Source organism: Melanotaenia boesemani, chromosome 15, assembly GCF_017639745.1.
Source record: "Melanotaenia boesemani isolate fMelBoe1 chromosome 15, fMelBoe1.pri, whole genome shotgun sequence".
NCBI classification, from domain to species: domain Eukaryota; kingdom Metazoa; phylum Chordata; class Actinopteri; order Atheriniformes; family Melanotaeniidae; genus Melanotaenia; species Melanotaenia boesemani.
This window is the reverse complement of record NC_055696.1, coordinates 12,354,614-12,498,792: the sequence shown is the minus strand read 5'-3', so window position 1 is coordinate 12,498,792 and position 144,179 is coordinate 12,354,614. Positions and strand designations below refer to the sequence as shown.

General features: G+C 38.7%; 1 protein-coding gene across 1 annotated transcript; it reads left to right on the top strand.

The window, feature by feature from the left end:
* The first annotated feature begins 43,347 nt into the window (after positions 1–43,347).
* On the top strand, positions 43,348–138,217 carry rxfp2a (relaxin family peptide receptor 2a). Its single transcript, XM_042007492.1, has 20 exons — positions 43,348–43,633; positions 61,305–61,448; positions 70,054–70,134; positions 70,311–70,416; positions 74,927–74,998; positions 80,663–80,734; positions 81,568–81,639; positions 93,550–93,621; positions 96,441–96,515; positions 106,152–106,223; positions 110,214–110,285; positions 110,869–110,943; positions 121,957–122,028; positions 122,344–122,415; positions 122,569–122,798; positions 128,096–128,241; positions 129,887–129,982; positions 131,260–131,428; positions 137,302–137,520; positions 137,657–138,217. The coding sequence occupies exons 1-20, from the start codon at positions 43,549–43,551 to the stop codon at positions 137,920–137,922; spliced, it is 2,268 nt and encodes a 755-aa protein (XP_041863426.1). The 5' UTR covers positions 43,348–43,548; the 3' UTR covers positions 137,923–138,217.
* Positions 138,218–144,179: the final 5,962 nt, after the last annotated feature.

The following is a 144,179-nucleotide window of genomic DNA, read 5'->3' as shown; positions in this document are numbered from 1 at the left end:
AATTAGCAGCCTCCACACGTAAATTTATTCATTTCTGGGTTAAATTGAGCTTGCAGCAACAGCTGACTTTTAAATCCATCAAATTCATGACAGGAAGTGACATTTTCATCTCATGCTGGTTGATTGCCTTTGTATGCCTATGTACTAAATGTTGAGGTAAAATAGTAAGCAGTAAGGTTTATTGATTAAAGTATGTTTTTTTCATTATTACTCATGAGTTCAATAATTCTATTCAATTCATTGTTGAAGGAGAAGAGGTTCTTACCTTTTCCCAGACAGCTACCTTGAGCTCTGTGCATGCCACGTGGTGAGGGCACATAAAGCTGATTTATAGTACGCTGAGGTTAACCATCTGTTTTTTCTCAGCTGACAAGTTTTGAATATTAGGTAGTAATAAAATAAATGTTTTGGAGGAGAATTAAAATTCCAACTATTCAGCTTTCTTGGCTGTGAAACGAAAACGTATTTTATGAGAAAGGATCAACAACACTGTAAATCTTGGTGCAATTCAATCTGTTACATGTGTATGAAGTCTGTTTAAAAGTTTCCGTCTTCACTTTCACAAACACATACTCTAGACATTATCCTTTCTGCTTCTCACAGTAGTGGAATTGCTTTGTGAATATTATCTCAACTCTGTGTAAATTACACTGGAGAACATTTCCTGGCTAAAGACAAAAAATTCACTTTGGAATTGGACATCTTGAGGTCCCTCATGTTTGTGTCAGTTTCTCAAAATGAAAGATGGAATTCTTTTAGATACCCAATACCATGAGAAATCTATCAAAGATCAATCATTATTCCACTGTGAGCAGCTTGTCAGGCTTGGCGTGTGAATTAAGCCAAAAAATATTTCAGTGACATGATTCATACCTGTGTTTAGAAAAAAACCCACAGCTGTCACATCACAACTGATCACTCCACTTACATCTACTTGCTGTGTATGAAATCCCAAGTCTGCATTTTATTGAAGATGAAAAGATCTTTTGTTCTTTTCAGGAATTTTATCCCAGTAAACCAAGAAGTTTCAAATTGAGAAAATCAGGCTGAACCAGTTTCTTAGCCCTGGAAAGTAATTCTATCGCCACCTTGATTTGGGCGACAATTAGGTCCCAGCACAACTAATTCTTATAAAATAGTTGGCTGTTTGATCGAAGGGCATTTAATTGCATCTGACCCTGTTGGATTTACCAGTTACCCTCAGGCCACAATGTACCTTAAATGCTGCAGTGGTAAAAGCAAAATTGCATTTATCCATTTTCTGTTGCTTCACAGCATTTCAGAAGGAAACCTTGAGACCAGCTTTTGGTGGAGCTCAGAGCTCACAGAGTTTGTCCGACATTGAAAGCAGGTTCTCAGACTGACTGCTAATGCTACAGGCTGTCATGCTTCTGCTGTTCTGTTAATAAACAAGCACACTCATAACAAAGGCTCATAATTTTTTTTCCTTTAATCTACAACAACGGCATCTATATTAGAGGTAACACTCATGACACAGCATCTACAGATATAGATTTTCAGTGGCATTCCCTGACCTAGTTATTGTTAGCCCCTCAGGAGTCTGTTTAACTTGATGTGATGAGCCCAGACATTGTTTACAGTTACTGACTGGGCTTGAGTCAATCTCTGATCTTGTGAGGCTATGCTGCTCAGTTTCCTGAGGAAGAGCTTGCAGATGTCGACAGTTTCTTCTCTTTTCAACCGCTGTTAGAGAGTGAAACACAAACAAGTGGATTTGACTGCCCATCAAAGTTCTGCTGGATTCACACAGTTAATGTAGTGGGTGTGGTGGAGCTCTGGAAGCTCATAAGGTCCAACAAAGGATCCTCCTATCACAGGATTCTTTTCGCTCTCTGAACAGCTTGTTCTGCATGTCTGTTTTCAGATGGATGGTGTAAAATCAATGTGATATGGTTAATTTTTTTAAAGATTTCACATACAAATTATTTGACTGAGTCAGTGATTCTGTATCAGGCAAAAGGGACCTTCAGTTTTGTCACAAATTGGTCTGCAGTTGTTACTGGTCATTCCAGTACCTCCAGGTCGCAGAAATAATAATCTGAGACTACCAGGTAGTTTTTTTATTTTTCTTTATCCTCACACAAGACTGTCCTAACCCTCTGCTAGGGCCTGTCAGGAAGAGGGGTTGAATTATTTTTCTCTGTGCTCTCTTATTTTCACAGCAGAATTTGCACCACTCCAGTCTTTGCTTCAGATCTGCTGATAGACTGACCACCACACTGATGCTTGTGCCCCCTCTCTGCATTTAGAGAGGCCTTAGTCCCAGTCATGGTTTCTGCTTAGATTCTCTGCTACCATTACTATAGGTATTATTATACAGCTTCCCCAAGTAACTCGTATATCACATTTTAAGAGCTCACTTCTGCAGTGGTGGAAGGCTCTCACTGAGGAGCTAAGTGTACTTGTGTGGTCTGGTCATTCATTCCTTATCATTTTAACTACTGCTTGCAGTTCACCATCGACTAGTGTGGGCCTCCTAATCTCTTCCATCTTTCTCCTGGATGCTAATATGTTGCTTATGATGGAGCAGCACATGTGAGCTTCTGTGATGCTGGTAGCGGGACTTCATGACAGCATGTCAGCCACCACTGAGTTTTTCTTGGTGCATACTCTACAACAGCACTGAACCTCATGACCCTGAGAAGCTGTCTTTGACACCTAATTGGCATTGTACCCAGGTATTTGGTGTTGATCAGGGCGATCCGGGGTCTGTGGTTGGTTATTAACTTAAAATGTGCCACTCAGGTACTTGCCAAAATCCTCACATGTCCAAGCCCCTGCTAGGCACTCCTTTTTAATCTGGGCATCTGTTTTAGATGGGTTTCCAGCAGTCCTTTTGTTGCAATAAGAGCGCTCAGACGAGCTCAAAACTGCTAGCATCTGCATACTGCTGTAGGTCTATTTGGCTGATAATACACCAGCACAGGTGTGTTCATCAAAGCTTGCTTCTGGCTGTGGAAAGCTCTCTCTTGTGGTTCATCTCAGAACCAAACCACATTGGTTTTGAGGAGCTTGTAGAGTGGTGCTTTAATGGTTGCCAGGTGGCAACCATATTTCCCCACATAATTAATCATTCCAAGTCTCAGCTCTTGAAGATTTGTTGGGGCTGGCAGTTCTGCTATCACTTTGACATTTTCTGGAACTGGCTGAACACCATTTTTGCTCACATCCCAGGAAATGCAGTGTTGCTTCTTGTCTTTGTTCAGTTTTAGTCCAGCTCTCTGAATCTTGTCCATTACTTTTTCCAGCCGTGCATCGTGTTCCAGCTTGTCAAATACAAGTGAAACTCAAAACATTAGAATATTGCACAAAACCTGATTTTTTTCAGTCGTTCATTTTAAAAAGAGAAACTTATATATAGACTCATATGCAAGGTGAATAAGACTGAAAAGATCATTTTATTGTCCTATTATCATTCAGGCACTCACATTGAATGGGCACCCGACTCAGATGTTCTTAACTGATGGAACTGGCATTATCAGTGGTTATCAGCCCATCCGTGTGGCATGGGGGGCATTATCATTTATGGTGAATCAAAGCAGGAATAATATTTTCTAGCCTTTTTGCAGTGATTAAGGCAAATGATCTGTAATCTATATTTAAACTGAAATAGGCCTGTATGAGCTCCCACCTTCAAAATCACAGATATAATCATTTGTTTCCAGGACACTGGTGCCTCTCCTCCCTTCAAGATATAATTAAAATATTTTAACAGCATTGGTGACAAAAGATCCCTATACAGCTTAAGCCATTCTGCAGGAAATTAATCTTCTCCTTGTTAACCACATTATTAGTTTTCCTCTGAATACTGCTTTTGAGTATCCCACAGAGTACTCGGTGATACTTAACCATTATCATAATCTCCACAAATTCCTTAACCTTTTTAACAAATTAAGCTCTATGAACTGTGGCTGCTTATTTCAAGTTCTTTAAGTCAGACATTTTTAACTTCCAGTGCATATCTATATATAAAATTGCACTTAAATGGTTACATTTATAGTGCTTATCTTATCTTAATGTTTGGTGTTCAAGTGAAATATCAATCTTTGCCCAGGAAATGTGAAAGCAACAGAAAAACTAAATTTCTAGAGTGTCAAGCCTAGAACATGATCAGGCCTCCAGGTTCGTAACAAAATCCCTGAAGCATCACCTTCGCTCTCCTGTGATGCGTCATGGCTCTGGTGTGTCACCGTTCCCGCTGTCTTCCAGGAGAAGTCCTTCAGCTTTCCCCATCTTCATTTTGTAGCTCCAATCTCTTCTCTTTTGAAGCTCAGAATCACTGAGGAATATAAATTGTTTTGCTGCTAGTGAGGTCTGGAAGCAAATTCCTTTGTCTTTAAGGACTTTTGCTGTTGAGGCTGTAAGCCTTCCTTGCCTGCTATATTTCATTGTGGTAGTCTTGATCAAAGTAGATACTCACTCTTTTAAGAGGGTCATATCTTTCTTTTTCCAAGCAGACCAGTTCTTTAATTCAGTGTTCTAAAAAGTAAATTACTATTGACTGGGGGCTGGTATTCTGCAGTGGCTTAGGGCCGAGTGCTCTGTGACATCTTTGTATTCCACTTGGGCAGATGGAAATTAAACTCACAAATCACTTCTACTATATACCTAAGATACAACTAGTTGCAATTCTGAAAGCAAAAAAGAGGGTTAATGCATGCAAAGAACACAACAAAAGAAAAACAAACTATACACACACAATAATGCCCTCTAAATCAATAACAAAAACAGGTTGTATCTCCAAGTGATAGCCAGGGCTAGACTCATCCACGACACTTGGATACTACAGGAAATAACAGTCAGTATACAGGTGGACGAGGTCCACTTGACTGTGTGAAAACTGACCTGGGACAGAACAGCAGTGCCCTTTAGTTCCTGAGCATGATGCTCCTCAATGTGCACTCGTTCGCCAGCTTGTACATGAGGTTTCCACATGAGGAGAAAATTAGCAGCCAACACGGGATACTGCAAAAAGGTGTATGCAAACCAGTCAAGTCTTCAGCTCAATCAGCCACCCAATGGCTCAGGCGGCTGATCTGCAAAAGGCGAAGCCCCCAGATGCCAATGACGCCAACCTGACTGCAGTGATCAGCTGTCCACCACAGGTACAATCAGCTGAAATGCTTGACCACCTCCACCACGACAGCTAATGATCTGACACAGAGCCAGCCAGGAAAAGGGAATGCACACTGACTGGCAAGCACCTGCCAGATATACTGGCATTCAGCTCCACCCCCACACCTGGCAATAAATTGCACCTGGCATGTGCAATTGAGGGAGAAGAGGGGACAAGGTAAACACCTTTTCCACCACATCTATACATGAATATTACTTCTTTGAGATCGGGCCTCCAGTTCTGTCACTTTAGCTTGTATATTTTCTTGAACTTCAGTGGCTCAGAGCAGACCATCACTAGTTGTGGTAGCCTACTTCTCCACCTCTGCCACCCTTCTTTCTGCCCCACTGTTTTAAGAAGGACCTGACAGAGACCAAGCCGAGTGTAAGAACAGATTTATTCCAAATCGTGAACAGGAAGCTTAACTGAACAGGAGGATCTTGGAACGTCCAACTGGAATCGAGACGGAGATCTTGTGAAGTCGTGACCGGGAAAGGGCAAGGAGGAGAGTCCATCTACGTGGAAACGAGGTCCGACAGGTAATGAACGGGGAGCTGGGATCTTTAAAGCCTGGTGGCCAGATTGCACACAGGTGTAACAGGTTAGTATTCAGGGGATCGGCTACGATGATGCCTGGCTGGAGTGGGTGTGTCCGCAGCAGAGCCGGGTGCGGATGTGACAGTACCCCCCCCTCCACGAGCCACACCGGGGCGAAGACGGGACCGGCCACCGGGGCGGGGCCGACTGGGATGCTGTTGATGGAACTCCCGGAGCATGAACGGGTCCAGGACGTCCCGCCGGGGCACCCAAGACCGCTCCTCCGGTCCATAGCCTTCCCAATCGATCAAGTACTCTAACCGCCCTCGCCGGCGCCGGGAGTCCAGCACGCCCCGGACGGCGTAAACCGATCCATCCTCCGTATCCAGCGGGAGAGGAGGCGGAGGAGGGGGAACCGCCGCCGCACCCGAGTCTGTGGGAAGAGGAGCAATAGGAGAGAGATAAGGCTTTAGCAGTGACACATGGAAGACAGGATGGATCTTGTAGGTGACTGGTAATTCCAGGCGATACACCACCGGACTTATCTGAGTGATGATCTTGAAGGGACCGATGAATTTGGGACTCAGCTTCCGGCATGTGTGGCGGGATCGAATATCCCGTGTCGACAACCACACCAGATCTCCAACTTTAAAGGCAGGTTCTTGAGAACGCCTCCGATTGGCCTGGTCGGTGTAGCGCCGAACCGCCCGCTGCAGATGTTGATGGGCCTGGCTCCATACCCGCTCGCTGCGTTTGAACCAGTCATCCACTGCTGGCATATTAGACATCTCGCCATTCCAGGGAAAGAGCGGAGGTTGCTGACCCAAAAAACACTCGAAAGGAGTCAGTCTCGTGGATGCTTGACGCAGGGAGTTCTGCGCATATTCAGCCCATGGCAGGAATTCGCTCCATTGAGCGGGATGCTCGTGACAGAACGTACGGAGGAAACGGGTCACCTCCTGGATCTTCCGTTCCGCTTGTCCATTCGTCTGTGGATGATACCCTGAAGACAGACTGACAGTAACCCCCAGTAGTCGGAGAAACGACCGCCAAAACCGGGATATGAACTGGGGTCCACGATCTGAGATGATGTCTTCTGGGAGTCCAAAGTTTCGGAAAACCTGTTCAAAGATGCCCCTGGCGGTGTCCGCAGCTGAGGGAATACTGGGAAACGGTATTAGTTTACAGGCTTTCGAGAACCTATCCACCACCACCAGAACACAGGTTTTACCTTGAGAGGCTGGCAAGTCTGTAAGGTAGTCGACGGCTAAGTGGGACCAGGGTCTCTGTGGGATTGGAGGAGGCTGTAGTTTTCCGGATGGAAGTTGCCGAGGGCTCTTGGTCTGGGCACATGCTGCACAGCCTGCGATGAAGTGGCGCACCTGGACTGCCATTCCTGGCCACCAGTATCGGGGTTGTAACAAAGCTAGGGTGGCTTGAGTACCTGGATGCCCCGTACCGGGACTCGCGTGTGCCGACTCGATGAGGGAGAGCCGCAGATCAGGGGGAACAAACAGCCGATCCGGAGGAGCGTCAGGTGGTGCAGGATGGTCATGTGACGCCTCTCGAATTCGTTCCTCCAGGGTCCACTGGATGGCGCCAACTACTAACCTGGAGGGCAAGATAGGCTCGGGCTCCTCAGGTGATGCTGTCCCTTCATGGAGTCTGGATAGGGCGTCAGCTCTCCGATTCTTAGAGCCTGGAATATAAGTTATGTTAAAATGGAATCTTGTAAAGAAGAGAGCCCACCTTGCTTGTCGGGGATTCAATCGTCTTGCTTCACGGATATAGGCCAGGTTCTTGTGATCCGTGCGGACTTCAAAAGGATGTTGTGCTCCTTCTAGCCAGTGTCTCCATTCTTCGAGGGCGAGTTTGATGGCCAACAATTCACGATTCCCGACATCGTAGTTCTGTTCCGCTGGGCTGAGTTTTTTGGAATAGAAAGCGCAAGGACGAAGGCGAGGAGGATCTCCCGACCTCTGTGACAGGACAGCTCCTACACCTGAGGTGGAAGCATCGACTTCAACACAGAAAGGTAACATTGGATTTGGATGCTGTAGTACTGGCGCTGTCGTGAATGCTTGCTTCAGGGAAGCGAAGGCGCTGTCCGCCTCGGCGGACCAGGAAAGAGTGTGAGGAGCCTTCTTGAGCATGGAAGTGAGGGGGCTGGCCAAGGCGCTGTAGTTCAGAATAAAGCGTCTGTAAAAGTTTGCAAACCCCAGAAAACGCTGAAGGGCTTTGATGGTGTCAGGTTTTGGCCAGTCTATTATTGTTTGCACCTTGCTGTTGTCCATTTTCACGCCTTCAGGTCCTACCACATAACCGAGGAAGTCGACTGTTGTCTGATGAAAGGTGCACTTTTCTGCCTTCAAGAAAAGACGATGGGCTCTGAGTCGTTCGAGGACTTGTCTGACATGGCGGATATGTGTCGGGAGATCTGGGGAGAAGATCAGGATGTCGTCGATGTACACTATGAGGAAGCGGTTGAGGAGGTCTCTGAAGATCTCGTTCATGAACCCTTGAAAGACTGAGGGGGCGTTGGCAAGCCCGTAGGGCATGACGAGATACTCGTAGTGGCCAGTGGGTGTCACAAAAGCCGTTTTCCATTCATCTCCGTGGCGGATCCGAATAAGGTTATAGGCACTACGGAGATCTAACTTTGTGAACACTTTAGCATCTCTCATGGTTTCCAGGGCAGCAGGAACTAACGGCAGGGGATATCTGAATTTCACCGTTATCTGATTTAGGGATCTGTAGTCGATGCATGGTCTCAGTCCGCCGTCCTTCTTTTCTACAAAGAAAAAGCTAGAAGCAGCCGGTGACGTGGAGGGTCGAATGTACCCTTGAGCCTGGGCTTCCGCTATATATTCCTCCATGGCTCTAGTTTCAGGTATGGATAATGGATATATGCGACCAGCTGGAAGTTTGCCTTCGGGAAGCAGCTCGATGGCGCAGTCCCAGGAACGGTGAGGTGGCAACTGCGCTGCTCGGCGGGAGCAAAACACATCCTGGAATGATGCATATTCGGTGGGGAAATGTTGCTCCGAATGGAGGTTAGGGCTTTCGATTGTGGTGGCACTTATCGTGATCCTCGTGGCTTGTGGTAGTTGGGGAAAACAGTGTGGATAACAATCCGAACCCCACTGGAGAATTTCTCCCGTTTTCCAGGAAAGGATGGGGGCGTGCTGCTCTAACCACGGCCGTCCGAGGATGACATCGACCTGGGAGTGATCCAACACCAGAAGTTGGATTTCCTCTCTGTGGAGGCAACCCACACCAAGACACAAAGGTGGGGTCTGTAAGTGAATGGATCGCTGAGTAAGTCTTTTACCGGTGATGGTCTGGATGCTGAGGGGAGACGGGCAGCGATGACATCTGATCTGAAGGCGGTGCTTTAGGGAGTCGGAGATGAAGTTCCCCTCGGACCCGGAGTCGAGGAGGGCCGTGACTGTCAGGGAACCACAAGATGACCACAACGTGACCGGTATGGTAAGGGGTTTTGCAGAGATAGAAAAGGCTGAGGCCAGACTCACCCGAGGATGTGGGGGCCGAACGTGGCAGGTGTTGATACGATGGCCAGCCTGGCCACAGTATAGACAAAGACCAGTCGTGAGGCGTCTTCGGCGCTCAGTGGGGTTAAGGCGTACAGAATCCACCTGCATGGATTCTAAGCCCTCCGTGGCTGTGGCAGCAGTGGCGGGTGGTAGGTCCCGAAAGCAGCTCTCCCTCCGGTGAGCAACCTGAATGGTTGTCTGAATAAACCTCTCCAGACCGATGGTGTCGTCCTGGGAAGAGAGTTGGAGGCGGAGTGATGGTTCCAGGCTCATTCGGAAATGGGTGAGGAGAGCGGTCTCATTCCATCCACTGGCTGCCGCCAAGGTGCGAAACATCAACACATGTTCGGTGATGGGGGTGCTTTCCTGCCGAAGGCGAAACAGGCGTTCCTGTGTGGTGGTATCCCCGGGGGGAATCCCAAACACCTCCTGAAAGTGACGTGTAAAGGGGGCGTAGGTTTGCGTCACCGCGCTGTTTTGCTGCCAAAGTGCATCCGCCCATTGAAGCGCTGGTCCTGAAAGCAGGGAAATAACGTAGGCTATTTTAGCCCGATCCGTGGGGTACTTGCCAGGATTCATTTCGATGTGGAGGGAGCACTGGAGCAGGAAACCGCTGCATTGTTTGGGATCGCCGGAAAAGTGATTCGTGGAGGAAGCCATCCGTTGTTCTTTCGGTTAAGGTCGGACCTTCTGTTTTAAGAAGGACCTGACAGAGACCAAGCCGAGTGTAAGAACAGATTTATTCCAAATCGTGAACAGGAAGCTTAACTGAACAGGAGGATCTTGGAACGTCCAACTGGAATCGAGACGGAGATCTTGTGAAGTCGTGACCGGGAAAGGGCAAGGAGGAGAGTCCATCTACGTGGAAACGAGGTCCGACAGGTAATGAACGGGGAGCTGGGATCTTTAAAGCCTGGTGGCCAGATTGCACACAGGTGTAACAGGTTAGTATTCAGGGGATCGGCTACGATGATGCCTGGCTGGAGTGGGTGTGTCCGCAGCAGAGCCGGGTGCGGATGTGACACCCACCCTCTCTGTTTATTGTGTCCATTAAGTCTTTGGGAATTTCGTTTAATTTGTTTTCAATATCTTTCCTGAAACACGCAAGTTCTGTGGTGACTTTGAAACTTTTCAAGTCTGATTTCATATCTAACCTGGTAGCTTTCAGTTCTTCAGGATTAGCACAAACACTAGCTTGCAAGCTATCCAGACCTTCATTGCTCTTGTCTTCTGATTCTTTTTATGTTGTGTTTTTCCAGCTTTTCACATTTTTTTATTGTTTTTTTGCATCTTTGTTCAATTTTCCCTCCATTTGTTTAAAATGCTTTCAGAGTAATAATTTTGAGTGAATTTGGGGAGTTTGGGTCAGCGAGTCTGGGGGTCTCCATAACCAGAAATTTAATGAATTCTTTTAAATTTTTTGTGAATTTAGTTTTGACTAAATGGGTACAAAAAGTACTCAGACCTCAAGCTTTTCAATCTTTGTTATTTTGCAGCCATTTGCTAAAATCATATATTATTTATTACTTATTTTGACAGAAGAACACAAAGTTTTAGACAGTTTTGCAAATTTATTAAAGAACAAAAACTGAAATGTCACATGGCCATAAGAATTCAGACCCTTTGTTGTGTTACTCGTATAATTAACTCAAGTGCTGTTCATTTCTTCTGATCATCCTTGAGATGGTTTCACACCTATATTGGAGTTCTGTGTTTAATTGACTGGACTTGATTAGGAAAGACATACACCTTTCAATACAAGACCTTACAGCTCACAGTGCATGTCAGAGCAAATGAGAATCATGAGGTCAAAGAAACTGCCTGAAGAGCTTGGAGACAGAATTGTGGCAAGGCACAGATCAGGCCAAGGCTGCAAAAGCATTTCTGCTGCACTTAAGGTTTCTAAGATCACTGTGACCTCCATAATCCATAAATGGAAGATGTTGTGATGTAATCAGAATCAGAAGACAACAAAAAAAGATTTGATCAAATATTTGCTTTAACATCCTGCTCCAAGTCTTTCAGCTGTTAAGATGCTCAATAATCTGTAACTCAGAGTTTCCAACTAAAAAGCTGGATCCTCCACAGTTCGGTTCTGTGTTGCTGACACCATATTTCAAGTCTTTCCTGAGGCTTATCATGTCACCCAATCCTCCTGTGTTTCAAGCATGAACAGAAACAAGATCCATCACAGAAACCATCAGAATGAGTGTAGACATGCTCATTTCTTTCCTGTTTGTCCAGTTGTGGAAAAGTTTAATCCTTGTCTTAATCTGGATTGAAAATTCATTCAGATCGAGGCCAGTTGGATAAGATCAGGTGTTTACATGACACATTTTATGCTGATTGAACATTCAATCAGCATAAAATAAATAAATAATGCAACCCTGTCTAGATGGGATGATGCAGACTATGAACACAAGTGAGTCAACAAGACACCATGAATGCACCGTCATCCATTTATAGTTATAGTTATAGAAAGAATCCAACCACAAAGCCCGGCTTTGTTTTACAAAGAGATGGCATCTCTCCCCCAAGCACCTGGGAGTCCAATTCCAAGTCTCTTCAGCTTTGTCTGCTCCCTGAACCATGCTTGCTCCTGCCAAGTGGGCTCCCTAAAGACAAATGATTTCAGCCTTCAGCCACTCCCCTACAGAACTGTTAATTCTTTGAAAAAAAAGGAAGAGTATGGAGTATGTCCACTAAAATTACTACTGTCCTTCATCCCTATACTTTATTCAGGTGCCACGCTTTGTACAGAAGTAGACAGCATTTTTATGTTTTTGTGTTTTCCTTGACAAACTGAGATGATGTCCTGCATTTTTATTTGCTCTGTATTTCAAAAGTTGACACTGGAGGACATAATGTTGTTTTTAAGATTTGGCTTTTATCCAGTCACTGTGAAGAGAGCAGAGTAAGTTTCCATAATAGCCAGTGTTTGAAGTCAGTGACACATATGGGTCAAGTGTGAGTGAGCCTGTTACTGGTGCATAGCTATGCCCACACCTGGGAAAATTACAGTAAATAAATTGATCTGTGCAGATTTTAATTTATTACAATTGCAAAACCCACAAATATGAGAAAAGGCAAATTTATTTGTAAAGCACATTCCATGTACAAGACAATTCAAAGTGCTTTACATAAAACATGAAAAGCATTACAGCTGTCATGAATGGCGGGCGTCGGAGGAGGTGAGGACCCAATTGCAGGCAGGAGGCAGAATTGGTGCAGGTAAAAAGGGTTTATTTCCAAAACAGAAACCAGAGGGAACAGGCATCCATGAATGGTGATGAAATAATGATGAGGATCCGACAAGGAACAACAGAAAACCAGGGGTACTTATACACTGAGAGAACAACAAGACACAGGTGAAGTGGATGACTAATCAGACCAGGTGAACTAACGAGGCAGGAACAGAAAACCACAGAACACAAGGGAAAAACACTAACTAAACATAACCAGAAACCCAAAAAAACACCTGCATAAAGTCCATAATCGTGACAACAGCAGGGAGCAATAACAAGTGCAATAAAAAAAACAAAACATTAAAATAAATAAAAACAGAAAGAAAAAGCTAAGATAACAGTTAATAACCACTTATTAACTGGGTGACAATAAAGGAAGGTAATTCTCAGCATCAATATTATTTCAGTTTATTATCCCAAGCCTCTCTCAAGACCTATGTGCAGTGTCTCAGTTTTAAATAAACAAATTTAAATCTCAGGTTTCGATCTCAGATTAACTCCTGGCATATGCTGAACATTTTATTGAGATGTCACCTTAAAAGAGATATGAAGTTGGAAACTGGTGATGTTTGAAAGGAAGCATACATCTGTGCAGCTGTATTTTATAGGCTCTATTCCTGACTTGCCTTTGGCCTCTAACCTCTGAAATAAGAGCATAAATTCTAGCCTCTTTAAACTCAGTTAAAATCCATGATGTAATGAGGGAGAGAGAACCGAGAGTTCCTGATAAAAGGCCAGCCATCTGCATGTATGTAATAATTCTACATTATGTCTTCTTTCTCTTTGCTGCCTCACCTCTGTTTTTGTCTCACAGCTGTTTCCCTACTTTGGTATTATAAAGTATCCAGCTGTGCATGCACAAGAGGCAATCATTAATCCAGTTTACACTTATATGGCAATACCTGTAGGTGGTACACTTTGCAGAGGCCATGTGTTTATTACACAGGTGGGAGTTCTCTAAGTCAAATCAGATACTGAATTATCTGATGGTGAGCACCAGGCTAAAATCTTTTCCACATTTTAAATCCCTCTGAGAAAGAAGAACGGCTGTTAATGAGATCAGCCAAGATGATGAGAAATCCAAGAGTAATTTTGCTTTTCTAAGGACAAAGAAAGGGAAAAGAAGTTGTGCTACTACTTGTAAATCCTTTGAGTACTAAACCCATAATCCAGCAATTGAAAATAAAATAAAAAAAAAGTGCACAAATGAAGGAGAACAAAGGTTGTAGAAAAGGCCCCAAAGTTTCCAGTTCATTTAGTTGTAGTCAGCTGATATTCCAGTGTGTATTGTGTGAGGTTGGCCAGTTTACAGATTAGTTTTATTTCGGGTGACGTCATCTGGCAGTTTTGTGTGTAACAAGTTTACTTCTTTATAAATAAATGCTCCTTAATGACATTTGCTTTGTGTAAAACAACAGTCAGGAAATATTCATATGATATATATTTCAGGTTATCAGTTATAAACACGCTTGATCCTACAGTTGTGTGACTTTGAGGAAATGTTGACTATTAAAGCCATGCACAGTATCGTATGCTTCTCAATCATTACCTGTAAGTATGCTTTTTAGTGTCTAAACAAAATGAGGATAACTATTTTTTGTAATGCAAATGGTCTTAAGGATATCCTGTTATCAGAGTTCTTGAGAATTTTTTTAAATTTGTCACATATCAATAATTTCTGATGAGTCCAGATGTCAAATGCTGTTATCTAAATTTAGTTTTGGATTTGTTTTGTTCATCTCATAGAAAAAGAAATGTTGAATTTTTTAGCATTTTCAGGAAACCATAGTTATCTACAATTTTTGCACATTCTAAATAGTCCATTTACTTTCCACAAATTTTACATTATTCATATCATAAATGTCTCCTAAGGTTTATCTTTGTTCCTATAGTCTACATCAGGGATGCCCAAGTCCAGTCCTCGAGATCTACTATCCTGCAACTTTTAGATGCATCCCTTCTCCAACACACCTGAATCAAATGAATGCCCCGTTACCAGGCCTCTGCATAAATGAATAACATGCGGATGAGGGGATTCAGCCATTGGATACAGGTGTTTTAAAGACTTAATGGAAACACAACTTTTACTCTAAAAATAAAAAAAAAGAAGAAGTAACCATAATCACAGGTCAGTCAAATATTTTGTCCATGGTGTCCATGGCAACCTCTCTCAGAGATTGGATTATTTTTTTATTTTTTGCCTTTTTTATTATTATTATTTTTTAAATGGTAAAATGGTAAATGGTCTGTATTTATATAACGCTTTTCTGTACCTGGAATAATGCCCAAAGCACCTTACGTTATACATCACATTCACACACACACATTCACACACTGATAGCGAAAGCTGCCACGCTCAACCACGACCCATCAGGAGCAGTTTGGGGTTCGGTGTCTTGCTCAGGGACACCTCGACATGAGCTCGACAGGCCGAGGATCAAACCGGCAACCCTCCGGCTACAAGATGACCACTCTACCCACTGAGCCACACCACCCCGTTCACGTTTATGCACTATATCTGATGCAAAGAAATTACAATACTCCTCTCATGCCTCATGTTTCATGTGCTTTTCATATATTGTTTATTTTTTGTTACAGGAAAGTGTGGAAGGGACTATTTGAAATAATTTGGCTTCCCCTTTACACTTCACAAAACATACACCACCCTGCATACTTGCATGACAACCATATAACAAGAAACATACTTACAAATATCCTCATTAAACCCTTTTCTGAAACATAAAGCCAAGCCAACTTTATTTATAAAGCACTTTAAAAACAGAAGGTACTAACCAAAGTTCAGAACAATAAAAATACATAAAACAAAGTAGAACCTTTGTGTGAGTGAACAGCTTGTTAAGGCTTATTATTTCAGAGGAATGGTGAGAACATTTGTCTCTCCTTTCAGTTTTATGATGCCATTATTTATTTCTTGCAGAATTATTCTCACTACCCCCATACAGGAAGAGAAATATTCCCATCAATTGTGGTTGTAAAGTTTATAGCCTTACAAAATTACTTCATCATATTTGGTTAATACAAGATTGTTTTGAGGTTGGATTTTTTTTTACATATCTTTATTTTAATCCACAATATTTCATCTAGTAGAATGTTTTAATGACTATAACTGTTGTGCAACTGTCAATCACAAGGTATTGACTGGTTAATAGTGAATGAGATTGATAATTCTCAAAAGGGATCATGAATTCATTATAATTTCACATATTGGTATATAAAACTATAACTCCAATAGTTGTTGAGATAATGTAAACATGGTGAAAAGCATGGTAAAGAAAATCATGGTGGCTCAGACTGAGATTTCATTCCTCACATCTGCTGTGGCTGGAATAGTGCCACAGCTACATATCCTGAATTTATTACTGCATTTCTGTGCAGAGAGACTGTGCTGACTTCACTTTTATGAACTATTCTGCTTGCAAATTGATGTTCCAGAGAAGGTGGGAAAATCAGACGATTCTGTCTGTTTCAAAACATGGCCATCATTCCTGCTTCCAAAAATGTGTTCTGAAGTGATCAAAACTGAAAACAGAGAAGGAAGAAACAGACCCAGGGAGAATTTTCAAATGTTAAGCATTACAACATTCAGAGGACTCTTGTGTTCCTTTGTTTTATATTAAATTGTGCACAAAAATAGAAGGATGGGAACACACAGACAACCTTTGGCTTGTGGCTGTCCCAGTGCGAATTCAGCATATGTGTGAGGGCTCAGAGTTTTTCTGAACTTCTCTAACATTTTGTAACTTTCTGCAGTGGTATATGCATGTCATTCCGGATTGTCCCCAAGTTTACAAGCTCTCTTTTTTTAGATGTTAGTAGAAAATTAGTAAAATAAATAATTAACCAAATAAATGTTGCTTAAACAATAGATGTATACAGAGGGATAATACTAACAACCAGGCTGAAAACACCCAGCCGATTAGGCACGTGAAACCATAGATGTACATGGAGTGGATAGAAATACCGCTAACTATAGTGTAACAATGCATGAAAGTAAAAGCAAATAGCATCATTACCTTATCTATTGTCGGCTTCAGACATTTTCCACCTCTGTTGGCATTGTGGTACATTTGTCACATGTACACCTATTAACAGGGGCATGTACAAATATCTAGGGCGAGTGAAGGATGGCAAAAAAAAAAAGAAAAAGAAAAAGTTCACTACAGCTGCGGCAAACTGCTCTCCCAGTCAATGCCTTGATTACAGAAACAAGTTCATTAAACCTGGAGGTGTTCACAGACAGTGTCTTATGCTACATCAAAAACTGCATAGGTAATGTCACAGTGGACTTGACTGTCCAGGTGTGCCCCAACAGGAAGCCCTGGATGACCCTGGAAGGTCCAGCAGCTGCTTAAAGAAAGGAACACCGCCTTCAGGTCTGGTAATAGCACTCTGTACAGTGCAGCCAGAGCCAACCTGAAGAGAGGCATCAGAGATGCAAGATGGACTAGAGGAGGAGGATCGAGGAACACCTGGAGGGTAGGCAGGTGTAGCGGGGCGTCCAGCACCTCGTGAAGTACAAGGCCAACATCAGAGCTGCTGAAGGAGCTGCCTCACTGGCAGAGGAGCTGAACAGCTTCTTTGCCCAATTCGAGGCAGACTCTCCAGAGGTTACTACACCATACCCTGCGTCCAGAGCAGCTCCATCCTCATATTAAAATAGAACGACGTGAGGCGCATGCTGCGGGCGGTCAACCCATATAAGGCCACTGGACCTGATGATGTCCCTGGATGGAAGCTGAAGGACTGTGCTGACCAGCTGGCTGGATTTTCTACTAAGATCTTTAACCAGTCCCTGTCTCAGTCCATCGTCCCACCCTGCCTGAAGTCCTCCGCCACTGCCTAAGAAGCAACACATCTCCAGCCTCAATGACTACCGGCCAGTAGCTCTCACTCCGGTGGTGATAAAATGCTTTGAGAAACTGGTATGGGGTCTCATCACCTCACTACTCCCCAAAAGTCTCAACCCTCACCAGTTTGCCTACAGGGCGAACAGATCGAAGGAGGACGCTGTAGCCACAGCGCTGCATGCGTCACTGTCCCACCTGGAGCAACAAGGAAACTACACACAGATGCTCCGTGTGGATTACAGCTCTGCGTTCAACACCATCCTCCCTCACAAACTGGTGGGTAAACTGGGGGATGGGGGACTTCTATATTCCACCTGCATATGGATCAGAAGCTTCCTGTCAGACCACATTCAGAGGGTTAGAGTGGAAGACCATACCTATGTGGCCGTCAGCATCAGCACCGGCTCCCCTCAGGGCTGCATGCTGAGCCCTCTGCTCTATACCCTGTTCACATCTGACTGTACCTCTACAGACCATATTAACATTATCCTTAAGTTCGCTGACAACACCACAGTTGTGGGGCTCATCACTGAGGGGGATGAGTCCGCATACAGGGCTAAAGTGGAGCAGCTGACTGGGTGGTGCAGAGAGAACAACCTGCTTATTAACACATCAAAGACCATGGATTTTATCAAAGACTTTAGGAGAAAAAAACTGACATTCCACCACTTTTCATCAGCGACTGTGTGGAGAGGGTGGAATGCTTCCGCTTTTTGGGAGTCCATATCGAGGAGGACCTGACCTGGACTGTGAACACCTCTGAGTACTGAAGAAGGCCCAGCAGAGACTGCACTTAATGAGGATGCTCAGGAAGAGTAACATCACCCAGAGGCTGCTGGTATCCTTCCAGAGCCCAGTCTACTGTCGGGGCGGTACAACAAGCAGTGCTGGAGCAGTAACTATTAGTGTGGACTTTTGGTTGCAGAACCTTTGAAAGCTTTTTATACAGTTTATACATCTCACAGAAGTGAGTACACCCTTCACAGTTTTGCTAACATTTCATTATATCTTTTCATGGGACAACACTATAGAAATTAAACTTTGACATACAGAAGATCAACATTTAGATTTTACAGTTTGATGTCCTGTATATCAAAGTTTCATTTCTATAGTGTTGTCCCATGAAAAGATATAATGAAATATTTGCAAAAATGCGAGGGGTGTACTCACTTCTGTGAGAAACTGTATGCACAAACAGCTTTGCAACAAGCTCAAGTTAAAGCAATTACTTAAAAAGCACAAAAGGTTCTTATTGAATAAGCAGGGTAAACATTATCTTGAGGAGACATTGGCTGACTCTTGGTTGGTAGACAGAGAATAAACTTGCCTTTGGAGTTTGAAGTAAGTAAAGGGAAAGGTTAATCTGCAACAGCCTCAAACAGTCAAACAGTAGCTTTCTCACTTAATCACTTAGGAACATTTTCTGCTCCTTAAGAGCAGGCTATATCTGAACCTAAAACCAAGACAAATATGTTTTTTTACAGTCAGGCATGTCTGTGAGATCCATGTTTAACTGTCAGGTTTTATATGTCTGGCAGTTTTCAGCAAAGTGATGCTGACAAGCATAACATTTTAATTAAATCTTTGTGCAGATGATCATTTCAAACAAAAAATTGTTTTCACAAAATGTTGTTGACAGAAAAACACTTACTGAATAGGTTATGAATGACAGCAAAAAGTCACATAAAATCACAGTTTCCACTATTTGAATGATACAAATGAACTATTTGTCGAAGTTGCATTGTGCAAAAGACTTCTCAGAGGAGTACGAGGTGACAATTTCTTTGGATTTGGATAATTCTTTTTTTTCTTTTTTTTCCCCTTTTTTAGGATTTACAGGTAAAGTGAAGCAGCAATGAGCTACAGACAGAATTTTTGGTTTAAAGCATTCATAGAATAAAATAATGATATTTTATATATACTTTCAAAGTCCCAATTGTGTCAGCAGTATGTCCTTTTTAGGATTTACTTTGATTACTTTAAATACAATAAAAGCAAAGAAATTATACATACAAAGACAGAAGAAAAGTAAATCTTTTCACTCATTTAAACAAGAAGAAGAAACAAAACAAGAAAAAAAATGTACTTCATCTCACATAAGTTGCAGGGAATTTGCAACAAAGACATTTCAGTTGTCATCTCATCAACTTTGTTTCGTCTGTTATGTTGCAACAATTTTGCATTTTCCAAAACCAGTGGTGAATAAGGTAGAAAAAAAAAAGAATTAATCGTGTGATTTAAAACAGGTGATTGCAGTCATGATTTGGTACACAAGTTGTATCCACAAGTGTGTTAAGGGCAAAGGTGTGTAATTAACTCGTGTAAAGAAGCTCCATTTTATCGAAAAAAAAAAAAAAAGTGTGAGGACTGTTAAAACTGTTAAAAATAATCTTCCTTAAAGAAAGACTGAGCGGGATTTGCGTACTTCTTCTTCTATAGTGCATATATTCTGTAGCTGAAATAATCACATGGGGAAAGTATTAATTACTGGGGGAAACCTTTGGGGTTTTTTGACATAGTCACCTGATTTTTGTTTGTTGTTTTAATTTACACTTATAATTAGATAAAAATAAACTTTAAAACATCATGTTTTTGTGTTATGAAGGAGTATTCATAGTTGTGATCACAGCTAGAAGCCCAGGTCCATATTCAAGCTTGAAGAAAATGCAGCTATGCTTAAAAGATGGATTTATTTATGGGTCATGAAAGGTACACAAAAATTATACATAAATTTAACTGGATGTATAAATTGAAATAATCTTTTTTTTTTCCTCAAAGTAGGATATAGATTAAAAAAAAAATTAAATCAGCTACTTTTCCCCAAAATAATTTAACCTTTCCAGTTTCAAATGAGTAAACAAATTCATACCAGAGAAATCACAGACCATGTATTTAGGTTTGTCAATGATGACCTGTTGATGTTAGTGTTGCATTGATTCCCCAAAGGAACAAACAAATAATTGATTAATTTATGCAACCTTATAGATAGTACATGCTTCAGTATGTAAAACTGAAAAGATAGACATAATGTCTTTAAGTCATTACATGAGGTAGAGGGTACAGATCCTACTGCAAACAAAAGCTAAAAAAGAACAATAATAATGGCATTGCAACAGCAGCAGAACCAGCAAATATTAAAAACCCTGACATAATGGTTGCACAAAGTGTCAAGTTCCATGTTACCTTTTTTTTTATGTTTTCTGCTTTAGTTTATTTCAACACCTCTAGCAAAAATACATTTACCTTGGGTATTAGCACCACACAACCTGGCTCCACTGAAAGGTTTCTAGTCTCTTCACTAGAAATGTCACAAAGTCATCATGTGAACAGGATGTATCAGGATGTCTCATCTGAGATGACGCCAGAACATCCACTGGACAACGGGCTTCCGGTTTATGAGTCAGAAAATAGGGGATGCAGTTAGCGCAGGCACTGACAGAGGTGTGTAGGCAAAAGCCAAATGTTTAACATAATGATCCCATTCACCCTGAAAGTGTGACATAAGGTGGTCCAACAATTAAATGTTTAAATAAGGGCAGAGATGTAGCATCCAATGTGTTTTTATTTGGACAGAAATTAATTTCCTTTTAAAAGGAAACATCCTTAAAAAATCCCAAAAACAACTAAACTTGCTGCCACCTCTGGGTACTCTGAAAGAAAGGAACAAATAGCTTAAAAGGAGTGGGGGGGAAATGAGCCTACTAGTGGGGACTCAGCCCTGTTATAACTAAAAACAAAAAGTACCACATGCTCCCACACACAGACACATAAGCAGCATTTCCATTACAGTTTATTGCAAAATGAAAGTGATTTTTCTAAAATTTTGACAAAGTGCACTTGCGATTTGCGGGTGTTTCCATTGAATGGTGGTTAGTGCATTAGCTGTTATTCTCATAAAACCTCTTCTCATGAGATTCCACTTTGTGGATAATGGAGATTTCTAATTCTTTGTAAAACTTTGTACTTCACTGTTGTTTGCTATTAATGATGTTTTTTCTTTAATTTTTGTAATTGTACACATCTGAAAAACCACCTCATGAAAGCATAAAAACTTTTTAGCAATATTTGAGAGGTTTTTTGAAATTTAGTTCTTCTCATTACCAATTTTTTTTTTTTTATTTTTTTTTTTTTTTTTTTTTTTTGCAATATTTAGGTTTTGGACTCTTCTGGGGGTAAGGGAAACACACCTATACAGAATACCCAAAGAGACGGTAAAAAAAGGACAACACAAATAAAAAAGGAAGAGAGCCGGATCCCCAGCAGGGCCCACAATTAATCAAAACCATTAATTAAAACTTCCCCAGAGGCACCACCTAAGATAGCTCTAAAAATTTGAGGAAAAAGCTAAAATCTAATAGTCAACCAGCTTGGTACTGCATGGTCATGGCCAAACCCTTTATATTTATAGCAGACTACCAGGCCAGGTGAGAGCAATCATTCAATTTTAAGTGCCAGGCAGGCCCAAGAGGCAACAAACTGGTACTACTACATAAGCAAGCAGCGATCTGGTCAGCTAGTCGATAAGAGTCTGATTAAAGTGTTCAACCATCCCATCTGATTTCGGATTATATGGCGCAGTGCAAGTTTTCTTAATTCTTAGAAGCCGGCACAGTCTCTGAATGTCCCCGGCCTCAAACTGCCAACCCTGGTCACTGTGGATGGTTTCTGGACTGCCATGCAATAGCACATGATCCTTAAGCAAACGCTGTGCTGCAGAGCGGGCTGTCTGGTTATGGAGAAGATACAGGTTCACAAAGGTGCCTGATGTTTAGACACAGGGGCCACATGACATGGGAGACAGTTCTCACACCACTGTTGAATGCCTTTGAACATGAAGGCCCCTGCCCCCTCCTCCACACACACACACACACACACACACACACACACACATACACACGTCTAGCCCTTTCGTGTATGTAGGTCACTACATTATACAGCTGTTTAAAAGTGTTTTTTCTCTATATATGCCTGCACTTTTGGGCACTGCTGCATATACTCCACTCTACTGGAAGCTATTATATCATCCCATACAAAAAAGTCCCATTGGCAGGTCATTGCAATGGGAAAAAGTAGTCAGTAAAACCAAAATCTATAACAGACAGGGAGAAAGACCAACCACCTCAGCTATTTTGGTTTCTACCTTCTATAAAAAGATGTCATTGCAGGTCAAAAAAATGTAATTACATTAAATAACATCTAAGGTGACATATTTTGTAAAGATTTTCCAAGTTTTGATATATATTTGGAGGAAACACAGATTAATCAGCTTTCCACTCAATTGTACATCAAGCATCACAAGCTATATTTCAGCTTAAATGCAATGTCAATTACTACCAATGTTGTTCTTGAAAATAATTCATATCCTGTAATGCTTTGGCTGTAAATCAAGTGCTTTATGTTTTTAGAATGTAATTTAAAAGTTTTTTTATATCCATATTTTTTGTAGGGCTCAAAAAGACAGGCATACAGGGTACTAGATAATTTCCAGACTCAAGTAAGGAAGAGTGTGCTTCTGGTAGCAGTGATGAGGAATGGCTGCCAGTTCAGACAGGTATAGACCAAGGGATCTATGGCACCGACACATGCAGAAGCAACAGGCTCCATGGAGCACAAGAGAAGCTCAACAGTGAAAAGTAACTCAAGCAAAAAGGAAGAGGATCTGTCTCTGTCGTGACCAATGGGGGAAACATCACTGTCACACGTTGGTTGGATAGTTCAGTGATTCACATGGCCTCTTCCTGCACTGGCCAGTCCCCAATAGATGTGGCACAGAGATGGAGCAAGAAAGAGAAGCAGATGCTCAACATCCAAAGGCCATTCTCTGTGAAACTGTACAATCAGCATATGGGTGGAATAGGTCTGATGGATCAGTGTGTCACAATGTATCCCCACAGACACAGAAACAAACGGTGGTACATCAGGGTGTTCTTTCACTTCCTTGATGTCAGAACTGTGAATGCCTGGCATCTCTACAGAATGTCTGGAAATGAAGCAAAGGATCTTCTGCAATTCAAGGCATCGACAGCTCGTGCTCTCATCAGTGCAGGATCCGTGAAGATACATGCCAGTCCACCACCGGCAAAACGGAGAGCAATGTCTAAGGCCTGTCTAATGGCATTCACCTGGACGGTAATATCCTGTGGGTTTTCTTCAACCCCAGGAGGTTTAGGATCTTGAGGTTGCCGCAAAAGAGCATCTCTATTAGTGTGGCACTATCCCTCCCTATGTTTAATAACTGCCTGATGTGCTGATCAGTACTAAAATATTGATGATATGATGTGTGTTGGAAAGGTATTGAAGCAACACCACAAATCTCCTCAAACATCTGAGAGTCAACCATAACACAGTATATAATTAAATTATGATGAGAAAGGGGAGGAGAGTCACTCTTGAGTCATTTGATGCTGCAGGCAGAGCTGTGTACCACTGATGCTATATTTTTAGAAAGTGGCTTTCCTCTATCTGCTAGGTTTAGGTTTCTGTGTTGATGTTCAAAGAACAGGAGTTCCCCTCATTTTTAAGACTACTGCATCCTGTTTTGCTAAGTACAGTATTACATTTGGTTATGAAATAAGAAAATTCTGCAATAAATAGCTGTATGAGTTCAGCTTGGAGTGATATGAGTCCCTGAGATCATCTCACATCAATTCAACAGGCCTTGATTTAGTTGGTAAGGATGCTACTGAGGCTGGGTGTCATTAAATGTTCAGTAAAACAGCCATTGTAGGGTTTTTAAAAATAAAAATATGGATGAAAAATGTTTAATAGGATAAAAAGATAATGACATTAATCCCTCTCATTTGTTTAGACTGATGGTAAACTCAATATTTTAATATATAAGTGATGCCAAATACATGCAATAATTATTGTGGATCAGTGTCTTTAAATAAGATAACTGTCAATTGGGATTTGTTTGCAAAAGTACACATCTGTCAATTGTTATCTAAAGGTGTGCATAAATGAAAATGAGTAAATTGTTCTCTGTGTAAAATCAGACAGAACAGAAGTGTTTATTGTGTATTTAGTCTGTGAGAATACGAAATAAAAAGTTAGAACTTAGAAATTACAAATACAAAATGTAACAGGTGTGAAGAAACTGTCAAAAAATACGTCACCGGGTCACAGACATAATTCATGGAGAAGAAGATAAATCGATTCCACTAACTACGTCTGAAGTCTGTTCAAGTCAATGGCACCATGATGGGCTGCTCCAGGGGAAAGATTATGCTGGAATACAGGATGTTTCAGACCAGTTGGGTTACCTGGTTTATTCATGAGAGAGAAAAAAACCCAATTGTTCACTTAGAACTCAACTGAATGATGGTGAAAGAATGAAGGAAGTGATAAACTTCATTAAATCTTCTGGTCTTATCATGAGCTATAGACTTCAAAGGTTAACAGCTGTAGTAGTGATGTATGTTTAACAGTGATAAACTGTGCTGCTCATAGGCTGCCTAAAAGGAGAAAATACCCCTTTGAATGACAAGCTGTTGTGTTTTAGTAAACGTGTTTCATTAACAAAACGTTATGAGTCGTATGAGTAGTTAACATATGTATATGCTCTTTTGTGAAATCTCGCATGAATTCCCACGTCCTGCATGAATTGACCAATCGTAGAGGTCTGACACGTGATTGCCAACAAAGCTGCTCTATGAGTAAAGCTGAAAGCTCCCACAGACATCTTTGACAAATCTCAACAGTGAATGAAATCTGTCAACTAAACAGTTCATGTGTATTTTAATATAAATTATACGGATGGTAAAACAGAAGCTTTGTGAAGCACTGAATCACTCTGACATGTGTATGGGGAAATGAACTTTCTGCTTTGAAGCATTTGGTCCAGTCAAAGTGTGCTATCTGCTGGCGTTAATGTAAATGATGAAATTTTTGTGTTTTTAACACAGTTTGTTTTAATAGAGAAATAAATATGAAAAAAGGATGAATGATTTTTATGCTTTTATGAAGTTCTATTGTAATGGATTGAGACATTGACAAGACCAGTTGGTTTAAAATCCTAGAGAAGCAGCTGGAGATGGGGATGGGCATATCAATACTCAAGAGTCGATGCTTTAATGTCAGCCAGTCAAAATATCGGATTCAATACTTTTTTAAGACACCACTGTTCTCAAAGTAGGTTACAAAACATGTCATTTGTTTTCACTTCTGAGAGTTTTAGACAATAAAATTACATGCAACACCCAGCAACAGTGTATTCCTTCTGTGTCACATGATTATGGTAGCCTATCAGATGTCATGAGGATGCTGGCTACAGTCAGTGATGACAAGGTTTTGCTTGATATTTTACTGGTTTTAATGCAGGTTATTGTGCAGTATGTGTTATTTTATTTATCATATTACTTTTAGTTATTACATTTTTTATTTTCTCTTTAATAAATATTAATAATCCTGTATTTGTCTGTAGTTTCATTACTTTAGCATTTAAAAAAAATATTCTATCTTAGTTTTAATTTATCATCAGTATAATTTATTGAGGGGTCCCAGCTCCTGCCATCATGGCCTCTATGCTGATCTCCAGAGATCCAGCTCCTCAGTTCAATTCAGTTCAGTTCATTTCAGTTCAGTTTATTTGCCATTTGCAGTATAAGAAACCACATTGGATAATACTAAAAAAGCAATAATAACACTCTATAAATAAATAGCAGTAAAAGAGGTAATTAAAACAGAAAGGTACATGTCTGAGGTATTTCAAAGTGCATTGTTCAAAGTCATGACAGCTTGAAGAAAAAACTTTTAAAAATGACGAGATGTAGTGCATTTAAAAGCGATACCGTTTCCCTGAGGGCAGGAGGTCGAACATCTCTTTAGCAGGGTGGCCAGAGGGATCATTGATGATCTGTAAAGCTCGTTAAAAGTCTAGATTTGTAAATGTCACAGCCTATTGTCCTGTGAGTTCATTTCCGTAAAAAGAGTGACAGCGTGACACCCAAAAACTTACATTTATCAACCATTCGTATCTCAGAATCATAAATGATAATAGGCACGTTGTTCTTACACTGACTAAAATCAATAACCAGTCCACAGAAGTGTTCAGAACAAGGTTGTTTTCTTCACTCCAGGGAACAACATTTTCTACCTCTGCTTGTACTGCGATTCATCCTTTGAACTGATCAGACCGATAACAGTGGTGTCACCTGCATACTTGACAATCAGATTGTTAGGGTGATTAGCAGCACAATCACGTGTACAGAGTGAAAAGCAAAGGACTTAAAATGCAACCTTGTGGGGAGCCCGTGCTTACACAGAGTTCATCAGAGACACAGCCAATTATTTTGACTTTCTGTGGTATGCAAGTTAAAAAGTTTAAAATCCATTTTCAAATGGCATCACCAGGTTCAAGAGTTTTCAATTTGTGAATGAGCTTCACAGGAACCACAGCGTTAAAAGCAGAACTATAGTCTATAAAAAGCATCCTTGCGTTAGATTTTCCTTTATCCAAATGTTCATACACAGAGTTCAGAGCAAAAGAAATGGCGTCTTCAACACTCCTGTGTTGTCTATAAGCAAACTGGAGTGGATCCTCAGACACAGGAACCTGATCTTTAATATAGTCCAACACCAGTAGCTCAAAGGTTTTCATTAAAACAGAAGTTAAGGCCACTGGCCGATAGTCATTAAGGCATGTCACAGGTGTCTTCTTAGGCATTGGTATTTTGACAGACTTTTTAAAACTAAGTGGAACAGTGCAGTTCCTAAGTGACATGTAATACAGGTGAGTTAAAACAGGAGCAAGTTGCTCTGAACACAGTCTGAGAACACAAGGAGGACACAAAAACAGTTCATTCTTAGTAGAACTCACTGGAGCTATATTTGGAATGGCTGAAATTAAGGATTAAGGCTGAATTTGGGGTAATACACTTTGAAAACAATGTTGTTGGACGCCCATTTGAAATAGTTGAAAAACTGTATAATATGGGACCTTTAAGATGCACTGCCATTTTTTCAGTCTAATTCGGTATCCATCTTGTATCCTACTTGTATTGTGAGCTCTCACCATACACTGAAAAAACAGTCTTATTTTCGCTCTTGTCTATTTTTTTGTTCTGTCTCTGGCTCTCTTTCGTTTCCTCTCTTCCTCCAATAATAGCTCTTAAAGTTTCTTTTCTGAATCAGCCACAGTGCGTGTTCAAAACGGCCTGCTTGTTTACATCTGCTTGCTAGCATGAAATGTGCTCATAGTAAAACTCAACTGCAATGTCACGCAGTGTCCCGGATGAAAAAGTTGCATAGTGCAGTATCTCAGTTCTGGGATGCTGTTGGGCAGTGACAGTGTCAGAAATGCACATAATAGATGTCAATGTGCCATTAAACGAGTGTGGAATGCAGAGTTTTAAGGTTAAAAAGTTACAGAGTGGGTCTTTAATCCATCCGTTTGTAAAATAGCTGCATCAACATTTAGCTTTATTTTCCTACTTAACCCAATAGATGTCACCAGATATTTCATTAGCCTACATTCAGATCTTCAGTATGTACTGACTTTTGTCAAATGGCAGAAAAGTAAGAAGGTGAAAATGTTACATTTTCCAAAGCAAACTCCTGATTGATGTCATTTTCAGAGGAGGCATCAGGTGGCTCAGAATAATAATAGATCTGAGGAGCAACAAAGGTTCCAGCTGTCTTCTCAGGATTAAAAAAAAAAATCTAAATAAAGTTTCACCAGGATCAACCCATAACACCTGTAACAGATTACGCTAGAAAGACGAATACATACTTACTTTAACCGACACAGTTCATGGCTCAATTCTATTTTCATTGTTCAGTTCAGTGCTCTGATAACATGTGTAATCTTGTTATAGATAAAGACTATAACTCTGTGGAAACATAACATCATTTGTAGACACCAGAAAACAGCAGAAATCTTTGATCTTTCATTCACCGTCAGTCTAAATATACAGTGTTTTGGAATTTTTCTTTAATAAAGGCACAATCAGAAGTAAAGCAAGAGTTTCAAAAGACAAGCCTTTAATTCTGATCAAAAGGCTAATAGTCAGCAGTCTAGGGAGTGTTACACTCCCTAGTGGCATGCTACTTTTTATATGACACATTATCAGCATAACAGAAGACAGCTGTCCAGATACCTAGCTCTGTTCTATACAGCCTTTGTCCTCAAGTGGTGTTACCACCTCAAGTCAGGCAAACGTGACACCTCAAGGATGGAGCCCAGACAGTGCAGGGCCGGACGTTGCATTCCTTAAGCAGATATAAGTGTATGAAGTCAAGATAATAGGTAAATATCAAAAATCTAAATTTCATTACAACAGTTAATTAAAACTGGGAAAATCAGATCAGATCATTCAAAGAAAGTTACATTCATTCATTCTCTTACTGCTTGTTCCATTACGGGTCACGGGTAAGCTGGAGCCTATCCCAGCATTAACAGGTGAGTGGCAGGGTACACCCTGGACAGGTCACCAGTCTATCGCAGGGCCAACACATAGGGGACAAACAACCATTCACACTGAATCCTAGGGAGAATTTAGAGTCATCAATTAACCTAACATGCATGTCTTTTGACGGTGGGAGGAAGCCGGAGTACCTGGAGAGAACTCACACATACACGGGGAGAACATGCAAACTCCACACAGAAAGGCCACTGCCCTCAAAGTTCAAACCTCACCTCAGCCGAGATTTGAACCAGTAACCTTCTTGCTGCGAGGCTGCAGTGCTAACCACCACACAGCAACAAAAAGTTACATTAACAGTTGCTAAATTAACACTAATAATGGTTGTATCGCTGTTTTGTCCATTGCTCACTGACTGAAACACAAATCAAGCTAAAAACAGGAGGGGTGGGGGATGCAAAGTTCATTGCATTACTTTGCTTTAATCATTCATATATTTAAAGTGATAGTGTTATTTTGTCATTGTTTTCATTTACAAAAAGAAGGAAAAGGAAAAGTCTACGACACAGCAAATTTTGTGAAACAGCAGAATTATCTGACTTCTGTAACGTCAAAGTTGGATGAAATAGCAGCATGACCATTCAGACTGAGGTCGCTTCCACACAGATCGAATACATATCCACATATGAAAATGTCCTCGATCGAATTTGAAAAAAATTGGGTTTGTGCCATTCAGACTGTCATCAAAAATATGAGTCACATATGGGCAAAAAAAATCGGACTTGAGCTGCAGTGTGAACAGAGCCTCATTCATCAGTTTTTAATACCCATTTAACCGACTTTCAACCTGAATTTGGCGGATTGGTGGGTGTTAATTAGGAATCCTGGGTACATATAACCAAAAACACAACTTATTTGGAAGCATTGTGACTTTAACTGCTCTCCCCCTTGCTCTTCTGCTACTGATGTGCTGCCTCCAAAGAAAAGGGAGAACCCAACCATATAAAGGAAATGAAAATTTTCTTTTGCTAATAAGTATTTGTGCGCTGTTATCCTCTCTTGCATGGTGTGCCCCTTCACATATTGTGCCTCCAGCGCTTGCCCACATCGCCCAGAGCTGTAACCAGCAGGGAAACACCAGGCAATTTACTATTGGCTATTTTATAAAGCCTTCTCACTGTTTTTAGAGGGTAGGAAGCTTCACGCAGCTTTAAAATTAATACCACTGACATTTTCCCTTTCAACAAATAAATCTTGCAATTATCTTATATATCTTATCTTATCTTATATATATATATGTGTGTGTGTGTGTGTGTGTGTGTGTGTATATATATATATATATATATATATATATATATATATATATATATATATATATGTGTGTGTGTGTGTGTGTGTGTGTGTGTGTGTGTGTGTGTGTGTGTGTGTGTGTATATATATATATATATATATATATTCGATTTTAATACATTACTATTTAATTTTAGATTCACCAGAAATATTTTAACTGCTCTATCAAGTGAAGACTTCTGTTCAAATGTAGTTGTTTAAAATGATTGCCAGCCAAAAGTTTTTCTTCTTCATATAACAGTACTTTTAAAAGAAATGTGTATAATGCATTGCTTTTAAATTTATTTTTTAAATTGCATGTAGCAATGCAATTAATCATAATTGCTCACAGAAAATCATGCAATTCATTGTTATTAAAAATTCTAATTGTTGCCCAGCACTTGTAAAAATACACTTTTGCTGTTTCTCCCAACAACAAAAGTATCGCAGGAGTGTTTCTAAGGACATGTTCTCACTTTTTATGTAATAACTTATTGTTTTTCAATTGAAAATCAGTCTTACTGCAACAACAAAATTTCATTCTTGAGATTCTGTCTGTGTTTCATGTGAAGAGCATGAAAATCTAATGTTCTGTTCATGTAATGTGTTTTTATATTAAATCAGTTTATTTAGAAATTTATACCAAAAATTATCAAATTTTTTTATTCCCTGGTTTGACCAAGAACTCAATTGTGAGACTGAGTTTAGTTTTAGTGGGTCATATTTTTCACCCAGGCTTTTGGTACCGTTGTTACATTCCCACTTGTGAAGATTACACGATCAGTCTTGTGACACACACACTTCACTTCACAGTAAACAAAAGAGGCGAGTGTGTGGCTGTTCATGTTTGAGTGAAAATGGGCAGATAAGGTAAAGTAAATGTAAAAATTTCTTTTTAATATGATGAATAGAGATAAACTGCAGTTCCAAAATCTGAGTCTTTAAAAAAGAAGTCATTCCCATTTACCTTTAATATAATTTATTCTTAATAAACTAAGATTGTTGCAGGTAATCAAAGTCGCTCAACCAAGCAGGGAACTACATTGAATGTAAAATACACTGAAGCCAAATAATCCCTATATCTTCCTCATAGTTCATTATTTATTAGGTTTAAATTTATACATATTAGATCCATCCACCCATCCATTTTCCTCTGTTCATCCGGAGCTCCCAGGCCAGCCGAGAGATGTTGTCCCTCCAAAGTGTCCTGGGTCTCCTTCCAGTGGGGCATGGCCTCCTGGACACCTCACCAGGGAGGCAGCCAGGAGGCATCCTGACCAGATGCCCAAGCAGGAGGAGCAGCGACTCTACTCTCAGCCCCTTCCGGATCACTGAGCTTCTCACCCTATCTCTAAGAGAGAGCCCGGCCACCCTGTGGAGAAAACTCATTTCGACCTCTTGTATTTGCAGTCTCGTTCTTTTGGTCACTACCCACAGCTCACGACCATAAGTGAGGGTAGCAACGTAAATCAAGAGCTTTGCCTTTTGGCTCGGCTCCTTCTTCATTACAACAAACCGATGCAGAGTCTGCATCACTGCAGACGCCGCACTGATCTGCCCGTCGATCTCCCGCTCCATCCTTCCCTCACTCGCGAACAAGACCCCGAGATACTTTTACTCTTCTGAGGACAGGACCTCGTTTAATTTTTTTATGTCTTTTTCATTGTGTGTATGCCAGGGAACAAAATTTTGTTTCTTATCAGTGACTTCAGGACAGAAGCAAAATAAATAATACACACAACACAAACACAATAATAAAATCATAATGGACTAAAAAATATAAATAAAATAAGATAAAAACAGATAAAAACAACAACAACAAAAAAACTATTCTCTCTAGTGCATTCAGTTACTTAACTTGACAGGAGGCTAGATGTCAAGTGTGGGTGTGGGGATGGGGGACAGTCCACTAATAGGTCTTTAAGCTTCCTGCTAGACTTGCAGCTGATGCTGCTGTATCTCTTCCCTGAAGGTAAGAGGGACACGTTGTGGTGGGAGGGATGGAGCAGGTCCTTGATGATGGAAGTGGCTCTACTAATGCAGCGCTGCTTATAAAGCTCCACTAGACAGAAGAGTGGGGCACTAATGGTTTTACTGGCTGTCTTGACCAGCCTGTTCAGCTGCTTTCTGTCCTTGGCACTGCAGCACCCAAACCATAGGTCAGGGTACTTACGACAGTGCCCCTGTAGAAGGTGGCGAGGTGTCAAAGAAGACTTAAGTTAGTCAGCAAAGCCAATGAAAAATGATCATACATATTACTTTTATAATGTAATGTACAAAAGTCTTTAATAAACTCTGTCAGGGACCAAGCAGGGAGGCAGCAGGACACATTAGTGTTGTCCGAGTCATGAACGAATCGTTCAGTACTCGAGAATCATTAAGTGTATTATTCAGTTATTTTTTCTAATGTTTAAACATTGCAAATTTAATTTCATGTATGGGTTTGAGAAAGAATAATATAAGGTTCCCCTTGGAGATCTGTTGACCTTTCACTTTTTTCCACCATCAAATGGATCATATAAATTATATTAATAGAATATTTTCAGTCATTTTAGCGGAATCAGCGCGAAGTGGGTGAAGCTTGTGTGCATATGTAGATTTTATTGTACTCTCCAGGCAACTGACTCAAATGACTCAAAAACCTGATTCACTTTGGCAAGTGACTCATTCAAACTCGACTCAGTAAAAAGAATAGAGTATACTCAAAGAAGAGAAACAAGTATTAATACAAACATAATTTACCTTACAGTGCCAAGGTGTATTTAACATTGTAAGGTGTGGAAAATTAAAGTGATTTAGTAAAGAAGTAATGTGAAATGGAATGTGTAGCATTTAGACTATGGCTGCAAATAAAATAAAAGTAGATACTGATGGTGAGATGTGGATATTACCATGTGTGGCTGGCCATCACAGCTCTCATTTCTTTATATTTTTTTTTTTCCAGACTTTCTCTTTTAAAGCGGTGTTGAACAATAGTTCTACAGATTTTCAGAAGGTCATTCAAGTTTATTATTGGAACATTTACTCATCACTAGTCTGTGAATCACTTAAGCATAAAAAGACAGTTAATTTGTGGATGAACTGAATGACTCGGAAACAAGCTGACATCATACAAGGGTGAATATTGGACTTAGATTTAGCAGAGGGATATAAACAAATCCCACATTGTATCTGCTGAATGTATAAATAGGTGTCTGTTTGCTGAAAAGCATTTCATGACCATTTTATGAACAAATTCAGGTCAACATTTTGTTTAGGGTTATTGTTTATTCCACTATCACAAGTAGGCCCCCCAACTCCACAGAAATAAATCTTTTGATATCTTATGATCAAACCATAAGTCTGAACCTTTGGCAAATTGTTCTTTGACGTGAAAGGAAAATCCCTCACCACACAAGTTACGCTTCTATCTCCAGGCCTCTTAGTGAAACCAACAAAAACAAGAAAAATAAAGAATAGCTGTTGCTTAACTATGTTATCTAGTAAAGATCACTGGGGAAAATGTACAAACCCTTTTCTTCTTTGATGTGTAAAATGAACGCTCCTGCCTCCCAGCATAATAAAAGGACCATAATACTGATTTAACACTTTCTGCAACTCCTCTCTCTCTATCTCTTCCTCTGTCTCTACCTCTTGCTCTCTCTCCCTCCTTGCTTGCAAAGTTCTCAAAATGGCTCAACTGAGGCCTATTTGTGGTTGGCTGATTGGTGATAATTTTTGTAAGTAAGTGTTTTCAGGTGTGTGTCTAAGAGTTTTCAATCACCCAGTGTGTTTTGTTTTTTGAATACATGTGTTTCCCAATGGAACCCATGAGATTTCATTTATGCACGAAGTGTCTTTTGTATGAAATAGTGTGTAGTGTGCAGGAGCAATAGTGATGTAGAATTGCAACTGAAGTGCAAAGCAGCGCTTTTGTTTAAGGTATGGTTACACTGTGTTTAAGGTGTACAAAAGTTACTTCAAGTTTTGTTACTTTGGTCTAAGCAGGTGTCTATATTTCAAGCAACAGGCAAAAACTGTAAAAAGCTGCAAGTCCAGCTTGACTACAAAAGCAAGACAACAAATTAAACCAGTCATTTCTTTTTCTACACAGTTCCCTCCATATTTAATCACTCATCTTTAGACTGCTCTTACTGACTGTTTATGTGGAAATATGACAACTCTTACAAGTGACTTCCCGTTAATGATGGTCCCCTACTGTAATCATGATACCAAATGTAAGCTTAGACTAAAACTATAGTAATTCTGACTTTTAAACCTTTAAACCTTAAAACAAAAAGATTTTACTATCACCCTCCATCCCAAGGTCTAAACCCCAAATTGCATTTAGTTTTCATTTAGAAACAGTCTCATTTTTTTCCTGTACCTTTTCTTTTCTTGGGACTTATTTGTTCATCAAAACTACAGCTAGGTCACTCCAATGAAAATGAGCAGTTCTGTGGAGACCGTGGTATCTGATAAAACAATGTAATGTTTTCTGGGAAATCAAACCTTATTTGATTTCCTAGGCTTGGATAAATTTATTGTCATGCCACAGACTTTGGACATCTTTGTCTACAATCCCATATCCCCTTTTATTCAGTCATTGTTGCCTGACCATATAAACTTCTATGTATTTTTTATTAGTTCAGACCTGTGTTTTGTTATTTTGTTCAATTTTTTTCTTCTAAAGCATCACTTAAAAATCTTAGAAAACATTTTCAGCTTTGATGTTCATGGGTTCAGACAGCAGCTAGAAATTGTCAGTGATCTTATTAGTTGTGGTTTATAAAAGGACAGAAGTTTTTCTAATAACTTCTACGAAACTCTGCAAAGAGATTTCCAGTTGCACGTGATCTCTCAGGTAATGTCAGGCAAAGCAAGTTGATATAGCACATCTCACATTTCCTAAACAAATTTAGTTCAAATCATTTACATAATGCATACAAAAAAGGAGAAATATCACAAAACAGAAAAATGGTTGCCTTAAGGTGATGACTAACCCAAACCACAGATTTTCAATAACTAATCCTCACCTGTGGCCTGCACACCATTGTAATGCTTATAACGTTTTATGTAAAGCAATTTGAATTTCTTCTTTATTGGAAAACTGCTATTTTTGCTTTTTCGTCAACCCATGACTTGCTCTTCCTACTGTGCAATAACTGTCACAGTTTATTTCAAGCCAATTTGGCTGTACAGTTCCTCATCTGGGTTGGCTTTCTTTCTTTCTTTCTTTTTTTTTCCTTTTACTTTCTTGGCACCCGTTGCTGCTGGGCCTGTTATATAAGAAACATTCACATGTGGGTCTGAACAGCTGTTAATCTATATGAGCAGCTTGTGTTGGTGTTCAGACTGTGTTTAATTTCACTGGATGTAATTTCATTTCGTTGTAAGCCACATTCTGACTTTCTGAGAACAATGGTGTTTGAGTTTTAGGAGTAATGCCCTTTGAATGATATTTGGTTTATGTGAAGATATTAAACTCTGAGGGTGGCAGGTTTTGGTGTATCCAAATTATTTTTGTTAAATTTTATTTATTTATTTATTTATTTACTTTTTTGTTAATGTTATTCATGGTTATCACTATTTTTCAAAACTAACTAAAAATAGAAAAAGAAAAAAAAACTGCTAAACTAACCTTCACTTAGGTAAGCTTTATATGTCCCAAGTGTCAGTGAATGCAGCATGTAATGCACTTCTATATGATGTTCTACACCAACACAGAAAACTGGCTGTTGATGACCACTTAAATTCTAAGCAGCTAATTATTCACTAAAATCTAGGCCTTAAAAAACTCTCATTTGTGCCCCCCTTTTCCTGGTCAGTGCTCCTGCCTGGCCCCCTCATCAGAGCTTTTATAGACCCACTCCTGCATATCTAAGTATAAATCCTTTCTATCACCTATCAACTACCTGGTAGCTGTAGCTCAGGAGGAGGAGCAGTTGCCTTCCAAACAGAAGGTAGGTAGGTGGATCGATTCCAGGCTTTTCCCTGACTACATGTTGAAGTGTCCAACGCCAAGTTGCCTCCCTATATGCCTAGTGGGGTGTGAATGTAATATGTAGTGTAAAGCGCTTTGAAGGGTCAAACAGACTTGAAAAGTGCTATATAAGTAGTCCATTTACCATTAGAGAAAGGTTCTGCTCGGGTATGTATTTCATTTATGCATTTTCACCACATTCATGGCTCCTAAAAAGTAAATATATCTATCTAACATGCAAAGCACCAATAATTTAGAGAAGACATCCAGTTATTTAATGTTGAAACTTGCCTGATATCTGAACCTAATCTACCTGGCTTTTTAATACCCAGCAAATTTAACAGCTATGTCACCAGCAAACATCAGTTAATGAAATTAATATAAAACAAATGCAAACAAAAGGCTATCTAATTGAAACAGGCTCCTGTTTTGCAGCAACGTCCTGCTACTTTCCACCTCCTGAACACGAGCTGAACCATAAAAAAACAACAAGAGAGACGCACTGGGACAAAAATGCCAATCAGCTGATCGTGGGACATTTGGACCCTATCACCATGAGAAGTGTGGGTGTCAAAACACCCACATCCCCCACTGGTAAAATATATTATCCAGATTTCTTACCTATAAATTCTCTAACTTTCTATTCTTAGCTTGACTGTTTAGCTGTTTAGCTTAACCTCTTGCGCCTGCACCCTCCACTATCAGAAGTTAAGGGGTTAACATCTGGTTTTACAGGTGTAATGTCAGGTCTGTAAATGTAACTATAAACATGTGTGGTATCCACAGAAAGTCCAGAATCTCTGCTAACAGCTCAGTAAAACCGTTTCTGTGACCAGCAAACACAGCACACATTTTACAAATTCAAAAACTCAAAGTTTTATCGCACTATGATCAAGAGTTACCAAACCAGAGGCAAAAGAATGCCCAATTTATATTTCATGTTTGTAAAATATAGTCAAAAAAAACATGTCTTACCTTAGCTGTCTTAAAAAAAATAAAATACAATAAATAAATAAATAAACTAACGTTCTCATTATCTTTTGGGAGCAGCTCCCGTCCAAAACCCACAATTTTCTGCCCATGACGGACAAAGAGAAATGTTAGTTCTTTTTCTTCTTTCTTAAGTACCAGACAGAAAACGTCTCTTCATTTTAATAAACATAAATACATAAATAAATGTATGTATATATAAATATCTATGTATATATCATGTACAATGCATACATGCATACATATATACATGTTTCACATAGTTCCCAAAAGTCTTGCACTCTTTTTTCAAAAGACTGGACATATTTCTTGTTCACTTGAACACACTTCAAGCACACACTATTCAAAAAATTAACACTTTTTGCTAATAAGTCATAAAACCCTCTGGGAAACAGCATTAGTGGAACAAAATGGATGTCAGAGGAGAAGGGGCCACGATGGAAGGAGGGAACGTGGGCATGGATGTCACCATCAGAACCAGCCCTTGCCCCTGGTCCAGAACCAAATCCCAGACCTGCTGATGGTCCAGAACCTGGCCCGGCCAATATACATGGTCCAGGACTACAGCCCAGACAAAGACCGAGACCTAGCTGGAGACAACAACCCAGGCAAAGAAATAGAATTTCATATGAAATTCGTACCAGTAGTTTATAACGTCCTGGGACTTGGAATGACAATGAAAGCAGCAGGACAAAGAGTAACACCAGCCTGAGCAGATACACCGTGGAACTCTTTATTCCAAGATTTAAAGATGATAACAGGCATATGCTGTAACTCAAATATACGCCTACTTTATAGTAGGTTTAGTAGGGTTTTTGTTTTTTTGTTATTTACTATGTTTTACTGGAATGTTCTTTTGTTTTGTAGAGTTGTAAGACTGTGTGTTGTGGCAGGAAGACCGCCGCAAGAGGCTCTAATTGTCCAAATGGTGGTGCAAAACAATGTAATAAAGCTGGATGTCACAGTGCGTGACTGCACATTACAAAATAAAAATAATCTTACGCAAAAATTACACAACTGGATTGCACAATCCTAAGATAGAAGCAAAACGATGAATGGCGGAGAGGCTTGCACAATCCAGTAGTGTAATTTTTGCGTAAGATTATTTTTATTTTGTAATGTGCAGTCACGCACTGTTATAGGCCTCTCTGGTCAGTTCACAGGCTGCATTTGTGTTTAAGCTGCTGTTTTTTGAGGACTGTATCACTTTTAGTTCTTTATGTGCAAACACAGTGAGAGAAGACTGTTTTGTATTTTGCAGTGCAGTGTGCTAATTTTGCTCTGTGTGCTAACTTTGTGTCCTAATAAGGAAAATGCTGTTCAGTGTTTTGGGAAATTTTGTTTTAAAACTGTTTAAAATACAGATTTTCTTTAGTTCCAACATTGATTATAGTGTTAAGTTGACTTAAATTGTCTACTTATCATTGCAATTTGAAGTTATAGGGTTATTGTGTTCAACTATTTAGAAATATTGTATTTTCTTTATTGTTCAGCTGAGAAAACAAAAGCTCTCCTAGAGCAGAATTTAAACTAAACAAATTGAGTCTAAACTCAATTACAGCCTAACCTCAATTTAAAGACTGGCCAAATAGATTAATTTGGAATTAGAAGAATTTGGTTGATCAACAAATCAGGTTGACCTTACTGGATGTAAAACCAAGGTGTTACAGGTATTGACCTCAGTACGGTGAGAATGTTGTTTATGTATTATGATGTGTATAGTATTTTGTGTTTGTGTTTACTAAAAATTGCCAGTTTATATAACTAAGTCTTGACTCTGGTTTTGATTTAGTTGCGCTACTGCTCCTTCTGAGCCTAGTACTGGTCCAGTGACATATATTTCTCTGTTTAACAGTGACGTAGGTGCTACAGAAACATTACACACCCAGGTGGATTCACTAATATACATGCATAGACACACAACACACATACACAAAAGAATGCACTTATACAGGCAGACTTGTAAACATATATACATTCACATACACACTCTTTAATAAGCATATGATCCTGAGCACGCTGACATTTGTCACATGGAATGTATGCAGAGCTGGTTCCAGGAAAAAGTAGTTGAAGGTGCTTAATGGATTTAATTAGTTAATTTAGTTGACAGAAGGATTTACAAGCAGACATTGTCTTGCTGCCGGAGATTGACTTATTAACAGCAACAGCTAACGTGCTATCTACAGCACAGTTCAGCCTGTTTTAATTCCGGGCAAAGAAAAAATTCATTTTTCCACTAATAGCACAATTACAGATCCCGCATGTAGATTCATAATAGTTAAATTACCCATACAAAGTATGAACTTAGGCATTGCTAATGAACAAGTATTGATGACCTCCTTTTTTCACCTCACTCTAAAATCTCTCTCTCTCTCTCTCTCTCTCTATATATATATATATATATATATGTGTGTGTGTGTGTGTGTGTGTGTGTGTGTGTGTGTATTACAGTTACCAGGTGGTTATACTGGTTTACTACTTCAGTATTTTCACCTGAACTCTTACCAGATCACTGGGACTGTTTGGACTTTTCTAAAATCAGTAATAATCTATTTAGTCTTTGAAGAGTTTATCTTTAAGAAGGAGGACTCACACAAGTTAGTAAAGTCCCTGATGATCAGGGTTAACACTGCTTTCTACTGTCGTTTTATTCATAGTTTTTCTATGTAAAGTCCACAGACATTTTTAAAGATCCTACATTAATTTTACATTTAGAAATCATTTTCTTCACATAATATACATGCAAACGTTGCATGTATTCTGATTGTTAGATTTTAGATACGCTCTCCATTTTCACCACATTTTTCTACTGTAATTGTTTTACAGTTTTTCATCGCAAAATACAGATTTTTTTTTTTTTTTTTTTACAATGTATGGCAAAGAAAAAGATCTGTTCACAGGCAAAACACTTGTTTGAGAACATTTGTGAGGGTACATTAGAGCTCTAAATAAAAGTCAAATGGGAGAATCAAATAGCCCTGACATAAAATCCTGTAGGGCATTGTTGAGTGGCCATCTCATTTGATTAAAAGAGCAGTTTTACCAATAAAACATAAAAGTTCTACAAAATCTAATAAGAGAAAATACTGATGTGACTCAGTATTAAGACACCCTGTTGTCCTATCTTGACTTGATGGGACATTCTTGTGTCTTACATGTAGGCCTTGCAGCCTGTATCATAGAATTTATCTGGTATATTTCTGAAATAAGTGACATTAAAATTCACATTTTATTGTTTTTCCAGCTCTTGTTTCTGTGAAGCATGGGGAGTTTTGATATTGTTTTCAGTTACACCTTGCTGCTGCCAGTTATCTGCTTTGTGTCCTACTTGGTTGAAGATTTATGAAACATTTTATGAGGCACACGTTGCACAGAGGCTCCAACCCTGATCCTTCTTGTCCTATTCTCTTGGATGACTCTATCTAGCATAAATAATGTTTCTCTCTTTTTATATAACACTTTGTTTTGTTTCTTTTGTGACACCATATATGTGCAGTCACACTAGTTATATGGATTCAGAATTTAAATATTAGTTAATTCTTTATTTAAAAAGGTAGTTCAGTTACAGAATATCAAAGACTGAAAGAAAGATTTTAAGAAACGGCAGTTTAACTGATTAGAATACAGTAATGACAGTTTTATTGGCATTAAAAACAAAATCTTTAGGGAAATAAAAAGGACATTTCTGCCTTTTGAACACACAGTGAATCTAAATGTCACTAGGATTTAATACATTATGTATAAAAATTCTCTGCTTAGGTCCATCTGTGCTCAGCCCTTGAAGGTTTTTCATAGCATTAATGATTGAAACTCATTTTGAATTTCTGGCTCACCAGGGTGCAAAGATCTGGCCAATGTCCACAGTTTGTGTTTCTTGGCTATGAACATATTGTTTCTCCCAGTCATAATACAAGACATCTGTTATTCAAGTCTTTTTTTATGTTAAATAACGTGCTACTTATATAGTCATAATGCTTGAATAAAGAATTCATCATCTCTCTGTTGATGCTCAATAAATAAATACTCTTTAATGACTCCTCACAGACTGGGTTTACAGTAAAAGTCCAACATTTTTGGATATATAAAGGTATTTCTTTTGTTAGAGCAGATGAAAAAGTTTTGGTAACACTGAAAGTGACCAATTACACAACCTGGTCTAACAGCAACTGCTGAAATCTGCTTCCTTCCTTGAGTGTGCTTCCTTCCTTGTGTGTTCTGCTTAAGCAGCTAGCTTAAGGTCATTGTCATTCTGTACACTGAACTTCTGTCATAGTCTCAATTCACTGGAAGACTGCAACAAGTTTTCCTCGTGACTTTGCCAGCTGTTAGCACATCAGTCATTCCTTTACTTTTGGCAGTTTCCCAAGCTCTGCAGATAAAAAAAAAACATGGTGTTGAGAGGGTGCCGAGTTTGCACCACACAGAATCTTTTCCCACAAAGTTCAGTGTCTTCTGCCACAGGTTTGTTGTGCTTTTTAAATTTTTTTAACTAATTATTTCCTCTTGGCCCCTTTTTCATAAAGCTCTGTGAAGTTTTTGGCTTAAAACACTTCTTTTGATATGCTCTCAAATCTCTACTGTGGAGCTTTGTCGTTTAACTTTAACCCTTTAAAAAAAAAATTTAAAAATCTAAAAAAAAGATCCTTTTATTGTTATTGTGTTGCTTTTTATGTGGTGCATCAAGTCTGGGTTTTACTACATGTGCTTAAAGATCAGGGACACACTGCACACAGATGGACTTAAACTAATGATGTGACTTACAAAAACAGATGGAAGCATCTGAACTTAAGAAAGGGAAAAAAAATGGCTTCGTTCAATTTCAATTTATTTATTTACCTATATTTTTGAAAATTTTAAATTAAGGCTTTTCATATAATTTCACTTCATCAATTTGGAGTATCTTGTGTAGATTATTTACATAAGATCACATAAAAAATTGAAACATAAAATTATAATTTGATAGAGAGAAAAAGCATCTAAGGCTCATCTTTTTTTTTTTTTTTACTTGTTCTGGCCAGCATTGTAGTAAACAGATTGATGGTTTGGCTGCTGAGTTGTGCCGAACAAATTTGCTTTGCCAAGAGGAGCTTTATGGGTATTAGGCTCCTCCTGATAATCTCTTTATTATTTATTTATTTAGTTAGTTAGTTTTGTTTAAATATGTTGTTTTATCTTATTTATTTGGTATTATGGAATTTATGTAATCTTGCTGGACCTGACCGGAGGGGACAACAAAAAGGACAGTAATGGAGAGAAGTAAACAGGAAAATGGAAAAGAGGAGGTAGAGACAAAGATACAGCAGATTGAACGACCCTTCAATCCAACCTAACACCAGACAACAAACTACTTCACCCGAAACACAACAAGAGAATTTCTTACAGCTTTTACAGGTAAAATGAGCTGACAGTTATTAGGAGTTCCTTAAAAAACAACACAATAACAACAAGATGCAACCAAAGACAACCAAAGTACCAAAGACACACAAAACAAAAAAAATAATTAATTTTAAAACGTAAACAAAGGTATCTCTAGTGTATAAATCCACTGGACAACTCAGAGAAAGTGTCAGTGTCAGCATGCAGAGTATAAAGACCGAGAAGTGATCAGAGATGATGTGATCGTGCAAATGTGACCAGGTCTCCAGGCTAGAGGCAGACTAGGGCAGCCCAGAGACCCGGGCGATCAGCGGCACGAACCCAAGCCACCCCACCACGAAGACTACCCCGAACCCATCCCTAGGGCCGCAGCCCACCCCCCGATGAGCAATTTCTTTGTGGGAAAAAAATGTAATGACGTCTTCTGCTCTTTCAGTCTTTTTCGGTGGGGGCACGATATTTTCAGAGAAGGTAAGTTTAGAAAGTAAATCCACCACTAAACTCCTCCAACCTTAATGCGGAGACTTCCATTTATTTCCTCAAAGTTTACCTACCTTAGCCTACCATCAACATTTTCTCCTGTGCTCACATAAGATGGGAAGAAAGAATAGTCGTCAATACACCTGCAGGCTACTAAATGAGGATTTTCTGTACTGATCGCAACTGCTTTCTCAAAATGTTGCTTAGAAAAACTTTGCACCTGTTCCGTAAATCAAAATGTGGTTAACCTATTTGCTCCATCAGGTGGAGTCATCAGGTGTGCCCTGCGTGGCCAGAGGAGCCAATGACAGCGCAACTGGGAAGGTGCTGTGAATCTTCGGCATAAATAAGAAGTGGAAATTGAAAATAAGTCACCAAGACGGAGGATATTGGATGGAGAATAGTCTACCTTGCGGCTGTGTGGGTTTGAGAGAGAGAGAGAGAGAGAGAGAGAGAGAGAGAGAGTAGACTCGACTCCTCACAGTCCTCCGTGGAGTCTAGTTCGTTTCACTTGTGCACGGACTCATTTTTCTCTTTTCCCTGCGCAGGTTCAACTTTATCCTCCGTAGCTTTTGTTAGTTCGTTTGTTAAACGCAGGCTTTGCTCTGACATATTTGGACCGAGCGGTACTTGCTGATTTCTTTGTGGACTGCCTGGTTTTCACTGGAGGAAACGGACCGTGATTCCGACGTTGCAGCCGGAGCGACATGAGGGCAGGGAAACTTCAGAGTCCTAGGATGGACATACCTGTCATCATTTTGTTCATCCACCTAACCCAAACTCAGATTAAAGGTGAGGGGAAATTGAGATAAAGAACGTGCACGCTTTTGTGCATGACACATTTCCTAAAAAAAAAAAGAAGAAGAAAAATATGCATTGAGTTATTTACCTCTTTTAAATGTAAGAGACCGTTTTCATTTCAAGCCAGGCTGCAAACATGTGCCCTGTTTGGCTATTAATGCGTTGCGCTCTCATTGAGGCTGCTTTTGTGAATGGAGGTTGTTCTACACAGAAAATGCATTTTTACATAACAATAGCTTGTAAGACTATAAGGGGGCATGAATTGGTAACCTCGGGGCTTCTCCTATTTTGAGAACATCTTGTGGCACATTCACACCTTGTCCTCAGGAGATTTGAGGTTGGAAAAAAAATCTTATTTCTCTGGGACATTATCTGCTCCCCTGCACAAAGAAGAGAGGGCCTGAAATGAGCTTTAAGACTGTCTCGTGAAAGTCCTGGGTTAGGTTAGATGAACGTGTCTACTGATGACGTTTACACTCAATTAGGGAATAAAACATGGTAGAACTGTACCAGGCATAACTAAATAACCAGTTAACCTGCATATTTTTTTTAAAAGTGACCTTATGTTTTAAAAACCATTTTCTTTTTGCTGGTGTTGAACAGAGCTCCACAGACAGTTGAGGGTCAAACCGTGCTTGTAAAGAAATTCATCATCAAATTCATGTGTTATTTGTTTCCTTCACTTGTCCCCACTCTTATTTCCTCCACCGCCTCCCATTCTGTGACTCATCCTCAGATCTCCTATTGTGTCAGAGGTTTAAACATAGACATACTTTTTATTCTATATACGCACAGGAATGAGACTTCAAGGACACATACTGGGCGTTGTTGTGTAGTTGCTGTTAAGCAGAGCTGAAGAACTCTTGAGACAACTTTCATTGTGATTTGGTTCCCCGTTTGGATGCTGGCAAAACGGTTCATGTAGCACACGGGTCAAACATTACACTCAGGTTGGGCAGACTGCTTATCCAAACCATCCACGGCGCCACACCGGGGCTAGGGGGTGCTACAGCCCCGTGATAAATCTGTGTAGCCCCATTAAGCCCCCCCAAGAAATTAGATTATAAAAAATATAATTATGAATTTATATATAATAATATTATAATAAAGGAATGTATTAGTTTAAAAACAGTCTGCAACACACTGGAATTTCTGTCCATGCTTAAACCTTACAAAGACTCATTTGAGGACATCTACAAACTGTTGCGCATATCCGTTACACTGCCTGTCACCTCTGCTTCATGTGAGCGCAGTTTTTCCTGCATGCGGCGCATAAAAACCTACCTGAGAAACAGAATGGCAAACCCCCGACTCAGCAATCTTGCCTGCCTGTCCATACACGCAGAAAGAACCAAGGCCCTTGATGTCCAGAAGATTATAGACTCGTTTGCACTTAACCATAACAATAGACGCATCGTCCTCCTGTAAAACAACCAGTGATGCCACCACTGATTACTGATTACTTCTTTAAAAAGTAATCTAGTTACTTTACTGATTACTAAGGTTTAGAAGTAACTAAGTTAGATTACTAGTTACTTTATTAGTTAAAACCCCCCAAACAAAAAATGACAATCGATTTTTTTTCGCATATACTTTACTGAAAGTGCATTAGTTACGAATGGTGACTTTACAATGTTTTGCAACTTGTAACTTTTAATTGTTTTTCACCTTCTATGAACATAGTCAGTCTCTTATTAACTTTGTAAATCATTCAGTGCTTCTTCCCTACCATCATATACATTAATTCAAATGAATAACAATAAAATAAAGCAACATCTCTCGTTAAGCATAAGACAAATCTGCATTATGTTTTACGTTTACACATGAGAAAATAATGAAATAGTAACGGACTTATTAAAAAAAAAAATCAATTCGGTTTGGAATAGGTTCTGATGAGGGAAGTGGAGAGGCGGACCTCCCATCATGCACCAGGGTAATAAGTTTCTATATCATATTTTTTTCTAAAGTCATGTGCAGTGAATGATTTGTGTTTGTCGATTTAAAAAAGGTCAAGTTTCAGCGAAGAAAGGTAGCTGCATGCTTACGAGTACATAAAATTTCTGTACCACCGTTAATGAGAAGGTGTGTTGAGTTAGATAAATACACTTTCGTCCACGGCGCTTGATTTCAAATCATATGTGAAAGGAGTGGGGAGTGCCGAAGTAACGCAGGACGAATATGAAGAGTAACGGTAATTTGATTACATTGTAGGACATCCTAACGCGTTAGATTATATTTTCTTAAAATATGTAGTCAGATTACTGTAACGCGTTACTTTGTAACGCGTTACTGGCATCTCTGAAAACAACTCTGGTGAGTTTTTTTCCTGACGTTGCGATCATAGACTGATTGTGACAGATTTGATGTGATGACGTGACATTGTTACATTGTAACGAATGCGCAGAACGTGGCATGTATTTTTGTTTGCAGTATTGTTCTATAATCATCCATACTGTGATGAGCCAGTTCATTTTACGCTCTTCTTCGTGTGTGCCTAATTAACAGGTACGGAGTGTTGCACTTCTCGCTGTGGCTTTGGTATTATTATCTCCATTTTTTACCATGTTGTGGTCCGAATCATTAGATACAAATTGTTTGCACTTCTCGTTGCGCCTGCACTGTGTAGTATGTTAAATTTATCTCGCAATCAGTTTAATTTCTTAAGTTATGTTGTGATCCGAGGCAATAAAAGCAATGCATAGTTGATTTCATTAATTATGCATGTAGAATAAATGCGTTTGTTGCATTCTGTATGTGTTGCTTGTTTATCACATGGTCGCTGTCTGGTGCTGAATCTTGCACCTTTCCACGTGAAAACATTTTTGCCGTTGCTTTGTGGCTCGTTGTAGGCCTGGTTATTTTGCTGAATGTTCTTTGGCTAATTCAGTTAAATTGCTGTGTATCTTAGCCACTTTTATTGAAAAAATCGATAACCTATGTATAAAGTTACCTAAGTCATGGAAATCTGTTATTTTCTTAGCACCCCCACGTATTGGTCAAGTCCCTCATTAGCACCAGGAGAAAAAAAATCCTGGCGCCGTGCCTGATCCAAACATTGTTGGATACAACAGATTTCATTCAGCATTGTTCAGACTTGGAAATCTCAGGCTTAGGGGATTCTAAGAAAACAAGAACAACCATGAAGCGAGATGTGAGACAATGCATAATAAATAATTTCCACGAGTTAGTAAGAGACAGTGAGACGACAACAGAAACACTTACTCATTTTTAATTAATTAAAAAAAATTTTCATAACTTCAGAATCAGAATTTTTTTGATCAGTCCTCAGTGATCAGTTGTGGAAAATACATTTTATGCAACTCAAATGCTTGAGTGAATGCATAAGTGTAATCCCCACCTGGTAACAACAGAAAATCCAATAAGTGTTCATCATCACTTTTACCAGATCCATACTTTTCCCTATATTTTAGAGAAAAGGATGGTTGCTCATGTTCAGACAATTTCCAGTTGAGAGATCACAGAGGACAGACAGAGGAGAATGAGCAGGGACTCAACCAGCCATAAAGATTATTAGAGACGTTTTGTATTTTTAAAAGCCATTTCAGCACTATTGTTTTGCATTGTTTGTTTGTCTTTTTTTCATTAATATTTTCAGGAACATTAATTTTAAAGACAGTCACATATCAGGTAACATTGCTGGAGAAAAGCTGCAAATTGAATTGACTCAGGTTTCATTAACATTTGAAATCATGTCATCCATTTTATACAGCAGAGGTTAATCTGTTGTTAAGTTTAGGATGTAGACAAATGGTGCAGACACCTTTTAAAGTGGGGCACCACAGAGGCTGCATTATGTCAGTTGACATGATTTCTTTACTGCTGTCTCCATTTGTGAAGGTTCTCTGCCTCGGAGAGAGGCGCTGTGTCAAATTTAATCTTCCCTTCATGGCACAAGAATACATTCAAAAGTCAGGTAGGTTGATTAATATCTATTATTGTCTCAGTGTAGGTGGAAGCTCTACCAGACTGTCTTTCAAATTGAAATATTTCCGATGTGCAAGTCTTTTGTATAACAGTTCATAATACACAGTGAGGTCATAGAAAAAGAAACCATTGATTGAAGTGGTTCTAACTCCCTCAGCAGTGTGCAGTGGGAGAGGTATTTTGTTTTTGTGACAGATCACTTCTGCAAATAAAACCTTCCACTTTATGGGAGATCCAGCAGTACAGTGCACACACACACACACTGCCGTTTGCGAAGTTTGAGCTGCTTTTAAAGCTTTTTTTAGTTGCTTTTGTTATTCTAATCTTTGTTGACTATTCTGATAATGTTATATCCTTATTAGCTCTAATAATTTGATTAGTGAAGTCGATCATTTATCTAAAGTAGGTATTAATGGTGTCATGTAGATTTTTGTTGGAGAAAGATCGGATAAGTCTGTTTGTCCACATGTCCAAAATGTAGTAGGGCAACAAATAAAGTGTAGATCAGGGGTAGCCAACGTTGGTCCTCGAGGGCCCCAATCCGGCAGGTTTTCCAGATTTCCGTGCTCCAACACACCTGACTTAAACTAACGAGTCATTGTGGAGATCCTTATAGGCTGTTGGATCCATTTAATTTGAATCATGTGTGCCGGAGCAGGGAAATCTGGAAAACCTGCTGGATTGGGGCCCTCGAGGACCAACATAGGCTACCCCTGGTGTAGATGTTTTAGGGCAGGCAGTGTAACACCAAGTTGTTACCATGTATGTGACACCCAACCATTACTATGCTTTTTATAAATGCCTAACCTTAACCAGAAGCACAAGATCAGGAGTGGCTTGAATTTGGCTCTTACATAAGAGAACAATTTTCCACCCCTTCCTTATTTCTTTAAAGCATTATTAAAATGTTATAGTAATGCAAAATCAATTTCCCACAATGTAAAATGTAAGCATGCACAATTTGCAAAGGAAAGCATGAGCATGCTGTTTTTGGAGCCATGAAAATGAACCAGAAGAGTAGCAGTTTTTGCAGTTTAACATTATGGAAACCTTGATTAAAAAGTAGACATTGGAAAGCAACAGCTGTGGAGCCCAGAAAATGAAGCAGATTTTAGCATTTTTAAACCTTCCTTGTTAAAATCGCCATGTTTGTGCTGTGAACTGTGAATGAACACAGCAGCATAACACACATTCATGAATGACACAGAGTTATGACTCGTCATGTTTTCTATAGTCATGAACCAGTTGTACTAGTTAACTGCATGTGTGTCCTCATTTGCAACATAACAGAAATAATACAGGAGCTCAGGTTCAAGAACATCATTACTTTTGACTGCTTGAGCAGCTACTGCTTCTTTTTTTTCTCTTTTTTTTAAAATTAAAGCTATATATTGTAAATCCCCTCTGTTTGGGTAGTTTAGTTAGTTCACTGTCTTGTCATTGTACTCTTTCACTCACTCACTCACTCCCATTGTGTGTGCTCTTTTGCATGTTGTTATTCACTCTTTTGTTTCCAGATGAATTACCTTTTTAAGAGTAATTTGCTCTTCTTTGCTCACCGTGTTGCTAATTATTAAGTCTTTATTACATAAGCTTTGAAATATAACAGCTTATGCAGGTAAAGTGCTGACTTTTGGCTTTGATCTCTTTTAGATCTTTTAAAATGTACAAACACTGTTGGAATATTATGCAGGGAATTCAAACTGAATGTGCACTTTTACCTCATTTTCTGTATTTGATTTCAAATCAGATGCTGGGGTGTCACACAGAGGAGAAAAGAGTGTCACTGCTCGAACACACATTACATTATATATGCATTGAGGCGAATTGTTTTGAGTGCTCATACCAGAGCTGTATAACTCTATGAATACCAATAAGAATACTTTCCACATCAAAAAAAAAAAAAAAAAGTTAGACAAGGAAGTTAAACTTTGTACCTCTGTCATAAGATCTTATTCTGTTTTTCCTTTTTTCCTATTTAAAAAGAATGAGAAAATTTAGAGAAGAGTCAGGGATGAAGGGAGAACATCTAGCCCAGGGCTACTCAATTCGGTCCTACGAGGGCCGCAATTCAGCAGGTTTTCCATGTATTCCTGTACCAACACACCTGAGTCAAATTAATGAGTTATTGTGTAGAACCTGATTGGCTGTTAGAGCCATCTAATTTGACTCAGGTGTGTTGGGGCAGGGATACATGGAAAACCTGCTGGATTGCGGCCCTCGTAGGACCGAATTGAGTAGCCCTGATCAAGCCCTTCAGATACTTTGCTTTGGATGTTGCATCTCATCAGAGATCTCTTTTGACCTGACTCCATTCGGAATGTGACAAGGAGATGTGATAACAGCAAAAACATTCTAGCAGGTTTATTACTCATAAATGTATTCACAGATTTGTATTAAATTTTTACCAGAACCGGGGCATAGCCCAACTTAGAAGTAAAATAAAAAAACAAAAAAAGAAAAGATTAACTTTTAATTTTGATGGAAATCTAGATTAAGGATTTTTTTTAAATTCAGCCTTGCTAGTAACACATTGCAGACATTGCACACATTTCAATCTCACTCTAATATCAGATGTGGATATGTTATCTTTGATCAGAATATTACTTTTGACGGTTATGTCACACCTTTTCAGACCTGCTAACCTCGTCCAGGGATTATCCCTAGAAATTGGGTGCAAGTAACTTTTATTTATCTCGTGCTTTCCCTTTCTACCTTTATTTTTTTTTAGTATTTATTGTTTTTACTTTTACAAAACATCTTTAAGGAACAGACACAACATAAACTTGGGGTATTTTCTGTCATAGTATTACAGGGAATTAAACAAGCAGTCCAATTTAAACTTGAAACAGAGAGAGGAAAAAAAAAAAAAGAAAGAAAAAGGGAAAAAGAAAACAACCCCTAAACAAAAGAAGGGCATTTCTTGGAAATGTACATTTTCCAATGCTTCCAAATGTCATTGAATTTGGATTGCTGTAGCCTCATTGAAAAAGGGATTTTTTCCATTACATATAAATCATAAATCGTATCATACCATTCGTCTATGGATGGGACATCTGGTTTGAGCCACTTCTTTGTAATTGCTTTTCTAGCAGCTAGACTCAGTATTCCAAATAAATATTTATTTTTTACACTTACATTAGCTGAGTGAACCAGCCCAAAAAGGAGTTTGTCCCAGTTAAATGTAATGTCAGATCCAAATATAGTTACTAGTTCTGAATAAACCTTGCGCCAGAAAATGTTAATTTTTTGACAGGCCCAGAACAGATGGTAGTGATTGGCTTCCTGAGAGCGACACAACCTCCAACAGCTAGAAGATCCTATATGGTAGACATGCTGAGCAGGAGTAATAAAATACCTAATGAGACACTTCCATCCAAAAACCCTCCATGAATTTGAACATGATATCCTCCACTGAAATTCGCAGTATCTAATCCAGGTTTCTTTTAAAAGAGAGCTATTAGTTTCCCTATCCCATTTTTGTTTTATATATGTAGTATTCGCTATTTTTATTTCCTGCAGGCCTCTATAGAGTCTAGAGAAGACTTTGAGCATAGAATCTGTTCTATAAGCACTAATAAACACTTTTAATAGACTATTTTCAAATGCCTTTTGATTTTTTAGCATAGTGCTGTTTAGGTGGTGACGTACCTGGAGAAATCTAAAAAAGTCTCGATCGTTGAGACCATGTAGTCTTTTCAACATCTGGAAGCTCTTCAGTGTTGTCTGGTCGTACCATGTACAATATGAGGAGAGACCCTGGCTAACCCATCTCCTGTAGTTAATATCCATCTTATTTGGAGCAAAATCCGAATCATGGCAGCACCATTTCAGAATCTTTACCTCTTCTAGCATATCGTTTCTAGTGATAATGTTTAACCATATTTTGAATGATAGGTTGATCCATTTATTTCCTATGTCCATCAAGCATTTAATTAGTCTTTTATCTCCTATTCTTGCTTGGATTGGTATCGTCCCCGATATATTCTCTTCAATTTCCTTCCATCTTGCCTTATAATCTGAGACGCACCAACAGAACAGGATCCTTAGTTGGGCTGATATGTAATAGTCTTTTAAGCAGGGAAGAGCCAATCCACCCTTTCTCTTTGCTAATTGAAGAGTCTGAAACCTTATTCTCGGTTTTTTCCCCTGCCAAATGTAGCGTGATAATAATTTATCCCAATCCTTAAATTGTTTATCATTAATTTCAACTGGGAGGGTCTGGAATAAATATAACATCCGTGGCAGGATGTTCATTTTTATCGATTCAATCCGAGATTCAAAACTTAATATTGGAATGAGATTCCATCCCTTGATGTCTTCCTTTATTTTTTTATTTAATGGGTCAAAATTTAAGTTATATAACTTTAATAGATCTTTTGGGATGATAAATCCCAAATACTTCATGTATTCTAGGTCCCATTTTAATGGAATTTTAGAGATAATGTTTTGGCTGGGTTTGTAATTGAAGTTTAATATTTGAGTCTTTTGGATGTTCAATTTATAACCTGAGACTAAGCCAAAGGTATCTAGGAATGATAGTAGTTCCAAAATTGAATTATCGGGGTTTGTTAAACTAATTAATACATCGTCAGCGAATAAAGAAATCTTGTAATCTTGATCTAATATTTTTATACCAGTGATATTATTGTTCTGAATAATCCCCTGACTTAAAGGTTCGATAAATAATGACAACAATGGGCTCAACGGGCAGCCTTGTCTGGTCCCTCTTTTCAAGCCAAATGAGTTTGAAATTGCCCCATTTATTTTAACTCTAGCGTTTGGTTTATTATATAGCCCTTTAATAATATTAATGAAAGTTTGATGAAATCCAAATTTGTCCAGTAGATGAAATAGAAACTCCCAATTAACCCTGTCAAAAGCCTTCTCGGCGTCAAGGCTTAACAATATTGCCTGGAGTTTATTTTTGTTTATCTCTTCAATGACATGTAGCGTTCTGCGAATGTTATCTTGTGTTTGTCTATGCCGAATAAAACCTGTTTGGTCCAGACTTATTATCTGAGGAAGAATATTTTCAATTCGTTTTGGCAAAATATGGGTAAAGATCTTATAATCTTGATTCAAAACACTTATCGGCCGATAGCTTTCACAGTCTAACTTGTCTTTCCCCTCTTTTGGAATCACAGAAATCATGGCTTCTTTCCAGGAAAGAGGAACAATACCGGTCTTAAGCACATGGTTGTATGTAGTTTTCATTCTAGGGATAAGTAAGTCCTTCATCTCTTTATACCACTCTGCCAGAAATCCGTCAGGTCCTGACGCTTTACTCGTCCTTGAATGTGATGTTGCCCTTTTAATTTCTTCATCTGTGATTTCATCAATTAAAAACTTGTTTTGTTCGTCACTCGCTTTGGGTAAGTTTATGAGTTTTAAGAAGGACTCTATCTCTTCTCCATCTGTTTTAGGTTGGGTATATAAATTTGTATAGAATGTTTCAAAAGTTTGTTGGATATCTTTTAATTTGTAGTGTATAACGTTGTTAATGGGGTCCTTTATTTTATGGATTGTGTTTTCTGCCTGTTGCTTTTTTAATTTGTAAGCTAACAGTTTAGCTGATTTACTTCCGATTTCATAGTATTTTTGTTTTAGAAATGTTAATTTTTTTTAATATCATTTAAGTACATTTCATTCTATTCATTTTTTTTCTTTCTTATTTCCATTTCTATTCCTGGGTTTAATGTCTCTTTATGTGCCTTTTCTAATTTTCCCAATTCTGACTGTAAGTGTTCAATTTTTGCTTTTCTCTTTTTTTTCAAATTTGAGCAGTAGCCTATAAGTTTACCCCTTAGGACCACTTTGCAAGCATCCCAAACAGTTTGTGGGGACACTTCTCCATTGTCGTTTTCATCAAAATATTGCTTAATATCTTTTCTTATTTGTTCCCGCATTGGCTCTAGAATCTCTGTATTTAGATTCCAAGTGGTCCTCTCTTTTTCGGTGTCTAATGTTACATTTAAATAGACTGGCGCATGATCAGATATATCCATAGTCCCAATACTACAGTTTGTAACCCTATACGTATCCCTTTGATACATAAAGTAATAATCAAGTCTGGAGTAAATCAGATGTGAGTGAGAGAAGAAAGTGAAGTCTTTTTTTGTCGGATTTAGTTCTCTCCAAATATCACAGAGACCGAGCTCCCTCATCATTATTTTTATATTTTTGGTAGTCATCTTCTCTCCTGTATTGCAGGGTTTTGAAGTGTCTAAGATTGGATTTAGTCTAACATTGATGTCTCCGCCACATATTAGGGTACCCTGCACTTCCAAAACAAATAACTCAAAAATTTGTTTAAAAAAAGTCCACTCAGATAGTGGGGGCTCGTAAATATTCAGAAATGTAACCAAAGCACCCTGCAGGTATCCTCGTACCAAAATAAATCTTCCCTCCAAGTCTTTCTTTTCATATATGCATTCGAAGTTTAATTTCTTAGAGATTAAGATTACCACCCCTCTCTTTGAGCCCTGTCTATAGGAGGACGAATATTGATTAAATCGCCATCTTGTTAGTTTTCCATGTTCCAAGTTAGATAAGTGTGTCTCCTGAAGGAGAGCTACCTCTACTTCTTCCCTCTTTAATTTTGCCATAATTTTGCTTCTCTTAATTGGATTACCTAGACCATTCACATTATAAGTAATAAGCTTAATTGACTTGGTACTTTGCATTATATATCCTTTGAGTATAACTAGATCCCTGAACGCCTAGATAAGAAAGAAAAAAAGGAACTTTTACACCCCTGGTGCTGAGGGTAACAATAGCACCTACACAAACATTTACTATAACAAAACCCACATTGACTTCCAATGATAAGGCCTCTTTCATGGCCTCGTAACTCAGATGGAACATGAGTTTAGAGGGAAGGTCTCTTCCATCTAACGGTGAAAGAGGGCCCTCTTCAGCGTCTAAGCTGCTAAACAGGTCCACAGTGTCCTGTTAAATGTCCCGACTTCACATATTTACTTCTTATGCCCTAAAAAATTGTCTTCTTAATAGGTATAGTGCTGCACAAATAACCTCTCAGAGTAAGTTTATTTGTTGTATACAATTCTCTCATCATAATGTCTGGTTACCTGGAAAGATAAATGTGTAGTCGTTGCTATATCATTACTTATCAAGTGTCCTGACGTCAGAATCTTTGGAGATGCTTCTTGACGCTGTGTTTGGCGCTCACGTTCTCCTGGTTTTCTCGCCTTCCACTGGATCGCCACGGTAACTGGCTGATCTGATCCAAAAGAGAGGTTGAATTTTTCAGAACTGTCACTGGTATCCCCCTCGTTGCCATGTCTGCCGTAGCCGCCTCTGCCGAGTTGTAGGTCACCGTGCCTTCTTTGTAGTGTACCCGCAGCTTGGCCGGGAATGGGGTCTGGAACCGTATGTTTCTTTCCTTCAACAAGGCCTTCGCCTCCGTGTAATCCCTCCGTTTCCTCAGCAGCTCCGGTGCGTAGTCATGATCCATCTGTACCTTCTTCCCTTGGAAGTCGAATCCCATTCATTGCTACATTCTTTTGAGAACCTTTTCTTTCATTTTAAAGCTTGAGAACTTGGCCACGATGGATCTCGGTGGGGCCTCGGCCGGGGGTTTCGTGTTGAGCGACTGATGCGCCCTCTCGATATTCAGGGTTGTTGCGGGCGGGAGCTCCAGACCTTTAAGTAACAGATTTTCCACGAACTTAATCATTGTTGCCGTGTCTTCTTCAGCTCCCTCCCCCACTCCATATATTCTGACATTCTCCCGACGGGATCGCCCCTCCAGGTCCATCAATTTGGCCTCAGTCCGGGCCTGAAGTTTCACCAACACAGCCAAAACCTCCTCTGAAGACTGTATTCTTGTCTCCGCGGCGTCTATACACTCCTCCGTCTCCTCCACTCGTTTGTAGATCTTATTAATATCTTCGCGGATGTCTGTCAGTTCCCGGCTTGAGTCCTTCCTAAATTCTCGCAGCTCTTTCAGGATAGTAGCGAGATTAGCATCTTGGCTCCGACTCCGACTCCGCCGGTTGAGAGTCCGCTAGCGTGTCGTCGCTAGCTTGTGACTGTGGATCTTCTTCCATGTCGTCGTTTTCCTTCCTTTGTGTAACACTTTTCTTAATTTTTCTGGGCATAGTCTTTGGCTCGTTTCCTTTGCATCTATATTTTCGTGTAACAGAGATATTTCGAGTCGAGCCGAGTTTTAAATTTTTACCGTCGGGAGCCTGTTGGTCTAAGCCGCCATCCCTTCGCCAGCCAGACCGGAAGTCGTAGTCCCCTTTCTACCTTTAAGAGTATTACTACTCCTTCAGTCCCATTTAACCCTGCTCTTGCGATCCCTTTATTGGCTCACTATAAAAAATTTGAATACGCTACATGATCTTCTTTAGGTATACAACATCCGCTGCGTGTTGAGGCGCATTTAAGGAGGAGCGATATGAACACAGAGATCGAGGAGAGGGAAAGTTAAAATAATAAATATTGCTCTGTCTTTAGCAACTATTATGATGTCATGTCACTCTTAGTTTTACTTTGTCAGAAAATACTAGAACGTGACTCAGGCTGTAACAGCAACTCACTGTGTTATTGTGGAGTAACATGAGTGCCAACAATTTGTGACCATTATATGTATAAAATGCAACTCTGTCAAAAAATTATATGTTTTGATAACTAAGAAAAAAATCTCTTGATTTTATTTTGGGTCATATGAGTCATGACTTTATGGCCAAGAAAATAGTGAAGTAGAGAAATTGTGATTTAACGTTAAAGGGCATCAGAAGGCTTCGTAAATATTGTTTTGCCAGTAACTTCGCTCATTGTATTGCTTACAGCATACACCTATGGTCAAAATCTAGAGATGCATTCATCATTACAACTGGTAGCTATTTTAATGCATGCTCCATAGAAAGAAAAAAAATTTGCACACACACTGTTAGAATCCCTCTCATACATACTATTGAAATGTGATTTAAAAATTTTTATTATAGTATGTGAATGAATTCAGTATGATGTATGAGTGGATTTCAGTATAGTATATGAGAGGAAATTTCAGTACTGTCCAGGGTGTACCCTGCCTCTCACCTGTTAAAATGCTGGGTTAGGCACCAGCTTCCCCAGGACCCTTAATGGATGAATCAGTACAGATAATGGAGGAATATATATATATGCATTTGATCGCAGTTTGCGTTCCAAAAAACATGGAACACTTGTCAGTGAATATTTTCTGGTACACTGACAACGATGCACAAGTCAGAGCTTTGAGGCTATATTTAGCTTTTTAGACCCCTCTAGCGATTGTATTTAAAAAGAAGAATTATTGTGTGATTGGTCAGACATTTGAGGTGGGCGTGGTTAGCGCAGAAAGGAAAGTTGTGATATGAGGTTGAACAGATAGTTGTAAAGAACAGCTGAGGTGGTGAGAAAATACGTAAATGAAAACAACACACGTGGGATTTAAAGTGAAATATGAAATAACCCAGTCAGCCGTTCATTGCACATAAAAACACAAATACCCCTCTGCTGTAATTCTCACCCCATTGCAGACAAAGCTTTTCGTGGAGTTTGAATTGACCGAACCAATACAAACTTTTGTCTTGTTCTTGCGGCCTCGAGAACAAGAACAATTTTCTCGCTTTTTGGGGGGTATATGACAAGCTTTCCTGTCAGTTTGTAATGTCTCTTAATGAAGACTGGGGGACAAAAATATTTAAAAAATGTTAAAGGCACTGCAACATTGGAGGGTCTTAATCAGAGAACAAATGAAGCTGTTAGTAAAAGTACTTAAAATGACACTTCAACTTTAGGTCTGTTCATTTTGGGCCAGGTATATATTCTATTTCTTTTTCTAGTGTTTTGAATTGAAATGCAATTAAAGGCTCTTTATCAGACATTACTAGAGCTTGAGTTTACAATATTATTGTTTGTGTCCATTATTTGATTCAGTTGTCCACTAAAATCCATTTGCAAATGTGATTTAAATGTGATTAATTAAAATTAATTAATACAAAACCTTTAATTAATTTGTATAGATTTGCAGTATATCCAAAGCACCCATATAAGGAAAAAGAGGAAAAAGGTTTTCTTTTGAGGACACCATTAATTACAGTGAGTATAAACAATATGTTAATTAGCTTCATTTACTTATTTTATTACTTGTTTGCTATTTTTCTGTTTTTATTTAGTTTACTTGCTTTTATAAGTACACTGGGCTTTTTAAAACTTCATTTGGCTGCACAAAAGATAATAAACAGTCTGCACAACAGATCAGTCTTTCAAATATGCAGAAATAAATATACAGCCATAAATATAGTTGTATCAGCTTAGATTTCCATTTGCTCTCTGAAGCAAACTAAGTATATTCGACGTGTTCAGCAGTTCAGTGTGGATGAAATTTTAAAAAGAGTATGGACGAGGTTTTCAAGAAGGCTCAGACAAGACTCTTTTTTCTGAGGAAACTCAGATCTTTTATTGTGAGCAGAAACCTGGGGCTGTAATTGGCATCACCCCAGACTCTCTGGACTTTACTCTGGCAAAAAGAATGAGGTCCAAATTAAGAACAATTCTATTCCTTGAAAACCATCCTCTACATCAGTGGTTTCCAACCTGGGGTCCGGGACCCCCCTAAAGGGGTCCCTGAAAGAGCACAGGGGGTCCCCGATGAAAAAAGGTTGGGAACCACTGCTCTACATGATGTTTTTAATAGTTTTCAAAGGTCTTTTAGTGAACGTCTTGTCATGCCTCAGTGTTGTACTGAACGTTTTAAAAGGGCTTTTGTTCCTGCAGCTGTCAGATTTTTTTAATGAACACATGTTTTTTGTATTGAACCGTGTTTTAAGTATATTTACTTACTTATTCTTATCTTATCAGTGGAGCTCAAAAACATTGAAATAATATTCCTTTCTGCCCGTTGCCACTAAGGGAATCCATAAAATGCAGCGTGCAAATCCTCTTAATCTGCTTTTCTACAATTTGAGGAGAGAGGCTGTGAGAAGGAAATGATGTATGTGGAGATGAGAGCAGAAACTTTACTGCAGCTGGCGAAAATGATAAGGACTTTGTTTTCTGGCTCATTTTCTAAGCCACAACAGCCTCAGACAGCAGTAAATTTCTATTAGGAAAGTAAGATTATAAAGTAGGAAGAGAGGTTCCAGAAGTATTTATCTTTTATTCAGACAAATTATATTTAGGCCTTCTACAAGATAAGCAATTGTCAGACCACAGCAACTGAAAAGCTGAAGCAGCTGATACCAACCAAAGCGTGACACCAAACTGGAAAATCAGTACAGAGGGTTTTGGCAACTTCTGGGAGAAAGTCAGTCTTTCATTTACAGGCTTAATGGATCCATTGATTGGGATTAAAAGACCGTATTAGTTTCATTTAAAAATATATTTAAACATCCACATTTTTTATTTTTTATTTAACCTTTATTTAACCAGGTAAAAAAAAATGTTTGAGAACCAGTTCTCATTTACAAACATCTGTCAAATTGTTTCATGTCCCTAACTTACTGAGGATTTATCTTAGTGCTGACACATAAAAATACAAGTGACGCATGTTGCCATAAATCCACAATCATCTATGACTTTGAGCCGAGCTCACATGCCGAGCTCACATGCTACACTGTGCTTCTGCCCTAACATTTTATTTGGATTGCTTGGATAAATACACAAGTTAAATCATTCATTATAGTTTTTCCTTAAAGTGATTTATTTCTTTATCATACATGTACAAACTGAACTCAACTGTTTGTCAGCTGCGTGTCAGATCATGCAAATATTGAAGGACATAGATCTCATACTCGGTCCATTTTAATCCATGTTAAAACAAATATTTTTTACTGGTTTTAGTTGGAAATGGGGATAAGTTGGATATGAAACTCTATCCACACTTTCTTTGCTTGAGTGCTGGCTGTGAGTAGCAATAGGGCTGCATCAACTTCCTTTGTTTAACCTTGTCATACTGCTGCCACTGAAACAATAGCTGTTTAGCTAAATTGGTGGAGATATTATTATCCATGAAGTTACTGTGTTTAAAGAGCAAAAAAATACTCTACAAGATTCTCAGCCAAAAAACGCCTAATTAAATCATTAATTTATAGCATACTGAAGAAAACACTAAAGCAGTTACAGAAATTCCTGATTAAATGTTTAGACCTGTGTTTTATGGCAAGGCTTAAATATGAATAACAACTTTTACAAATCACTGAATCAACCACCTTATATTTTATTCTATTCAGTTGACACATAATAAGAAAGCGTGTTAGGCTAATGTTTGAACAAGGATTATGCTTATGATTTGACCTTATGTGTGTACACAGTACCAGCCTCAAGTTTGTTCACACCAAAGTCTTACAAAATCTTAACTGTACACATCCTATCGATCTCATATTTAGCCTCCCTTGCTAAATTTACTAGGAAAGCGTTACAGGCAGAACGCTCAGCCCATTTATCAGAACAAGACCTCTATGTATAAAGTATCTGATGCTGCATCCAACGATAACAGGTTTTCCTGGAGGGGCATTTGTTGGCAAGCTATCCATCAGGATATTCAGACCTTGCTATGTTTGATCAATTATTCACGTCAAATGATTTCTTATTGTGTATCTGATATTCACTTTGTGTGCAACAGATTTTTTTTTCCACACAGTGGCCTGTTTAAAATGTGAAACAACATTGTCATAATTAGGAATGTAACTTAGCTTAATTTGCACAACATCACATATTTTTGCTGTAAATGGATGCCATCTGTTACCTGAGGTATTGTAATTTGGGGAATGACTATGCGCTCAATATTAAGTCATAAAGATTTTGTAAATGAATGTTTACACATAATTTCAGAGTTTGCATCTGTAAATCAACGTGTCCCCCTGTAAAAACAATCTGCCTGAAAAATTCAAGTTTGCAGATTTGCAGAAAAGAGTTTGCATGGTTGTAAAAAATTATTTGTATTTGTAAAAATAAAATAAGTTCTTTTGCAAAAACCCTGTTCACAGATGCAAAGCACAAAACTGCGTGCGAGACTCTGAAGTTGCGGTTGCAAATTTTGGCCATATCTTTACACTTCTATCTGATTGGATGGTGACAAATTAAACTATCCAATCATAGAGGAGACGGTTTCCCGACCCCCCTCACCGCTGCAAGCTCTTAATAAACCACTCTGGTCTCAACATCACCCATCTTTAAAACTGATCTGCTCCCCTTTAAGAACCTGCAATGCCTGCAAAAAAAAAACTTTATTTTTATTTCCACAAATACAAATCTTTTTTACAGCCATGCAAATTCTTTTCTGCACATTTGCAAACATGATTTTTCAGGCAGACAAGCTTGATTTACAGATGCAAACTCTGAAATTATGTGCAAACATTCATTTACAACTACAAAAAACTTTATGACTTGATATTGAGCCCATAAATGACTGCCTGGTCGTAATGAAACATGTACAGATCGAACTGGATACAGACATTCACACAGGTTAGACTGACAATGACAAAATACAAGAACAAAGTAAAGTCAAGCCCTTCAAGACAAGAAAGCTGATTATAAATATTAAAACATAAAGACAAAGTCATTGTAGTTTTCAAAATGGAGAATAGGGCTGCGCAGTTTATTTTAAGATGGACACATATTTACACTCTGCTGACATGTTGGTAAGACGTTTCTTCCCAACATTTTAAACTAAATTTAAATTATTCTCGTAATTTTATTATAATATTCTTTATTTCTCTCTCAGCATTGGTGGCCAGCAGGCTGGAAGAAGACGCCAGGTGTCCACTTGGCCAGTTTCCATGTGGGAACATGAGTGAGTGTCTCCCTCAGGCTTTGCACTGTAACGGATACAAAGACTGTCCCAACGGAGCTGATGAATGGCGCTGCGGTAAGTGTAAAGAAATAATGAAAAAAACACATGTTAGAAAATTTATCATTTTATTTATTTATATTTTTCATTATTCATTTGGGCTTTCCAAATAATTGGCTCAAACCATACTTCCCTCTGGTATCTGCTCATGTAGTCTGTTGCCAACACTTGACTGGCTATCCAGAGTAAATATTACTCCAGCAATAACAAACAACTTTTACACAAACAAACTTATAAAGCAGCAGAAATCTATTTCCATTTCACAGAATTCCGTATAATTGTTTGTTGGGAAAAGTCTAAATGTACACATCCAAAGTAAGAAAGAGGGAACATCACTAAAAATATAAATATTCTCTTTCTGAAAGCTCAAAATATCATTATCTCGAAAGAGGCCTCAACGTTAGTCCTACAAGCAGCAGAACCCCATTGAGACCTCTTAGCTTTGCAGCAACTAATGAAGACTCTAAAAGGCGGGTTAAAGTCCAGATTAACTAGACTAGCAAGAGGAGTCCCTCTGAAAGTAAAAATAGTAACTTTAAAGCTGACTTAATAGCTGCACTGAGGTCTAATTTCTGCTGCTGGACCCTGGCTCATAACATTTTTTATTTCTAACTATAATTAGAGTGACTATGTCAAAGCCACTACAAGCTCAAGCTCATTTTTAGGGTCATTTACAATAAAAATCCATGTCAGTTCAATAAACTACTGACAAAAACACACCATTAAAAGCTGCTCTGTCCAGTTGCAGATGAAAAGGCTGCACTTTTGCAGATTAGTGAGCCAGTCACTGGTAACATCAAAGCAAGCTTTCAATGAACCAGAGTCTCTTGAAAGATCTCATAAGCTTATAGCTGGCAGGTACAAAAATCAAGCCTCTGGAGTCATTCTGATCAGAGTATTTAAATTTCATGATGCAGCAGTGAAGAAGCATTTGAATATTCTGGCTTGTGTTTGCATTAAGTGTTAAATAATTAAAGACTTTTTGGGGAAAAAGACCATCGTACCTCATGGTGATACAATTATAACCAGTGCTCAAAGGACATATTTTATGTCCCAGTAGATTTATTAGCTAAGTAAAAGTAAATGTTGAGGTTTCCTCTTAGGTTTTGTATTTATTTATAATTCTGCATGACTATGTGCTGAGTTTCAGTCAGGTTTCATTAAATAAATTGAGCAGTCACTTTGATTTGACCACATTTAAAGCATTCAGGAATGCTTTTTTGGAAAGCAAACTGTTTATTTATACTCTATATACTATTAGCTTTCAGATCATCTTGCTGCTCTCACACAAACTCCTCATATTGGACCAATTGTGGTGTGAGCCACTGGAAAGAAGTCCTCACACTCTCTGTACTGTCTAAACTAACTGAATTAGACAGGCGACACTGGTCAGTGAGACTGAGACAAAAGATGAAAGTGAACATTCCTCCCAAAATACAATCTGTCCTCAGTAATGGCAGGTTTCAGAGAACTGTTTTGTTTTGTTTTTTTTAACATTATCATTTATGACCAAGCAACCTTAAAATGTGTGGTGATTTTTTATGTCAACCATTTTAGTCTTCAGCAACAACATAAAACCAGTTTGCCATACATACATAAACATATAATAGTATAATATAATAAACATATAAAAGTTATTGTTCCAAACAATTTAATCTGCAACTTAAATTTGCTTCTGTACTTTATATAGCTTTTAGTTTTCCTTCTTGTTGCCATCTTTATTAAATGTGTTACAGCTTTTGAAAAATGACACATGGTTGTTTCCAACAGGTTTTGATGTGTCGGCATGTGTCAGCATTCCCCTGCAACGTTTGTGAATACTCACCAGCATGTTCAAACATAATTTCATGACCTGTGGTGTTTCTATTTTTCCTTTTGTAATATGTCACTTTTTCTGACTAATACAATGCATTAATTAAGACTATTTTCTTTTAGGAAAAGGTTTATTTTTCATTTTAGCCAAACCAAGACATTTCTGACTGTTCCTTTTTCTCAGAAAACGTTTTTGTGTTATATTACTCCTCATATTGACCTGCCCTCACTATCCTCCTGTGCTACATTTCCATAATAATAAAGATGGCAGGACAAAAAAAAAGTTCAATAAAATGTAAAATAGGCTGTTCCACAGTATGCACAAACTAATTTTCTCCCCCATCGTGATCTTTATTGTACTTGAAAGCCTTTGTTAAACAAAGAAATATGCCTTCTGAGTTTGTCACTGGGCTGCACAGTGGTGCCTCACAGCACCAAGGTTCCTGGTTTGAACCTTGGCTGAAGTTTGCTTGTTCTTTCCATATATGTGTTGGGTTCTCTGCAGGTCTGCTGCTTTCCACAGTCCAAAAACATGCATGTTAGGTTGATTGGTGATTCTAAATTTTACTGGTGACCTGCCCAGGGTTTACCCTGCCTCATACCTTGTAGCTCTGGGGTAGCCTCAAGCTCCCCCCAAGCCAAGACCCTGCACTGGAATACAAAATTCCACAGAGGACACAACAGATCAAAGACCGACCGCACTGAACCATTTAAATTGAACCAATCCGTCTATATGCAAGCAACACACAATGTTAATACAAATATTTCTGTCCCTTTTGAGCTGTGGACTCTGTTACTGACATCTTTAAACCTTGTAAGTAAAAGTCAACAGTGGGCAAGTCTTGCTGATGATGTAGCAACAGATGATGGCCTGATGCCAAACTAACACTCACAGACACAGAAGGTACCACTGGGGAGTTTGTGGCTAATATGTTGTAGTCTCATTTATAATATCATAGTGCTGGGGATATGGGAGGAGACTTGGTTTAAATTCCAAGTCTGTTCCATCATGGATTTTGTGAATCCCACACACACAAGCAAAAGCCTTCTTGTTCTTTGCAGAAATTCTGGGTTGCGCATAACTACATTTACTCAGACTATGCCCTGACTTGCACCTGACATTCCTTGAGATATAACAAGAATTGTAACCAGAGGCTTACATCCAGATCTGGGCTGAGCCAGGCGTTAATATAAAAAAATTAATTGTTAAGTCAGTCCTTGATGCTGTAATGCACACATACATAAATTCACACATTAATTATTCCAGCTGCTTTATATTTCCATCTTGAACAATAAAAACAAAAAAGTTTTTAAAAAGGTTATTTCAAGCTTTTGGGGATTTGCCCATTTCTTTGAGTGTGTTTAGCTTTTTGTACATGTGAAATGCCTATGAAGGTACAAAGCTCAAATTCCACATAAAAAAATTCAGAAAATATTGGACATACCTCAAACACCTTACCTGTAGTCCAGTATGTTCATCTTTTTACATAACCACAACAATGTGAAACACAGTGTTATGTGGAAGATTTCCCAACGTCAAAGAAAGGTTGAGCAGCTGGCTTGCACCCGGCTATTTTTTATCAATCAACTGATCAATCACAGAAGTGTTGCCCTTTCAAGGGGGGGAGTCCTTAAGAGATTGTAACTAAATATAAATATTTGAGACACAGTGTTAAAATGGTGCTCTGGCAATTAGGTGAACAATGTGAGAAAATGTTAAAGCGTGGAAATATCTTCCAGAAGATCCACAAGACAAAACAAAAGCAGATGTATGGGCTGAATAAAGATGTTCTGACTCCAGATTCATCTCAGTGTCAAAGTTAATCACTTCTAAATTGGGCTATATCCAACTTCTCCTTAAGTTTTCATGCAAATCCCATGTGAAACGTTTTGAGTAACTTTGCTAATATAACTGAGCCTTTTCTCTCAGAGGCCCTGCCATACTGAACTCTGCTCATTGTACTCAGACACAGAGTCTTTAGCAAACTTCAGATTCGTCCTTTAAACCTTTCTCTGTGTGAAGATACTTGGCAGTGTCTGTTCATAAGGCATCTTATAGTACTTTCTAAATGTTTTTTACCCGCCTTATCCCTTCTTGTAAAGCATGTTAAGACATGGTTAATTATTTATTCTTTGAGCTGGAACCAAACCCAATCCAGCTAATGAAACCTACAGTACAGGTTCATTGGCTGAAGACGTAGAAGGGCACTGCCCAGAAAGACACACAAAAACACAGAGGGCAGACAAATTACCAAAAAAGAAAAAAACACAAGGCACTTTGAAGAGCACATTTTCAAGGCACAGTCTGGACTATTAGAAATAAGTATTTTGAGGTGTTAAATGTTTGATATTATACTGTTAGGTATCATTACCTACTTTTTGGCATATTCTATTAAAGTTTATTAGAGAAATTGATAGATTGAAGTAGTTACATAAAATTTCTTAGTGCCATAAGAACAGATAGTAAGGGATCGATTAAGGGATGCACAAATTGATGATGTCGTATTTCTATATTTATCCCACTACTGCCTTGAAAAGATATCCCTCCATCTGACCTCCAGTGTTGTGCTTGTTACAGAAAAAGCGTAACTAGTTACAGTTACTAGTCACTTCATTCACAAAATAACTCAGTTATTTTGTTAATTACTTAGACCACAAAGTAATGAGTTAATGTTAAAAGGAACTTTTAAGTTACTTTTGCTAAAGAACCTTCTTATCTTAAAATTATTATTCTTATAACTTAATTACAGTGTTTTACAAAATGTAAAACAAACAAAGGCCAGCAGATTATTAAAAATAATAGAAATAAAAAGGAATATAACAACAGCATCTTAAAACTGAAATATATGCTTCCTTTTCCTTCTCTTTATTACATTTAATTTATATATTTCCTTAGTTATTTGCGGGCATTGTCACTGTCAAAAGAAGCTGTTTGTGTGGGTAGGGGCGTGCCGGTTCGGACAGTAATGGGCAAGACACACAGGAGGCGACGTCGCTCCTTCTCCATCATTTCCTGTGGAACTTGCACGATGAGGTGAAAATCATTGCCCTCCTCCAGCCAAGCGAGAGGCGACATTCGTGCATGTGAAATGGTGTGCTCGTTCACGTAGACATGCACAGGGGCTTGCAACGCGACACAAGAAAAAAGTAAAATGTTAAATTTTTACTACAACCAATCAGCAAGGGGCTTCATTTATTGACCAATGAGAGCAGGCTATACAGCGCAGTCTGCAAACACACTTTCAACATGGAAGAACAGATCATTTTAACTGTGTCAGCCTTTCCCATACTTTATGATACTTCACACAAAGATTATAGAGATGAAAATAAACAGGCAGTCGTTTGGTGCAAGGGTTAATTTGTCTGAACGTAGGTTTTGGATTTATCTGGATCAGCCTTGAGGTCCACCATCAAATGATAAAATTCACGATGCTGTTACCTATTTTGTAAACTCGGATGAACCCAGGGTTGTCTTTCTCTTTTGTACAGTAAAGTAAACAGCAAGATTTCTGTCAATTCATGAAAAATCTTCTGACCCCTCATCCGTCATACTTTGTCACGGACTGGTTTGAAAATGACAAAATTCCTTCCAATATCATAACCAATCAATTTTCTTGGAGAAAAGCGATCTACGAGTGCAATGCACGGCGCTGTAGCTGTCATTGGTCGTGTGTCTTTCCCATAACCAAGGAAGCAGGGCTGTGGATACTAGTTCCTGAAAAAAGGATCGTTGCGCTCACTTTTCCATTCCACATCCATGGGTTATTGCTCTGTGGACAGCTGTGAGAGAATCAGGAGGGCTTCACAAAGGGAGCAGAGGAACCTGCAAGTGATGATTTTTACAAGCGACTTCACAGAAAAATAAGCCCAACAAGCAAACTTTGCAACACTGCCCATGTCGTGCTGCATCACAACATGGGCTGTAAACAGGAAAACACTCACAGCTGCTGGCCAAAATGTATTAATTTAATTAGTAACAGACAAACGTACCATAGGGTAATGGTTGAGTTACCCTGAGTTGAGTTACTTTATTTAAAGAGTAATGCATTAGTGTCACGGTCTGTGTGTGTTTGGTGTAGTTTTACTGTCCTGTGGGTTCAGTGTTTTGTCTGGTTTCCTGTTTTGTTTTGGTTAGTAATTCATTCCCTGGTGTGTTGCATTCTTTAATTTTCCGGTTCATTAGCCCTCCCGGTTTTAAAGGTAATTTACTCCACCTGCATCTCGTTAGTTGTGTTCCAGTCATATATCCCTTGGTTTCAGTCAGTGTTTTTCAGATCATCCGTTTCCCTGCTGTTTGTCCTAGGTCTTTTTCTTAGAATAAAACTTTGTTCCTACAGTCTGTCTGCCTCCTGTCTCCGAGTCCAGCATTTGGGTCCAATTCCTCTTCGACCAATGACAGCATGATCTGACCACCGTGGATCCAGCAGACCTAGATTGTTATAAGGATGCATTTACGAAGATGCACTGTGTCATAAAGGCTTATTATAAAGATATGACTGGATTGTATCCCAAACTGGTCCAGATGACAGTAGCAAAAAGAGTTGTGGACCTGTTAACTGCCAAACCATGGTTTCTTGACCTTCAGGGTGCACCTGACCTGCTTGCTGACACCAAAGAGGTCTTAAATGCTTTGCTTGAGGTCAGTCAGTCATCCAGCACCAAGTTCATCCATATCCCAGGTGTCTGCCTTCAACACTCTGGCTCCCTATCTACCCAGCCCACATCTCCCGCGTCGCCTCCAGCACCTCAGCGTCCCACGTCGACTGAGTCCCAAACCTGCTCCACAACACCTATGGAGGTTCCTGTATCTGAGGAGGCCCCTGGTTGGGACTCACCTCCACCTCCTGAAGTTGCGATCTGTGAGGGGGTCAGGATACTCCTCCGCCTCCTGTTCCTACACCAGAGGAGGACACTCTTCCTCCGCCTTTATTGCCAGGGCCTGTCTTTGGGTACTCCCCAGTGGGCTCCCAACTCCTGCCGTCACGGCTCCGGGCCGCCCTCCAAAAATTCAGCTACTGCCATCACGGCGCCACAGCCACCCTCCAGAGACCCATCTCCTGTCATCGGCCGCCCTCAGAGACCATCTTCTGTCATTGCAGCCCTCTGGCCACCCTCCAGAGATCCATCTCCTGTCATCGGCCGCTGTCCAGTGATTCGTCTTTTGTCATCGTGGCCTCCTGGCTGCCCCCGATCAGTCTCCTGTTAGCAAGGCCTCTCTCCTGTGACTTGTCACCGGGGAAGTTTTATTTTAGCCCGATCCCTTCTCCAGTCCCCCTCCACCCACTCAGCTTTGGGTGGACTTTCTTTCTTCCTTTTTTTTTGGGGGGGGGGGGTCGTCTGGCAGCCTCCCCTTGAGGGGGTTGGGGGGTACTGTCATGTTTTTAATGTTTTTAATCCAATAATCAACTGACCTTCCTCTTGTGTTAGTTTTTCTGTTACCATATCTTATGTTAATGGGTCTGTTTGACCCATGTCTTAAATCAGTAAAATACACAAAAAAACAGTTATCTATTGTCCATTTTCTTTTCTTATCTGTTGGTTACTTTATTAGGCTTCCTTATTCATTAAAATATTGATTTTAATGTTTTTAGTGTGGGCCTCTGGGACATTTTTTGTCAGTATGCCCCTCGAGTTCAATAAAAGAAAAAAGATGGTAAAATAAACCTCAAGAGAATCATAAAAATAAATAAAAGGTTGTTGTGTTACCCAATTATTACCTAAGGGGTATTTAAACATGTTTCTTAAATAAATTTGTTCAATTATTTTTTTCTTTTTAATATTTTTAACTTCTATGGTGTTACAGGTCAGTTTTGACCCATATACATTTGCTTCAAGCACATTTGCCTAGCACTTTTTTCCCCTGTTCAGTTTCTCAAAGCAAAGGTGCCTCTTTTTATTTATTTTTTTTTTTTTTAACTCAAAATATTTCTTGATGTCACTGATCCTTGTTATGACAGATTTGGATCCAGGGGTCATTATGGTGACTTTTGCAGCAGCTGGCCTGCCATGTGCATCATGAGGTACTGACCTCTAACAGATTTTACCATTTTTGGATTTGAATCTTTCAGCAACTTCACTAACAGTAACTCATCAGACTCATCAGATGTGTTTTCTGGATGACATTTTCTTCCTTCTCAGAAAGCCACTTATCCGGATTGCTTTTTTACTCATTTTCACCAAAAATATTATCCAGAACTTGGCTCACTGAAAATGTTCTTCTCATTTTTGCATGCTGCAAATTGGAGATGTGTACTCTGCAAGTCACCAATTTCATACTGAATGCTGGACATGCCCTGCTTTGTTTGTTTTGTTTTTGTGCAGGTATACAGAAAAACAACACAAAAAGAGAATCCTCTAAAGCTTTAATTATTTGAAGGTATTTGTGTTGATAAAGCCTGGAGAAAACATATAGGTTTACTTCTTTAAAAATGTTTTCCTTTGACATGATTTTTATCATCATTGTCATTGTGTTTGGAATCCTGTCTCTTCATTAGCATCTATCAGGTGAATAAATATGAGCTTATAAAACAATTGTCTTAAAACCTCAAGAAGCCCTCCTAAAAACAACATTCTCAATTGCATCTAATTCTCTGTACAGTGTATTCATTTAATTCAAACAGCTGCTGTATCCTGTTCCAAAACCTAGAGAAAATCATCATAGATTTCTTGCTCTGGTCTGGGCTTACCACTTTTCTCACAGTAGAATTTTCACCATCCATCCAAACGGCTTCTTTTCATTTTCTTTTTCTACTGGATTTAGCTGACAATAAAGGGCAGATATGGTAACTATTTTCTGGTTTTGGCTTTTCAGGTGACAACGTCGGACTGGCAGACTTCATCGGAGGAACCCTTCAGAACATGCCTGTCATGCCTCCCTTTCTTAATGAGTGCTGTAAGTCTGCATGTTTTATTTGTACTTACTAGGCTTTAGTTTGTGGATTTCCTTTCGGTACAAGGTCAAATATTTCCATTATTAAAATAGAAGGAAAAAGAAGGAAAAAACTTCATGTTATGTCACATCAGGTCATTGATACTTCAATATGTATGTGTATATGTGTTTATGTGTAGTTTTGCAGGAGTATCCAGAAAGTTGTGACTGCATACAAACAGACGTTGAGTGTGTGGAGGTCAACCTTCAGGATGTTCCTGTGCTCTCTCCAAATGTTACCTGGCTGTAAGTGTCCACTGACTCTCTCTACTTTTTTTTTTTTTTTATGTGAACTGATAGTATTCATGTTGTGGGAATGTAAGTCACTTTACATGATCACATGGCTTAACAACTGTCATTAAATCTATGGGTTCAACAAAAGTTTAGTTACCTTTGTACCAACTAAACTGACTTCAAAAAGTCCTTATCATCTCCATATTAAGGTTATTTAATTTAGGACTTGTAATTCAACTTTTTATTCCTGAAAATCAAGTTAACAACAGAGGAATTTACCGTCAAAACATTCTGTGTGTAATCCTGTTAGAGACTTAAACATGTTAACACTGAAGAGCAGGATAATGTCATTTTAGATAAGTATGTCTACACATGGTTTCACACCTGTAAACAAATATATATAAGTTATAAGTCAAATTTCCATAACTGTTTTCAGATTAGTAAGAATTGCGTTTGTTTATTTAAAGTGTTTCTCAGATGTTTTTACATGTTCTGGTCTTCTCTCTGAAAAGATATTTACACTTCTGTCTTATCGTCCTTTTATAGATCTTTACATTTAACATTTGTTTTAATTCCATGCAGTCAGTAATTGATATCAGAAAGTTGTAAGGTATAAATTCAGGACTTAAAGTATCTGCGGATCTTTGACATGCAGCGTGTTTGCGGCAGAAAAACATATTTCCTGGTCATCATCTGACCTTAAGTAAAATAAATTATAATAATAAAGGACAAAATTAAAATAATATTCATAGTTTAAAGTTAAATGAAGTGTAGTAAAAAAAAATTTAATTTCTAAAGTAAACTTCCAGAGAACTTTTTTTCTTTTTTTTTATGGAAATAAATAGACTTCATTAGAGCATCTAGTTGTGCTCTTTAGCCTCACCATCCATCTGACAGTGCTGTACCACATTATTTCATACCAGATTTGTTTTTTCAGAGATTCATTTTCCCGTCTCATTTGTCTGTCTTTCCTTGACATTTCACCCCCTTAATTACTTTAGGAATCCATTAACATTATTAAACTCTCCACTGACTATAATGATGGCGTCCCTCATCTGTGTCTATAGTCCTGAATCTTTTTAAGTGATCACAATTCAACAAATTATTACAAATTCTCTGTAAATGATTATCTTATATTTTAGAGAATAAATCTTCAAAAAACATCTGGTATTGTTTTACTATAGTAAGGGTGTGTTTGAAAAGAAATTAAGCTACTTTTTATTCATTTTCCAATCCACATTTTTAATCAAATGTATGGAACTTTTAATAATTGACAGTGGACAGTGTTTTTTCAGTGTCTCACTCTGTATGACACTCGTGGCTGTGGCGACTTTTGAGGTCACTTTTGAGATATGAAGCTGGATTAGACAAACTCTTTACCATTTACCATACTGATCTTCCTAACTGGGTGAAATGACCCAGAAGTATCTGAGCATAACCATAACAGGAAAGGATAAGAAAAGGAACTCAAATGCTTCTTTTTTTATCTTCTTTAGCATAAGATACATCAGCCCATCCTTTATGAAAGAAAGGAGATAATTCTGTCTGTGGGTGCAATTTTTAAAGTAATGCTCGATTATGTTTATCAAGTTGTACTAGATGTGATTTATGTGTATAAATGTGAGGCTAGTGGGGTAAGAGTGAGCAGCATGTGACTTGTTTCACTTTTGTTTTGCTTTCCCTACAAACCATGACGTTAAAGTATATTTTATATGAGTCATTATCATGCTAACAGTCCCTGCAAAACATTGTGAAAAAATTACATTCGAGGAAGTATCTGAAGCACTTGTTGTGTTGTAGACCTGAATTATATCTGAGTGTAAGTGTGGTCAGAAACTTATTGCAGTGCAACTGTGTTTTCCTACGTCCCTCTGAATATCTGCAGTCACCTTTCTACAACCCTGTAACAGTGTGTAAATGTCAAGGGAAAGAGTTTAGGAAAGGTTGATGAGAGGCAAATTTTTTCCATTTTTCTTACTGACCATTCAACTGTAAGGCTGCTTTCTCTTGAATCATATGCTGCATCTGACATCACACACTATTCCCTACTGACACCTGATAAAAGGTATGCAGAGGACTGTATCGTGGATTCATCATCTTAATGATTCGTTTTCCAAATGACGTCACTGCTGCCACACACTTTAACAGATCCAGGTCATTGTGTATGCATTGTGAAATCTAAGTAGTGTGTTTAAGTTTTAATTTAACCCCCCCTAAAGTATCTACTTAATGCCTTAAGCTATTTATTTGGCGCTTTTCTGTTCTGTTCAAATTGATTACATCAAATTTAATGCAATTTTGTGCCAGAGTATATTCATTTGTCTTGTGGCTGCAGTTAGAAGTGGGGAAGAAAAATCATTCAAACAAAGCTTTACACACCAAAAAGACAAGGGTGATAGATGTTCATTGATGTTCACTTTTTGCTTTGGATTGCTATAAGTAAGACAGAAGTTCATGCAGTTGCTCTGGTTTATCTTCACTAATGCAGGATCATAAGTTATGCTTTTGTAAACTGCAGAGATAATTTTTAATGCGTGAGCAAAAATAATTTCTAAACATCAAGTAAAGACAGTACATGAAAGAATCCCTCTGTGACTGTTTTATCTTCTCAGTAGAAAAAGGCTTTTTAGCTTTGGAGAGAATCACATGGTTTTACTGAAGACTTTCACAGGCATCGTGAGGAAATTTATTGTTTTCTGATTTAAACTGCGATTTGCGATCATATGATTGCCCAAGCCGCAATTTTCACAGCGTTCCGGACTCACTCAGGATCTGTTGTGTCGACTGTTTTACACATACATGCTGTCTTGCAACTATATTGCCAAGCTCACCAATCAGAAGCAGCAGGCTACTCTTGGACAGGTCATAATAATAATAATAATATGCAAAAAATAAATGGGAGGGTGTTGGAGCAGAGCAAGGCGTTGTCTCAGGTTCTGCCTGAAGACAAGGAGACATGTCACTTGGTCCCCACTTGGCAGGACACAGATGTCCTTGAATTAATAAATCAATCTGTTGGTCCTCTTCAGGAATTTACCGATGCCCTGTCCGGTGAAGCCTAAGCAAGTGTGTCATACCTGAAACAATTATTACTGTTAATAAAGTACTTTTGAGATTTCGTTTGTTCTGCATGTCACCCTGGTTTTTAGTGTCAGCCTTTGTTTAAAAAAATAGATTATTTTTCAGGAAAAAATACTCTATTGTTTACAGAATAGATGTCCAATATTTGGGTGCTGCTAAGCCGTGAATGAATGACCCACCTATTTTAATATCTGACATTTTTCAGAATGGCTTAAAAAGACAGAGCAGGTTTTTTAATTTAGGATCGGATTAAGTACTTTAACTGCTGCTACAGATATTGATAGCTACTGTAGCTCTCTTGAACCATATAAGACTGACTCTGACATACCTACTTGAGTATGAGACTTTTGGAATTGTTGAATTTTGTTTTTCTAATTATTACTTATTTAAGATACTGTAATGAAGACAGATTTTATAAAAAATTGTGAATCTAGAAAAATTTACCTTCTTTATGCTATCACTGTGCTCTCCAACTCAGAGAATTACAGTAGGACAATCCTCCAGGCCACACAGCCAGGCAGGGGAACCAAGGTCTGGATGAAAGATCACCTTTTGGAAAACAATATGAGCTACGCAGCCTGACTGAGTTGCTCATTTTGTGAAAAGTCCTCTAAGTCTGGGATTTTATGTCTTTTTCTTAATTCCTCTTTGAAATCTTAAATCCATGGGATATTCAGTCTCTTACTGAAGTGGTTTCTTGTAGTCAACCAGTAAGTACCTTTAAACAATGAAAGCTGCATCTTCATGTTCATTTTTTAGAACAAATACAGTCAAAGTTGTCAAACAAGCAAAGCCAACTGAGTTACAAATGAGATAACTTCTACTTATCTGTCTGGGAAAATTCATCAGTGTTATGATAATTATCCTAATTTATAAAAAGATGAATCTGGTTCTTAAATAATAAAAGAAATTCACATCTTTTCAAATGGGGCAGCTCACCATATTTAATGTCTGTTAGTCTGTCTGTCTGTCTGTCTCTCTGCCTGCCTGTCTGTCTGTCTTTCTGTCTGTCTATCTATCTGTCTGTCTGTCTCTCTGCCTGCCTGTCTGTCTGTCTTTCTGTCTGTCTATCTATCTGTCTGTCAGTCTGTCTGTCTGTCTGTCTTTTACATCTGTGTCAGCCATGCCTGCAGGTTGCTTGAGGGCACAATAGTCTTCATGTTGTATAATAGTGTATAATACTCTGTCCTTAGAGCAGCCTAATAAGATTACAGGACTCTTCATTTTTTAATAAGTACCCAGAGGTAAACAGGAAATATTGTTTTAGGACATTCCTGAACAAAATAGTTCTATCTGTTTTTAGTGTGATTACTCACTGCACTAAAGGCTTAAAACCTTTCATAATTTCTTACTCATTGTTTGTACGTCAAGTATCTCTTTAACTCAAATTTCAGTAGTATTTGTCTAACTGGGTCTCTCATTGTGTTGTGTTGTGTCACAGGTCCCTGAGGAGCAATAAGATCAGAGTGTTGTCTGATTTTGTTTTCTCAGAAAACTCTGGACTGAAGAGACTGTGAGTATTGCAATGCCTCTGTAGGAATCCTCAAAACACAAGACTTTTGTTTGTTTTTGTGTGTTTTCTTTATTTAGAGTCCATATCTGGGGCTATTTTGCTAGAGTGTAACATTTAACTGAAGATTTAACTGAAGGAAACTCAAATAAGGAGCCATAGAATGTTAAAAAGAAACCCTTCCATCTGTTATCCATATCCACTTGATCCAGTTCTGGGGAGGTTTTATCACAGTTTTTTTTTTTTTTTTACAGTATCTCCAATTTCTAAACTGAATATTAAAAAAAATAAAACTACTTTCAGACAAAGTACAAAAATTATGGGTTGATTTTTCAATCACACACCTAAACATATGAAATCTGAATATTATTGAATATAAATTATTTTAATTGCAATATCAGTTAGTAAAGAAAGTCAGAAAACACGTGAAGCAAACCCTTCCTTTATGATTTGTGGTTATTTCAAACATTAAGGATGTTATTATCAAACTATACTGTTTGCTGCTCCTGCTTGATTTTTATAATGCCTCTCTTCATTTGTCAATGTCCAATTTTAACATCCATCAAAGCCAAAATAAGCCTAATCTGTGCTTTGAATGCTCCACCACATCTCCGTAATGCAGCATTATTGTTGCTGCTATCATGATATTGCATCAGTTCCTGTTATTTAGTTTAAAAGCTCTATGAGATACGACAGCAGAATATAGTTGGCAGTGTACTGTTCAAGATTGAAATCTATCTGGCAGATAGAAATTTCCGTCTTGTAAAATTTATCCATGAATCCTCCTCATATAACTTATTTTCCTCTCTCTGGAGACTGAACAAACTGATATAACAGATATATGCTTCTTGTGTTACATCATATTGACTATCTGACATGAAATCTTAGTTGTCATCAATAATGTGATAATGTTAAATGAAGATGACACCAGCTTAGGGCTGATCATAGAGCTTTCTGGCTCAAATTTTACTGTTTACATTGAATTCATAACACAAATACATTGTAATTGTTTAAGATTATTTAGTTGAATTCATTCTTGATGCGATTAAACAAAAAGATATAAATAAATAATCCCAAAACAAGAATAAAAAGGAGCAGAAAGAAGAAAATGTATAAATAAACTGCCCCCTTTTTTACATGACAATTTAACCTAAATATATATATACAAAAATAAACAAATAAAAACAAACAAATTTCATAAAACTGCAACTTCAAAATGTCAGGCAAATCTCAAGGATGACTAAAATTATGGTAAAATGTTGTTGAAGTAAATAATCATAGTTAAACAAGCTTGAGGTTTGTAAGTGTTGAAGTGATGATGGAGCCATTAAAAAAGAAAATACAGGCTCCATATTTTCTTACGCTGTTCATTTGTGGAGGGAAGTAAACAGGTTAGATATTCCAGAGGATATGCAAGAATATCATTAAGTCCGTTAGACCAAGCACCTACAACACCATCTTCACACGGATGACCCGAACATAAGGACACAGGATTTTTCATTGATTAATTGATTTAAAAAATTTTTAACATAATGACAAAATATAAAAACAAAAATAGAAATAAAGAGAAAACCATCAAAACAAACAAAAGTTCAAAAGAAGTGGGTGGAAGCACAAGCTTATCTAAACCCACCCCAGTAACTTACAACAATTTTTAGTCATTATACCATAATTACAATACAATCACCACTAACTACTAGGTATTACATAATCATATGTTAAAATAATAGTAATAATAACAATACTCAGTATATACAATCAATATCTCTCTCAAGAAAGCATTTTTGTCATGTTATGCAATGATAATGATAATTATATGTTGCAATTATAATAATTATAATTTCACCAACAGCATTGGTAATTAATGGTGACACCAATATAATGATGACAAAATTATTATGTTTATATAATCTAGAAGTTTACAATAATTAATTACAATGATGGAGTTTGCAGTAATAATAATAACACTACTCAGTCTATATAACACCTCTTCATTCCATACCCGTTCTGTACTGTTCTAGTACCATATCTTTATTTATTTATTTAAATATGTGGATATGGACACTACCCGTGTTCTTTTCCCAGCCTGTACCACAGTTTGACCCACAGACACCCAAAAATCTTTTCCTGGTGCTTCTCAACAAGTGCCTTTAACATATTGCAGCCTATAATAAGGAAGTATTAATGAACAGTAAAGACTGTAAAATAATTTGTAATCCAGGATCTGCTAAATTTTAGTAATGATTGAGATATTTTTCACCACTTTATTTTGTATATGTCTGATGTGGGACTTCAAACTAATTGTATTATCTAATATCACTTTCAGGAATTTTAGTTCATTTACAGGATTCATATGTAGTGCTATACAAAGTATTTTTCATAACTTAAAAAACATCTACCTTAGGACAGAAAAAAACAAAACGTAAGCCCTGCTGACATTTTACATTGTAGACACAGAGGTGAAAGCTGAGGGTTCGTTTTCTGCCATCAAGATAGAGGGTCTGCAAGCGGTGGAGGATTAAAAAACTGTAACAATCTGGCATGACTACACACTCTAGATGCTCAGATGTTGTGTCCACTATCTGGGACACCTGCCAAGAAATTGGGGCTCCCTTCAACTCCACTTAACCCCATTTAACCTAATTTCTAAAAAAAAACAAAAAAAACATTGAGTTCCTATTACAAAGACCATTTCATTGAGGTGAGATCTTTTGCAGAAAAATGGGAAAAAACAATTCATGCAAAATTTGTGCATGAGAAAAAAATAAAGATCTGTATGAGGAGCAGCAATATCATATGAACAATGGGGTCCAAATTCCAAGTAGGAGGTAGAAAAGCAACCCATTGGAGTGTAGATGCATGTGGTTGTAAAGATAACCCAGATGAGGAAGATGGTTGCATGACAGATGATTTAAACCAAGGTAACAGATTCTGTGGGTTTTCTTAGCCAGAAAAAAACTGGCAAAAAGATTTTTAGACTAAATCAGTGTGATAGTAATTGAGGATGGAATTATTTTGGTCTCATAGGGAAGAGTTAGTGACAATGAGAACAGACCAGCAGGAATAGCTGCTGCTTTATATTGTGACCAATTCCAAGTACTTTCTATGACTCAGTTTCTGTTATAACAGCAAATCAACACAGATTCAACCTCCATCTAAATTATTAACAAAGTCAATGTCGTGGTTTCAGTCTTAAGCTTTTCTACGTGAATGCGCAACAACTCGACATGTAAACCTTGTTGATGCTGGATTAAACACAAAACTAAGGAGTTGGGATCAAACACCATGGGAAGGATAATGAGGCATTTGCTTGGTTTTACAAAAGTCCTTTCCTTGGATGCAAATTATACTTTACCCAACACACCAAAATCTGCATGGCCTCAAAATGAATGGCAAATTCATCACTATTACAACATGAATGAGGTAATACAAGTTCATTTACATGCCCTAAACATGACTACTGTTATGATGAGTGAGAAGCTTTGCAGTTTACATATTACTACTGTACAGCATGCACATTTGGGACACTGGTACATTTAGTTCGTTTAAATTTTCTTAACTTGACCAAATATCAACCCTTCTGCAAACCTTTTAAACTGTATGTTAGAAATGCTAACAGATAAAGCTGTGTGGGTACAGCTGATAATACTTTATGCAAGGTGTTGCCACATAAACCTACCTGAATCTGTTATTATGCTTGGTTCCATGTTGCTGTAGAGTCCAAAAAAAATGTTTTCTAAGCACACTTCTTGAGTGGCAAGTTTTATTGTAGACATTTATTGATTTGTAAAACTATATAAACCTTAATATGATTTTTAAAAATAATATTCTAGTCTATATGGTTTGCCTTTGTTTTCCAGCAACAGTGTTGTGTTAAAACAAATAAATAAAGGAAAAGAAAAAAACATACAATTATTGGTTTTGAAATGAAACTTTGATATGAACAGATTTACTGCCTGTTTTTTTTTTTTTTTGTTTGTTTGTTTGTTTTTTGTTTTGTTTTTTTTTTGTGGCTGTTATAAAATGATTCCAGGAAACATTAAATTGTATTTAAGTAGGTAATATATTGTGAACCAGCGTTCATCATCAGTAACATGTCACATAACACACTGCTTCGTTAAAGAAATGAATTAAGGCTTGTCAGCTGTTCCATTTGCATGACTTAAATTCTCAGAGTAAGCTGGCAATTAAACATGATTTATATAGTTGTAGAACTGTGGACATATTAATTCGGAAGACATGCTGTGATATGTCATTTATTTAAGTTATGAGGCTAAATGGGGAAAGTATAAGTGTTTTTTTGTTCTCTGTGTTGGTCCTTTGACAGATTGGCAGCCATACAGGGCATATATATATATATATATATATGTTACGACCCAAACTAAAACAACCACAAAGTAAACTTAACACAACTAAACACTTAAAGCACCCAATGTGGAAAAGGAGGTGGTCGCGACACACACACACCCGGTGCACAACAAGAGGGGGAGAGCGGCCGGAGCCATTCTGGCTTCTCCCCCTCCAGACCTGCCTCAGCTGCAGCCTTTTCAGCCGGAGCGTCCCCGTAGGCTGCAGCCTGACTGGCCCAGAGGAGTGCCAGTCACACAGGGGCGGGGACAAAGGCGCTGGCCTTAGCCACTCCGGACAGCGCTCTGCCGCCCCTAATCACAACACAAACGACCACAGCTGTCTATGACAGCACGGGCCGTAACAATATATATATATATAACTATACTTTTAAAATGAATGTAAACATAAGTGTATTTACGCATTCAAATTAAACCTGCTTTCATTCACATATTTCTTTCTGTTGCTTCTGACAGATGGTTAAAACTGTCAAATTGTGACTAAAAGCTGCCCATTAGGAGTCCAAATCCAATTTTTATAACCACAGCATCATTTAATAAAATCACCACTCAGCTTACTTGGGCATCATGTGTGCAGTGAGTTTAGTTATACTTTCATGCTCAATTATCTCTCACAGAGAAAGCTGGCAGAGACAGAATGACTTGACTTGTTTTTTATTTTTGTTTTTTTTTTACAAATTCCCTAGCATTGCAAGAAACAAAGACAGTGCTTCAGTTAAAAGACCAGCTTAAACTTTACATTGTGACCCATTTCCACTGTGCATGTAACCCCAGTCAGTGTAGGAACAAATATTACAAGCAAGCACACAAAGTGCTCCAGTCGTACTCCTATTCCCAATTTGTTGTGGTAGATTTGTTGTTTAAAGGAGAGGCTGGTTGGAGCACACACCACATGACTACAACTGGTCCTTAAAATAAAATTGTTCTCAACCAAGCAGATGTGCTCTTCTGGAAATATTGTCAAAAGGGGTTTGCAAACTAGGTCTGTCCACATACTCAGATGTGATGATTAGATCTTATTAATAAATTCATGGGATTTTTTTTAACTTTGCCACTGATCAGTCAGTAACTACTAGTTTTCATCTATGTCTTCAGGGCATTATGCCAAGTGTACTTCCTGTCATTATTTTGTGAATGCACTCGTGAAAGAATTGATTGTAAAGCAGTTTTATTATTTTAATTGCATTGGGGAATCTACTAATGTCAAGAACGTGTGTAAGTTGTCTGAATTTTGTTTTATTTCACACGTGGCATCAGCAACTCAGATGAAACAAGATTTTTTTTTATTTTCTGTTCCCAGGTTTCTACAAAACAACAGCCTCCAGTTCATATCCAAAAATGCCTTCAGTGGCCTCTACAATTTGAAAAAGTTGTAAGTATTCAGACCTTAATATTTCCTGAATAGCTGTGCAGATTTTATTCATTCTTTTTATCTTGGTAAACTTTATTGTAGTTTTTCATCAGCTCATTTTGTTCAATAATGAATACAATTCAATAATTGTTCATATTCAGTGGGAATCTTCATCTGAACAGCACTTTTTTACAGAGAGAAACTTCTGGTAAATTTATGCTGTGTCTTGACTACAGACTTACTGTGTGCAAGGGCAATTTGTACTTCTTTGAGATTTTACATGCAATTAAGGACAAAACAGAAATAAATAAGGAAATTATTTTATATTAATATGGTAGGATGTTATAACTCCAATAATAATTAGATTAAAATACATTGAATCCAGGAAAATTTTACAGGTTTAAGCCAAAGTGAGAAGCTACATCTTTGATGAGCACATGGTAGGATTGAAATGCTGATCTCATTTTGGGATTAAAGGCTGTGAATCAACTCTTTTATTCTCTGGATGTTTGCTCTGTTTGATCTGAGGGATGCCTGGTTCAGCTGAATTGTGGATGTGCTGAGGGCCCAGTTTCTGAAGTGGCAATCTTTTCTCTCAAGCATTGTCTTTAGAAATACGATTAGAATATAGATGTTGTTATGACAGTGTTCAGGTTTTGTCTTTTTTTTTCCTGAAATCTCGTAAAGGAGGTGATTTGTTTTTGTTGTTTTTGTTTTTTTTTTTGTTTTGTTTTGTTTTGTGTTGTTTTTTTTTTGTTTGTTTTTTTACCAAAAGTCCCAGATAATATGAACATCACATCAACTTCTAATTTCTGTGTGCTTTTAATGTTTCCCCTCTCTGTTTGTTCTCTCAGGTTTCTCAGTGACAATTTGATAACCTCCCTCAATCCTGGTGTGTTCAAGGATCTGAATCAATTAGAATGGCTGTGAGTAACACACTTACACACAGATGTGAGCCTATACTACATACACCAACATATACACATAAATATTTTAACATCTACGTGTTATATTGCTATTCGCTCTATTACTATTTGATACGGCATGGAGAGCTGGAGGGACTCTGTTTATGTAGTCTATGTAGTTGTTATTTATCTTTGGGGGAATAGTTTTTAAGATACAGTTGCCATTTTACCCTTACATGGGCATCATGGTAAACATCTGGGCTTTCCTTTTTTTTTTTTTTAAACAAAACAAGAACAAAACAAAACAAAAAAAAGAAACAGAAACAAACAGGAGGAAGAAGAAACAAACAAAAAAAGAAGAAATAATAATTAAATAGATATAATTTGTGTTTGTGTGTGTACCTATATGTGTATATATGTGTGTGCAATTTGTCTTTGTAAGAAGGGCATCAATTTTGTCAGGTTGGTTATGGGGGGGAGGGCAAAGGAGCAGAGAAGGTCAAAAAATGGAAGAGTTGATACTATGAGTTGAGGCAGATGTTTGGTTGAAATGGTTAGTAAGAATGAGCTGGATTCAGGGTTCCTTTCTTCCAATTTTCTTATTTCTTCTTGATATTATTATTATCATCACCATCACTGTTTTTCTTTTCTATTCCTTAAAAAAAATAGAATAAAGTAAAATAATAGAAGTAAAATAATAATAAACAACAGACAGAAGAAAAAAAAAATAATAATAATAATAATAATGTAACAAATTATGATTATATTAATAATAGTAGTGAATTAGTAGTAAATAGTGTGTCTTTAGAGCAGTAAATAAGTAGATAAATAATTAAATAAACAAATACACGTTAAATGACAGCTATAATAGGGTTGGGTTCAGTTATTGGACTAAATATTATGGGAAGAGAATAATAATAATAATAATAATAATAATAACAGAAAAATGACTAAACAAACAGAAAATAGTAAAGTAAAAATAAATGAATAAATAAATGCATAAATAAAAAATAAAGAAATAAAAAGGGTAACAAATTATGATGTAGCAGTAACGATAAAAGTAACAACGACAACAAAACTAAACAACAAGTAGAGTAACAAGAGAACAAAGAGAGTTACAATTGTAATGAATTAGTAAATAAAAGAAATTGATGGTATGAGTGAAGGTGATAATTCCCTGAAGTGATTGGTTATGACGGTAGTTTGTTATAGGTGGTTTTCTATTTTTTTTTTTTTTTTTTTAATTTTATTTATAACTTTTGATATTTTAACATACAAAAGGGACAAATACAATTTGACATGACAAAAAACCAAGACAGAAGAAGACCATAATTCAATTACAGATACGTAAAAACACTACAGGAAAGAACAGAAATAAGTGTAACAATTGTGTTTAACAATTCAAATGGTCTCAAAAAAAAAGAAACAGTGAATAATAAATAAAGTAAGTAACACATACAGAGGGGCAGAAACAAAAAAAAAAGGTTCCAGTCAAAATTTACCACTCAGAATCAAAGGTATACCAAAATGCATCTTTCATATTTCTTACTTTGTAGGGGCCAACTGCGGTTTCAAATGGTCCAAAATTGGTTTCCATACAGTGTAAAATTTCTGTGGGTTTCCGGACACCTCATACCTTAATTTTTCAATATGTAAAACTCCTGTCAGTTCCCGTAACCAAGCCTCAAAATGGGGTGGTGAATCAGATTTCCATAATTTCAAGATACATCGTTTTGCAATAACCATCCCATATGAAATAACTGTGCATATATTACGATCCATGTTCTGTAATAGGCTAGAAAAGCCAAGTAAAGCCGTTTCAGGGTCAGGATTAAGGTTTACTTTCAACGCAGCCGAGTACCATCTAAATATTGAACACCAAAAGCCACTGAGTTTGGGGCACAGCCAAAAGTGGTGCGCAAGTGTGCTGGGTGCAGCCTTACATCTATCGCAAGAAGAGGAGGTCTGTGGGAAGAATTTATTCAACTTGGCTTTTGAATAGTGTAATCTATGCATGACTTTAAATTGGATCAGTTGAAGTCTGGAGTTGATGGAACAATGATGAATATCATTTAAGGCTTGTTTCCAGATATCATCCTGAATTATAATATTGAGGTCTTCCTCCCATATTTGTTTAATTTTTAAAGCAGGTTGCGAAAGTTTGTGTGAAAAGATGCGAACCAAAGATGAAATCAAACCCTTAGCCTCTGGAGGGCCCAGCAAGATTTCAAACAAAGCATTATCCTCAGGGGGGGAGTCAAGCAAGGGAAAATTCTGCCTAATATAATTTCGTAGTTGCAAATACCTGAAGAAATGAGTTTTAGGCAGTGCAAATTTAAGTCGTAATTGTTCAAATGAACAAAGTCGTTTATTAATATATAGGTCTTTTAAGGATACTATGCCCTTTTGACTCCATTCCCTAAAGACCGCATCTGTAAATGATGGGGGGAAGGCGTGGTTATGCCAAATCGGGGCATGCACTGAAGTATTAGGGAGTTCACAAAGTTTCCAAATTTGTAACCAAAGTTTTTCGGAGTTAAATAAGGTGAAGTGTTCTCCTTTACGAGAGGATGATAACCTAGGGGACGAAAAGAGAAGTGCCTGAAGGGATGTTTTTTGTGTCAGACTCTGCTCAATTGCCAGCCATGAAGGCATATCTGTCGATGGATTATGGCTCTGAGCTAATTGCCAATAGACCATTACCCTAACGTTGGCAGCCCAATAATAATGCAGGAAACACGGCAGGCCTAGACCGCCATGTTCCTTTGGTTTCTGCAGATGTTGTTTAGAAATTCTATGTGCCTTATAACCCCAAATAAATGGTAAAATAGTAGAATCAATTAATTTAAAATAGGATTTTGGAATATGAATTGGAATGTTTTGAAATAGGTATAGAAATCTTGGTAAAGAAACCATTTTAATTGTGTTTACCCGACCTATCAAAGACAGCGGCAGCGTTCTCCATTTATCTATATTTTTCTTTAAGGCATTTAATCTCTCTATAAAATTATATTTAAAAAGTAATTTTGGATTTTTAGTTATATTGATGCCCAAGTATTTTACTACATTTGAAATATTAAATTGAGTAGAGGATATAAATGTTGGATCCAAGTCAGCATTAACTGACAAAAGGTCACTTTTCTGCCAGTTTATAGTGTAACCCGAGACTGCGCTAAATTTGTTTATTATTTCAAGCAACCGCGGAATTGACTGCTCAGGTTCTGACACAAAAATGGCAACGTCATCGGCATAAAGTGATATCTTATGATCTCTACCACCAATGGTAATGGGTTTAATCAATGGATCTTCTCTTATATTGATTGCCAACGGCTCAATGGCAAGTGCAAACAGTGACGGTGAGAGGGGACAACCCTGGCGGGTGCCCCTCTCAAGACAGAAGGGGGGTGATTTTTCCTGATTAGTTACAATCGAAGCAGTTGGGCATAGATATGCCATCCGTACCCAGGAAACAAAGGAATCGCCAAGACCAAACCCCTCCAGAACCTTAAACAGATACCCCCACTCCACTTGGTCAAAAGCTTTTTCCGCATCCAAAAATAATATGCCCTTTTTTGAACCTGAAGGAAATTTATAATGTATAATGTTCAATACTCTTCTAGTATTAAAAAAGGAGTATCTATTGGGTATAAATCCGGTCTGATCTATATGAATGAGAGATTCAATATACTTATTCAACCTGTTGGCTAAAATTTTAGTAAATATCTTAAAATCTAGATTGAGCATAGAGATTGGACGGTATGACGCTGGATTGGTGTCATCTCGATCTGGTTTTAGTAAAAGAGCAATATCAGCATTATATAGCGTTGAGGGCAGCTTTTCTATATCAGTAGAGTGAGACATCAATCTAAGCAGGAGTGGGGATATCTGCTTGGAAAACTTTTTATAAAATTCAGCTCCGAAGCCATCCGGTCCGGGGGCCCTTCCAGTGCTGAATGATTTAATAGCATCTGTCACTTCTATTAAAGTTAGTCTGGCATTCAGTGCATTATGGGATTCGATATCTAATTTTGGGATGGGAAGATCCTTTAACCATGCATCCACATCACCTTTGGCTTTGGATTTGTACAGATCTTGATAAAAGTCAGCAAATCGTTTATTTATTGCTTTGGGGTTGATAAGAACATCGCCAGTTCTAGATCTAATTTTATGTATGGCCCTTCTGGATTGTTGCCCCCGAAGCTGACGAGCCAACAGAGTATGGGGTTTGTCCCCAAGTTCAAAATAACGCAGACAGAGTCGGGACAGTTGATCACTGACTTGTTTCGTTAGGATTGTATTATATTCATATTTAAGATTGAGAATTTCTTGTAGTATTTGATTGTTGTCATTCTGTCTATATAAGGCATCTAATTGAGATAACTTTAAGTCAATCTCATTCAGTCTGATGTTTCTCAGTTTCCTGAGCGATGCTTCATATGCAATAATATGGCCCCTTATGACTGCCTTAAATGTTTCCCACAAAGTGGAATCAGATGTGTCATTAGTGTCATTGATATCTAAAAATTCTTCAAGTTTACCAGAGAGAAATTTACAAAACTCAGCATCATTAACAAGAGAAGGTCGAAATCTCCACATTACTTGCTGTTTAGGTAAGTTAAAGTCGATTTTAAGAGTAACGGGTGCGTGATCTGAGATTATAATGTTATGGTATTTAGTGTCTATTACATTTGATAAGAGTGTTGAATCTATCAAGAAGAAATCAATTCTTGAATACGAATTATACAATTTGGAGAAAAAAGAGTACTCTCTGTCTGTGGGATGTTGCAAGCGCCAAATATCCACAAGATTAGTGGATGTGATCAAACTGTTTAAGGCACATATGTCAAACTGGTCCAGCAAAGGGCCGTGTGGCTGCAGGTTTTTGTTCCAACCAAGCAGCAGCACACCAGATTTGACTGATTCAATCAACTGATCTCAGTCTTCAGACAGCTGATTGGTCAAACTGTGTGCTCTTGGCTGGCTGGAACAAAAACCTGCAGCCACACGGCCCTTTGCTGGACCAGTTTGACATGCCTGGTTTAAGGTCACTGAAGCGTTAGAAGGAGTCGATTGTTTTTTTGAGGACCTATCCAAATGCCAGTCCAGAACTACATTGTAATCCCCTGCAATTATTAGCTTAGTGTTTGCAAGATCAGGTAGTTTCTCAAACGTTTTTCGAAAAAAACCTGCATCATCAATGTTTGGGCCATAGATGTTAACCAAAGTGACATGCATAGAGTAAAGCTGACCAGTCACTATTAGAAATCTGCCATTAACGTCCGATATTGTTTGTGAATGCTGAAAGGGGACATTCTTCCTAATTATAATTGCCACCCCCCGTGCTTTACTTGAATAAGTTGATTGATATATATGTCCTGCCCAGGTGCAGCGTAAACGGGCTTGTTCAGGTGGTCTAATATGTGTTTCCTGTAGGAAAACCACATCAGAAGACATTGATTTCAAATGGGAAAATACCTTAGCTCGTTTTATAGAGTGTCCTAAACCTCTCACATTCCAACTTACCAAAGTGACCCCTTTAATTTTCATATTATGTGCCATGAAAGAATGAAAAAGCTATATTCTGAGTGATAGGTAAAATAAAAGCCCCTGACAACAATACATACATAGAAACACACAAAAACGTACTGAACATGTACTCATCCCAAGCCACCCCCCCATCCCACTTTCCCAAACAAAGTAGGAGAAAAACCCAGCAAAACATAAATCTAAGGGAGGAGTGTAATGCTACCCAGCCTAAAGCTAAGGTGCTAACACGCTAATAACCACTAATAAACTAACCTCCCCTCCGATAAAACACAGATTTAAATAAAACACCAAAATTGTCCCACTGTAAACTGATGTTCAAATCTAAACTATGGAAATTATGTAAAAAAATACAGAAATACAGGGAGAAAAAAAAAAAAAAAAAAAAAGAAACCAGATTAAACACATTAGAACAAGTGCAATGCTAGAATAATGTCTCTTGCTTTATCATAATTTGGTTATCTCAGATTTTCACAGAGTTATTACAAAGGTACCTCTCGGCCATGAAAGCTTGCAAATGGCGTCAGTCAGCACTAGTCCTCACCCGAAGCACTCTCACATGGCATCAAATTGTCCAAAAACAGTCTCGCCTCCTCCGGGGTGTTGAAAGTTTTTATGTCTTTACCATGGGTAACCCTCAGTCGAGCAGGATAGATGAATCCCGTGCGTAGGCCGGCCGCCTTTAGTTTTTTCCTCGAGTCATCAAAACGTTGGCGCAGTTTCATTATTTCGGGTGGAAAGTCCTGGAAAATATGGATGCGCCGTCCTTGATAAGTAAGGGGAGATTTTTCCATAGCCAGCCGCATTATAAGCTCCTTGACCCGGTAGCTGTGTATCCTAGCAATCATGATTCGGGGTTGGGATGGGTCGTTAGCCGGCTGCCCTCCTAGCCTGTGTGCGCGATCAATTTCAACAGGCTTTGCAAAATGTTCTTTCCCCAAGACATCACGTACAAGGGAAGTCACAAACTCAGCAGGCCGTCCAGCTTCAACATTCTTGGGCAAACCAACTATTTTTATATTCTGGCGCCTGGAGCGTGCCTCGAGATCAGTAACTTTATCTCGTAGGGCCTTGTTAGCATCCTCCATTAGCCTAGCTTGTTGCTCTAGTTGCGATAGTCTACAATCATGATCGCTACCCATCTCTTCCAACGCCGCGAGACGTCCCGCGTGTTCAGCCAAGGTGGCTTGATTGGCTTGGAGGGTGAGGTCCAAAGAGTTGAAGCCATCCTCCATCTTTTTGCTCATCTTCTCGATAGCAGCGAGAACAGTTGTAGTATCTTGAGCGGAGGATGTCATTAGCTCAGCCGGCGTCTCATCGCCATGCGGCTCACACTGTGCTCCTTCCCCCTCGGATTTTTTCACCAAGACTTGCTTCTTTGGAGGCATTATTAGTAATGTCGCATAAGCACTTTAAAGAGATAATCTTTGAGTGGTTTCTAGACCTGAACGTGTGTTTTATCAGATGAAACACGATTTATCGGAGAGGAGCTCGGCTAAAACACGTCTACACCATATTGTGCGCTATAGCGCCCCCCCTATTTAATATAAGAAATTATTATTATTTATATAAAAGAATTAAGGAATGAGGTCTTTTTCCCATTTTATGGAGGGTAGTGAAACTCTTTCATCAGTCTGCAACGTTAATTTGTAAATTTTTGAAAGAAGTTTTTTTGAGGAGGAGAAGTTGATAAGTGTGGAGGCTGGGAGGGGGAGGTCAAGGTTTATATTGTTTTTCCCTAATTTAGAATGAATAGATGATGACACTTGTAAATACTGTAGAAATTGATGGCTCCCGATGCCAAACTCCTGGACCAGAACAGACAGTGGAACCAGAGAGTTATTGTGAATGATATGTTTGAGGTGATTGATTCCTTTCTCTGTCCAAGTCCTTAGGTTTAATGGTTGTTTATTGCATTGGAAGTCCAGGTTGTGCCAGAGTGGAGTTAGTAATGTTGTGGAATTTCCACCAGGCTGTCAGAGTTGATGATATTGTGGGGCTTTGAAAGCAGGAGTGTTTTTTAATAGTCTGGCTGAGAAATGGTTAGTCCGAGATATGAATTTCTTTGCTGATTGCTTGTTCTATGTCTAACCATGTGTTATCTGACTTTGAGGGATGAGTCCATCTATAGATATATTGAAGTTGATTTGCCAGTGAGTAATAGTGAAAGTCTGGTGCATTGAGTCCACCTAGTTTTTTGGGTTTCTGAAGTGTGGCCAGTTTGATCCTCGGGGGTTTATTTTTCCAGTAGTATTTGTTGATGGATGAATCAAGTGCAGTAAACCAGGAGAGAGGTGGGTGAATCGGAATCATTGAGAAGAGGTAGTTGATTTTGGGGAGGATTGTCATTTTGACTGTTGCTATTCTACCTAAAATGAATAGTGGGAGGGTCATCCATCGTTGTAGATCATTGTTTATGGTTTTGAGGAGTGGGATGAAATTAAGATGAATCAACTCTGACAGCCTGGAGGAGATGTGGATACCTAGGTAAGTAATATGACTTGTGCAGAAAGGAATGGGTGATGTAAGGGCTGCCACATCCAGGCGATTCATGTTTAACGGTAGTATGGCTGATTTGTTCCAGTTTATTGAGTAGTCTGAGATATGGGAAAATGAGTTGATGACTTTGATAACCTCTTGTAGTGACAGTTGTGGATTCTGAATGAAAAGTAATATATCATCTGCATAGAGACTGATTTTGTGGTGCATGTTTGGAGTCTGGATTCCAGTTATGAGGGGGTTCTGATGGATAGCTGCTGCTAAAGGTTCAATGAAAATGGTGAATAGAGCGGAGGAGGGTGGACATCCTTGCCTGGTGCCCCTGTGCAGAGTGAAACTTTGTGAAGTTTGACCATTAGTAATGACTGTGGCTGTAGGTGAGGTATATAATGCTTTAATCCAGTTAATAAATGATTCCCCAAATCCAAGTCTATGGAGGGTGCTGATGAGGAATTGCCAGTCTCTTAATACAGCTTTTCTTGTTTCCCATAAAATTGTTGGTGATGATGTGGGGGAATCATTTATTTCAAGAAAGGATGCCCACTCTCTTTTGATTAGTGTTTCAAATTCCGGGTCCTTCAAAAGGGATGTATTAAAGCGCCATCTGGTGATTGGTTTGTGTGGTCTTGGGTGATTCCATGTGAGTGATACTAGGGCATGGTCACAGATGATAATTGGGTGGAGTCGTGATCAGAAATATCTGAGATGATTGTGTTACTGGTGAGGAAAAAATCAATACGTAAATATGAATGATGGACTGGTGAAAAAAAAGAAAATTCCCTTGCAGCTGGACATTGCAGGCGCCAACAATCGCCAAGCCCAAAAATCTGTCATGTATTTAATGATTGTTTCTGTAAATTGCCAAGTCTGTCTATTGCCGGGTGTGTTGGATTTGTCTAATGATGTAATAATACTGTAATAAAGTCACCACCTATTATTATTGGAGAGATGGAAAAGTTTGATATGGATGAGAAGACGTTATGGAAGAAAGACAGAACATCTGTTTGGGCCATATAAATTACCAATTGTCAGAGGGTTATTGTTGATTGTTTTGTTAATGATAACAAAGCGTCCTTCTGGATCTGTGATTGTGGCGTTATGGATGAATGATATTGACTTACTGATTAAAATGCAAACTCCTCTTTGTTTCTTATTGTAATGAGCTGAAAATGAGTGGGTAAACTGGGAAGATTTTAACTTAATGTTGTCTGATTCTGAGAGGTGTGTTTCTTGGAGTAAACAAATATCTGCCTGAAGCGAAGTCAAGTGGTTGAATAGTTTATTTTTCTTTGCCTGCGTGCCCATACCACGCACATTCCATGTGACAAATTTTATACCAGACATGGAGGGGGAGAGAGTAATAAGTGAATGTGTGTGGGTGTGCTCAGATGCTGTTGAGTGTGTGTGTATGTATGTGTGCAAGCAAGTATGAGTAAGAATAGAATAGAACAGAAATACTTTATTAATCCCTTTGGAGAGTCCTCGGGGAAATTTGGTAATCCTCAGGGAAATTTGAGAAAAGAGTGGCTAGATCTGTATAAACACAACAAAATCAAAACAAAAGCCGTACAATTTACATACATAAAGACAGACGAAAACAACAAAACATTAAACAATACAGAAAAGCACTTGGGGTGCCACATAGTGTGTTGTGCAAAGCGAATCGTAGGTGCGTCAATGTTTAAGTAATTGTCCTTGTGGATGGATTTTAGCTGTGTGTGTGTGTGGGGCGGGGGGGTTACGAGGGGGAAGGAGGAGGGGGCTCGTATAACCAAGGAGTGATGTCCTTGCTACGAAATAACTGTCCATTGATATAAAGTTTGTCCACTGCCATGACTGCCTTCTTTCCTTCTGAGATCGTTTGTTTACGGATTTGGAAGAGTTGTTTTTGTCTGACCATGATTTCCTTTGGGTATTGATCGTTTAGTCCATAGTCTGTTCCTTTTAGCTGTTTTCCTTGACATTTGACAAGTTCTGTTTATAGTGTTTGAATTTAGCGACAATCGGACGGGGTTGGTTGTTATTGCCATTTTTCTGTCCTAAACGATGAACGCGGAGAAATGTGATGTTGTTTACGGTGTCTGTGGATAGTTTGAGTTGGTGTTTAATGAAGTCCTTTACCGTTTTCTCTGGGTCCTCTCATACTGCGTGTTTATAAATCTAGGATGCTTTCTTTCATGATTTTATTATCGGCGGTGACTGAGGTGAGCTGGGTTGTGACAGAGGTAAGCTGGTTAGTGATAGTTTTGATGTTGTTATGCAGAGTTTTGTTTTCTTTGGTGAGAAATTCAATCTGTTCATGGGTGAACTCCAGGCTTTGGCGTAGCGATTGAAATTCCTTATGCAAGATTTCCACAAATGCGATTCTGGCATCGAGTCCGGTGAGTTTTTGATTAATGGAGATCAGGATATCACTTACCTCCGAATGGCAGAGTAGGTTCTGAGATGAGGGTGAAGATGTACCTGTGCTTGGTAGAGAGTCTGAACGGGGTCTTTTGTAGTCTGGAGATCTAGATTTAGCCGGTTTTGGGGTGCTCATTGTGCAGTATCTGGTGAAGAAGTGATCAATATAGTCCTCTAAGTGGTCCAGGTCGTAAAAATCAGTGAGTTGTCACACACAAGGGGAAAGTATTAAATCCGTAGGGGAAAAAAAGTTGTATCTAGCAGCAAGGCGCCGCCATCTTGGATTGTGCACCGTCACGTGAGTATTGCGTTCAGGGTGACATCACCGGTTCTCCCTTCAGGGGCTTTCCATTTTAAGTCTGTGGTTCAGGAATACTCATAAAAACAAATAGATTCACTGAGGAAGCCATAGCCATCACTCTACATTTTGCGCTGACTCACCTGGAGAAGTGGAGCCATGTCTCAGCTCAGCATTTAACACAATAATCCCACACATTCTGATCCCCAAGCTATCTAACATGGGGCTCCCACCACCCACTTGCACCTGGATAAAGGACATTTTGATCAACCTGCTGCAGCGCATGAGGCTTGGTCAGCACAAACTCTCTACAGGGTTGTGTGCTGAGCCCATTGGTCTTATATTGATTGCAGTCCCAACCACTCAGAGAACCACTCTGTGTCAAATTCACAGATGGCATGGCGGTGGTGGGGCTCATCCCAGTGAGGCAACTTAAACAGATGAGCTCCTGGAACTTTGTAAATGAAATTCAATGAACAGCCTTCCATTGAACATCACAAAAAAACAAGTAATTCTTCATGGATTTTAGGTAGAAAAAAGCCCCCCGCCCCCCCATAAATCAACAGCAAATGTGTGGTGAGAGTCAAATCCTTCAAGTTTCTCGGCTTGCACATCTCTGCAGACCTCTCCTGGTCTGTGAACACCACAACACTGGTCATGAAGGCCCAGCAGCAGCAGCTACACTTCCTGAGTGAGCTCAGGAAGGAATATCTGCACACACAGCTTCTAGTCATCTTTTTTATTTTTATTATTATTATTATTATTATTATTATTTAGCTCAAGCTAAAACATATTTTTATAAGTCAGTGAAGTTGAAGCCAGCAAAGATCATTCTGATAATCACATATTTAAGACTTAATATTTTGATTAAATACAGAATACAGACTTGGGCTTGAATATTGGAGTGTATTTATATTATTTTGCACACTGAGTTCTCAGTGTTGTCTGCCAGGTCATCACTGGTCTCACAACTGTGCCAGTTTATTGTTTCGCTGCACCTATTTTACACAATATTGTTGATATTTGGGTTGTCACTCCTGGACTTTTTTTTTTTTTTTTCCATTTTTATGTCAGTATTAGGATGTTCAAACAACTTCACGTTGCGTTATTATGACAATGACAATAAAATGCATTAAATTTAAGTCAAATGACTGGATAACTAAGGAGTTTTTGTTTTTCTCTGCCAGGATGTTGGATCATAACCCACTTAGCAGCTTGTCCCAGGATACCTTCATTGGGCTCCATTCCCTCATGTACCTGTGAGTTTTTAACTTTATATTCATTTTTAATGAATATTTGTATTTACGCCAACACATGCTTTTATTTTTTTATTTAAAAATTTTTTAACTTGTCCTGTTCAGCATGATAGCAGCAGAAAGATGGTCTGGCTGCTGTGTTGTACTGAACAGATTTGCTTTGCCAATGGTAGTTTTATGGGTATAAGGCTCCTCCTGATAATCTCATTCATTAATTAACTGATTCATTCATTCATTCATTCAGTCAGTCATTCATTTCCCGCGGCCACAAGTCACAGGCCCCGGCAGGCCAAGATCAGCCAACCCTGCCAGGCACCAGCCATCCAGGGCAGCCAGAGTGAAGGGCCCAAGGGCCCAGAAGCGCCCTCACTTCCCCTGCTCATGACTGTTTGTAAAGTGTGTGTTGTTAGCAATTAAAATTAAGGGGCTGTAACCACACCATGCTGTGAGCGAGGCCACACAAGCAGCCCCGCCCACCATGCCATACATGGCACGTCCCCCCAAAAGTTGTTTGTGTTATGTTTCCCGTGTTTTGATGACTAAGTGTATTTAAAACTAGCAGGGGTGTCGCTACAGCTGTGTTTCTCTGTCCAGGTCCTCTGGACCTACTGCTCTGCTTGTCTTAGACATGTTCCTACTCCAGCACACCTGATTCAAATTAATGAACTTCCTCATCAAGTTCTTTGCGGCCTGTTAACGAGCCATTCATTTAAGTCAGGTGTTTTAAAGTAGGGTTACTTCTAAAACGTGCAGGGTAGGGGGTCCTGAAGACCAGGATTGAGAAGCAACAGGGTGCAGACAAGCAGTCCACTTAGATGGCACCCGCCGCTCAACACATGCTTTTCAAGAATAACTACAATCCTGAAAGTAATTAGTGTAGAACAATAAGTGTTCTAGTCAGACCACAAAGATTCATCACACCAGTCAACTTGCAAGGGTGTTTGTGTGATACACGTCTTTAATATGTATCAATCTGTGTGTTGTTTTATATCTCAAAGTTTGAATAATGCTGGAACATTTTCATCAGTTCAGATTATCAGTTTCAGGTCATAAAGAGCTTTCACACTTAGTAAGATGTTTAAGTTTAAACCTAACTTCAGGTTCGGTCTTATTTGCATTAAAGTAATTAACCAGATCAGTTTGCATTATTTCATAAGCCATTAAGTCAAGAGATGTTATACCTAACAGGAAAGTTGACCTACACATTTGTGTGATTTCAACTTAATGAAAAATAAGGTGTGCTCAAGCAGTTCCGGTTCATAGATGAAATGCATTGGTATTAACTTATTAATAACTTACAAAAATGGCTGTGCAGGGTTTTCGCTAACGGTCGTGGTGCGCTGCCACAGCACAATAAGGCTCCCATGTCTTCAGAATTATGGTTTATTTCAGTTGTTACTAATGTAAATTATATTGTATGAATTTGCGCACATTTATGAACCATAATAAGAGTGAAATTGTACTCAGGAAATGTGACAATGTTCTGCAAATAACTTAATTTTGAAAAACGAACTAGTCTCAGCTTTCTGCCCTGGTTCTACTTGAGTGGCAACAAAGAGGTGACAGAGCGGAGTAAAGCTTGTCTCATATTTCAGAGAAGTGAGAACTTTAGTCCGGTAGTCATCCTTCACGAGAAGCTTCGTCCGCGATGGGGCAGGAATTACTATGGCGGGTCTGTGTCTTTAAGGGCAATGAGCAATTGACCTGGTTATTTCATATTTAATGTGAAACTTTGTCTGTGGTAAGGTGGGGTTGTGCACTCTGCGGTGTCCTGGTCTTTAAATTCGAAATGCAATGTACACATTTTCTTTCTTGCTCCACAGCTCGATCATCTGTTCATTAAATAAGTGTCATAAAAAGACTAGTGGGGGCAGAGCAGGAGAGTGTGGCAAGAAACAGCAGCAGGGAATCTGTGGAAGACTTTTCTGTACAGCAGAGCCTAGAGCTCTTCAGAATCCAAATCAGACGTACTTTATTAATCCCAGACTGAGAAATTTCAGTGTTCTAGCAACATTTAAAAAATTGCAAAGCCCCCCTCCACAGTTAAAAAAAATCCTGGAGGAAACCCTGTTGTGATTACTACACATCCTTCCAACATCTCCTCTCTTCCATCTTTTACTCATTCCAACTCCACTGCAGGGAGCATTGCACATGCATGCACTGAGCACAAAAAACACACCGTTGACCCTTTTCCTCATGCAAATCCAAATTTTCACACACTGAAAAAGTAATGACTGATAACTGAAGACCAGTCCAGAAAAGAGGAGACAAACTGTGCATGCTGGCTACAGCCAGGACACGGCAGCACAAAGCAGCACTAGCACGGTTTCCAGAGCAGTGATAGAAGACAGTGAGAAATATCCACTGTAAACATAAAAACTGTTTATTTAAGATCTGTTATTACGTTCTTATCCACCATCATCTGAACTCTCAGTGAAACACACATTCTTCTTCAGGTTTGTCAGTCTAGACATAACCAGGGCATTTTGTTGCCATCTACCATTCAATGGTGAAACACATGGATTAGAGGTAGTAGTGGGTCGAACTTACATACTCCATGAGCAGCGAGAACTTTGTTCTTGTTCTCAAGGCCACAAGAACAAATTGGCAGGCTCAAGATGCAATGTACAAATTAAAAAATAACAAGTAAAACTACTGAAAATGTTATAATGGAAAATTCCTTCAAATTTTACAGTACATTGGTCCCTCTTTTTCTTCTTTTTTAATTTCTTTTAAAACTATATTTTGTGGTTATCAGGGTGACAACTCTTGTTTGCTCCCCCTTTATAATCTCTGTTTTGCATTAAATGTCTTCTCCATAGATCCATGGTGGACACCTCCCTGGAGCAGCTTCCTCATCCAAGCTTCTGTCAACATATGCCTGCCTTGGACTGGCTGTGAGTCTGCTCTGACAGTGTACTTGTGTGTATGCAGGTGTGTAGTGCATGTGTGTGTGAGATTTAGTCATTTCTATGCACAAAAGAATTTATTAGTTGCGTGGATGCGTGTTTATGTTTGTGTGTGCTTAAAAATTACACTGGTAGATGGTGGTGACAGTGTTGCACAGCTGACATTGCCATGATGGTCCTTCTGACTGAAAGGTTCCTTCTGCTGATGTCACTGTGAACGGTCAGCTTGACCGGCTTTTTTTTGGGTTGTGCAGAGTGGAGAGCATTAGCAGGATGAGGATGACACTCATAAGGACCTTATGCTAGCTGTAGCTTTTATATCCCTGTGTTTTTTTTTGTTTTTTTTATATCCCTGTGTTAAGAGCACGACCCAGCTCAGCGCTTGTATTCACTCAGCTTATTCAAATACAGTCTCGCTTTTCCTTTCAGCTGAATAGCGGACACGTATCATGGGCTCCCTTTTACTCATTTTTGGAGGAAAATTAGGAATTTTTATTAAAAATGCATAGACATGTAATATAAACACACTGGCATGTCAGTTTTCACACTCCTTAAATTATTCATTGTGAATAAGTCATCAGAATGTGACCTAAATTTAAAAAAAAAAAAATAAGTTTAAAGTGACATTCTTTATTTATTTATTTGTTTATTTATTTGAGGGTCTTGTTGGGTACATTGAGCACAGTGCTGTATGTGGCCTTTGTTGTGTCACATGATCTTTGAGCTCTTTGGAGACCGTCTCTTATACTGATTGTTGTGTGTTCAGGTCAGGAGCGTTATTGTATTTTTGTGTTATTTGACCTTTGTGAAGAAGTAAATGTGTGGTTGATGTGATCACCTTGTGTAGACGGGGGTTTTTTTTTGGGGCTGTTTTGTCCCATTTTGTATTGGTCACATGTTACTAGTTTGTGCGTTCAGATGATTGTGCACATCCACATACGCTAGCTATTGTACTGTGCTATTGTGTACTTATGTGGTTATAAAAGCACAGCAATCTTTGGTCTTTATATTATTTAATTTAATTCTGCTTTGTAATGTTTCAATGATGGGTTTGGCAGTACTGTTTTTGTGGTTTTGATTTTATTAGGTTAGGTCTCCATGCTATCTCTTTTTTTTTTTTTTTTTTAAACTTGTCTTGTCCAGCATCGTTGCAAACAGAATGATTGTCTGGCTGCTGTCTGGTGCTGGGCAATTTTACTCTATCAAGCAGGGATTTATACTACATGTATAAAGTCCCTCTTGATGACATGAAAAACTTTATTAAATCAGACTCTTAATGCTGGACTCGACCGGAGGGGACAGAGAGAGAGAGAGATAGAAAAGAAAGTAGAGAGAAGAGGGAGGGGAGAGAGAGGGACAGAAAGGGTGTGGGGAGTGCGGGTGGGGACTTAAAACATTATACAGAAAACCATGTAATCCATACTACTTGCAACATATATAGCTAAGATCATCCTGGCCAGTAGGTCATTACACAACTAGTTGATAATAGTAACAATAATAATAATCACAATAATAGTAATAATAATAATAGTAGTAGTAATAATAATAAGAGTAAGAGTAATAATAATAATAAGAACAGAAATAAAAAAAAAAAAGAAAAAAAAATATGATAATAGATATAAGTGAAACTGCTGTATTCAAGAACACGCGCAGAGAAACCTGTGTGGATATGCTGGAGAACTCGGCCACATGGCGACGCAAAGACTGTGTGGAGACGTTCAGGAAGGAGTGACCATGCAGAGTGATCATGCAGATGCCACCTCACTTGAACAGAGGCCAGAGTCAGGCCAGCGGTCCCGAGACCCAGGCCACCAGCCCCCCCGTAGGCTACAGATCCCGACCGGTCCACAGAGACGACCACTCGCCCGCCCAGGAAGGCAGCAGCAGGAGACCCCAGCAGGAGCCGCCCCGCGGACACAGGGCACTGGCCCCGGCAGGCCGAGGCCAGCAGTCCCCGACCCCCCCGGGCACCGGCCGCCCGGGACAGACGGGGCAGAGGGCCCGGGCCCAGGAGCGCAGGGACACCCCCCACCCCCACAGGCCAAGGGCCAGCACGCCACCCGGGGGGACCCGGCCCGCCCAGACGGCCACCGCCAGAGGCCAGCCCCACACCCCAGCGCCCAGCCGCACACCCCGAGAACCAGTCCTGCCCCCCCCCAGACCAACACACACAAACACACACACTCTCCTTCCACTCCTCCATTCATCCTCCCACACATACACCATCCAACCCTTACATACTCTGTCCTCCCACACACACACACCATCCTTCCACCATCCATCCTTCCACACACACACCATCCTTCCACCATCCATCCTCCCACACACTCACCATCCTTCCACCATACACTCTCCCACACCTACCCCATCCTCCCACACACACATCATCCCTCCACCACTCATCCTCCCACACATACACCATCCTCCACCTTCACACCTCCCACACACACACACACACACACCATCCTTCCACTACCCATCCTCCCACACATACATCATTCTCCTACACATACACCGTCCTCCCTCTCCTACACCAAACATCCACCTTCACGTACCCCATCCTCCCACACACACACACACCACCCCTCCATCACCCACTCTCCCAAACATACACCACTCCCCCACACACACACCATCCTCCCTCCATACACCATCCATCCTCCTGTACACACACCATTCTTCCACCATCCATCCTCCCACACACTCCCCCTCCCTGCACCATACATTCTCCCACACATACCCCATCCTCCCCCACATACATCATCCCTCCACCATTCATCCTCCCACACCCACACCACCCCCCCTCCCACACACCACACATCCACCTCCACACACCCCACCCTCCCACACACACACACCATCCCTCCACCACCCATCCCCCCACACACACACCACTCCCCCCCCCCCCCCCCCCCCCCACCCCACATACACACACACACACAAACAAACACCATCCCCCCACCACCATCCTCCCGCCACCCCACGCCGCGGGGGGACAGCCCCAGCCAGGAGGCGAGGAGACACGAGCCAGGCCCCCACCCCCCCCACCCCGCCCCAGTCCCCCACTCCCCACCCCCAAAACAGCACCTTCCCCCCAGGGCCAGCAGCCAAACCCCCCGGGACAGCCCGCCCACGCCCCGGGCCAACGCGACAGGCCACCCGGCCCGCCCCGCCCCCGGGCCATCCATGGAGACAGGGGCGCTTGAAGACCCCATCGCCCCTCCCTGCCCCCCCTAGTGAGGGAATATATTATGTGCTGTTTGCAATTAAAAAAAGAGGGTTAAAATTGGGGGGCAGTAACTGCATTGAGGAGGGGGTGGGGCCACCTGAGCAGTCCCACCCACCTGACCTCGCATGTTCCACCCCCCAAAACGTGTTTGTATGTTGCAAATGTTATTTGTGCTCAGTGACTAAGTGGAATTAAAAGCTGGGAGGCATGCTGCCGCTCAGCGAAGCAACGGGGCCACTATGATGACCCCCCCTGCCCCGCCCAGCGCAACAAGCACACCCCCCACGGCCCTACCTGTGTATGTAGTGAAGAGTGGGGAGGGGAGGGGTCAGGAGATGTAGGTCCAGAGGGGGGTAAGCCTCCCCCCTGGAAGACGACCCGCCAGTGGCTTAGGGCGCCCCCGTCCCCCGCCGGCCCCGAAGGGCGTCACAGGCCCAGAGCAGGCACCCCAACCCAGGCACGCCACGAACCCCCCCAGGGGCCAGCCACCAGCCCAAGGGGCCACTTTCCTCTTTCTGAGTGGGAGGGGGGCGAGGCGAAGGAAGGGAACCCCAGGGCCCCCGCCCCCAACACCCAGCCAGGGCGCCCCCCAGAGGACACGTCCTAACCCCCTGCAAACGCACACACTCCCCTTTTTTTTTTTTTTTTTTTTTTTTTTTTCTCCCCAGCCACTCACACACACTCTCACACACCTCTATATACCAACACCTCAATACGTGCACATACCTCCACACACACACGTCACGCACATACCTATAAACACACACAACCCGGTGCCCACATACACACACACTCTCATACCCCTCCATACACATACACCACTACACACACACTCACATACATACCTGCATATACACACAAGCACCTCCATACATACTCACGCCTCCACCCACTCCTTCACTCCTCCACACACACCTCGACCTCCACGTGCACACACTCATATATACATACCTTCACACACACCCACATCCCACATAGACCTCCACACACACACCCGCACACTACTCACACACACACATACACGCACACACCCAGACCTTCATACACACCCACACACACATACGGCACACACGTCCCTCTACACCCACCCACACACCAGCATACCCACAGACACACACACACACACACCCACACACAAACACACCCCCACCCAGGTTCCGGGGCTGCGACCAAGCACCAGGGCACGGACCAACCCCCGGCACGGCACATCCGGACGGGCCCCGGCCCCCCCCAGCAGCGGCAGACCCCCCACCCCCAGGAGCGGGGGGAGACCCGACGCCCCAGAGCCCGGGGCCCCCCCCCCGGCCCCCCCCGGGCCCGCCCGCCCCCCCGCCAGGGGCCGACGGACACCGACCCAGGCACCCCGGCAGCCACCCCCCACCGCCACGAGGCAGCCCCACCCCGGGGCCCACCCAATGCCGCCCGCCCAGACCGGAACCCCCAGCCGACCCAGCAGCGGAGCAGCCTAGATCCCCACCCAGGAGACAACCGGAGACCTGAAGCCACCAGGGACCCCCCACCCACATCCGCCCCCATCCCAGCGAAGCCGCAATCCTCCACCTACATTAAGTGATGTAGCCAGTCACAGGGGACCAGAGGGAATGAAAGTCATCTGACTGGTTCCTGGAGGAGGCAGACATTGTCTCAATGCTGATGTGATCTAACAGGAGATTTCTAAACTGCTGGATAGACAAATTATTCTTATCTTTCCAGTTCACAAGAATAGTTTTCTTTGCGATGCATAAGACTGCGAGGACCAAGTTTATGGAGTGTATTCCTATGTTGGTGTCACCCAGGTCGCCCAGTAGGCAAAGTGTGGGGTTTGCAGGAAAACTAGTTTTAAACCATTTTGAGAGATCTTCACACACCTTAATCCAGAACCTTTGGACAGGTGTGCAGGACCACAGCGCATGGATGTAGCTATCAGAGGTGTTCTCAGAGCAGTGTGGGCAGATATCTGATGGTGAAAGGCCCATCCTGAACATCCTGTGTCCTGTATAATGAGTTCTATGGAGAATTTTGAATTGTATTAGTTGTATATTTGAATTCTGAGTCATTTTAAAACGTGTTTAAACATATTTGTGACCATCTTTTCTGATCAAAGTTATTAGATAAATCATCTTCCCATTTTGAAGTCGGGAGAGATATCCTGTCTTCTAGCTTTGCAAGTAATCTATATATTTTTGATAATAATTTTGGAGTATTATGATTCAGGAATTCTGCTATTCTGACAGGAAGCTGCAAGTCTAACTGTACAGGGGTATACTTCTTACATATAATTGATTTTAGTTGGTGGTACTCTAAGAATTTATTGCTGTTGATTCCATACTGTGAGACAATTGTGTTGAAAGATACAAAGTTTCCATTTTCTATTATCTGTCCTAACTGTTGTATTCCTTTAGTCTTCCATTGAGTGAAGTTTATCATCTTTTTGTTCTGCAGGATGTCAGGGGTTGTTCCAGATGGGTGTAAGTCTACATGGAAAGAGGGAAGATCTGGTTATCTTACAGAATTCCCACCAAGCCATTAAGGAAAAACGGATGTTAAGGCTTTTAAAAGCACTTATATGGTTTAATGGTTGAGCTGATGAACGGCAGGTCAGAGATGACTAAGTCCTCACACAAAGCCTGCTCCACATCTAGCCACGGCTCATCCAGATAACTGGGTTTGAGCCACTTGGAGATGTACTGCAGCCTGTTAGCTATAAAGTAGTTATTAAAGTTTGGTAGGTCCAGTCCTCCTCTATCTTTAGTCTGCTGTAAGGTTTAAGACTGATACGTGACGGCTTGTTTTTCCAAAGAAATTTGGATATGAAAGAGTCCAGAGATTTAAACCAACTGGTGGAGGGTTTAGTGGGTATCATTGAAAATAAATAATTAACTTTAGGTAGGATCATCATCTTAATGGTGGCAACTCTCCCCATTATTGAGATGGGTAAGCGCCTCCACCGTAAGAGATCATCTTCTATTGTTTTTAGTAGCTGAACATAGTTTAATTTTGTTAAATCTGATAATCTGGGGGAAATATTTATACCTAAATATCTAATGTTTCCTGTCTGTATTTTGATATTAGGGATGTTTTGTAGGTCACAGTTGATGGACATGCTGTAGTCTTAGACCAGTTAATAGAATAATCAGATATTGATGAGAACTTATTAATAACCGTGATTGTCTGAGAGAGTGATGTTTGTGAGTTCTGAAGGAAGAGTAATACATCATCTGCATAAAGACTTATTTTATGTTCTATATTTTTGCCCTGGATTCCTAAATTTCTATATTTTGTCTAATAGCAGCTGCTAACGGCTCTATGAAAATGGCAAAAAGTGAGGGGGAGAGTGGACAAGCCCTGTCTGGTGCCTCTCTGTAAGCGGAAGCTTGGAGAAGTTTGATCGTTGGTTTTCACACATGCATTTGGGTTATTATATAATATTTTAATCCACTCTATGAAAGAAGGTCCAAACCCAAATTTGTCTAGTGTTGCAAATAGAAACTTCCAGTTTACCCTGTCGAAGGCTTTTTCTGCATCTAGAGAAATGATTGTGGATTCTAGATTATGTAAAGTAGAGTAATCAATGAGGTTAATTAGTCTACGTGTGTTAGTAGATGAATGTCGACCTTTTATAAAACCTGTCTGGTCCGGATGTATTATAAGAGGGGTTATTTTTTCTATCCTTCTGGCAAGAGCTTTACTAATTATTTTCAGGTCTACATTTATTAAAGATATGGGACGGTAACTGGATGGAAGTGTGGGGTCTTGCCTGGTTTTAGCAATAGTGTTATATTAGCTAAGTTCATATTTTGCGGTGTTTTTTGTTTTTCCTGTATTTCTAACAACATATTATAAAATGTAGGAGCTAGCGTTGTCCAGAATTCCTTGTAAAATTCTGCTGAGTAACCATCTGGACCCGGGGCTTTATTGTTGGGCATATGTTGGAGAGCTTCGTGGAGTTCATCTACAGTAATAGGTGCATCTAAATTTATTTTATTTTCATTTTTTAGTTTTGGTAGGATTAATGTTGTTTAAAAATTGTTCAATATGTTCATCTGTTGGATTAATCTGTGATTCATATAATGTTTTATAGAAGCTTCTAAACGTGTCATTTATCTTGTCTGGGTCATGGCTGATGTTTCCGTCTTGATCTTTAACAGAGGAGATTGTTGTTTTCCTCCTTGTTTGTTTTTAGTTGATTTGCTAAAAACTTTCCAGATTTGTTACTGTGTTCAAAGTTCTCCAAGCGAAGTCTTTGCACTAAAAACTGTGTTTTTTTATCTATAATTTCTTTAAGCTGCAATTTAGTTTTCCTTATATTATTCATTGTGTGCTCTTCGGGGGAAATGCGGTAAGCCTCCTCCAATGATTTAATCCTGAGTTCTAATTCTAAAACTCTTGCTGTTTCCTTCTTCTTCTTATGTGAGGAGAAGGAAATTATTTTCCCTCGCATTACTGCTTTTCCTGCTTCCCATAGGAGACACGCTGAAGTTTCAGGCATGTCATTTTTTTCTATATAAATTGACCATTCTTTTTTAAAATAATCAATGAACTCAGGATCTTTCAATAAAGAGGTGTTAAATCTCCAGCTTTTACCAATCGGTTTATTATTTTTGTTTCTCAGAGTGAATGAAACTGGTGCGTGATCGCTAATGCTGATTGGATGTATCTGAGTCTCTGAAATGTCGCCCATTAGTGAGTTACTATTTAATATATAATCTATTCTAGAGAAGGAGTGGTGAACTGAAGAGAAGAAGGTGTATTCTCTTAGTTTAGGATGGTGAGAGCGCCAAGCATCGCAAAGACCAAAATCCTTCATGTACTGTTTGATAGTTTCTGACGACTGCCAGACTCGATGACTACCTGATGTGCTGCAGCGATCTTGTTCAGTCAAGACTACATTAAAATCACCAGCTAGCACTATTCTGTTATCTGAATAATTCTGGAGTGTAGCAAACAGGGAGTGGAAAAAGGAGGGATCATCTGCATTGGGGCCGTACCATTGGTAATACATAATTTGATATTACAAATAGATAATAAAGTTATCAGAAAATCTGCCTTCCGGATCCGCTACTGTGCTATCTATGTCAAAATTTAGTCTCTTATTAATAAGAGTAGCTACTCCTCTTTGCCTAGAATTGTAACAAGCTGAGTAAACATGAGGAAACTGAGCTGTTTGAAGAAGGTCTATGGTTGAGTTTGTTAAATGAGTCTCTTGTAGTAAGACAATGTCAGCCTGCAGCTCCTGTAATTTATTAAAGATCTTCAACCTCTTCTCCCTGGAACCGGCTCCATGTACATTCCAACAGACGATTTTTAACATGGTTATTGTGAACGGTTTAATGCTTCATGCTTGTTACTGACGCGTGTGTCTTTGTGCGCCCCTCTTGCGTGTTCGCGCGTGTTTGCATGCAGCCTGATTGCGCGCGTTTGTCCGTATGTTAAATGTCCGTATATGTACCTTAATGCGTGTTCTCTCATACATAAAACGCGAGTGTTTATATTTATCATGTATGGTGCGGCTGTGCGTCCTGACGGTTTTTCGACCGGCCGCGTGCGCTGCTGATATTACGAGCTGGATTACAATTAACAGTGAAAGCGTGAAAGATAGTGAAAAGTGAGAAAAGTATTTGTGTGAAATATAAAAACAAAACAGAAAAAAAAAATACATCGATCTAGATGTAGAGGCTGTGGTGAGACGAGCAGTGTGTTCTACTGTCAGTGATCTATAATGGCGAGTTAAGAGTGATCATTTGGAGAGATTGACATACAGCACCTGGGATCAGAAGAGCCACGGAGTGACGTCCGGGTCGCGGTACAGTTGTCCATTAATAAACAGTTTATCCACCGCGATGACAGCGCGAGCGCCATTAGCCATAGATTTCCGTCTGATGGGAAACAGGACTCTCCGTCGGTCCAGAATCTCTCTCGGATATTGGTCGTTTACTCCGAAGTTGGTCCCCTTCAGTTCGCGTCTCCATGCTATCTCAATTACAACCAGATCTTATGACCCTTTGTGTCTCTAAGTAGTCTCCCTTTTTTGGTTTAAGTTTTGACACTTCAAACAGGCCATCCTATTTATTTTATGTATTGATGTTTGGCTGTCTCGTTTTGCTGGGACTTATTTGTTTAAGGCCTTTTCGGGGTCATAAAACTTTAGAAAGCTGTAAAACATGAATCACTTGTTTTGCCTAACAGTAAACACCATTTTAAAGAAACATAACAGGCCTATTTAGTTATGAATTCTTGCCTTTATTTATTTTTAATAATTTATTTCAAGACTCACAGTTCTGTAGGTGCCCAAACTTTTGCATGTCATACTACAATCTATTTGTATTTTAATACGTGCATCTATGTTTATTGTTACATGTTCATTTTTTTGTCCCATCTGTTTTTTCTGCTCTCAGGGATCTCGAGGGAAACCAGATACAAACTCTAAACTACTCTATCTTAAAGACATGCAGCAAACTTGAAGTTCTGTGAGTATGTGACTTTGAAATGTAACCAACACTAAAGGCGGGTACACACTACAGAACAATCAGGATGATTTTTGTCCCGATCTCCCCCTTACCATCAAAGCCAGCAAAAGTCTGATTGTCTGACGTGCGCTAACAACATAGAGAAGGATTTTCGTGGGCTGTGGGGTGTGTTAAAGATACATTGTGTAAGAGTTACTGCCATCTAATGTTGTAATCGTCTATCACATTCTAACATAGAGTGCAATCTAGTGTCTCATGGTCAACTTGTTTCAGTGGTAGCTGCCGTCTGTCAGAAAGCCTCGATAACACCATAAGAAGGTTGGGATTTCTTAAACATTGCAAACTTAATCCCATGATTAGTGTGAGTGTATATAGGCCAAAAGAAAAAAAAAGTTGTTGCTATGAAGTTAGAATGTAGTTAAAAATTGATAACATACACAAACGAATGTTACCAAAGTCTTAATATTGCTCTATTGAAGCTATGATTCTTAGAACTATATACTAATTAGTCGGATTATATGATCTGTTTTCATTTTGATGGGCGTACATTATCACACATATATATATATATGTATATATATATATATATATATACATAAAATGTTGTGATTAATCTATGTATTCAGCCCCACAATATAAGAATTTATGGGTTACCTTTGCTAAAGGTTTTCAGAGATTTTCACCTCCGACAAAAAATAATCAAAACTGAGATAGTGAAGTAGGTACAAATTTTATTTGATATTTGTGCTCGCAAAAACAATAAAATTCTTCCCCTGTAATGACTTACCCAAAATGAACAAAATGTCCCACTAAAAATACTTGATAAAGGAACAGCAGGAACTGGAGAAGGTCTGTGATAGGGGTTGATGTTTTCCCATTTCAAAGACCTCTCTTGTAGCTGGACAAATCAGAATCAGGATTACTGGTGATGTACTGTATCCCCCCCGAATCACCTGGTTAAGTGCATGAGCAGAACAAATACATGGCATGGAGATGACTTGTTGAAAACATAATTCCAACCTCCACTACCCAATAAGTACACATACAGTAAAATACTCTTCTTCTTCCCGGGAAGTTTTCTTCTTCCCAGGGTAGTAAGCCTATCTCATTTATCTTCTCCCCCTACATCTCAATCAATATGCTCGCTCACAGGGAAGAAACGCATAGTTGGTGCTATTTGTCCTTGCCGCAGCTGTAGTTTCAAGATGGCAGACTGTCATGGTGCTGCCCTACATATGTATGAACAAATGTAAAATCTTTGCTTACAAGAATGTGTCAGATCATTAGCGGAGGTCATAACACGCCAATGATAATACATATATGCAGACATAGATTTTGGCCAGCAAAACAACAGAAAATGTTACACAATGTCCCTTTAAGAGTGATTGTGCAAATCGTAAATAATTTTTAATATTTATGACTAGAAATCCTGTAGTGTAGGGGGTGCTCCGAAAGGAGCCGAGCACCAGCACTATGTAATGTTACGCGTACCAGAACAAAAGCCAAACAAGACGCGATTTGACTTAGCTGACTGACGGAAGGGGAAGTAAAAGCAAACAAAAAACATGCCCCTTGGCTAGAGATCAAGAAGGTCTGATGAAAAAACAGCTTTAATTATAGTTACGCGCCACATTATTGGAATCAATTAGATTTCTAGTTACTGAAAAAGAGGAATGCCATTATTCCCAACACTGGTAGTTTGCAGTCTCCACGACTTTTTCCATAATTGTTTTTCTTTTTGTGTTTTTTCGGAACATAAGAGGCCAAAAAACATGTTTGTTTACACTAAAGGCTCGTTTGACTACGCAAGATTTGGAATATTGAGAACCCAATACTCTGCTGAAGAATGGATTGTGCAAACCACACACTATAAAATCAGAAGAGAGAGATCTTGTGCATCTTTTGTTATCAAGTGTGTGGTGGGTCAGCCTTTAGGTGCTCAGACAACATTTTTTAGGAAGTTTTGTTGATTTTGGATCTTTTTTGTAATGTTGTAATTCCATGTGGAGAGCTTACCAAGAGCACTTTGCTCAGCTTAGATGAAGCAGATGAACAGATTTCCTACATGGTGGCCCATCAAACATTCATAGTATTTCCTGTCATACTTTCAGCAGCCATGTTATCTCCTTTTAAAGATGTTTGCCTTGTAAGTCTTTCTTTCTCAAGTGTGCTTCAGTCTCAACACTTTTGTCTCTGCGTTATTTTCACCAAGTTTCCACAGCATGTTCAGAGCACTCTGGCAGTATGCATGTGTGGTATCATCTATTTACATCTTCATTCAATATCAGATATCAGTTTGGTCAGTCAGAGCTTTCATAGACCATGATGCAGCTTTAGTATTAGAATAACCACATCAGTATAACGCACGTTGACAAGTGTCGTCACGCCCATGTGCTCATTGACTCAGTTTTCAGTTGGAGGCAAGAAAAGCCGGTGCCCTCCACTGTCAGAAGGACGTGAAGTTGACAGCAAGTTATGCTAAATCTATCATCTCGCCCTGAAATATTATTAAATCAGTATGGTTAACACGTGTCAGAATGAATCTGAAGAAGGACTCAAAGAAATTATGCACATCCACTGGGTTACTCAAAGCAGCCTCCACATATTTCATGATTTTAAGTCATAATATAATTCAAAAATCATTTTAAAAACAAAACCCTCCCTTGTATATGCCATGATGGGACAAATATACAATAAATAACTAGAAACATGTTTGTTTTTGTTAGGAATATCGAACTGGAACCTATGTTTTGACTTTATGTTTGTCTCTAGGGTTTTTTCTTGGTTATATGTACAGTAAACTGTCAAATTTAAAAGCAACCTTTAGTAATGATGTTACTGTTTTCCAGTTGTTTGACCGTAATTATTAGTAAAGTAAAATAATTTTTACATTTATTATAGAAACTATGTTTTTTTTTTTATCAAAGCTATAGAAACAGTAAAGGAAAAAATGTCTTATGTTGCAGTCGATAAAATTTATAATAACAGTGAATAAAAACATGCCATCCTTCGGAGAGAACTACTTTCTCTCCCTTACTCTGATTCTTCATCACATCTCTTTCTGATTTTCATTTATATGCTGCTCTTCCTCAATGAAAGTGAGCTTTTTCTCTCCCCTCTTGTCCTTCTCATCCTGGTACCAGCTGCTACTTTTTCTTCCTCTCATCTCCTTTTCTGTGTCCTCTTCATATTTTCCTCTTGTCCAAGCCTTCAGCAAGTCTCTTTTTGTTTATTGCACTTGCAATTAAATAAAAGTACACTGAAAAACCAATCGTGAGACAAAATGATGAGAATATCACTTTTGCCATCATTGCTTTTATCTTATCAGGCTTATGTTGGTCCAATGATGGGTTTGCACATGGTCTGAAGACTGTATGAGGTTTTTCTGCCTACTAACAGTTAATCTGTCTGGCCTCTGGAATGTAGGGGGTATCACTCAAATAACTTTCCATCCACAATAATGCAGACTGAGAAAAATCATAACATCTTAATTTCCTCAACAATATCTCATGGTCCATGATGTCAAAAGCTGCAGAGAAATCAAGTAAAACTACCCCTATAATTTTCCTCTCTTCTATTTCCTCTGACCAGTCGTCAACTATTTGAATCAAGGCAGTGGCAGTCAAATATTTTCTCTATATGCATGCTGAAAATTGGTCATTAAATTATTATTTGAAAATACATTATTCTTTCCATTATTTTACTTAATATTGGTAATAAATTTATTGGTCGACTAGTAGATTTAGAAAAAGGCAACTTTTGGATATTTTCCATGATGTGATGTGTTTTTGTTTTGCTTTTTAAATGTACTATTGAGCCAGCGCTGAATCAGCATGTCCAAAGCTTAATTGGAAGTTCTGATGTGAGTTCTGCAGTAGATTAAATTGCATCCAACCACAGTAGATATCCACTCCAGCAAGCTGACACACTTATGTATTTTGTCTCTTACGGCATGATGTCTGATGGCAGATTTATCTCTATCCTGTTCAGATTACTGATGGACAACAGGATCATACGAATTCCTGAAAACACCTTCCAGTCTTTGCTGAAGCTGGCTGAGCTGTAAGTAATTGTCAGTTTGCCTGAGTTCTTATCATATTTTCCACATAAGCTGGCAGATTCTTGGCCAAATTAATAACAGTTTTCCATCATAGACTGAAACTTTTATATTACATTTTACTGCTGAGTTGGAATAGATTTTTCCCAGCCTGACTTCTGAATCAGCAGGCGCTCTCACTAAGGCCTGGTTATTAACACATAGGATAGCTCTCCCATGAGCCACGTAAGAATAAGAAACCTGTTAACTGATTTTTTTTTTTTTGTTTGTTTTGTTTTAATCCACAAAAATTAAATAAAATATTAACAATTCCTATTTTAAATATTAAGGATTTAAATACATACATACACATATATAACAAACGTTTTTAGACATAAAATAGCTGACAGCAAGTTAAAATAAATAAATTTACATTAAAAAAATGTAAATTAAGACTTTTGGTTAATTTTATGCATACATCTAACTTTTATGTCTTATCTTTATCTGACCATGTACAGTCAGTGTCTTGCAAATCTGTAAGTGTATTATTTGACCTTTGTTAGTTAAATTAATGAATTTATTTTTTTTCCTTTCTTGTATTTTGCTCAGGAATCTGTCTAGCAACAGGATCAGGGATCTGCCAAAGAACACCTTCAAGAGTCTCTCCAAGTCCCTCCTGAAACTGTGAGTTACTGATATTTTGTTTTCCCAGAGGAAAGGCTTATTTTATTATCTACTATATTATAACAGATAAGTGGATTAAGATAAAAGTATCCTACAAAAAAATACAAACAAAAGAACTCTTCGGAGCTGTGGTTTTAAGGTAGGATCAAAAGAACATGACTCCCACTGGAAATAAAAATTAAGGCGAATTTGTGTAATATAGAGCAACAAATCCTTTTTCTTTTGGCTGGATCCTGATATGAAGCGAGCACTATGTCATGTGGGAAAATCATTTAAATTCACCCACATGTCCATTAGAAAAAACCATGTGGGATTAACTTATGAGCACAGGGACATATAATGTATTTACTTATTTTTACTCCTACTTGTAAATGTGGAGATTTTACTTATCTACTGATATTGGAATGTCACAAAAAGTATATTTACTTATTTAATGTGCTGTTGTTGCTTATTTATAGCTTTTTTTTTTTTTGCTTACATTGTTACAAAATTTCCAAGAGGAAAAGTGTACTTCATCATATGCAAATTTGATCAATATGCTATGATGCAAATGTAGTATCCTGGCTTTTTTTTCTGTTTAAATTTCACTTTGTTAGCTTTATCATGCACACCACTAGTTCCCAGGAAATGTTAGCTAGTTAGCTATGTTAGCTATTGATGCTAAGAATACTTTTTCAGGTATCAATTACAAAAGAAACACAATGAAATACTAATTTATTTTATCTCAGTTAGAGCCACTAGGCATAAACGAGTCAAAAAGAGATAAACATCAGTAGAATTATGCCAAACATTTATGTAGGAAGACATCCATCTGAGCCAAATAAAACACATGTCATGCAGTTCTGTCATGTGTTTGTGTGGTCTGGGCACAGGCTAAAGAGTCATCAAGAGCTGGAACTGTGGTTTCTGTTTGGGCATCACCCAGTTAGCCGCATTGTCTGCTTCGTCTACACCACACCAAATCCATTCTAGTAAATGTGACAAGCTTATCTAATCATATTATAATTTTAATTTTAATACTTCCTCCAGCATTTCTTAGATCACATGTGTCAAAGTCAAGGCCTGTGGGCTACATCCGGCCCAGTGAATAAATCATCTTTAGCCCGCATGATCTTATCTAATCACTAGCTGTGTTTCCATTACAGTGTTTAAAAAAATAAACGCTATATTTTTAAAATTTCCACAAAGTACAATTGCAATTTTCAGGTGTTTCGCCTCACCAGGCACCAATTTGTGGAGGAAGGAGATTTCGAATTCTTTGTAAAACTTCTGCATTTCCCTGTTGTTTGCTATCAAGTATGGCAGTTATATATTTTCTTTAATGTTTTTTGTAAAAAGATTTCCATCTCCTCCTGTATCTACTCATACCACTTCATCTTTTACTTGAATGAACTGGTCACATATTCCAGCGTCACATATTTTCACATGCGTTATCTAGTACTCAACTTTCAACAACCCATCTCAAAAATGGCTAATGAAAGTGGATTTAAAAACAGAGTATATCTTTGCGGATGTAAAGGACAACGCTGTGTGTCTTCTGTGTGGAAACAGTGAGGTTGTAATGAAAGAATACAACATAAGAAAACGCTTTGAAAAGAAAGCACCACAACATATGCTATAGTCCCCTGGACGGGAACAAAGGCTCCAAAACTAAGGTAGAAGAGTTATTAACCCTTGAGGTGCCAGACTTTTTAAAGTTTTTAAGCAAAACTAAGTAAGAAAAAAATGTTGCATATGAACCAGAGTTTATGATGCCAGCAAAAGTACTCATCTAATTTTATATTGTGGCATCACAGGTTGGCAGCTGTGATGCCAACCTGTATATATATTATATATATATATATATACATATATATACACACATATATACATAAATACATATATATATATATATATATATATACACACATATATACCTAAATACATATATATATATATATATATATATATATATAGATATATATATATATATATATATATATATATATATATACATATATATATATATATATACATATATATATACACACATATATACATAAATACATATATATATATATATATATATATATATATATATATATATCACACAACACACATATATATATATATATAGAGCCATAAGAAAAAATGCAACAACATTTATTTTTCTGTTTTTTTGTTTGTTTTGTTGTTGTTGTTGTGTTGTTGTTTTTTATCATTTTTTTTTTTTTTTTTTTTTTTTTTTTTTGTAATGATTACTAATTGTTTTATCTGCAATAACTAACTGGCTTAGTTTTTTCCATGTTCAATGTGTGCAATAAAGTCATTTTAATTAGTTTTAGTAAACCATTGAACCAGTCCAGCACCTCAACTTGTTCCAAGTTTTCATTTTGACCCACTGTATATTTGATTTTGTCATCTCTGTCTTAGACATGTTGCAAATAAAAAGTGGTAAAGGAATAACCTACCAATCAACTGATTATCTTGCATCCCATATGATGATTTAACTGGCTTTGTTAAAGCTTTTGATGTAGTTTAAACTGCAGAAAGGAAACCTTTTATTTATTACCACCACACCAAGGACATGCTAAAAGTTGATAGCAGAATAAATGTTTTCAGCTTTCCAATGACAATCCCCCACACATTCACACACAAACAAGATAAATACAAACTTTCATCACTTGGACAGAGTCACCCTGCTGTTGCCATTGACTTCTTTTAAAGTAGTTTCAGTTGATCCATGTTCAGGAATGTGAAGATCTTATTACCATCTCTCATGTGTGGCCTGGATAGCACAGTGGAATAAATGAGCCAGATGAAGCATCTTGGGGATATCTTCTGCAACAGCTTGAGCTTGATCTTTGGCACTTGTTAGCTGCCTGAGATCCTACAAGCTGACTAAGCTCTCCTCCTTCAGCCTTGCACACAGCCCTTTGCACACAGGTCTCCATCAAAGGGAGACTCCCTCCTTAAAATTGCCCACCTGATTGTGATAGAGTTTAGGTACTGCAGGAGATATCTCAGGAAACTATGTGTTGGAGATTGTTTACCCCCTGTCAGTGTCTCCAACGGCAAATTGGTGCAAGGTGGCAAAGTGTGATTCAGCATCCTTTTTTAATGAACAATGAAAAGTTTTCTCAAGGGTCCGGTGCATAGTGGAATAGCTGGAAAAGCAGAGGCCCTGACACTCAGATTATCAACAGCTAACTTGTTGTTATGACTTTGAAAAAACTGGACCAACACAATTTAAGACATTTTAATTTGACAGTAATAATTTTAACTTAAATGCTTTTCATGTGGTCTGTCATGTGTTAGTGCACAATCACTCATTTATTCCTTTTCTACACATGCGTCATCCACTTCACGGTCACAAGGACTGGAACTAATCCTATCTGTCAATAGACAAGAGCACCGATTAATCAAAGCACAAAAGTACTTCCCCAGAAGACATGTCACAAATGTGGATGATAGATAAATAAAGTTTGTTTTCTTGTAGTCACGTGTTCTTGCCTGTCATATCAGGATTTAAGTTGCTTCGGCAAAGATTTTAATTAACTTGACTCAGACCTGACAGCTTTTTACCAGCTCAGAAACATCAATAGAATTAAAAGTTTAGTCTCCCAGAAAGACCAAGAGAAACTCATCCATGCATTCATCTCCAGTAGACTGGATTATTGTAATGGTCTTTTAACAGGACTTCCTAAAAAGAGCATTAAACATCTGCAGCTCATCTAAAACACTGCTGCTAGAGTTTTAACCAGGACTAAGAGATCTGAACACATCACACCAGTTTTAAAATCTTTACACTGGTTTCCAGTCAGTCACAGAATAGATTTTAAAATCCTTCTGATTGCTTACAAATCCCTCCAGACCAGAGTCCAGACTAAACATGGAGAAGCAGCATTTAGCTGTTATTCTGCAAACAAATGGAACAAACTGCCATTGGAGATTAAACTTTCACCAAATGTAGACATTTTGAAATCCAGGTTAAAAACATTTCTTTTCTTATGCGCCTATGCATGAAATCTGCAAGTTAACTTTTTAACTTATCTTGCTTTTAATCATTTTAATGTAATTTATTATTTTATTGTGATTATGTGTTGATACGTTTTACTATTTCTAAATATCTGTTAAGGCCTTTTGTTTTTATGTAAAGCACTTTGAATTGTCCCTGTACATGAAAATGTGCTCTACAAATAAACTGCCTTGCCTTGCCTAACTTAAAGGAAGGCAGCATCACAGTGATTAATTACCCACAAATTGCTATAAGGCTCTTTAGAAGAGATTATTTCCATGTTCCATTTTAAAGAGGATAGGTAATGTTTAGCTCATCTACACCCCTCATTCAATTTCCAGCTGTGTGGGCTGACAAAATACGATATGGAATAAGCTGTGCCTGACTGTCCCTGCAGTCACATTCAAAATAGGAGTAAGGAGGAGTGTTTTATCATGTAAAAGCATTTCTAGCTAAGCCTCATCTGTCCCTTTTTCCTTCAAATTACACTATAGTGAAACTGTAAGATAGGCCTGGATGGACCTGTGCCCCAAGACCGCGGGGGGCTCTTGCTGAGCGCTCTTCTCTGAAGAGAAAATTTTCTGGCATGTTCATGTACAGGTGTAACAGTTTGTTGTATGGTGATGGTGTGGATTGAAGGTTATTTCCTTCTGTCTGTGATGTTTTTGTCTCCTTTCTTCTTTCCCTTTTTGCTTCTTTTTGCAATTTTCCATCTTTTTTCTGTCCCCTCCGGTTCAGGTCCAGCAGAATTACATAGATTCCGTGATTCAAAGTAAATAAATAAATAAATGAATCAGATTATCAAGAGGAGCCTTGTACCAATAGTCCTCCCCTTGACAGCAAATTTGTTCAGCACGATACAGCAACCAGATTATCATTTTGCTCTGCTATGCCACAGCTTCTATCTTTTCTGGATTTTTCAGGCATTCCATTACTGTTTTGATGCTCTGTTTGCTTTGATAGAAGTTTATTCCCAATGGCCCAAAACGCTCCAGGACCTTGCGTTTCCTCAGCCGTCTGATAATCATCACTTCATTTATACATTCTTAAATTATTTCAGAATCAGAGAATGGCTCTCTTGTGCTTCCCCCAAAATCCACATCACTCAGAGTCTCTCTGTTGTTTTTTGTGTTTTGTCATGGATTGTGACAAGAATCTGCTTGCAGCTTGATAAGACGATTTCAGTGCATTTATTTTTGTTGTTCTTCCCTTGGAATTTTGAGGAAATCTCTCCAGTCTGCCCATGCTTGCTCTCACAATGTCGTTTCAAATTGGAAACCTTTATCATAGCAATGGTCTCCTGTCAAATTAAGCACATCAGTCTTGTGCTGGTTGGAGGGAGAATGAATGCATATTGTTCTGTCAATTCTTCTTTGAATTGTCGATTTTTTACTCTTCACTTTTTCTTTTTTGGAACGCACCATTTTTCTTCCCATCTAAGTTCCCACTGCCGAGGACGTTTTCAATTAGCAAACCGCTCTGAAAGTGAAAGTAAAAATGTGCCACTCGCGCTGCAGCAGTGATTTCTGTGACAGGCTGTCAGCGCGTCGTTACCATGGAGAGGAAAGTCTTCATTGCTTCAGAAAGTAGCTGACATACTGGCATCTGGTGTTTTTCCTGTTATTGTAGGATTACTGTTCATTAATACTGTGCCAACCTCAACATGGAAACTTGTCTATAGTGAAAGAATCAGAGCTTGGGGGCCACAAATTTTCAGTAGGCCACCAGTTGAGGGTCAGTATCTATACTAAAAATATATGTATTATCAAAAGCAGAAAATGGCGTACCCAAAAAAAACAACAAATTGCAGATGCTTTTGGGCATGTTGCTTTCATACAACTCTCTGCTGTTTCAAAACATATCATTTCCTAATGTCAATACTTGTGAATGCTGAATAGTCATTCAATATCAAACTAAACAGTCCTCATTTCATTGCTGAGTCAGTCATACAAACATGTTAAACTAGTTGTCAAAATCTGTCAAGCAGAAACATTTCCTTGTAATATTTTTCCCTGGCTTGTCTCCTAAAATGAACAATGCTCTCAGTTGGCCCTTAACTTCACTATTTCCCATAGAGGTGTTTTTCTCTGCCCCAGAGGTGGAAGCAGTATGACCAGCATCCACATACAAATGGCTTTCCAATAGCCATGGATGCGGATGCAATGAGATCACTGCAGAGTCCCTGCAGAGATTCCCCGCATTGAGGAGAGATACTTTCCTTGCTGCTTCGCAAGGGACGATATCGATGTGACGTCAATGAAATATGTGACAAGACAGACAGGAACGTCTTGTTCAGTAACATAGTAGAGTAATATGTACCGTATGTACATATATTGTACTGTACATGTTTGTACTGTTAGTATATTGTTTACAGTTGTGCACCACTCTACCAATGGTTAATACTTACTATTAGTTTGTTGTATATAATTGACTGAAGTGTATGCTTTTTTTGCATAATGCTGTAAGATGGCAACATTGTACGAAGTGAAAATGTTGAAAAAAATTTATTCTGTGTCATGTATTCAGTTACACTAACAACAGAAACGTGTAATTTGACCATAGTTTTCAAATGGCTGTACACCTAGTGTGTAGAGCTGTCTTGGGCATTTTCAGCCAGTGTCTCCAAGATCTGACTTTTTTATATTCAAAAACACTTACAGATTAGACTGCCATAATGAAAACATGACTAAGCCATTTGAGTACCTAGTTCATACTCAGTGGTGTCAGGACTTTTCATTTGATGGTTCTGACAGTTTCATTGACATAAATAGTTGCTTTTGAGGAATGAACATCTATTTTTAGCAAGTGACACAGGTCACTTTTGCAGGTTATCCACATGGTTCTGCAGTTTGTATTAGGTGTTTTGAGAAACACACTAACTGCTGTGCAAATGTTAATTCTGATGTAAGAAATTAATCAAAGTGACTGAGAAAAACTGTAATATTGTTACATGTTATGTCCCTAAGGCAGGTCCAGGAGAAGAAAGTAGTAACACCTCCAGAAGAAGCACTTCTGTGTTTTGTCCCCTGTTGGTGGTAATGCACTGCTCTAAAGTTGTTTACAACTGTCCCAAAACACCTAAAAAAGAAGAAGAAGAAAACCACAAAGAAGCAGTTTCAGACAACAGCAAACATGACGACGGTGGTGGAACTCATAATAATGCACGTTCTTAGAAAGAGACATAAAAAGAAGCAGCGCAGGCGGCAGTGGACTGTTCGATCATTGAATACCTCGCAGCATATGGTGAATTCTTCTTGCTTGTCTTACAAATGTAAGAAATCGATGTCCATCTGGGCCTTCAATGAGTTGCCACGTTTCCACTCAAATCCAACACAGAAACTCACACACTGTGCCCGTGAGTGAGACAGAATGGTTTGCTGTGACATTACGCTATCTTGCATCTGGATTTAGCCAGCAAGCTTTAGCAGCAAGCTATAAGCTGGGTTCTGCAACTGTGTGTTGCATTATCAGAGAAGTGTGCCATGCTATTTGGACTGGGCTTAAGGACAGTATTGTGGCTTTCCCAGAGGGAGAACAGTGGGAGAGAATCAGGGAATACTTTTGGGAACGGTGGAATTATCCCCACTGTGTGGGGGCCGTCGATGGGAAACATGTACGAGTGAGAGTCAACAGTGGAAGCAGTTTTCATAACTACAAAGGCTACTTCAACTTCATTCTATTGGCATGCAAGGTACAGGTTCACCTTCGTCAACATTGAAGCATATGGAAGCGACAGTGATGCTGGAGTTTTTGCCAGATCCCACTTTGGATCACAGTTCATCCAGGGAAAGTTTCACCTTCTGCTCCTCTGCCCGGTTCTGACGTCATCACTCCACCGGTTTTGTTGGGTGATGCAGCATTCCTGCAGAAGGTGAACCTGATGTGTCCATATCCAGGTAAGGAAAATACTAATATAAATCAAACTGAGCAATAAGGGTTGTTTGTACTCTTTTCTGTCACTAAAAATATTGAAAGGTGTCCTACATTATTTGTAACCACTGGGTTTTCTTCCTGGTATATTGATAGATATATGTTTGTTTTGCTGATTTATTTTGTTTGTTTATCTGAGTAACTGTTTATGCCAATCTGTGCTGCTGCAACCCCTAATTTTCCTGCTTTGGGATCAATAACAGTATAATAGTTGTCTGTATGTCAGTTAGTTAGTTATGAATTAACCAAATTTTTGGCTTGCAGCTCTCTGATGATCATCGGACCTACAATTACGGACATTCAAGGGCCAGGCGAGTTGTTGAGAATGCATTCGGCATCCTTGCATCCTTGGGGAGTCTTTGGAAGGGCCATGGAGTGCTCCATTGAAACAGCGGAGGACATCACAAAAGCCTGCATCACTCTCCACAACTTCCTGTGTGATTCAGATCATTTTCAACCAGAAGCTGGCAGATATATCAACCCTATACTGATGGAGAATGGAGACAGGCAGTGGATGGAGACACCAACCTCAGCATGTGACCAATGCTCGGTCAACCCCTGATGGCTTCGTTGTTTGGGAGCTCTTTAAAGACTTTTTTCAGACAAACAAGGAAAGAGTTTCTTGGCAGGATGCTATCACCTACCAAGGCTGATTGCACTGAAATTGCCACAAAAAGCTGAATAGAACGTCTCAGTGCACAACAAATATCTGTATTCTCTGATTGTTTCTCAAACAGATTAGTTGTTGTCCTTTAATATTGTTGTGTAATAAATTTATGTTCTGAAAAATCAAATGCCTCTGTTTTGCTCATTCACAGTGCAGAAAACAGGATGTAATCCATGGAAGTAAATAGGGACTTTTGTCCTTTGTTGACTTTCCTAGAAAGTTTGGTTGTACTATTCCATGTAAGATTTTTTGTAAAGTGTTCTTGTGTCATATTGTAACTAGAGCTGCAACTAATGACTATTTTGATGGTCGATTAGTCACCGACTATTAAAACGACTAGTCGACCAATCGGATTATGTATCTCATGATTATTATATATGGATCTTATTTTACTTTCAGCTTTGAAATCTTGCATGAGGTTGTTATGCACTTGCCTCCTCTTTAAATGTTCGAGCATTGCAGGCGTACTTCCGTGGTACACAAGGTCCTCTTTACAAATCTCACATGAATTTAATTTATTTTGTAAGTTAAACGTGAAGTTATCCCAGACTTTTAACGTACTCCACCGCAGTTTTCCTCCCTGGTCCTGGCGGACTTTATTGCTCATGTGCAACTCTCAGCAGAGATAAAAAAAAAAGAAGACGATGCCTCACTCTATATTTTTTCCCCTCTTTGCGCATGTGCATTGTGCAACTCTCAGCAGAGATAGAATTAGAAGACGATGTCTCACTCTGTAGTTTTTTTTTTTTTTTTTTTTTTTTTTTTTGCCGACAATAATCGACGGCTAAATTCATTGTCGACTATTTTTTATTGTCGACTATTGTCGACAACGTCGACTAATCGTTGCAGCCCTAATTGTAACTCTAGGGTCTAGCAAGTAATGAAAATGTGCATAAGGTTTCTATCAATGTTTTTTAATAAAAGTGCTCTTCCTCGTGCATGCTTGGGTAGTCACTTGTGGCGCTGAACACTGGCGATGTGACAAAGGCTCCGAGGCGTACAGACTGAAAGTTCCCCCTTCATTTTCCTCATTCTGTGACTACAGCTCAGAAACCACAAGCAGTTTGTTAGCAGTGTGAAAAAAGCTCACTATGTCCCTGCGCCCTGGCAACGAGACATCATAAATACAGCTGTAGTTTTGGACACACAGCTTCTCTTCAAATCTTCCAGCCATGTCTACAGTTGTGTTTGTGTGTCTTCTTCTCCTTTGTGTGCTTTTTATTTAGCCGTTCTGAATAGTCTTCTTCCTCTTCCTCTTCTTCTCTGGTTTGTTCCTTTCACTGGTTGTGTGTTAGCTCAATACTGTTCCCGCGATTTCCAGTGGTATTGCTCCATCTTCTGCGTCAAGCAACAGATAGCTAACCTCCCTAAAAACAGACCAAATTACTCCTGTAATTATGCGTCAACCATAAATGAGCCTTAATGCATGTGTGATATCTAAAATACAGAAAGGCCAATAGTGTCAGGGAGAGCCGAGGCCAACATAAAAAACAAAACACCTCTACCTGAAAATGAAAAGAACAACTTACCTCACTACAAAAGAATACAAACCTACTTCTAAATTACCCTAACTTCAACATATACGGGAGAAAATGACCCACAAGGAAAAAAATGGCATCTCTCCCATACAAGAACAATCTGGAAAACTAAAGATAATCAAAAATAGTCTTACAACCAGACATAACCAAAACCTAGGCTTACACAACAGACACATGGTGTTCCCTGACAAGGGAGATTTTGTTCACCAAGCATACGGCTGCCCCCAGCACAAGTGTGTTCGGTGCGCATGGGGCATCTGGAAGTGGTCCATTTCTCGAAGCTTTACTCCAAACACAAAGGGACGCCATCAGTGGCAATAACGTCATAGCTGATCAACATAGAAATTAGAGCTGTGATGTATAACATAGTGACAGTTACGTGTGACATATCTAATACATTAAAAGATCTTTAAAAATGAACCTTTCCGTGGGTCAGAGTTTACGTACAGTAGTGAACATTTTCCTGTCATGTTCGTTTTTTAAGATGTTTTCCCCTCCTACACCTGAGGAAACAAAGCAAACAATACAGCATGTAGCTGAATACCTCAATTGTGCTGAAGGACATCTTATTTCATCTACTGTTAAAAAATAAATAAATACATCATCAATAAAGTTTAGGAGCTACAGGAGCTGCACAATTTTTATCTGTGTATTTCTGGGCAGCTTCTTCAGGAGAGATAAATCTTAAAAAATCTGTGCGCACCTTTTTTTTGTATTTTACTAACAAACAGAAGCAGACCCAGCACAAGGAGTAACCTGTTCGTTCCAAGAATGAACAGGTTAAAGAAGACCTAGAAAATCTGAATCTCCCTGTTAATCAGGCATGTGTTAAATGTCTCAAAAACAAGCCTTACTGAGTATCGTCATTGTTCTTGTTGCAGAAATATATCTCACAATCCTCATCTAGACATTCACCCGAGCCACTTCAACCACCTGACGCAACTTCAGTCCCTGTAAGTACACTCAGTCTCTTTAGTCTTTTTAGAAGACTTTCATTGACACAATACATTCCCGAGTCTTCAAATCACTCAAATAACTGCATGTAGCTACATTCCTATCTTTAATTCCAACCTAAACCCATATCTAGACTCAGCCTAAAAATAGTCTTAAACTTTTCGCAGTCTCTTGAAGTATTAAGGACCATCCAGGATATTATGCAGAAATAACTGCATAATGATGGCAATGCATGTACACACAAACATACACAAAGACCTACTGAGTATTTGGTGATGTCTATCTAATGGTGACTTATACTGTTTTCAATACAGGGCACTGGAAGGCATTGAGATCTCAGATATTCAGACTAAAATGTTTCTTCCTATGAAGAACCTCTCCCACATGTATGTACAATTTTGATGAAATTTAACAATGAACAATCAAACAGGCATTTCTTTTTACTGCTATTTATACCTTTTTATGTATTTGTCTAATCTGTTCTCCCTTTTTCCCTCTGCTACCATATCTTAAATTTGTGTGCTTATTGTCTCTGTCAGCTATTTTAAGAAGTTCCAGTACTGCTCGTATGCACCTCACGTCAGGTCCTGCAAGCCCAACACAGATGGCATCTCATCATTCGAAGACCTGCTGGCTAACATGGTGTTGCGAGTGTCTGTCTGGGTCATGGCCTTCATTACTTGCTTTGGTAATCTCTTAGTCATCGGCATGAGATCACTGATTCGAGCAGAGAACAACCTGCATGCTGCGTGCATCAAAGTCCTCTGCTGTGAGTAACCACACCTCTACAAACCATTGATATGTGAGTTGAGATTAATCTGCAGTGTACAGTTGGCTGAAAAATAAATAAACACCATTTTTTTAAATTCCAAGATGTTACATACATATCATAAAACATCATTTGTGCTGTTGAGGTCTTAAAATTAGGTCAATACAATCTCTTTAGAACAACAAGACAGGACATATTACAACTGTGTCATTACTTTTTAAACAAAAACTGGATCAGTCAGGTGCTGCTGATCAAATACACTTAATCAACTGATCATCAATAATTGTGATCACCTCTATAGGAAGAGAAGTTTGGCAGCGTTTTAGTCTGGAGTGTTCAGGTGTCTGCCAAGGAGGTAATGCATCAACAATGATCTCAGTGAAGCAGTTGTTACTGTTCATCAATCTGTGAATGTTTCTAAAACCATTTCTGAACAAGCTGGTGTCTAGCAGTGAGAATGATTATATAAGTAGACAACATTACAGATAGTTACCTTCTTCCCAGGTGTGGACAAGTTCACCCTAAGGTCAGATGATGCGAAAAAATCTGAAAAACTGCAAAAGAATAAAAAGAAAACCTCAAGAGCTACGTCTCAAACTCTTCAAGCCTCAGTTGACCTGTTAAATGTTAAAGTTTACAACAGTACAGTTAGAAAAAGTTTTTTTTGGAAAGGCTTCCAGCAGTAAGTCTTCTCTGAGTTTTTTTTTCTTTCTTTCGTTCTTTCTTTCTTTCTTTCTTTCTTTCTTTCTTTCTTTCTTTCTTTCTTTCTTTCTTTCTTTTACTCTCAAATGTAAATTGTTTTGGATAAAAGCGTCCCCTAAATGACTGTAGAATAGAATAGAATAGAATAGAATAGAATAAAGCCAAATACTGAACTTTGGCTGATTTTCTTAGTGACTCGCCCCCTAACAATAGTTAATTCGGTATCTGTCTTGTGTCTTACCTGTACTCCAGTCCGTAAAAACCAATCTCATGCTGACTCTTGTCTTATCTCTTTCCCTGTCTTTCTTTCTTTTCCTTGCTTCCTCCAATAATGTCCCCTTGCATTTCTTTGTATCAGCTACAATGCATGGTTTAAACAGCCAGTGTGTTGATATCCAGTTGCTGGTGGGTGACGCGATGCTGTAAAGCAAAATGCTGCTATAAAGTGACGCAACATCCTGTAAACAAAAAGTTGAGAAATGCTGTTTCTCAGCCTTGAGATGCTGCTGGACAACAACAGAGCTCCAGAGTGTTCTTATTAAATGTCACTGTGCCAGAATAAAAATGAGAAACATAATTTTAAGATCATAAAGTTACATACTGCTCATGACTTCTTACATAAAACATTAGAATTAGAATTAATTCTTTATTTATTGATTGTAGTTCACATTTGATACTTTTTCAACAAATGATCAAGAGAAAACATGATCATAAAGTGTTAGCTCTTTAAGTGTAATAAATAACCCTCGTCCAGCCTTTAAAAACTGTGATCAAACTACATTTTTGTTTGTAATTTGAATATAATTATGTGTGTAAGAAAGTTTTATAGAAGGATTTGATTTCCCACAGATATAATACAGGGGATGATCACAGCTTAGAGCACAGAAGTTGGGGTTTTACCAGCAGTTTTGTAAATAGTGTCTCCGAGATAAGGTTTTCTATTTATTTCCAGGATCTGTGTTTTCCATTAAATGGAAACACAGTAAACACAGTAAGCTTTATAAAGGGAAGGAATGTCACTTTTGGTTAACCAGGTGTGGAAAAGATGCTGAACTTGATTTAATTTCAATAAAAACATCCTAAGGTTAAAAGTTAGAGGTGAGCAGCATTGATTGTCTTGAGGTTGTGAATTTTGCTTCCTCTCTCTGCTTTCCATAGCTGAAAAGTGGTTCAATGCCATGTTCACAAGTTGAGATAGCGTATAGAATTTGAATTAAAACAGAATGCAATGATATGAAAATTTCCAAACAAATAAATCACATCAAATGATGGAATTAAAACATTTCATTATTTTGTGAAAACTATCAGTCATATTAAATTAAATGGCAGTAAGTCATCTCATAAAAGTCTGGATTGGGGGGGGGCTTGTGTCTCCATGGGACTGGCAAAGTAAGTGTTGCTAAAAAGGCACAGCTGGAGCAACATGTTGTATCTAATTAGAATTTGGAGACATCTCTGTGTGCTAGAAGCCCAGTATTTTTGGATGGATTAGAAAGAAGCATGATTCTGACATGGAAACACTGCATGGGCTCAGGACCACTTCCAAAAAACCAGAAATGTTTTTGATTGCAAACACAGTTCACAGTGCCATACATACAGTATCTCACATAAGTAAGTACATTTTTGCAAATATTTTAGTATATCTTTTCATGAGACACTATAGAAATGAAATTTTGAGATACAGAATATCAAAGTTTAGTTTCCATAGTTTGATATTGTGTATAACAAAGTTTCATTTATATAGTGTTATCTCGTGAAAAGACATACTAAAATATTTGCAAAAATTTGAGGGATGCACTCACTTATGTGAGATACTGTAAATCCAAGTTAAAGCTATGTCATGCAAATAAAACACCGTAAATGAACATGATCCAAAAACTTAGGATCATGGCTTATTTAAAATGGACTAAAGCCTGGTACACACATCACGATTTTTGGGCTGTTTTTGTCTTGATTTTGCCTCTTGTCGACCTCGGACAGCAAACGCCTGATCATCGTGAGATTTCCCTGTCCGATCATTTTTTTGTCTGTGGTGTGTTGCGAGTCAATTTATCCTGATAATCCACTCCAAAACGGATTGTAGCCGACAATTGGGATTATTGAACGTGTTCACTATTTCGGAGCCGATTTCTGAGGAACGCCGACGACTCGTGCATTCTGACTGCTTGGATGGTGACGTGGTACGGACTGTAGCCAATCAGAGAGCGAGCTGGCTGGGGAACAAGGAAGTAAAAAAGTCTGTGTTCACGCCGTCTCCAGTCTGTTCTTTTTTTCATTTCTGGCATTTTCTGTTAAAATTAGTCCCAAGACCACCATCATTCTCTCGTCCTCTATATATTCCCTTCCATGCTTGTGTTTTCTGATTGTTGCTATGGTTCTTTCTTCTACATTTCAATGTTTGTCTAGCTCAGAGGACTAGATTGTATATCAGTTGCAGGACAGCATCGTTATGTGTGTGTTGTTCTGTGATTAGATTATCGGCGCGCACCACACACATTATGATCAAAACTGTTTAATGCCTGATTTTTTCTCTTCACGTGTGAGGTCTCGAACCAATAAAAAATCTCATAAGATTAAAAAAATCGTTATGTGTGTACTAGGCTTAAGGCAAATGCATCTCTGCTGGCTGCTTTAAGAAGTAGCAGACAACTGTTCTATGATCAGCTAAATTAAAATTTAAAAATCTTCATAGAAGTCACATCCTCAGGACTAAAGAGAAAAGGGCCCATATGTTTGTAATCAACATTTAGTGGGGGTGCGCTTGTGACTATGGAACTGGCAGCTCGCCCCTCACTCGCTCAGGTATACATGGGTATTTTAGAGCAAGATGTTCCCAGACATTCATGAATTGCTGGTAAAGATGAGGTGCTACGCAGTGGTAAACATTGCTCTTTCCTATCTTTTTTTTTTAAATGTGTTGCTGTTATTAAATTCTCGGTTACGTGATGTTTTTAGTTAAAAAGAACTTTGATATCATTTCAGTTTTATATTGTAAACTATGTTCTATTGTATCGGTTGCAAATCATCACATTCTGCTTTCATTTAGTTTGTCTCCAAAAATGTCTGTAGATTTAGTCTTTTTTTTCTTCTTTTTTTCATTTGAATAACCTGATGAGCAATTTTTAGGGTAAGAAAACATACTGAATAATGAACGCACAGAATTTCAGTAGACTTGTCTTTATTATTGCATCATTGCATTTGATTGTATAGATATTTTACTTCCTTGATCATACTTGGTGTATTCAAGGATGTTATCTACATGTTAGTTAACTTTACAAAAGCTGTACTCAGGTCATATAATGGTAGTTTCTTGCAGCTTATCTAAATGAACCCAAAAATAAATAAATAGAGAAGATGCACAACATCAACCAACTTCTACCTACCCTCAACCCACTCCTTACCACTGACCTGACCTGCCTGATCTTGTTTATGTCAGGTCCCAATGAAGTAATAAAAACAAAGGCACACATGCAAACCCATGTGGTTCTAAAAACTAGAAGATATTTTATTTGTCGCCTGCATAATTTAAGGATGAAAAGCTGCAATAATAAAGTACAAATGGTTTCAAAGCCTCACTTCACAACTGCGCTGCATTTTGTCTTTAAGCCAGCTGAGAGAGAAAGGCCCGATAATGTAAACAGTTCAGTATTAAATGTGCAGGATTTAAGTCCAGTCGTTATTATTAGAGCCGAAGGGAGTCGTTTCATTTCTGATCTGAGTCATGCAGGCTTTGTTTGTTCATTTTCCATTTAGTTATGTCATTGAGATTTTTTTCCAATGTTCTATTTCCAATGTCTGAGAAGTATTAAGCGTGAATGCTATGCTCATTAAAAGGAAAATTTGTTTAATGGATTTTTTTCTGTGAGAATGGATCATCCAAACCAAAATAATGTTTGTGACAGCTGTAGCATCAAACAAAACACTTAGATGATCTTACAGTAATTGCTAATGTCTTAATTATCAAAATCTGTTTAAAATAATGTCTAAACAAATTATTTAACATAACAAAGACCGTTTTTTTTTTTTTTGGTATAAAATGGCAGGTAATTCAAAAGATGACGTGTTTAAACATTTTTAATTGGGTTCAGCTTCAGTAATATAAAGTCACCAGTCAATCCTTTCTTGCCAGTTTTTCTTACCTTTCTCAGGAATTTACACATAACCACAAACTTATCCCATTTTCTCCCCTCAACTAACCTTTATTTACATGTATATTTCCAATTGGCAATGCAACTTCAAGCCTTACAGAAAGAATGGCATGATATAATAATGGATAATTGTTCATATTTTCAGTTTTTGCGCTTGGTATACAAAATGTAGCAAAACTAAAAAGATGTTCAAGGTTTTTTTTTTTTTTCCTTTTCTCAATATTTACATTAGCACAATCAGAAATTAACTACCCACCTGAACACTCCATTATCTAAACCTAAGGCAATGACCCCTGGCTTAGGATAGAAATATTGTTTTGAATATTGAATGAGAAAAATTTTAGGTATTGTTGCAAGAAGCAGCTGCAGCTGACAAATGGGCATATTCAACAAATCCATAAACATAGCATTTCTCTGTAAAATGATTTTTTACGTCTTCCCATCCAGGTGCAGACTGCCTCATGGGGGTTTACCTGTTTTTTGTTGGAGTTTTCGATGTAAAGTTTCGTGGGCAGTATAATCGTAATGCCTTGCTGTGGATGGAGAGTGTGGAGTGTCGTACTATTGGATTCCTGGCCATGCTCTCCTCACAGGTACTGTCATACACAGTATATATGCTCTCACAACTGTTTTAACAAATATGCTTTCAGATCTGCTAATTTACATATCTGTTTACACCTGAATGCCACTTTTGGATCAGAAGCATGCAGACACATTGCGTGTGAATTTAAGGATGTGTCATTAAAAAAACACCGGTATTCACCTTTATGATGGTGTCTCTGGAAACTTAAAAATCAGCACCAAAATTGCAAAACACCTTTTGTTGTTTTGATGTTTGGAAAAGATTTGAATATGCAGGATAATTTGGTGATGATCAGCCTACTGGTGGGACATTGCTTGTTTTGTGATGTAGACCTACACACATCCTGCTCATACAGCTTATGCACTGCCTGGCAAAAAAAAGGTCACCCCCTGAATTTAAAGCAAATAGGTAAGAGCCTCCTATTGGATAATTACTGCATGGGTGGTTATCTTATCCCCAACTGGTCCCCAAATGAGTAGCTTCTTATTTCTTAAACAACCATGTCAAAAGACACATCTAGCGGTCTAGGAAAAGATGTTAGTGTGTTTAAGAAAGGCATGCATCAAGCAGAAAAGTACTATAATTGGGTTAAGAACTCTCCAACACATTATTGAAAACTTGAAGGATAGTGGAGAAACATTGTTTTCGGGGAAGAAATGTGGTTGGAAAAAAACCTGAAAGAATGTGTTTAGCCATCATTAAAACATTTGGTGAAATCAAATAAAAAAAAACCTTCAGTAGAACTCAGGACTGTTTTTAATAGTGAAATTAAGAGCATTTCCATACACACAATGCAAAGAAAACTCAGGGGATTGGGACTGAACAGCTGTGTAGTTATAAGAAAAGGAAGGTCATGTGGTCTGATGAGTCCAGATTTACCTTGTTCCAGAGTGATGGAGTATCACGGTAAGAAAAGGCCGATGAAGTGATGCAGCCATCATGCCTAGAGCCTACTGTACAAGCCTGTGTGGGCATTCTGTGATCAGGGTTGCTGCAGTTGGTCAGGTCTAGGTTCAGCTACAATACAAAACAATGAGGTTAGCTGAATACCTGAATATACTGAATGAGCAGGATATTCCAGCATTTCTTCTCTGATGGCGCAGGCATATTTCAAGATGACAATGCCAGGAATCATCAGGCTCAAATTGTAAAAGAGGTTCAGGGAGCGTGAGACATGATTTTCACACATGGATTGGCCACCACAGAATCCAGACCTGAACCCTATTGGGAATTGATGGGATGGTTTGTGCAGGTCAAACTCTCCCATCATCACTAAGGCGTGCAAGATCTTTATTGTTTTGTTTTGTTTTGTTTGATTTTGTGGCAGACTTTATTCATCCCCAAGGGGAAATTAAGTTGTCATAGCAGTCCGGTATATTATATAAAATACACAAAAAAAAACGCAATAAGATGAAATATTGAAAGTAGGAAAAACAGAATATATACACTTAAGGGCATTTGTGAGATGATAATACAATAATAGTAAAAGTAACAGTGTAATAACAGCAGTATATAATCGTAGTATATAATGGTAGCAGCAATGTATAAGCTAATAATATTAATAATAATAAGTAATAGAAGACTGTGTTGTCTTCTGAGGAAAGACTACACTCATTTGTAATTACTGTTTATTTATAGTGAGTGATTTCCCCCAGGTGTCTGTTCTGCTCCTGACCTACCTGACGCTTGAGAAATTCCTGGTTATTGTCTTCCCCTTCAGCAATCTGCGTCCTGGCAAACTTCAAATAGTGGTGAGTTATTTTATGTCCCTGATAAGTGAATAAATATCTAAATGGTTGCATGTGGATGTGTGTGTCCTTTGCTTTTTATCAACAGCTATTCATCTGCTTTAATTGAAACATGGCAGGCTGTTTTATGGCTCAAAGGTAGTGCTGTGACTCACCCTTTTGGAAATTCTACAGTATATATCAGCCACCATTGTAAGAGTTTACGCAGTTTACATATGCTACATCAAATCAATGAAAAGTCTTTTTAGTCTTATTAAAGAAGTTGATGTAGTTGGCATTAGTGTATTTTTGCAATAGTCCTCTTTTTTATAAAACTTCATGTGTTTTTTGTTAAATAAATAGCCAATTCCTAAAGCAAAGAAACATAATAAAAGGTTGCAGTTTCCGCCTACATACACACAACTCATCCAAGATTAAATGTGCCTTGCTGGCTTGTTAATCCAAGGACAGTATGCAAGCTGCCTCCAAATGTTTCAATAATAAAAAGATTTTTTTTATTAAAATTACTCAGACTATCTATGATTAATGGGTTCAGCTTCTATTTTACCCAAATTGGCATCATATCTTTTTGCAGCTGTAAAGTAAACAAACACAGCCATCCTGCTAAAACGGCATGGTAAACACTAACAATTAGTTGAATACATATCAAAGAAATGTAAATGTTATTTTAAGAAGCACATTCCACTTATCAGATGTTTTTGTTAGGCTGGGTCTATTAATGAAATCAGTCAAATGTGTGAGATGCTTGGCTTGTCAATAGGTTTATTCTTCTTTAATTAACCCATCAAAATAGAAGGTAAACCTCTGTAATTTATGTTTTTAAAATAGTTAACAATCATATAACATTCAAGCAAAACATATTTATTTAAAGCTTGATATTTTTTGTTATAATCTAATGATAATGGGGTTTTTTTTCATTAGTGTATTAGTGCATTAATAAAATCCTCAGTTGTGGGTCGATTATATATATATATATATATATATATATATATATATATATATATATATATATATATATATATATATATATATAAAACTCATTTAAAGAAAATGTTGAAAAAACTCTGACACATGCTGATTGTTTTCTCCTGGGAGAAAAAGAGCCAGAAATGTCAGTCAACAGGAAAAGTACCCAGATTGAACACTGATTTTGATAATAAAATGTCAGTGAGAACGTGGGGATCCACGGAGTCACAAATGTTCTTAATCATGTTTCAGCATGACATTTGAAGAGCGCTGTATCTGAAATCCTAACGGCATGTTTGTTGTCCCGCTACAAGGTGGTCCTATCTTCTATCTGGGTGATGGGATTCATCATCGCTGCTGTGCCGCTTATGAATGAGGAGGTCTTTGGAAACTACTATGGACGTAATGGGGTCTGCTTTCCCCTGCACTCTGACAGGCAAGAAAACCCTACTGCCAAAGGATATTCCACAGGGATTTTTCTAGGTAAATTAAAGATTTTCTTTTTTTTCCCCACCTTTTCCTTTTTTCTTTTTTTTTTTTAATTATTGCACCAAATAAGCAGCTTACCATCTAAATAAGCAGCATTTCGGGGATAGGAAAATTTGTATTTCCTCAAACAACTGAGCAACGAAACGAAACGAAACATTCGGTCTTGCAGGATTTCTATGTAATCTCTGCTGAATTTGTTGCTAATTTATTTTTTCATCTTGAATCTTTCAAGTGTAGCCCAAACCCAAGTGTTCTTGTTACCTATTTTTTTCCATGTGCGAACAAGTACATGAACTTTCCCGCACATTAAACTGGGCTTCCACAAAACACAGTGGCTCTATCAACAATGCATGTTTATCCCGGAGTCTTGTTACTCCCTGTCCTCTCTTAGCTGTAGTGTGAAAGTTGGGCAACAGTGAATTCCAGTAATATTCTGTCTTAAAGGGTGCCAACATTTTCATCTCTGCAAGGCTGTTCATAATAAGAACCAGAATAAGTAAAATTAGTTCATGTTGCAATGTAGTTTAGAAGTGCTGTCAGATATGATACCCCTGCCCTGCAGGACAAAAAAATAGTAGTGAAGCCTACTAATGCGTAAAAAAGGGCGCAATATGCATTCTGTTCAGGTCAAAACCATTTGGTATTCACATTTATCTATCTTGACTCTCATTGTGATGATAACATGAAAGCCAATTGGAGAAGCTATTTTTTGCTGAGCACGTTCAGCTCCAGCAGTGAGAGCAGTCAATTAATAGGTTTTAAAAAACACAAGTTCACTGGCTGAAGTGTCTCACGTTGAGGCCCTGAAACTAACAGCCTGAGAATAAAGAGAACAGGCAGATTTATTTTACCGGTCTACACGGTAGCAAGCAGCTTACCCTCAGCTCAGCTACGATCTGGCCTCTGATGTCCTGTTAAAATGCATAAACTATTTGAAATGTCACTGCAAAGATGCATGATTTCATGTCAGATTAAGATTTTGCATGAAATCCTATGATAAAGATTAAATTAATAAAAGACTACTGCTAGGCTGAACCGCTAAACCTCAAACAGTGCACCAAATTATTATTCACAAAGGATTTCAGGTAATTATATATTTGGGTTCTAGTTTTTCTGTGGAAAATTTTGCTTGTGTTGTTTTCTATTACAATCTATAACAAGATTATCTATAATAATTAGTTTCCCAGGTGAGCTTAATTAAAGGGAAAAAAACTTAATCCTTGCACAGAGCAATAAAAAAACGATCCATGTTTTCTTTTTTTTAACAAATAGTTAAGATAATAATAATAATAATAATAATAACAATATATTTCTACACCCAAGGTCACCGTACACTAAAGGAAAAAATAAATAAATAAATAAAAATAAATTACATAAGAGATAAAAACAGATTAAAAGACATTGAGATAAAATCTACATAAAACAGTCAGTTACAAGATTTATAGGGAGTAGGCCAGTTTAAACAGGTGGGTTTTGAGTGCAGATGTGGATGATGGAAGAGAATCGATGTTCCGAATCTCGGATGGGAGTGAGTTCCAGAGCTGGGGAGCAGAGCGACTGAAGGCTCTGCTCCCCATGGTAGAGAGACGGGCCGGGGGAACAGTAAGGTGAACAGAGGAGGATGACCTAAGGGCACCGGAAGGAGTGGCAATATGGAGGAGATCAGATAGGTAAGGAGGGGCCAGATTGTAAATACCTTTGAAAGTGAGGACCAGTAATTTATCGTTGATTTGGTATTTTATTGGCAGCCAGTGGAGATGTTGAAGTACAGGGGAAATGTGTTTAAAGGAAGAGGTGCGAGTCAGGATACGAGCCGCAGAGTTCTGGAGAAGCTGCAGTTTTTGAAGTGATTTCTTGGGAAGACCAAAGAGTTACAGTTGTCGATGCAGGATGGGACAAGACTATGGATAAGGATTGCGGCAGCGTGCGGAGTGAGTGATGAGCGCAGACGGTTGATATTACGAAGGTGGAAATAAGCAGACCGAGTAATGCTACTGATGTGGGCTTAAAAAGATGGGTGTTGTCTGCATAGGAATGGAAGTTGATATTATATTTACGGAAAATGTAGCCATGGGGGAGAAGATAAGTGATGAACAGAAGGGGGTCCAGGACTGATCCCTGGGTTACACCGGCCGTGACAGGGAATGACTCTGAAGTGTGGGCCTTGAGTTGAATTAACTGTGTGCGAAGAAAACCAAGTGAGAGGAGTATGCGAAACACCAAGGGTTGCCAGTCTATTTAGGAGGATGCTGTGTAAGATGGTGTTGAATGCTGCGCTGAGATCCAGGAGGATGAGGATTGTGAGAAGACCGGAGTCAGCTGCCATCAGCAGGTCGTTGGTGATTTTTAACAGAGCAGATTCTGTACTGTGAAAAGGATGGAAACCAGACTGGAATTGTCCGTAAAGGTTATTATTAGTGAGGTGTTTGTGGAGCTGAGAGGTGACAACCTTTTCAAGAATTTTGGAGAGGAAGGGAAGATTAGAAATTTAATGAGGGTTATTTAAGTCAGACGGATCAGCACCAGGTTTTTTGATGATCGGAGTGACAGCAGCAGTCTTGAAGGCTAGTGGAACAAATCCGGTGTTGAGGGAGGAATGAATGACGACAGTGATGTGAGGAACCAGTGAAGGGAGATAGGCTTTGACTAGGACTGTAGGGAGAGGGTCAAGCGGGCAGGTAGTAGGTTTGGATTTCTGAATCAGTTCAGAAATATCAGATGGGGATGGAAGAGTGAAATCTGAGAACGGGTGTGGGATAGAAAGGATAGAAATGGAGGTAGAGGGTCTGCGATGGAGACAGCAGCTCCTTCAGTGGCAAGCTGTTGATGGATATTTGAGATTTTTGAGGTAAAGACGGACAAAAGGGAATTGCAGAAGTCAGCTGTGTAAAGATGAGGAGGGAACGTGTCCGTAGGTTTTGTGATATTACTGAACAGTGAAAAGAGAGATTTAGAATTTCCTTCATTAGAACAGATTAAGCCTGAATAATATGTGGATTTTGGTGAAGCAATACAGTCCTTATATAGAAGAATGTGGCTATTGTACATGTCCTTATGAATGGTGAGTCCAGTTTACTGGCAAGGCATTCAAGACGGCGCCCTTTGGCTTTAAGTTGGTGCAGGGCGGGAGTGAACCATGGAGCAGAGCGGGAGAAGGAAACGCATCTGTGTTTCAGTGGAGCGAAGATGTTAAGAAGGAGGTTGAAGTTGTCATTGTAGTGAGAAACTAAATTATCAGGAGTGGAAAAATTGCAAGGAGTGGGGAGGTTATTTATGGCAGAAGACATTGTGTCAAGATTAATATCCTTGATTTTCCTGAAGGAAATGAAACAGGGAGGGTGGGTTTTATAAAGAGACACATATAATTTGAAGGAGATTAATTTATGATCAGAGAAGGGGATGTGATGGGCTATAGAATCAGTAGGAGATACAGTAGGAAATACGAGTTAAAGGTCCCATACTGTGCAAAATTTACTTTCTAAAGGTTTTCTAAGAGTCATATGTGTTCTCATAGCCTGTGTATGAGGTCCAAAAATGAGAAAATTCTGTCTCCTCTCTCACTTGCTTGCTCCACTTTTTAGCGAATGTGTGCTCAAGCAAGTCTGGGATTTTTTTCCTTTGTGATCTCATAATAATTTGTGAAATAACCACTTCCCTCGTAATGGATACTGCCATTGACAATCTATCTAATGTTTTGAAATTGTTATGTAAAATAATTTGGAATAATGTAGTTTGAGTTATTGGTAAAAAAAAAAATGTTTTCATCACTGATAGTTTTGTGCAATAAAATCCATAAAAAACAATAACATCTAGATGATTATATAATCTAATATAATTTTTGCTTTTAAAAATTAAATTCAGTTTCCTTAATCTTACTGAGCAGTGATGTATGGATGATGTTCAATTATTGTTGCATCTCTGTTATTCGTTTAATGTGAGATACTCCAAATATTAAAGCCAGAGACAAAAATAATCAATGAAATTAATAATAATAATTTGTTTCAACGCAAAACTTTGCGTGACATTCATGTACAAATGGTACTTTACACATATTGCCCATTCAAATATAATCCCTCTTCTAAAAATGTGGGATACTAAGTATATATAAAACAAATTAAATGTTAAGAAGAAGAAAAAAAAAAGGAAACCAGCTGGAGAAACATGCTGTAACTTTTGGGGTTATTGGCAGTAAATCATCTGCGTATAAAAATTGCATCTTAGAGAGACAGAATCTCATAGAAAGTCTGGCTTCAACTCCTCCTCCCAGTCGAGGCTCAAACCAGAAACCCACCGTGCAGCCCTTTGCTTCTACAAATTGCAGGTCAATCCTAAAATAATGCTCTTCCTTGGAAAATTAGGAGAACTTGTGAAGATTATTCCATCATCTACAGAATATAATATCAAAAGATTCAGAGCATCTGGAGCTATCTCTATACACAAAGAGCATGGCCGAAAATCAAAATTGGATGCTCGGGTGACACTGCATTAAAACAAATATTTCTTGTCATGGAAATCGTTGTCTGCATCCACAAATGCAAAAAAAATTTAGAATGAAATTTTTGGAAGTCCTCCAGTGTCAAATGTAGAGGAACCATTTGGCCTGTTATCAGAGCTCAGTTCAAATGCCTGCATCTTTAATGGTATGGGGAAAAAGTAGTGAATACTGTCCCATAGTTACAGCACTCCCTGTTAATAGTAAACTCCCCTAGACACCTGGCTCCAGGCTACACAGCATGAAGAAAAATACCCCAAGGGGCCGGTTGTTCAAATTTAATCCGATCAGATTTCGGTTATCAGATAGGATCAAATCTTGAAAATGGGTTGGTTAAAATAGAAATCCGGTTTCCGAAATCGGCTTGGATCACATAATCTAATCCTGGTTGTTATCCAGATAAAACCCTCAGTTTGGGTTGTTCGAAACTTTTGAGTAGGATCCGAATAACTTTGATCCAAAAAAAAAAACTAGGATTATCTGGATTCCAAAAGGGGTAGAATTACAAGGTGGATTTCAGGAGGAAACTGTGGTAAAACCACAGATTTTAACAAATAATAGTATCTTTTTAGTCTGTGCATATTCTAATTTTGCACCTGATTTGTTTAACCTTTTAAAATAGGCATAGGCTCCTATTAAGCCTTTCAGCATAGTAAAGCAAGAATAAAACATAACATCATCCTGTCCCCAGAAATACACCTCAAACAAATTCAATAACAAACACACATAAAATAGTTGATTTTCCTGTCAGTCAGCACTGCACGATTGCATCCCTCATTAAACGTCCCGTCCATCCCTCATTCGTACAGAATGCCAGAGGCTGGGCCGGTACCTCAACACAGGGCTCAGGTGCACCATTAACATTGTCACATAGAGGGACAGTCCACCTGTTGCAATGTTATGCAGGACAATACATGCACATGTAATGTTACATGCTCCCTGTGGTTCCACTCGCAAGTAGTTACGGCATCCAAACCGTCGTTTCTAACTGTTGTTCTTCACATTGATGTACATGCTGGAAATCCAGATTTGGTGATCCTAATAAACGGGATTCCAGATCACGGTGATCCAGTCTTATTTTCCTTTGGGGTAAAAGTAAGTTGGATTACATGATACACCATCCTGAAAAATAGCTTTTATCCGGATTAAATCTTTTGAACAACCAACCCAAGATGACAACCTCTCCCTAAACCAGTCTGACCTAATTTCCACAGGACAAGGAATAACAAGCCTAATCCCCTTTTCTGCTGATGCATTTCTCTTCATTTTAATTATTGTCACAGCCACTGCTGGTGGCACTTTACTACAGCAAATGATCTTCATACTACTTTGTTCTGTGAGTACATGGTTGTAAATAACTTGTGCATTTCTTTAGGTCTAAATCTGGTGGCATTCCTGGTGATCGTCTTCTCCTACTCCAGCATGTTCTACTCCATCTATAAAACAGGCATCAATGCAACAGACGTGAGGAGCAGACTGCACAAAGATGTGGCTGTGGCTAACAGGTTTTTCTTCATAGTGTTCTCTGATGCCCTCTGCTGGATTCCCATATTTTTGGTGAAAATTCTCTCACTGTTGGAGGTGGAGATACCTGGTAAGGAATAGGAACAGCTTCTTGTCAGATATTTTACATTCTTTTAATCTTTCTAACCACATTTTACCAAATATAGTAGAAAATGTAATATTAAAAAAATATCCACATTCTTGAAGTTGTCTGTTTGCTCCTTTAGACACAATCTCCAGCTGGGTTGTTATCTTCATCCTTCCAATCAACAGTGCCTTGAACCCCATCCTCTACACCTTGACCACAAGCTTCTTCAGAGAACAGGTGGAAGTTTTGCTCTGTCGCTGGCAGAGGGGACACACCCTAAAGAAAGACCGCAAAAGCCTCACCTCCTCCACGATCTTCATGGAGACAGCACGGACAGCTTGCTGCCAGCCGCCAGCCTACCTCCAGCAGGTGTCTCTGATCAGCCCAGATCCTCGGTACGCCTGAAAGAGCATTTTGTAAACTGATATTTTCTAAACAATGGGTCATTGGCCTATTTTTTGCCGCATTTTTAGACTCCCACATGACAACAGCACTGTTTTAACAAAACAGACTTCCACGAGGAAAACAGTAACAGTCACTGTGCTGTTTCATGAAGCTCTGACATTTATTAAAAAAAAAAAAAAAAGCTTTTGTTTTCTATTTATAGGCAAAGCACCTTGGGCAAAGTGTCTTACTCTAAAGGCTGTTACATACTCCATGAGAAGCAAGAACTTATTTCTTGTTTGTGAGAATAAAATGACGTCATTTTGCTCTCACGGACATGAATGGGGACTGTTCTCGACACTATCTTCTTGTGGGGCTCCGAGCAGTACTGTGTGATTGGCCAGACATTTGAGGTGGGCGTGGTTAACGTGGAAAAGAATGAAGCTTAAAGTTGTGGCTTCTGCATTTCCCCTGATGCCAGGCAGAACGGATAGTTTTAATGAACAGTTGATCAAGGTGGTGAGAAAGTACGTAAATGTATATAACACATGTGGGCTTTAAAGACCCGGACACCATCGCATGCACCACCCAGCCCTGCCACGCACAAAGTTTCTCGTGTAGTGTGAAATGACCGGACCAATACAAACTTTTTTCTTGTTTTTGCGGCCTCAAAAACAAGAACAAACTTCTCACTTCCCACGGAGTATGTAACAAGTTTAAGTCACATCAGCATGTGGACATGAGGAGTCTGAGGTTAAACAATCTGCTCATCAGGTGGATGACTGTGTCATTTGAGCTACAGCTGACTCCATATTTGCATGCACAGATGAACGTATTGGATGTTATTTCAGGAGAAATATGAAGTTACTCGACACAACCCCAAGGATGATCGTACAGGATCTTTGATAAAACAAAGTGCTGTAATTCTGCTACAGAAGACATGCTGTAATGCCTTTCATGACCTCAACTGGCACTGTAGTGACTCCTGACTGAGTTTGTTGAGCCAGGAGTCAAGCAGCCAAAAATCCCTTTTATTTCACAGGAACAGTCACTGTTTTCTGTATAGAGATTGAACGAGGGGACTCCTGACTGCTCATCGGACAGAGAGCTGAGAAAAGGTTTCAAGGATAAAACAAAGACCAAGATTTGAATTGTATGTAGCATTGAAATATTGTTTATGGAAATGAAATGCTGGCATAATATAAATGAAGATCCTAATTAGCTTTTTAAATTCAGTTTTCATTCACTGTGCTCCAAACTATTACATATTTTATATACTCCAATCCTTTTTTGTTTTTAAAGTTTGTCTACCAATTTAAATGCAAAAGATTTAAAGGTAATTTTTAAAAAATAATAATAATAATAATAATAAGGTATACATATATTATGCTATACAGTCAAATAAAATAAAAAATCCATGAGATTTGTTATACTGTCTGTCCTTTAAATGTATTTCTGTCTCTGGTTATGTTGTCTTCCTTTTGTTCTGTGTGTTCTCCTGCTTTATCATTTGTTGGATTTACATGCCTAATAAGCTTTCGTGATTAAATTTCTCTCTGCACAGAAATATGAAAATGAGGCTGTAGAGGAGGAATTGCATTTTGATTTGATCAGAGTTGATGGTGACCATGCAAACTTTTTCTCTTAGCGTGATAAATTGAATTTTGTGCTTTATTATTTGCTGCTATCTGGTTGTATGTTGTTTTGTTGTCAGTGCAATCTGAATTTTTTTTTTACATTTTGTAAATGCCATATAAATGTACAGTATGTGCGCTGACTTGTTTTAAGCTGAACCATTGTGCTGCAGCATGTACAAGCTGTTTTTTTATGCTTTAGTAGTTCAGACCTCCTTTTTATGTGAAGAACTTGGACTGGATTTAAATGTTTAGTTAAGTCAGTGGTTCTCAAACTTAGGGGTTATGACATGAAGGAGTGGTTTTATTTGGCAGAGCTAAAAAATGACATGAAGGAGTCATTTTATTTTTTCTCAGAGCAAAATAAAATTTATAGTTTTTGCACTGCTAGCAAAACATGGACAAAAAAAAAGACAAGAAGGTAATGGTCAGTTGTGAGTAATAAAGAGAAACCACGGTGTGTTTGTCTCAAAATATTAGCATCTGAGAGTATGAAAACTAAATTGTTGTCGATGAAAAGAGGCCCCTTCAGAAAAAAGTGTGGGAACCACTGGGTTAAATCATTATATGTTTTGCAGGTTTTAATTCAAAGATGAGGGCTAGACTGCCTGGACTGTTTTTGCTGCTTTGTCTCGTGGTTTGATCAACCAGATTTCTTTAAATGAATGCCTTTTAACTAATACACTAACTTTGTGGCAATCATTAAAAAAAAAAAACACAGCTAGAAATGGGAGAAGTAGAAGAGAAAATGGGAAGGTATATAGATTAATTAAAAGAAAAACAATGGTGTCATGCTATAAATAAATAGAACAAATGTCTGCCACAGAAGCAGTGCAATTCACCCTGATGAATGAGTCAAGCAACTTCCCTGTCATGCTGTATAAATGTGTCTCTATTTATTTTTATTATACATAAGTTGTTGCAAGGGTCTGTTTTCTAAGTGTGCTATGTATGTATAAAAATTGGTGAAATTTGTGTTTATTGATTAACTTAAATTTTGACTGAAACAAACAAAATAAAAAAATAAAAAAAAGACAAAAATAAATAATAATTCAGTTTGAAATGTTTTACAATTCTGTGCCATTAATAAGCTATCCAATAATGTAGCCTAATCCGTAACCTGTTATCAAATGAGTACTCTGTATGGAGCAATACTGAATAATGACAAAACATAATACACGCACACATTTGAACACAAGAATAACTTTGTAAATTTATCCATTCAGTTTCATTTTTTTGGTTATTCTGAAAAGCGAGGGCATGAAAACTTAAAACCCACTATGTACAGGTTCCCATTTTAATCAAAGATGAAGCAGCATTTTTTTTTTATTATTATGCTTAGTTACTTTTATGTTATTCATCAGGTCTAGTCAGAGCAGATATTTGTTTACTGCTACTAAAAGTATTTGTAAATGATTTGATAAGATGGAATAAACTTTTTTATGATTTACTACATCAGTGACATGTTTAACTAGGGAGGATTTTAAAAGCTAAATAACTGGAAAAAGTTTAATAAGAAATACACATTTAATAAACGATTTTTGAAAATGTCAAGTGGTCTATCTCGTGATATTTAAAAAAAAAAAAACTTTACATGTTAAATGCAATATAACTTATCACATAATAATTTACAGCGGTCTTTAGTGTACGTGAGTGTTATCATGTTATATATTTTCAACAGCTCTATCATCACTTAATTTGGCTGCACCTGTGGCGCTCAGCATCCTTTCTTAGCAGGTGTCCTGCCCTTCGACCAAGGTGCGCCCCTAGTGATACGTTGATGGACACAGCAATCAGCCAATTAGAAACGGGTCTTGCCTCAGTTTGCAGCTTCTTGGCATGGGATTGGTTGCTATGGGCGGGGCCCTGTCATCCTGAGCAGTGCTGTCAGCCGGGGCGGCACGACTGCTGGAGGAGAGAGACGAGGCGGACTGATGAGAACAAGCTACCCAATCACATAAACAAAGGACTGGTGCCAGGAAATGGTCCTGTAGTGGCTAAGGTGGATGCAGAAAAAGGTAACGTTCAATTTTTTGTTGTATCAGGATTTTGTCTGGTGCTGTTTCATGGCTTTGTTTTTATTAGGAATACAAGAGAGCAAGGGCTCGATATAACATCGATAACTACCAGGGCATGTACTAGCCTTTTAGCCGTCTAGGTAGCTATAGGCTTCGCTGGTTATAGTTGTTGTTAATCGTTACAGAATAAAAAAAATGTCAGTAACACAAAAACCCTCTCTTGTTTCCTTAGTAGTACTCTCATAGAGAACAATGCCGCGTTGCTTTGTAAGGCATATTAGCCACCAACAGTCACCGTGTTAACAGCCACAGTTGATAGTAAAAACACACTTCATGATGGCGGAGAACGATAAAATCTTACCCTACATGGAAGCTACCGGCTACATAGCTTAAATAGCTAATAAAGACATTTTAGGGGTAGTAAGTATGTCTCGTAAAATAATGTTATCGCTGACCATCATGACTGCAGTTCAACCGCCTGTCTGAGACGTTTTCTGATCCTTTGGACCATTCGCAGTCGCGAAGCTTGACTTATGGATCGTGGAACAGAAAAATAACCTTCATATTGTAAAATTTCAATTGGTTGTGGTTCAGTCATGGGCATCATCAGGCCTGAGTAACGGTTCACTGTATTTTTGTACAGCTGAGGTGTTAAGTAGTCTGCTTGGATATTTTAATAGAGAAAGCCCGTGTGTGTGCATTGCATGTATTATTTAAATATACTCACATTTTTATATTGATGGCAACCTGCAGTTTTGTTCTGGATTATTTTGTTTCCTAACATCAGACATAAAGAACCATTTGTATTGATTTATATACATCTATAATTAATGGTGAGATTTTATTTCACAAATAGTTTTGTCCAAGTTTTCCTCAGTCAGGTCTGTTGATGTTTTAGGGCCATTTCCCTTGTTTCTTAGCTTTTCTCCCTTCCTTCCTCATGTATCAGTCACACCCCGTCTTCATCTCTCCAGCTGTTTCAGACCACCCGTCTGCAATGCCGACCCACTTATTTCCATTGTTCTGTGTCTGGAATTACAGCTACAAGTAACACACACAGACAGCTTGCCATGTGTGTCACAACACTCAGCTCCAGCAGAACTCCATCAACTCTGCCAGTTTTGTCCCTAATTATCAGCTCTTGTTTGGGGGGTGTTGAACATTTCCCTTTCTCACTAACCTCCATTATTGCCATTGTACATGTGAGTAGTATTAGGAAACTGATATAGGCCAGGGATTTTTTACTGGCTTGAGTGTAAATAATAATAATAATGAAAAAGGCAGTTCATTTGCTTTTCATTTTTGTCCAGTTAAGTATGATGTATTTATCTGATAATAAGCTCTTTCAATGTTGATGAATTGAAGGGATCAGAAGTCTTGATTTGCCATCAGCTTCCATGTATTTCATACTTTGTCCTGTTGGGGGCTTTTCTTTATCTATTAATTTCCTTAAATGAAAAAAGTAAAGATCCTTGGCATTCTAGCATTAATAGTTTAACAAGTCCTAAGGCTCCTGTAATGAATCACTCCAACCATGTTTGTCCCTCCCGATTGTCGAAGCAATGCTTTTTTGTCGTTTGTGTGTGCAAGATACAGATAACTCAAGCTGTACCATCTATTTGCAGACAAACTATTGCACTATTGTTTTAGTCTGTACTTTTTTCCCCTTTTATATTTTGACTTATTGAAAAATCAACAGTTCCACAAATGACCAGTAGATTATTGCACACATTTGCTTTTCATTTTGTGACTTGGGTGACAGATTAGTGTACATAAAGCTCTGGAAGTTTACATCATGACATATGTATGACACTGTTATTTGCACTGTTGTTACTTAGTTAGCACATGTTGTAAGTGAGTTATACACCTGTCATCAGTTAGTACAGGTTGAACCTCACTTGTAGAAACAGTGTTTGACCTCCCGCACTCTGTGAACTGGTGAACTACCTGCCTTTCCTCATTGTCATGGTTTCCATAGATACCGCACTGCACCTCACTCCTCACCAGTTTACATAACCCGCTGTTTCTCCCAGATATACACAAGTGGACACACATATACAGCAGATTCTACAGTATTCCTCACCCACACACATTTCTCACAATCAAGCTTCCTGTTTGACTCAGGTGTTGTTCAGAAGGGGATGGCTGCTTCTTTTATTGATATGCTGTTCTTCTGAATATTTCTTGAGCTAAGCTGTTCTTGAATAGTTATAAGTTATCAGTATTTTTCCCCCAAGATGATCCTGCTTGCATACAAATGCTGCAAGTCTTGTTTGCATATAATTAAGTGGTTTTAATTGAGAATTAATTTATTTCACTCAGGTGTGTTTTTCTTTAAACACTTTGATTAAATTTAGCTGTGGGGCTGTTTGGTGATGCATTAGTCTGCCCATTAGAGACCCCAGAAATAGTGGTACATAACACAACTCTATATGTATAAGGCTATATGTACATGCATACTTACTTTACGTGTATGTTTACCCCTACATTGTTATGGATAATATATTAGAACACATTAGGGAGGATGACAGTGTATATTTTCTCCAGTGTGAAGAATTAACAGTAATTGACTTGCTAAGTTTTTGACTCTTTAGCTCTTTTTTAGCTGTGGGTAAAGAAATATATA

Bases quoted from the DNA above. Each gene is read 5' to 3' on its own strand.
- rxfp2a (XM_042007492.1), top strand. From the start codon at position 43,549: ATGAGGGCAGGGAAACTTCAGAGTCCTAGGATGGACATACCTGTCATC. The intron at 43,634-61,304 runs GTGAGGGGAAAT...TTTCTCTCTCAG, and splicing joins AACCCAAACTCAGATTAAAG to CATTGGTGGCCAGCAGGCTG. The intron at 74,999-80,662 runs GTGAGTATTGCA...TTCTGTTCCCAG, and splicing joins AACTCTGGACTGAAGAGACT to GTTTCTACAAAACAACAGCC.